The 120,022-nt window shown below is 38.3% G+C and overlaps 1 protein-coding gene and 2 long non-coding RNA genes across 5 annotated transcripts; 2 read left to right on the forward strand and 1 right to left on the reverse strand.

Annotated features, from left to right (window-relative positions):
• Positions 1 to 1,236: 1,236 nt before the first annotated feature.
• LOC130088904 (connector enhancer of kinase suppressor of ras 3-like) lies at positions 1,237 to 110,490 on the forward strand. Of its 3 annotated transcripts, none has more exons than XM_056255894.1 (25): positions 1,238 to 1,523; positions 31,188 to 31,351; positions 39,830 to 40,032; positions 42,103 to 42,190; positions 46,984 to 47,025; positions 49,835 to 49,954; positions 51,393 to 51,452; positions 57,460 to 57,528; positions 57,832 to 57,978; positions 58,509 to 58,633; positions 70,562 to 70,743; positions 71,062 to 71,148; positions 72,956 to 73,209; positions 76,153 to 76,190; positions 78,819 to 78,864; positions 99,705 to 99,758; positions 99,895 to 99,934; positions 100,047 to 100,216; positions 100,473 to 100,546; positions 100,722 to 100,793; positions 102,311 to 102,372; positions 102,446 to 102,564; positions 106,354 to 106,705; positions 106,921 to 107,117; positions 109,817 to 110,490. In XM_056255894.1, exons 1-25 carry the CDS (start codon positions 1,472 to 1,474, stop codon positions 109,997 to 109,999), a joined length of 3,000 nt encoding a protein of 999 aa, XP_056111869.1. In that variant the 5' UTR covers positions 1,238 to 1,471; the 3' UTR covers positions 110,000 to 110,490. The 3 variants fall into 3 exon arrangements, with proteins under 3 accessions (XP_056111871.1, XP_056111869.1, XP_056111870.1); XM_056255895.1 differs by having other exon boundaries at positions 78,822 to 78,864; XM_056255896.1 differs by lacking the exon at positions 106,921 to 107,117 and having other exon boundaries at positions 1,237 to 1,523; positions 109,817 to 109,903.
• LOC130088909 (uncharacterized) lies at positions 28,247 to 29,506 on the reverse strand. Its single transcript, XR_008807514.1, has 2 exons — positions 29,392 to 29,506; positions 28,247 to 28,603 (listed from the first exon to the last, which is right to left on the reverse strand). It is a non-coding gene; the product is annotated as an uncharacterized LOC130088909 (long non-coding RNA).
• LOC130088910 (uncharacterized) lies at positions 90,147 to 91,491 on the forward strand. The gene is made up of 3 exons (XR_008807515.1): positions 90,147 to 90,194; positions 91,193 to 91,235; positions 91,426 to 91,491. It is a non-coding gene; the product is annotated as an uncharacterized LOC130088910 (long non-coding RNA).
• Positions 110,491 to 120,022: the final 9,532 nt, after the last annotated feature.

Genomic DNA, 120,022 nt, shown 5'->3' on the forward strand with positions numbered 1-120,022 from the left:
AAAAATGTTGCGTTTGCTTCACACGAGAGCAGCCGTTTCCCCCTGTTGCCATGGGAACGTTATGAAGTGACGTAATTACGCGACATGAACATCATTGAAGAAAAAAAAAAACTGTAAAACAGGAAACATTTTTTTCATATTTTATTTATTCATTTTTACAGAAGTTGTAGCATATTCCTTTTGTAAAGCTACAGAACTTGTTTGACTCATCAATGTTTTGTAAGTTTGAGCCATGTGTTTATTAAGGTCTGAAATAAAACAAGATTAAATATTCCAGCACTTTCTGTGATGTAGTATGCTTGCTTATCATAGGAAGTAATAAGAAATAGCTCTTTACATTAAGGTAGTAGCCTAGTGAGAACAGGGTGTTGGGGAATCACTTTTTCTCTTTTTCATCAAACTGCAGTTTTTGCAAGTTCCCGCAATTTCATCACATAAAATTGCAAATATCCTGCATATTCCATCGCCGCATAATCAAGGATTTTTGCCCGCAACAATCACAAAAAAACTCCGCATTTTTCTGGAAGGACTGACCTTTGGGTCACATCACCACACCAATTTGTCCCCCCCACTTTTATAATGGCTGCTACGCCCCTGTGTAAACACTTCATCATGAGAAGAGATATCGCTGTGAGAGGGAGAGAAAGTTATTTTGACTAAGATTATGACGCACATGAATTTTAAATACATATTGATGTGCACAGATACATTTTTTATAAATACTGTAATATTCCATAAAAAATAAGAATTGGCTATTTTGATTTCATGGTGAGTTTAAAGACACCTATAGTTGGACAGTTAATTTAAATTAAATTGTGTCTTAAAACAATAAATATTCTAATACTTTTAAAGAAAAAGTAAAAAGTGAGTTCCTGCCTCCACAAACATTTGATAACCGGAAGTTTTTGTTGTTGTTGTTGTTGTTGTTTTGTATGAATCTTTTGCACTGCTTTAAAGTATGTATGCAATTTTTATCTAAAGAGTTCAAGCTTGGTACTTTACAAAGGAATCTCCCAAATAAATTCCTTTGGTCTGATCACTATAATGATGTCATACCTGTGACTCATGCATTCCTAATTTAAAAGCTAACGATTAACTGAAAGGTTATATAGTCTATTTATAAAAACAAACTCTGGAGACATAAGGAATAACAGTGGGCCTCCTCGGCAGTAGCAGATCTCCCTGCTGCTCCTCCTCCGCTCAGATGAGGGGAGGATCACTCACTGAAATCTGATACATGTGCTTCCTCGTGAGTTTATCCCGATTCCAGATCGCTCAGTCCATGTGAGAGAATCGGCTGGTTCAAATGGAGATATCTTGCGAGCCGTGCTTACTACTGGATTTCTAGAGGACAGACTGGAAGAATGATCTCATTTCACAGTGCCGATCACACACTGGTGCTTCACGTACTTTATTATTAATCTCCAGCTCTTGAGAAGGACTCTACCGGCTGGACCCAAAATTTAAAGCAATGGATCCAGTAACGAGGTGGACACCAAAACAGGTTGTTGACTGGATGAGAGGTGAGGTTAAGATTTGTATTTCTTGCATAATATGTATGCTGGTGGTCGTTCAATTTTAAATGGTCTCTCTCTCTAGATAGCCAGTGTACGAATCTAGGACGTGTGCTTTGTTTACCTGTAGTAACGTTACTTTCGACGAAACCAAGATTAGTGTGTCAGCAATGTTCGAGCACCAACAAAACTCCTATGTTTAAAGAAACTCATGGTTCTATAGCGTGGTTTAAAAAAACAAAAACATTTATTGAAATAGCATCCCACTGTAGGCTACTGCGCGTTTGTTATGCAGGAGTGTTTTACTCCCACAGTTCTTATTGTTTTAGACAGATTTATCAAACCGTTCATCTTTTTTTCCAGAAGATAATTATACCCTGCCATTTGTGTAAATGATTGACACATAAAAGGCTATTCTTCAGTGTTGAGAACTTGTTTATGTGTAGCTGTGAATTACAGACGAATTGGAATTGAAATGAATGCCAGTTAAATTCAAATCTGATCGGTCATTTGTGAATTCGAATCGAGTACCAGTATTTGTGTAATCAGGAAAGATTAATGTAATAATAATAATAATTGTGTGAAGTCATAATAATGTAAGATTCAAATGTGAATTGGACCACCTGTCCTTGCATGAATTGGAGTCAAAATCCACTTATAAAGTTTATTGTCTGTTAGGGTCAATTTGGAATCTGTGTGGACAGTTGATGTGACACATTCAAATATGTATAGCCTATCTGAAATTCCATGGAAAATTATAATGTAGTCTATATTTGTATTGTAAATTCCCAGCTTTCTTAATGTCTCAATTCGTCATGCAATTTTGAGAGAAATATGCAACACGCTCATAACTACTAATACTATTAGCCTACTTATGTTTTGGTGAGTTGGTTGCAAACTTATTTGTATGCTACATCACAGTACATCACACTTACAGTATGCTTACATCAAACTGAAGGTCATGTTGGGTTGAGGTGTGGACTCTTTTTTTTCTAAAAATGTTGTTTGTACTAATCAAATTGCACAAATTCATGAGAATGTTCTCATGAGATCGGGTTAGAAATATGGAAATATAGCCGTCTCAACTTTTAAATAGTTCAAAAAAATCTCTTTCAGTGAATAATAGTAATAATAATATAATTATTACTTTGTCGAACTCAAATTAAAAGTGTCTGGTATATCAGAGGTTTTTAGCTGTCTTAAAAGTTTGACACATGCTCTAGATATACGGTTTAAGAGGGGGAGAAGGGGTGGGCGGGTGTAGTTTAGTTGTTTAATTGGTTCAATTGTCCCTAAAGTTTCCTTAAATAAAATATATGTTTAGATTTTTAGACAGGCAATTTTTTTCTGGCACATCTTTTTGAATTTTACTTGGCACTTATACGGTAAAAAAAGATATGTTTTTGCCTTTCAAACTACTTAAAAACAATCATACTGGAGCATTACATTAATGTTACTGTCCTACTATATTAATTTGAGAGACACAAGTTAGTTTGTCCTTTATCTGACAGTACTGACTCAGTATCCTGGAATTATAACTTGCTAAAGGCACAATGGTGACAGTTAAAGGATCAACCGTTGCAGGGTTTGAACCAACAACAATTAGTAACCAGGTGTGTTCAACTGCTATGCCACATGACTCTGAAACAAATGTAAATAGACTTTGAGCACATACAATGATATAGTGTAAACGGTACTACTACATAGCAAACATACAGAAAAAAAAAGAATAGGAGCATCAGTTCTCTGTTGAATGAAATGCCTAAGGCTTTAAAGGTTTGTAGTGGTTCACGTGGGGGCTCTTGTTTCTCAGCGCTGCTTCATTTATAAATTATTAGATTTTTTTGTGCTCACGAAAGTCAGTTGCATTAAATAAATAAAACATTCAGGGAAAAGTAGCCTACCTTCTCACACATTCTTGCAAACAAACATGCATGAACAGACAGTAAAAGTTGAATGGCAAGTCTTTAAAACTTTTGCTTGTTTGGAGTATATTCATGGAATGCTATATGCAAAAACTGCAGTGAATAATTTCACACTTACGAAATTGAGTTTCATTCCTCCCCTTCTACTCCCTCTACACTTGTTGAGGGACAGCTGGGTGCCGTACATTCTTTTTCAAAACTTCAGAAGCATCCAAAAAATTCTCAAAGTTCTCAAACTATTGTAGATGAATGAGTTACAAAACCTAAATAAAGTAAAAGTACTCAATGAGCTGAACCTGATCCAACCTGATCAATTTCCTTTATTTGTGAATGAATATTTTTTGTAATCCAGTTTAGCTAATTCATTGCAATGATTCTACTCAAAGCAATTAATAATTGGGCATCGCCGCTTTTCTTGCAATTTTTCAATAAATGCACAAAGTCAATGTCAGTATTGTATAATACTTGTAATATTTAAAGTGTCATATTGACTTGATTTATGGTGTTCTTGGATCATTTTTGGAGGATTTAAAGGTCCAAATCCCGTTCATTTAATTGCATGAAAAAACATCCATCAGAAATTCTGTTTTGAAATTTTCGGTGTTGACATGACATGGGTGTGTAAATGATAACAGACTCATTTCTTTTAGAAACTAGTCCTAACTAGTCGTTCAAGGTTTACACTGATTTTGACCAGTTATCCAAGATGCTGATTATTATATTGTCCCTAACTAGGGCTGTGTATTGGCAACAAAGTCACGATACAATATGTAACCCAATACAGAGGCCACGATATGATGTATATCAAGAAGTGGGTCTGCACTAAATTTCACCTCAGCAGAATTTAGTATAACAGCTGTTATTAAACACTGCATAGGGTCATTGCAAACTATAGGAAGAGCAGGCAGTTCCCCTCCTCATGAAGAGCACTGTAACAATATAGTTAATGTTGTAGGTTTCATATTAACATTGGGCAATCCCCATCAGATAATTAATAATAATAATTCAATTTAGATAAATTCGCTTTCTTCACTGTAGCTCACGTACACGCACTCAGACAGCCACTCACACAGATCGTGCTGCACGCACAGAAACATTCAGCAACACAGAAACTTCTTAATGCGGCCATGCAATTTTTATCACTAAAATAGCTTCACAACTGAACTCAACAAGGAATTGCTAACATCACTGTTTTTGAAGCAATTAAAGTCACTGCTTTACTGTTAATAGAGAAACGCTGAATGAGGGAATTCATTCATGCACAATCTCTCTCTCTTTCTCAGGCCCATAAATGAACACAGACTTGATCACACTTTTCTGTTAATAGAATATCAAACTGGAGATCGCTAAACTGTAAGCTTACCGGCGTTTTCACAAAGCCAGTGCTTGCACATGGTTGCCAGGTTGAGAAAAACTAGTAAAACACGGTTTTGCGCAAGTGTGAATCTCTGATTATGTCTCTTAATATCAGGCAACCCCAGTTCTAGCCTTCATATTATATTATATTCATTCATTTCAGCACATTTGCTCTCAGTTTTAAACACTGTTATTGTATTCAAATTAAGATACAGAAGCATCTGCTGTATTCAAAGTACTATGTTACGATACATTGTTGTATCGATGTATCGAACACAGCCCTATCCCTAACCTTACCCTTTTCCCACCTCAATAGCAGCAAATATATTTTGCAGTACAACATAAGCACTATAAGTACATTGCACCATTTTTGACGTAAGTTCATAGTAGTTAAGGACTAATAATGGGGGAAGAATTCATTTTGGTGCTGAAATTATACACTGCAATGATACTAAATGCTAAATGTAGAAAATGTTTTTTTATGTTTTGTTTTTCTGTTGTAGCAGAAATGCAATCATGTGACTAAACTTCTAAAAGTTTCTGAACCATATGTTTGTATTGTGTGTTGTTGTTTTTATGGATATCATTACTAAAGGGGAACTTCTGACAATGATCTCATTGCCTCTCTGTGGTAAAACTTTTGTGGATTTCCACCAAGGCAAGACATCTAATAGATGTGTCAGTCATATTCTTTTAACAGTTAAGATACTTCAACCTGGTCATGGTTGAAATTAGGCCTGTAGCGGCGCGTCGATGACGTCGACGCTTCGACGTCAAAAATTCGTCGACGTCATATTTTTTTGTCGACGCTTCTTTATTTATTTATGTATTTATTTTTTTGCACCGTTCCCGGCGGTACAGCTCGCCACACACACGTGGGAGACCGAAACATTGCAGAATCGAGGACGAAACAGCAACCTCTTCACAGAATTCCCAACAAAGCCATGCAAAAGTCCCAACAAAAGAAAAAGTCCTAAAAAAACCAGCTCGCACTAAATCATCGAAGGTATGGGAACACTTCAAATTTAGTCCCAAATGTAAAGGTGTTGTTATTTGCGCTCTTTGTCAAATGGAGTTGACATCCCAAGTCTCCCGCATAGTGATAGCGGCTCCCCGATGCCCGCAAATTAGTTAAAATCTCCCGGAATCTAGAGCTCGCGAGCTCCAAACCGTGTAGCGCGCGGCAGCGAGGGAGAGAGCGAGAGACCTTGCGCGTGTGTGTGCAAATGTGCGTGTGTGCCTTATGAAGCGCATGTAAACCCCACCCCCGTCAACAAAACCGAAAAATCAGTCCGGATGTTTTTTATGAGCACTGAAAACATTAAAATGAGCACCACATCCAAGTGTGATAGGGCTCATTTGAGTAGCCCACCAAACATTTTACAGTGTAGATACTCTGTAAGAACCAGATCAAAATTGTTGTGCATTGAATGTGCACTCCTGCAATTTCCATGTTACAAAAAAGAATCGTTCAATTAGTCGTTAGATTAGTCGACTAATCGATCAAATAATCGACAGACTAATCGTTTAATTAATAATCGTTTACCCCAGCCCTAGTTGAAATGTTTTAATATTTTCTTTGCTGTAAGTATGATTACTTTTTCACAGACTACACAGTCATCATGCTAACCATGCAACAGCACATTACTCTACAGTGACTATTTCAAATATTTCCAGATCTGTAAGCTTGAATGACAACAATATATTAGTTGAAGAACATTTTGTTCCAGGGCTTACCTGTCATGAGGAGCCACTGAACCAACAAGTGTACCTTTTCCATAGGTTCTGTTAATTATATTAATGTTTTAATCCAATGGTTTCCATCCATGTAACCACAACACCATATGTCAACCCTTAGATCTTGTTATCGCCATATGGCATCTTCATGAGATTCTCGTAAATATTTAATGGAGACTCTCTGTTGAAGTTTACATGGAAGAGGTGCCCGGTATTTCCTGTTCTCTTCTTTAATTTTATGGGACTGCATTTTTGTAGTGTGCAGTATAGAAGTGTTTTGTTTTTTGCAGAGTTGCAGACACAAATAATACAATACAAAATGTTATGGCATTGATCTTTTCAGAGACATTTCGATACACTCTACATTTCTACAAGAGACCCTTGATCCCACTTTGACAATCCGTTGATATTTGCATGAATCCATGCTCCGTTTATAACAGCACTGAGGTGACAAGGCGTGATCCTGCTGGCTTTTGCATTCAGAACTGAGCAACCCAATGCAAATCTCCCAGATCACAGTAGCTTAGTAGAGCCAGAATAAGAGCAGTGATCTCTACAAACACATAGCTTAACTCAACGTGGGAAATGCAACCTCAGGTAGCACATCACACACAGTTCACTGCCCCTCCATGAGTGCCTAGCCAGGCAGAAAGTTGGACGGGACACTGTGGGCTCGTTGCTGCAAAAGGCCTAATCCTCAGGAACAAAGGGAATGCCTATTAAACACACAAGTTCGTCAATGAAAGGCATAGAAATAAGCTCTAGGCAAAGTTAGATTTTGATGATCATCTTATGTTCTTGTTTAGAGAATCTCTTTATTTTGTGGAAACTAGGTGTTCATGAACATGTCATCAATGTCTTTGTCTTTGAAACACAAATCAAGATATTTTAAGGAAACCCGAGATATTTCAGTCCTTCCATTGGAAGTCCATTCTACCAAAGTTTTGGATTTCACTTTATTTAGTCCCTTTAACACATTCTATTGACTATAAGTAACGTTGCACCTGCATGTCTACTAACTCTCATTAGAGTGTTAGTAGAGTTTTAGAAGACTGGTAGGGGTTCGGGTTAGAATACGTTGACATGTACTTGCAAAGTTACTTAGTCAGTAGAAAGTCTGTTGGCGGAGCATCACAATATAGAGTTAGCAGTAGGATTGGGTATCGTTTGGGTTTTATCCGATTCCAGTAACTACTCGGTATTTTTTAAACGGTTCCGGTGCTTAAACGGTTCTTAAATCGGTACTTAAGAAAATGAAACCGCACACACTTTATCAAAAAATAATACCCTTTAATTTACAGGGCCAAACTGGACACAATATTAACTTAAATCTTTAAACAATATAAATACAAGTAACATATGGTACTAATAAAACCAATATAAAATAAAAATTCATATTTACATAATATCAAATGAAACAATATTGTATCAAACAATGTAATAATACTGGAGATTGCAGAGCTGCCAACTCTCACGCATTGACCGTGAGACTCACGCAAATTACCCTTTTCACAGACAAATAGGACATTGACACCGACAGACAAGACAGAGAAGGTTACTTTTGATATGGAACAAATCCACAGCTGTCAGATTCTGTCAATATTTTTACGAGATTCACACAATAAATAACGTTTTGGCTCTTTGAAATGTGACAGATCGCTGTAGCGCGTCAGTTCAAACGGCACGTGATACAGCAGCCTACAAATCCACTGCTTCTTAGCTACGCAGCGTTGAGTGAACCTATGAAAGAGAACATCTCTGGTTACTGGTGTAACATATCTCTCAATAGGGAACGGGACGCTGCCAAGCTCCTCGCGCTGCCGACCAGCTTCCTTTTTCGGCAGAGAAATCTGAGGTGCAGATGGCGCGCGCGCGCCAACATATTATGACGACGTAAGTGCGTCGATGCGGCGCCCGCGCCATCAGCCAATGTATTGGCTTGATTCTATATGGGATTCAGACTATCGGCACACCCAGAGGGCGTTCTGACACGTAATTTTACACGTAAAATGCAGCCAAACCTTGCGAGAAAGGGCGCGCATGCAAGACAGAAGAAACTGTGCTCCAAACTGTGTAGCACACGCACGGGCACGGCGGAGAGGGAGAGAGCGAGAAAACTTGCGTGTGTGTGTGTGTGTGTGCGTGTGTGCCTAATGAAGTTAGGCACCGAAATCAGGCACCGAAATTTTCGTTCTTATTCGGTCTGGTTACTACCGTTTACGTCGGAACCGGTTCCCTATTGGCACCGAGTTTCGGTACCCAACCCTAGTTAGCAGATATTAAAGCTGCAGGAATTATCAACTTTATGTGAGTTGTACTTCAACACCCTCGACACGGCACAGCGCGGATGAACACAATGTTTTGAGGGGACTCAAAACATTGACTGTGTCAGTCGCCGCGCCGGTGTGGATAATGGCATTCAGAATCACAGATTATTCTTTTTGGAAGTATGACCAACATAAGAATTTTCACTGCAAAATGTCATCTGAACAAGTAAGTAACATCCACTTTTGTTCTGGTTCTGACATTGCAGTAAATCGCGCTGATTAAATCTAACAATCGCTTATAAGTTATCATATCACACAAAACCGTGCAAATTATACTTTGTTCTCAAATTGTTAATGTTAACAACGTCAGCATTGCGTGACTACATGTAATGTCCGGTTGCAGTCTCTTTTTTTCTGTAGCCACTCCGACGTCCGAACGAAGTCTTTTGCATTTTACAGCGGGTGAATCTGTTGTCACTGGTGATTGTCGTTTGAACCTTTCTGGATCCGCCATCAAATTGATAAGTTTATAATTATATCAAGTGCTGTGAGAAAAGGCTATAAATCTCCACCTCCAACATCCTCACACGCAATATAGCCTACTAGCCGAGACTCCTTCTTTATGTGTACAGATGTGTGTGTACAGATGTGTGTGTACGGATGTGACGTAATGACGCAAAGACATGCTCGAATCTCCCGCGGAAATCCACCAGTACCACTGGAATTAAAAACATTATTACAAGCTTACCGCTTTGAATCGAGCTAAGGCAAGCAGATAGTTTTGAACACTGGCTGGTTATGTATTTTCTCAAATTTTGGATAATTTTTAACCCCCAAAAAGCTACGGACTGCAGCTTTAAGCAGACAGTTTACTAATACTCTAATGAGAGTTAGTAGGCAGATAGTTGCAAAGTTACTCATAGTCAACAGAATGTTCAAAAGGGACCATCAAAATAAAATGTTACCAAACTTTGAATCCATATGAATCTAGCAGTTTTATCCAAGACACTGTCATTTTACATGAAAACCTTTTATTTAGGATTTCATATAAACATTGATAAATACACACTATTAATATGATAAAAGAAGCTTGACTTGCGAGAACAAACCTAATTGGTTCTTGGACGTTAAGCAAGCACGTTTGAGCTTCCAAAAGAATTCCAACAGATTGTGGCTTGTTCTTGCAGTTCTATTGTTAGAATGGTTGCCTCAAAAGGGTTGCACAGTGTCGGTTCTCCTTGAAGAGAAGTCTGCATAGAACATAGAACAATAGCAGTGAAAACAGCAGTTCAGAAAGCATCTGATCATAGCGATGTGGATATGTTTGTACAAGCTCTGCAATTCGACACTCCAGTCAAGTCACAAGTCAGTCAGTCAAGTCAAGTTAAATTATATAGCACTTTATACAATAGATTGCTTTAAACCATCATCTTTAGTATTAGACATGAAATATCAGTGTCAGAGTCTCATTCATTTAGAATTACTTTAATTACTACTATTATTGCTACTGCTACTATATACTAACCTCGACAGACTGAATGAAGAAATGAACCTGGAAAGAAGGCGCACCAAAAAAGGTGGAGCCTCAGAGCCACGCCTACATACGTAATCACTACGGACCAATGGTAGTTCAAAGGTGATTACCAGCTGGAGTAAACTTTCCCGGGAAGTTTTCTTTGCTGTATTAAACTCCCAGAACAAACTCAAAACGAACTTCGTTTCATTCTGATTTTCTTTTCGAAAGGACATGCCACTAGTTCACTTTTCTTCAGCAAGTCACACAATTTGTGGTATCATTCATGTCTGTAGCACAAATGGCATGAGGAATAGAAATAGAATGCAAAAGTGTATGTTCATAAATATTAAATCAGTAGATTATAACAATTATATTCGTGTAATTATACTAATCTGAGAACAGTTTTTTTTTTAGTTTTTTTTTTTTTTAGTTCAGTTCAGATTTACAGTGCTTATGTTCCTCTGGTGTGTTTCCACTGCTCGCAATAACACAAAAGAATTGGGCCTCCTATTGCACGGTGTAAAGGTCACATTATAATACCCCTCATCCAGCACCTGCAATTGGGTAAACAGAGGAAGGGTGTTACTGCATGCACAGACAAAGAGCCTGAACTATATCAGGGCATCATGGGAAATCCTGCTCTCGCCTTCTCTAAAAAACATACCTTTATTTATAGGGTCTTTGTTCATTGCACACTTGCATATGTAATCTTTCTAACGCCAGGATCATGACATGGTTAAAATGGATTTGCTTTTTATTTAAACAGCTTTTATTACGGAAAAATCAACATGCATATTGCAGAAAGACCAGTCCAACATGTCATATTCACACTAAATGCATGTAGATGCTTGACATCAGTCTCCTGCGTCAGTCAGAGGGATTTGTGTTTGTGTGAGATCTGAGAGTAACAGCATCACGGGGTTTAGTCATTGACTGAGAACAGATTGGTGCATGTGACTCATCTACAGCAGTAACTTTCACATGCTTTGAAAGACATCAGCCATAATATCATTTGTCTATTCTCTCAGTGTTCATTCAGGATCTATTCAGACTTCCATACCGTATTGATTTACTGTATTTTCATACTTAAGTGCAAGGAGTTAACTTTCACAACTTCAGTGACATTGAATATGTCCCCAGAGTGCTTTATTTATGCACTACAATTGATTAGTAAATGAAGACATCTTTGCTATGTTACATTGTTGTGTCTAAAGGCATTTTTGTGTCATTTTTTTTCATGGGAGAGAGCTAAAATTCAGACATATATCAGATCAAAGCACTTAAAGAGGACCATATGCTTTTTTACATTTTCAACATTCTTGTGTGTAATGTTTGCGTTTGAGCATGAAAAAGGCCTGCAAAGTTGCAAATCAGTGCGCTCTTTTTTTTAACTCCCTGAAATGCTGTTTTTTGTGTGTGTGTTTTTTTTTGGTTTCCTCTGCATTTGGGGAAACGAACACGTCACAATATTCCTCATTTAAATATTTCCCGCCCAAGGCATACACATAATAGAGGGGGCGAGGCCTGGTTGTGTTGTATTAGTGTGTTGAAACGCGCGGTTCTGGTAAGGAGTGGGAGATATTATGTATATATTATGTAAACACAAACTTTTATGTTAGATGTGATTAATCATTTTGACAGCGCTACATTAAAAATAATTCTAGTTTTGAAAAACAAAATCAAGTCTATTGCCTCTTTAATTAGCACACACACATATATTAATAGAATTACTACAAAAAAAAAGATTTTATTTTGGTCATATTGCCCACCCCTAGTGACCTTTTTATAAATCAGTGTGATGTGTCTAAGAAGAATGAAAATGCTGCTGGCAAAACTGTAGAACTGTAGCGTGAGAAAACCATTCAAACCATTTTAATAAAAATAAAAAAAATTGTTACAAAAATATTTGCAAGTGGAATATGAAAATCGTAAGTGCTTGAAATATGCTGAAAATGGAAACCGGCAATCTGCGAAGGTTAATAATGAAAATTTAAAGTCTGTATTTTGTTAAAGCACTTGATGAATTCTCCTTTATTTTGTTACCAACACATATCCTGCAGATCGAGTTTGCAGAAGGTCAACAAATGGACATGTGGTCACATGCACATTCAGTTATGACGTGTCCCATCCTGGAATCTTGGGCAGATAGTACCAAGCATAGGTGACAGGCTTTACTTTTTAGCTGGTAATGACATGAGCTGAGAGATTGGATATAACTTTGCTTTGACAGGGATGATAACCAGTCTAATTTTTTTTTTTTTTTTTTTTTTTTTGCGATACTCAATACGAAACCCTTTTTTCAACCCATATTACACTGAATATCATTTAATATGTTATTATTAAAAGTACTTAAATACTGTGGAGTGGAGTCACCAAATAGTAGGCTACAGCTGTTGTTTTGGGCTTGTAGTAGTAACACTAATTTTTGAGTTATGTAACTATTATGACACGCTAATTCATTTTGTTTTGCTAAATACATCTAAACAGAAGTGCATAGCATCCTACGGGAAGTCTCTCGCCATAATGTCATCGCCCATGGATTAGCACAAAGAAATGTAAGTATTCCTCTACGATTCATTACTGCGTCTTGGCCCCTTTCAGCAGGAAGATCTACTACACATTCCTCTCTCCTCAGAGGAAAGGTTTAGGTTGTCTTCTGTCTCTGATTACAGTCTATATTGGATATATTTGCAACAAACAAGTTGAAATATGATGCAGGAATTTCATAATTATGATCTTTTCCAGTGGTCCAGTGCATGTTTTATGCTAAAATAAGGGTGTTACAAAGTAGTTGTTAAGATATGGGAAGGTTTGTCCCAGTAATTATGGTTTGGCAGAAGATGATGTGGCAGAGTTTGGTAAGGGTAGATCCAGTCACAGATGCCTTTTTGTTTTCAAATCTGCTTCTGATTACAGGTCTCTCAGACTGACTTTCATCCCCTAGAGTCTGCACTGTTCAGCCACAACAATTACTGTATAAGGAGTTAATGAGGAGATTTTGGCAAGTGTGAGATCCCTGAGCGGCTCTTACAGGCCTGGCTATGAATGGCTGGCAGGCAGAACCCTAGTTTATGTGTGCAGACAAGTGGAATGTGTGAAACCACCTGCATTGTATTATTATGTTAATTCATAGAATAATTTTTAAAGAAGTGATGAAATTAAATCAGGAATTACCGTTCTCAAAGTAGGGAAGTCCTGGCAATCACCGTAAGCAACCTTTTTATGTGCATGGTTAGCATATAGACATACAGCCAAATGCAAAGCCTTTCAAAGTATACTCCATTTGAACGCATGCACAAGCACAGGCGGTTAACACATGCTCACTAGAAAGATTAATCTTTGTCCAGTGTCTGTTCTATTTATCTTCAGGAGTTAAGACCAATAAAATGTCTTCATACTCTTTAGAATTGAATTAGAGTTGCAGGATTATCCTAACCTCCTCTGCATAAGCACTCGTCAATGTGGGCATCAATTGTTTTTGCCTTCTCCAGTAGCTTGTTTTTGTCCCATCTCTTCAGTTTCTTCTTTGACTGTGAAACAGTGGCCGGGGTTCTGGTAAATACTAGATGCATTCACAAGCTGAGTGTACTGACTGGTGCAAGCCCAAAATATACTTCATGTTTTGATGCAAATGTTTAGCATCTGAAGTGTATAGCCGAGCACATGTTCTTATAGAGTGTACTCTGTTTGGCAACGTGCGTGAACAGAGGCAGTCAACATGAGCACTTGAAAGTATCATCCTAGATAAGATAAGAATGTCTTTGTGTAACTGGTCCTACTCGACCCGCTCTGAGTGGGATTCGAACTGTTGTCTCCGGCCTTCAATGCGGGCGCGCTAATAAGGACGTTAAAGATCGCACCCTTTAAAGTTACAGAGATTGTTTTGGCTTTACAGCAGCTCTAGAATAAAGTTATTCTCCAGCTAAAGTTAGTTTTGATTGATTCACTTCTGTTGCAAAGATCATTAGTTATTAACCTTGGGGTCGCTTACACGACACTGTTCTAACAGAAAACCCTTAATGCGCTCCGGCCCGCTCATCCGCACAACAACAGTGCCTGGTGGCTCGAGAACACAAACCTTTTATATCTGCGTGACGGCTAACAGACAGCAGACAAACGACTAGTAGTGACAGCAGCGGCAATCCACCTGTCACTCAAGTGGCCACGCCCTTAATTATGCAGAACGTTAAGGCTTAATATTATTTAGATGGATGAGTTATAAAAAAATTCACCCCCCTCACAGGCAAAATTAGCTATATAGATCAAAACAACTTTTTGTACCAGGCTGTAAATATTTTTTTTTTTCTGTAAAGTTGGCCATTTTAACATGGGGGGTTATGGGATTTACTCTCATTTGGAGCCTGTCTCTAGCGGCCAGTTGATGAATTGCAGTTTAAGTCACTTCCGTCTTGGATTCAAGAGAGAGACCGAAAGCTTGCCGCTTGGTGATCGACATTATTCTTGCACGAAGAAGAAAGCTACACAGTAAACAACAATGGAGGACATACAGCAGATCTTGTTCTTGCTTCTCGGCATGTGGCTGTTTGTCACAAGAATACGACAAGCTTTGTTTGGGCAAAGGCTGTATAGGCTGCAAGGAAAAAAACGTGCAAGTGACGATTCTCTGTCAACCAATCAGCGCTCTGCAGTGAGCCTATCTTCAGCCTTTAGGTACCCCAATGGAAGGGTCCCAAAAAAGTGGTACGGTGTGGTTCGGGATAACATTCACAACTTCTGACAATCGAAACAGAAATAATTGCGTACCATACTGTACAGTACTTTACCGTAGCACTCGGTGGAAACAAGCCATTAAAGTTGCGAGAATTTCTTTACTCATAACACAAATTTTTGGCACCTGGGGATCTCTAGTTGTTGCTTCCAGAGAAGATTGTTGTTCCATTTCATCAGTTTTTTTAGACTTTGAAACAACAGGATGGACAGGCTTGCACCCTTGTGGACCTTGTTGGATCAGTGCAGAAAAATTCAAGGCACGTGGACGAATTGAGTGTATTATCATGAAAATGATGTGCATACTATGCTGATGACAAAATTTACAACACGCACTGTACAAAGAGTGTCACTTTCCAGTGAGGATCTATTTCCAAGCCAGGCTCATTGAAAAAAATGTCCTGTGGCAACAATTATGCAAAATAATATTCGCTGCTTGCACATTCTGCAATACATTCATATTGAAATGAATCTGATGAACATGAATCTGGCAAAGTTTTTTACATTGCTTGTTGTCAGTATCATACAAGTTCGGAAATTAAATATCTGGTGAGTGGTGCTGAAAGGTTCATGCTCTATCGCATTTGAAAATAATGTACCACCTACACTAAACCCTCCCCTAAACCTAGTGTTAACAAAAGCAAACATGAGATAAAAAGCATTTGCTGAAGCAACCATGCCATTTTAGGTCGCTTCTGTAAGTCTTTGATCTCTTTTTTTTTGTGACTCATGTTTCACGAAACTCGTATCCCAGCGCTCTGCATCACAAGTGCAATGCTTTATCAGGTGAGTTACGAAGCAAGTTCACTACATAAATATGGTGCTGATTATGTTATGTAAATGTCAAAATGTATTAGTTTTCAAGTCATGCACTATAGAATGGTCGAAGTGTTTTGAGGTCATAACATAATATTGAGCAAGGAACTGCATGAAAATATGTATTTATTAATACATATTTCCATAATACATATGTGAATTCTTAAACTCACTGACCCAGAACTAGCCCTCCTCCTTGTCAGTTAATCCTGAGAGAGGTGATGGTTGTAACCCTCAGAAAACCTGTCCGTTTTTGTCTCTTTTTTTTTCTCTTCCACCCAAAGAAGATCTTTTCATCTAAAATGACAAACATGATCGCAAAAGCCCCAGAGCATCTTCTTTATGCCTGTCATTCTAAAAGCTTTCTGTCTCTCTTTATCTCTTTTATCTCTCTTTTCAAGAATGAGGGGTTTAAAAACCCTATCCAATTGCCTTTCTTTTCCGTTGGGATTTGGATTTTTGGGAATTTGCAAATCAGATTAACAGTATTGATTGTTATATGAGCTGCTGTATTCCAATCAATACAAGTGACTATTTGTTAGATCAAATCTCCATGCCAGGAATATTGGATCCAGTCTCTTTTCCAAATCCCGTCTGAAGTAACCATTTTTCTGATATTAGCAAATAGTAAAATAGTACACCAAATCCTTTTTCAGTGTAAAAGTCTTCCATCAGCCTGAGAGGTTGAGAGAGGAAGCCGTAGGAACAGCAGAAAGCAGGAGATGAAATGATGATTATAACAAATTAGCAGGGTTTATTGAATAATCCTGTACTGAGAATTTCTAGGTCCTTCAATTTTTCAGGAGGTAACAAATCTTGACAAATAAAACCACACAGCACTCGCCTGTTTTATTTGATTTATTATTGTTTTACACTAAGCATATCTCTGCTGTGCTCTGTTTACTCATTTGGTTGTTGCGTCTAATGAGAGGTTGTGCACACAAAGGATTTTTCTTTCTAATTGTTGCCTTCACAATAACAAATGTCTATCGAGATAGCACCATTGTGAAATTCCCACAAAGGGTCAACGCCCCCAAACAATGGGCATTCCTTCATTCCCCTCAGGTTTACTGGAAATCTCAATAGACCAAGAGAGAGAGTTCCAGTGGCAGTGGCTATTGTACATGCTGCGTATGAAAGCACAGAGTTTGTGTGGAGAGGGAGGTCAGACTCCCACTGGGAGGCCCTTCATTCTGGATGGTGGAAGGGCTTTCTCTCTCATGTAATCAAACCCCTGAGAACCACAGCCTGTGTGAGTGAGTCTTACACCATGAGACTCTCAGAGAAGGGTTGGCTCTGGGGGCACATCCCGTCAGAACAGATGTGCAGGTTTTAGTTTCAGAGCACAAGGTGTTGGGTTTATCAGTGATCACATCAAAGTCTCTCAGCAAGACCGAGATTGGAATAAACATGACTTTAGATCTATCCAACTGTGTAATTATCCAGTTTTGATCAGAAACATGATACTTTAACAAGACTCGGACAAAAGAAACAGTTGGGGGGAAAACATGGTGTAGTTGAGGTACATGGTTTTTAGTAAAGGGCTAAGGCAAAAAAAAAAACACCCATGCCCTCATTTGCTCTGTAGTGTGATTCTCACCACGATTTTCAGTTCTGAAATGTTTCTGTTTGTGTGTTTTTTTTAAGTCATAACTTTTCTGTTTCTGGTGCACCGTGCGGGCCAAGCAATGGGAGCATATCCTTTAATAGTAGAGCTCTGTGATTTCTGTGACACAGAAAACATGGATGGAAACACAGAATCCAGTCATAAAAAATGGAATTGACTGTATAATGCGGAATGTTGAATGATTATATAAATCAAAAGTTTGGCTGTACAATTAATCAATTCACGATATGGACAGGTATCGGCAACCTATGGCTGGCGTGGAGGGGAAATCGCTGACACATGAAAAGCGAGAGAGGTGTATGTACAGTATTTCATTTAAGTAAAGAACCTCGCACCTGCCTACAGTTCTACATTTAGAGATAATCATTCCTCAACGGGGGCTTTCACACTGGAGGAACCTTTTCATAGTGCCTAGAACTATTGGCGGAAGTACCTGAATTTTGCCGTGTTCGCACCGCAGGAACTAGGAATTTTTGGATTTTAGTTCTAGGAACTCCTTTTGGAAGAACTAATTTAGCTCTTACTTCAGAGTAGGGTCACCAGCACTATAGGAACTATCCGTGACGTAAGTATACACTGATATATGCCGAACGAACGCAAAACACCAGCAACCACCATTTTTTAAAAAGCTGTGTAAAATCACAGATTATGGCCTAGCCTATATATTTACTCCACAAACTAACGAACATGGAAAACAGTGATAGATCATACCTGTCAACACTCCCGTTTTTCCCGTGTTTCTCCCGTTTTTTAGCCCTATCTCCCGGACCCCTCCCGGTTTGTTATTTCTCCCGGGAAACTCCCGTAATTTGCATGGCCCAAACTCCTTTACGAATAATCGGACCAATATGTTTGTCTAATGTTGACCAGTTGCCAGATTTTGTATTAAATGCATTACAATCCACACACCATACACAATTTCAACCCGTTTGTCATCTCAACCTGGCAACCTATACCCCAGTTGCGCAGTCGCGGAAAGCGAGCACAAGTCCGTTTGACTAACAGCATACAGTTTGTTCTGCTGTATTTGTTGCACTTAGCTTTGGAAAAAAAATTTAATGTTTTAAATTCTGGTACATTTAAGTTCTCTTTCAAACACTTTAGTTTAGGGTCCAATTCTCACTATCAACTAGTTGCTTTTTAGCATTGATATGGATATTGGCTGTTTAATAGTACTTATAAAGCACATATTAATGCCTTATTCTGCATGACCATATTTAACATCCCTTAACCCTACCCAATACCTACTTAACAACTACCTTACTAACTATCAATAAACTGTAATTAGGAGTTTATTAAGGCAAAAGTCGTAGTTAATAGTTAATTATGTGTGACCTACATTCTTCAAAGATATTCAATTTAGTATATATGCCTGGTTTCACAGACAAGACTTAAACCTAGTGTCACGGGTTATGGTGCAGGATGAAGAAGAGGCTGAGACAGAAATCTCCAATTCCAACATTTACTAAGATCTCCCAAAACAACAAACAGGTACAGGCAGGTTGACAGGCAAAAGGTAACTCTCACATAAACACGTAACATGTTCAACGACCGACAAGGACAGACTGAACAGAAGCAACCTAAATACAAGCATGAATCAGACATAACAAGGTGAAAACAGGTGACACTGATGATGATAACGAGGGACAGGCTGGTAAGTGAGGGAGTGAATACAGGTGTGGAGACTAGGAGGATTCTGGGAAGTGTAGTGAAGATGACTAAGACAGACTGGTGCAGACGAAGACTGTGACAGAACGCCCCCCTTCAACAAGGTGCGACCTCGCGCCGTAGAACATCAGTGGGGGGGGCGGGCGCCCTGAAGGCTGGCCAGGGCGTGGCCAAACTGGGACGGGAAGCCTCCAGGGCGGATCAGGAAGTGCAGGCGGCCAGGGCGGGGCAGGACGTGCAGGCGGCCAGGGCGGAGCAGGACGTGAAGGCGGCCAGGGCGGAGCAGGACGTGGCCAGGGCGGAGCAGGACATGGGCGTGGCCAGGGCGGTGGAGACCCATCGGGCGGCCATGGCGGTGCGGACCCTTCGGGCGGCCATGGCGGTGCGGACCCTTCGGGTGGCCAAGGCGATGGAGGCCCTTCGGGCGGCCATGGCGGTGCGGACCCTTCGGGCGGCCATGGCGGTGCGGACCCTTCGGGCGGCCATGGCGGTGCGGACCCTTCGGGCGGCCATGGCGGTGCGGACCCTTCGGGTGGCCATGGCGATGGAGGCCCTTCGGGCGGCCATGGCGGTGCGGACCCTTCGGGTGGCCATGGCGGTGCAGACCCTTCGGGTGGCCATGGCGGTGCGGACCCTTCGGGTGGCCATGGCGATGGAGGCCCTTCGGGCGGCCATGGCGGTGCGGACCCTTCGGGTGGCCATGGCGAAGCCCTATGCCCCCCCCCCCAAAAATTTAATGGGGAGAGTGAAAGAGTCATTACTAGTCTCTGGGCTGGACGGAACCAGCGGTGAAGGGGTCTCTGGGCTGGACGGAACCAGCGGTGAAGGGGTCTCTGGGCTGGACGGAACCAGCGGTGAAGGGGTCTCTGGGCTGGACGGAACCAGCGGTGAAGGGGTCTCTGGGCTGGACGGAACCAGCGGTGAAGGGGTCTCTGGGCTGGACGGGACCAGCGGCGAAGGGGTCTCTGGGCTGGACGGGACCAGCGGCGAAGGAAGCTCAGGGCTGGACTGGACCAGCGGCGAAGGAAGCTCAGGGCTGGACGGGACCAGCGGCGAAGGAAGCTCAGGGCTGGACGGGACCAGCGGCGAAGGAAGCTCAGGGCTGGACGGGACCAGCGGCGAAGGAAGCTCAGGGCTGGACGGGACCAGCGGCGAAGGAAGCTCAGGGCTGGACGGAACCAGCGGCGAAGGAAGCTCAGGGCTGGGTTCATGGGCTGTAATGCATGTGTGTGCTGCCCACACACACAAAACAGCCATGGATCCCACAAGGAGCACTGCGTCCTCCAGAGCTGGCTGGATGGTCTCTGGCTGGACGGTCTCTGGCTGGACGGTCTCTGGCTGGACGGTCTCTGGCTGGACGGTCTCTGGCTGGACGGTCTCTGGCGCAGGACCGTGGAGGATGTGAAGCTCTGGCTGGACGGTCTCAGGCTCTGGCGGGCAGGCGACGGGCTCTGTGCTGGATGGGACCAGTGGTGAAGAAGGCTTTGAGCTGGGCAGGACCAGCAGTGAAGGCTTTGAGCTGGGCAGGACCAGCTGTGAAGAGGGCTCTGGCACAGGATCAGCGGGCTCTGGCGCAGGATCAGCGGGCTCTGGCGCAGGATCAGCGGGCTCTGGCGCAGGATCAGCGGGCTCTGGCGCAGGATCAGCGGGCTCTGGCTCGAAGACTGGCTCTGCAGGCGTGACATGAAGATCTGGGCTGGGTCGGACCAGCGGCGAGGGCTCTGGGCTAGACGGGCACGGTGGCGGATGGAGCCCTGGACTGGACATAATCAACCCAGGGTTGAAAAGAGGCCAGAATGTAGAGTGGTGTCGGGCTTCTACACGACCACCTCCTCTACTGCGGCCTCCACGGGTCCCGCGAAATATGGCCAACCGGGTCCCCGCAAATGGAAGTCCTCTCTCCCGCTCGGTCATCTTCAGTTTTTTAAGGGTCGGTCGTTCTGTCTCGGGTTATGGTGCAGGATGAAGAAGAGGCTGAGACAGAAATCTCCAATTCCAACATTTACTAAGATCTCCCAAAACAACAAACAGGTACAGGCAGGTTGACAGGCAAAAGGTAACTCTCACATAAACACGTAACATGTTCAACGACCGACAAGGACAGACTGAACAGAAGCAACCTAAATACAAGCATGAATCAGACATAACAAGGTGAAAACAGGTGACACTGATGATGATAACGAGGGACAGGCTGGTAAGTGAGGGAGTGAATACAGGTGTGGAGACGAGGAGGATTCTGGGAAGTGTAGTGAAGATGACTAAGACAGACAGGTGCAGACGAAGACTGTGACACCTAGTCCGAGACTAAAATGCTTTTTCAAGTTTTAACTTGAAGTAACTTGCACAGACATATCTTAAAATATGTCACTGCCATTGTTTTGTCTCAAGTCAAGATGCTCACCAGTAATGTGCTTTTTTTTCTTAGGCATGTTTATAAAAGCTATCAATGTCCTAATTTAACTAAGGCCTAATCCTGGCTTAATCTAGGCCCTGTCTGTGAAACCAGGCCCTATAGAGTCCTATCAAACATTCCACAGACATTACAATGACGGTGATGTGCAAACTCCTTTCATGCGTCACTTTGTGCGTTTTCTGATCAGATAGCGTTCAGCTATCGTAAAAACATCAGGTGCTTTCACATTCCAGACAAAAAGTGTAAATGCACCGGGTTGTTGAAGGCACATAGGCTATGTCAATTTTACTCCTCCCAAAATGGTAAAAAAAAAAAAAAAAAAAAAAAACTGCAACACTCATTAACCACAGATCAACACGTAATTTGCCGCAAATAAAACTGAAAGTTTTGTGTCGCATCCCGAAGCTCAACACACAGTCGTCTTCATTCAGACTAGTGAGACATTTAATTAGCATATATAGCGCAGGAATCGAAGAACAGATATTCGTTTTGCGTTGACACATGTGGCCAAGTGTAAATGGAATCGTTTTAACAGATAGCTATCAGATCAGTAAAACACATTAATAAATCATTTCCCAGAAATGTGTTATTCAAAGTCTAATATAAACCTGGAAACAAACCAACAAAAGGATTTTGACCAATTTAAAACAAATTGGCACAGTGGTTAACTCAAAAACTTAAAAGTGTCACTTCATGACGAAAAGGTTGCGACCCCTAGACTAGTGTCTATAAGTATTAAACCGGAAAAAATAATACTGCCATTTAAACACGTAGTCTGCATGTTGTGTGTGTCTGTGAATGAGCAGCATAGGGTTTGTCTGCCTCACATGCTCACTGCGTTTTTCAGCTTCTTCCGTCTAACTACATGAGGTCACAGACACATAAACATTCTCATACATTTTTATTAAATCATGATGAATCACAGAATCAACACTACTGTACCTTGCATGTGCCCATCACCAGGTAGGAATTCATACATGGTTTAGATAGGTTGGGTGTTGATTTTTCTTCAAAATTAATTTATTTTTGCAAAAATGTTAAAACTTTTATAAAATATATCATTTCTTTTAAAATCATTTGACAAAGTAATAAAGACAAAAATCAGGCACAAAGAACATGCAGACTTCAAAATTAAATAGTAGTATTTTTGCACATTAGTATTCACAGACACATTCCATATTGCTTATGCAATTACTTTTGATTTATTCATCCAAAATTTGCCAAATGCCATTACACATTATACTGTAAATTCCACTTTTATGACTGGATTCTACGATTCTGAATCAATAATGCACCATTACATAGAGGCAAAATGAAGCAAAACGAACCCCTTTAAAATATATTGATTATAGAACAAGAAGAACATCCTCCCAGCACCAGGATTTGTCATTGCTGCGCTCAGGTTTAACTGTTGAAACAGCAGTATTGAGTTACATGCATTTTAGGATGGATCATCAGTTATGTTAGTAACAGCTTTTATAATGACATGACTTCATTCTTTGGAGAAAATTTCACACTCTCTTTGTTCACCTAACGCTCTATTTTGTATTATATTTTTTTTTCTTAATGAAATTCTTTTGAGGTCTATATGTGTATATACATCTACAATGTACACTCTGGTATTATAGGTCTGTATTGTAGAGATCATACCATATATTTTTACCACTGTTAAGTGAATGTGATCAGGTAGAAACTGAATGTGTAGAAATCTGTGCATAATTCCTTACAGAGTAATGCAGCCTACTAGACCTATGTTATGTAGTTAGACAAGTACAACAAGAACCATTCTTAATTTGTAATTTAGCTTCTTTGTTCTTTAAAACTGTTGAAAAAGTTATTTCATTGGTTACTATTTACATTTTTTTTTATTTTAAAAGTGTTTGCTGTGAAATTTCATTGGTATTTTGGCATCATCAACCCTGGAACGCTGACAGTTCATGTCGGTTGTTATTGTTAACTCTTGTGACAGAGAAGTGTGCTTAATTGTATTGAATATCCACTTGTAGTGTGCTTCCAGTCTTAAAAGTATATTTTTTTTAAAAACTGCCCTTATAGATAATATAATATTACTGAAATACTTAAGAGTACAATTTCATGACTGTGTTTCTATCTTCCATTACGCAGCACTCGTATGTTGTTAGGATGACAAAAAGGTTTGAAAGTTACATTAACAGCGCTCGTCAATGTCAAAATGATTGAGATGGCCAATCAAATGTGGTCAAAGTAGGCAAGGTTTAGTAGGCAATTGGGTCAAAAATGCTCTAAAGTCCAATTTACATTTATATATATATATGTATATATTATAATAATAACTCTAATATATTTTCCTTTAATTGCAACTAACATGCAATTAAGCTTCTGAAAACATTTACAAGTATATTCTAAGTATATTATTTCCGCAATGAGTTCTCATTTTAGAAGTATAATTTTTTTTTCTTTTTTTACAAGGGAACATTCACTGATATAGCAGAGTCTCAACTTTGTTTGAGATTTCCAGAGATAAATGAAGGTGGGCTGTGTATTGAATATTAAGGTCAGTGATTTTGTCTGGGCTGTCAAGCCGTTGAGTCCGAGGGCATCGGGCCAGACCTTTGCAGCTGCTCTCTCTGTAGTGCCTTTGACTGGGTGAACAGTGAACCCCCTTCCCCCTCTCGTCCCACAGGAACATCCTTCACCGTCCTTCACTGGTGCTGCGGCCCGGGGTGACTGAGGGCTTTGTGTGTCCGTGGGGGGTGTTGGATGCTCTTGTCAACATGTCAAGAATCAGACATAAGTCCCTTTGCTAAGTCAGCAAATCCTACTTGTAACCGAATTTCATGTGATTTACATCAAAAGGAAACAGAAGCAGAAAATACACCAACATTTCCAAACAGATCTGCGCGTAAAGAAACTGAACAAGGCATAACGAAGCCCTGAAGAATCCAGCTAAACCAGTCTGCTGACATTAGTTTCCTTTGAGCTGTTAGTAGGCTTGCTGTAATTATAGGTGACCCTTTGCAAAAACAACAAACTGTCAATTGTTTAACCAGCTTGACACACACACACACATGTGTAAACTCTAGCAGGTGGAAACAACGTGATGTTTATAGTCTGAGAGCTCTATACACACCTGTTGCAGTGTCAAGGAAGGAAGCATGTTTCTAATGAAAACCTTATGTTTCTAGAGAAATGTTCTTAAATACCTTATGTAGCTTTCTATCTTACTTTAGAAGTCTCTTATACTCACCAAGGCTGCATTTATATGATCAACAATACAGTAAAAACTTTGAACAAATAAATGACTTCATAATTATGTGAAAACACGTACGGTAACGGTGGTGTACTGTATACATACCATTTCATTGTCTGTTTTAAATCTGTATTTGAATTGTCCCGCTCTGAGCAGCGCAGTCTCACATGTCAAAACAAACTCCACGAGGCGTCAGCGATAGCTTTTATTTCGCCTTAAAAAGCCGTTCTCGTACTGCGTAATCACAGCGCACCCTTCTCAGCCGCTCCAGCAACAGACGCAACCCGGAAACACTGTCTGTATGGATTTTTGCCGATAACCCATTGTCCAGCAATCGGTTATCAGTGCCTATTAATCGGCAAAACCGAACAATTGGTTGACCTCTAATGATATCGGGGGGGTTTTTTATCTACAAAAAGCATTTCAACATTAAATATGTTTAACATTATGTTTCTACTGTCGCTTTTGATCGATTTAATGCCTCTTTTCTGAAAAATTATTAAAATATTTCTTTCAAAAAACTTTTTCTTGACCCCTAAATTGAATTTTTCAACTCTGAAAAGGTTTAACAGTGTGTTCAAGCTTTACAGGTTTTATAACTGTTCCCCCATAACTTTTTTTAGCAGTCCTTACAGCCCATAACAGTACTTAAAGGCACACAATGTAAGATTTTTGGATCAATCAAAAACCACTAGAACAATGTTATATATTGTGTTGATTTGTGTACTTACATTATCCCAAATGTTTCTAAGAATGTTTAAATCCAGAGAACTAATCATTGTTATACAGCTCAACACAGTTAGCCTTTTTGTTTAAATCTTGTTTTCTTGATTTACCGCGAATATCATATTTGCCATGCCTAATATGGATCTAGCTCACTGCAGTGTGCAACAAGTTTCTAATATAGACGCCGAGCAAACGCACAGAGTGGCATTATAACAACTTTTAACACACTCAAATGCATCTAATATGATAAAACAGCACTGCGTTACCCCACATACACAACGTTTACACAACACCAATTTTAACTAAAAACCGAAAACTTTTTATGCGTTTTGACTGTTCATTAACACAACAACAGTATTTTTGGGGCCTGAAAACGTAAGCTTTTAAAACGGGTTTCAAAGTGCAAGTTTTTGAAAACTATACTGTATTTGTGTCCTTAAACAACAAAAACGCAAATTTGTGAAACCGGTGACGTCATGCACATATTATGTGTTCTGTCGGGTAATGTTTCTTAACTAAGTGACCTCGCCAACTACAGCAGAATACAGCGTTTTTTTTTTATTCGTGTGAACGGGGATCGCTTTGGCAGCGTTGTTGCCTGTACACAACTTTTTTGTACATCGTAACTAGGGTTGGGTACCGAAACTCGGTGCCAATAGGGAACCGGTTCCGACGTAAACGGTAGTAACCAGACCGAATAAGAAGGAAAATTTCGGTGCCTGATTTCGGTGCCTAACTTCATTAGGCACACACGCACACACACAAGGTCTCTCGCTCTCTCTCTCTCCGCCGTGCGTGTGCTACACAGTTTGGACCACAGTCTCTTCTGTCTCGCATGCGCGCCCTTTCTCGCAAGGTTTGGCTGCATTTCACGTGTAAAATTACGGGTCAGAACGCCCTCTGGGTGTGCCGATAGTCTGAATCCCATATAGAATCAAGCCAATTCATTGGCTGATGGCGCGGGCGCCGCATCGACGCACTTACGTCGTCATATTATGTTGGCGCGCGCGCGCCATCTGCACCTCAGATTTCTTTGCCGAAAAAGGGAGCTGGTCGGCAGCGCGAGGAGCTTGGCAGCGTCTCGTTCCCTATTGAGAGATATGTTACACTATGGAATTATTTTTGTGCCGATAATAATGAACGTAACTTTTCAAGAAACTAATGAAAATATAAATTGAAACTGAATAAAATATCTTTGAAACTGAAAAAGAATGAATCGCAAGCAATTTTTTTACTTTGTTTTTAATACACTGCATGTTTTGCTAACTATTCCTCATAATTCTTTTACTGATCTAAACTTACAAATGCGCTTCCAGAGTTTTCATTTACGCTTCTGAAGTTTTCGTTTGCTTCTGAAGTTTTCATTTACGCTTCTGAAGTTTTCGTTTACGCTCCCTGAGTTTTCGTTCGCTGTTCTGACACAAATCTCTCGTGGGGGCGGGGCTAGTAGCAGTGTGTTCTCATTGGCTACTGAGTTTTTGATTGACAGCTTCTTGACCTGGAAGTGAAGACGTCAGTGTTGCGTTTACTTGTGTGGATGTGAGCGTCTGTAAGCGGAGCTTTCTATTTAATTTTAGTGATATTAAGTTATGTTTGTTTTTGAATTTTATCTGTATTTACCTGCTGCTGCTACTACTTTGTCAACAGAAACTTTTAGGAGCACAAGAGATCTCTTCAGTCTATTCAGGTGTAATTCTACATCAAAGTAGGCCTACTGTATATGCCTACTCAAAATATTGTGTCCAATGTTTTAGGAGAATATTTGTTTATTCCTGATGATTCTTTTGCATGTTAGGCTCTGATTAGGTTGTGCTATTACAATTTAAAGAGAATAGCCTACTAGTATACGTGTGTGATATATTCAGCCGTCAAGAAAGTTTCACTTCAACCAGGTAATCAAGGTTGGCAACCATGGCCATCAAATTTCTCATTGTTACCATATGCATTTACACCATCAAAATGTATGATCACTTAAATAAGAGGAATTTAAACTATGAAAATTACAATCGTGGCTTGCTGTCAGATGATACAGACCTCAAAGGACATTTCATTACATATTTCACACAAACAATATTTTGTTGCCATTTTTTTAATCATGCTGATAATTTTATTTATTTCAATTGGTTAATATTATCTTCTAACATTTAAAATTGTAAATATATTTGAACAATCATCAACAGGTTCAATTATGACTTATAAAATAAGTTAAATGAATTTAAATAATAAATCAAATAAATGTACATTCTTTATTGTCACTACAGCATATACACAAGTATCAAAGTGAAAGTCTTGGATGCGATTATGTTGTGACAGGAAAGACCAGAAGCCACAAAACATTAACTGCATACTATACATGTAATGCACAGTATTCTCATAATATACATACAAAATGCATAATTACAAAGATTTTTAAGGAAATAATCCATCTCTGTGAGTCCATATAAGACGAGTGGATTGTAACCCATGTATAACCCATGTATGACAATTGGTCGGAAGTGATTTTTAATAGTTAAAACAATTTACATTATTAGTATTTTTCTTATCCTATTGTTTCACTTCAGAAGGCATTGATTCATCCACTGAGGTCGCATGGACATCACGCTCACTGTGTGTGGTTTTTAAAGCATCTTTAGGACTCGCAGAGATGGATTACTTTCCTTAAAATCTTAAATTCTTAATTCGTATTTATCTGTAGAAAGAAAGTAAAATGCATCTGGGACAGCATGAGGGTGAGTAAAATAAGTGAGAATTTTATTTTTGGGTGAACTATCCCATTCATATGCTGTTGGTATGCTAATCCATGATCAGCATAGACTAATAAGAATAAACTGCAACCTCTTGTGTACTTGTAAACTGTGTTTGTTTTAATCTAGAGCTCCAAAGAAATTAAAATATTTGCTATTTTATAATATTAAAATAAAATACATCAGGTGTCTGAAGATCAGGATCCCAGTCATTCAAAGGTGATATGTCTGAACAAAGTAACATTATTGTCTGATGGAGACAGTTGATCTCTGGTATTATCACTCCATCCTCTGTGTCAGCATCAGAATTTTGTTTATGGAAAAGTTGCTCAACTCCCTGGAAAATGAGAAAGGAAATGTATTATAATCTAACAATACAAACTGCTTTGAACTCCCACATGCAGTAACAAGTTGCAGACTTAAAATAATTATTTCAAACAAACTATATAAATGTTCTAAGGGATTTTACAGAACTAAATATTTACCTCCGAGTCATGCACCATTTATCATCTGTAATACTGTTGTGTAACCAGTAGATGGCTGTATAGCCCTATAAACATTTATCCATGGCTGTGTATTCCCTAGTTGCTGGATGTTTTCAGTCATAATTACTTGCATGTATTAGGTTTTGCATTTGGACATATATTTATTATTAAAGACTATTAAAAAATTCAACATTTTTCTCCGAAATGTTTTTTTTTTTTGCATTATTATTGCTCAAATATGGACACAGAAAAAGCATTTTGTTGCATTTTGCAGAATAAATATTGCGCCCAGGGTGATACTTCAAAATAATTGAGTGTTTACATATTATGAATAGAGACATGGAATGTGGTCAAGTCCTGTCTCTCCTCTTTTAAAAACTCTGCATCGCAAATTAATCAGCAATTGGCTTTACATTGCCAAAGTTGAATCGGGCAGTGATTGACAGCGCTCTGGTCCAATGGCATCGGTCATTGTCTGATACAGTACTTTATGTACTGTAGGCTACAGTGCAGATACTGTACAGTACTCTAGCCCAATGTTGTTTGGGGTGGAAGGGGGGAAATATGATCTAATCGAAGACTGTAATGTAACCGTATGTAACGTTAGATAAACAAGTCATGTAATGATTGGGCTAACTACCAATTAAATCAAGACGACACTGCTGTATAATGTTATGGGCTCTCACTCAGCTCTAATATGCCTCTCCACCTGAAAAAGCAAGTACTGTATTATAAATAGTATTAGTTTAGTATTAATTAATAAAAAAAAAATATAAAAAAAAATCTGACTTACCACGAGTAGGCTATCCAGTATTCTGATATCGACGATGACAAATTATATCATTTGTCTGTACTATTCCTTCTATAAGAAATCATCTCAACAATATAGTGTAGCAGTAAATAAATACAGATATAAACTTAATATCACCTAAATGAAATAGAAAGCTGCGCTTACAGACACTCACATCCACACATGTAAACGCAACACTGACGTCTTCACTTCCAGGTCAAGAAGCTGTCAATCAAAAACTCAGTAGCCAATGAGAACACACTGCTACTAGCCCCGCCCCCACGAGAGATTTGTGTCAGAACAGCGAACGAAAACTCAGGGAGCGTAAACGAAAACTTCAGAAGCGTAAATGAAAACTTCAGAAGCAAACGAAAACTTCCGAAGCGTAAATGAAAACTCTGGAAGCGCATTTGTAAGTTTAGATCAGTAAAAGAAATATGAGGAATAGTTAGCAAAACATGCAGTGTATTAAAAACAAAGTAAAAAAAAATTGCCTGCGATTAATTCTTTTTCAGTTTCAAAGATATTTTATTCAATTTCAATTTATATTTTCATTGATTTCTTGAAAAGTTACGTTCATTTTTACCGGCACAAAAATAATTCCATATTACACCAGTAACCAGAGATGTTCTCTTTCATAGGTTCACTCAACGCTGCGTAGCTAAGAAGCAGTGTATTTGTAGGCTTGGCAGCTCTGCCTGCTAGTAATCTCTATTAATCTCCAGTATTATTACATTGTTTGATACAATATTGTTTCATTTGATATTATGTAAATATGAATTTTTATTTTATATTGGTTTTATTATTACCATATGTTACTTGTATTTATATTGTTTAAAGATTTAAGTTAATATTGTGTCCAGTTTGGCCCTGTAAATCAAAGGGTATTATTTTTTGATAAAGTGTGTGCGGTTTCATTTTCTTAAGTACCGATTTAAGAACTGTTTAAGCACCGGAACCGTTTAAAAAATACCGAGTAGGTACTGGAATCGGATAAAACCCAAACGATACCCAACCCTAATCGTAACATGTAAACGGATCCTTAGTTTGATCAAAGTTGAGGCCAAAAAAGTCTGAAATTGTATAACAGAAGTTATAATTTTAGGATTTCTTAAATTTGGGGAGCGCAGAAACAGGAATCGAGGTACGGTCTAATATGGTTATTATGCTTAAAAGGGAAATGATGGAATTAAATTAACATAAGCACTGCATTCAAAGTCAAAATGCGGCGCTGTTGCTCGTTCTACAGGCTTGTCTTTTTTTTAGAGCAGTGTTTCAAGTAAAAGAATCTGCGATACATGACTTATTTTGTATGGGTTTGTTCTGTATGGATATACGGTGTTAATTGAATTTGTGCAAGTTTTAAAGGACCTAAACAGTCTTAGGCTAAATTTTACAATTCTGAAGAATGCAGATACCCTGCTGCTTTTAGAGAACAGGCCTACAAATGGTTTTCTGAAAGCGGCAGGGTATCTGCATTCTTCAGAATTGTCAAATTTAGCCTAAGACTTTTTAGGACCTTTAAAACTTGTGTGTAAAAGTGTGGCACTATCAGAACATTGATCTGTTTGTTTGAGGTGCAGAAATGGCATTCTTTACCCTTTCTAAAAAATGTTTTCTTTCTCTTTTCTCTTCTTCTTGTGAAGGTCTGGATGACAACCTGCAACAGTATGTGCACAACTTTGAGAGAGAGAAGATTAATGGAGAACAGCTACTGAAGATCTCCCATCAGGACCTTGAGGAACTGGCTGTTGCCCGCATCGGCCATCAGGAACTGGTTTTAGAGGCCGTAGATCTCCTCTGTGCTCTGGTTAGTATTAATCACGTGTGTTGTGCTTCTAAATTGTGACCTATTTATTACATACTGTATATACATTTGCACTTGTGATATCGCTTATCTATATCACATAGAAAAAAATCATACAAAATTTTGCCCTGATATCTTGAATTTTATAGATATTTAACTGCATTCTATTAGGATTCATCACGCAGTGAGCGGTTTCATGTTCATGTTCGTCACCAATCAACTGTATGAAATGTAAGATGACCTACGTAGGTCTGGGGCGGGTGCCTTAACTCTGTTAAATCTTTTTATTTGCTTTATTTTTCCATAAGTAATTAATTAAATGTATGCCTTAAATCGAGAGCCCTAAAATATTCAGTATTTATATTGGCTAATGGTGATTGATTGAATGCAATTCTTTCATTACTATATTCACTAAAGGCCTTTCCCGGCCTACAAATATTGACTAGTCAGTAGTATTATTGTCTCCCATTCATCTACTAATTTAAAAGAAATTGGTAGTTAGTCACATGACATTTGAGCATTCATGCAGAAATCAGCTTAAAGGGATAGTTTAACCAAAAATGAAAATGTTGTCATCAGTTACTCACTCTCAAGTTGTTCCAAACCTCTATGAGTTTCTTCCTTCTGTTGAACACAAAAGAAGATATTTTGAAGAATGCTGGTAACCAGACAGTTTACAGTAGCCATTGACTTCCATGTTTTTTTTTTTCTTCCTACTATGGAATCCCAACGCATTCTCATCCTTTGGCGTCATATAGGTGACGCCATATGACATTTCGTCGAAATCTTATGCACATGGCATCCTTTAGTCACAATATAACACGCACTGTTATGGGTAGGTTTAGGTCTGGGGTAGGGTACGGTTATGACGCCTTGGGTTCTGCGTCTCATATTGACGCTAAAGGATGCCATGTGCGTTGGATTTAGACGAGCGTCACCTGTATGACGCCTTGGGTTCTGCGTCTCATATTGATGCTAAAGGATGCCATGTGCGTAAGATTTCAACGAAATGTCCAAAGCGTCACATGTATGACGCCGAAGGATGAGAACGGGCTGGGAATCCAATGGCTGTTTGATTAAAAATGCCTTTGTGTGTGTTCAACAGAAGAAATAAACTCAACTTGAGAATGAGTAAGTAATGACAGAATTTTCATTTTAGGGTGAACAATCCCTTTAAGGATTCAAGCTTTGGAATAATAATGCTGTTTACCACACAGAATAGTATGATTTTTAAAAAAGGAAACCTGGAAATCAGTACATGAGAAATGACTATGGCTCAGAAAGACATTGGTTTCTGTGGGGAAGAGAATTCAAGGACCTGATATGAACACATGGAAATACTTAGGTAGAATGTCTTGGTGGCTTTGACTGATGGTCATGCCAGTGCTTGTAAAAGATACCGTACATCGCAGTGTCCAGCACTGAATGCTATAATTGCGCCCAGACCCCTAGCATCAAACGCAGACAATGGCCACAAATCTATTTTGGGTTCCCCATTTTTTCTCAGTGCGAAAAACGTTTTAATAATCTAAAGAATCTTTTTCCACTTTAAATAACCTTTTGTTGCAATGGGAGGTTTCCATTGATGTTAAAGGTTCTTCTAGAAACACAGATGCCAATAAAGAACCTTTATTTGCAGAGGCGGACAGAGTACAGAGCTTTGTTACTTGAGTAAAAGTACAGATACCCCTTGCTAAATTTTACTCAAGTACAAGTAAAAGTACTGCATTCAGATGTCTACTTAAGTAAAAGTACTAAAGTACTTGTTTTTAAAAGTACTTGAGTAACAAGAGTACAAGAGTAAATTTTCTAAATATTGCATTACTAATCTACTGCCACAGTGCTTACATTTATGCACAGAAACGTCCTACATGGAGTTATGAAAAATGTTAATGTTAATACCTTGGAGAATGTAAAAGGAATTGAAAGTAAAATCAAGTCATTTTCATCTTTTTACCATGTTGCTTTATTTAATTTAATTAAAATTTTGGGGGGTCCCATCTTTAAATGCGGGGACAACACACACACACACACACCACATGTAAGGGTGGCGCTGCCAATAAAGCACCTAAAAGCTGTCACAAAGAACCGGCAAAAGGAATGATTATGAATATGTAAAATATAGCAAGGAGATATTTTAATTGTTTATTAATAAACACTTGTTAATAAACAAGTGTTTTCTTTGTCAGTGTCGGCTAGATGAAGTTGACGATGCTGACTCGCGATCTTCCGTAGTGAACGCGCCAGAGAGAAATGCACATTTCATACGGATTACATAAGCAGAGAACAGTCTGTAGTCTGTTTTCTTTCGTTTTGAATTTTTCTGTTTAAAAGTAGACATGTCTGTGAGAGGCAAGTAGAGGCTACCTTATACACTGAGTTTCGGTTCATTTATGAGACGAGATCCAGTTCACGTGCCGGCGCCTCCGTTTCTTATCTATCGTCTGCTATTTACTTCTTATTTATTAAACCCAGGCAATTGGTTGATGAAACATTGATTAAAATTAAGATACAATTAATGCAAAACGAAATTCAGGTTAAAGAAAGGTTTTGTGTTTTCTGTTTGATGTCTCTGTGAAAGTTTTAAAGCATTTTTAATGCCGCTTTCAGAGCGCTCACGTCCGTAACGGAGAACACATCCATAACATTGTTTTTTCCTCATAAATGCAAACCCGAAAAATAAAGGAGACTGAGTGCCAACCCTTCTTCATTCGCTGGGTAGTAGCCTACTTTGGTTTGCGCAGTGTAATTCACACAATCAGTAAAATATTTTGCCTCCTAAAGTTTTTTTTTTTAAGAAATCAGAAATCCCTCGTGGCTACGCCACTGCCACATTTGAACCTGACTGTGTTAAACACACCACATACTCAAGAACATCAAACCAAATGCTTGGCTTACATTAATGTGTAATATCAAATCTGACCATGGAGTTGACTTTGGCAGAAAGCTGAAAGTGATTGCTGATAGGCTGTCCCAATCAGTGGCGCCTGCACAATCCAATCACGTTTGAGAGGGAAACAACAAATTGAGGGTTTCCGAGATTTTCTTTTTTTTTTTTACTCGGGTACTCACGTTTATGGATAGAAATGTATTGGAGTAAAGAGTACAATATTTGCCTCTCAAATGTACTTGAGTAAAGTCATGAGTACTCCCCAAAAATGATACTCGAGTAAAGTACAGATCCCTCAAAATTGTACTTAAGTACTGTACTCAAGTAAATGTACTCCGTTACTGTCCGGCTCTGTTTATTTGTGTATATGTGTATGTAATTTCACACCCATTATTCCAAATACTTGACCACAGAATGCCTGATTGACCAATTATAATCAAGCATCCCAGAGAGCCATGTAATAATTCCTCAGATACAATAACATACAGATGGAATCTTAGGAATTTCCTAAAATGTCAATTAACACATTTTGTGAAATGCATCATTGTCTAAGAAGAACGAATAATTTAGAATGAGACTCCTAATGATTTTTCCAGATCATCTCCCCAAACCTTATACATCTGTTTTGTCCCTAAATCACAGCCGCCTCCTCGATGGAAAGAGTCTCCTATTGTCTCATAGCACTGGAAATGATATCAAAGGCACTCAGGCCAAGTGTTGGATGCAGAAAGTGCTCGTGTTAGTGTTAGCAGTGCTCCAGATCTCTCCCTGATGGAGTGTCCATAAGTCTATTTCATGCTGAACAGGAAACACATTCCCACCTCCATCTGTGAGAGCGTCTATGAACTTTGCCCTGATGGAGGAAACCAATCTCTCATTTCTTCAAACCATATCAGGTGTAGTTAACCCTATCATTTGATAAATATAAATCCTCAAAGCGCCTTGGGGAGTTAGAACACGGTCTCATTTCAGGACTTATATCATTTCTGATCATTCAATTGTCTGGAATGAATGTTAACTTGTGTACCAGTGTAATATTGTCGTGCAGATATTAATGTTGAATCAAGTTCCTCTAGTCAGCAGACAAGAATTGAACAGGGAGCTATTCACGCTGTCTAGCTTTGTCTTTCTGCAGCATTATGTGACTGTGAAGTTCAGAGGATCCATGAAACAGAGTAAAAACTGCATATGTTCTCAAATGAACATGCTCATGAATTGGCAATTCGAGCAGTTTAAAATGCAAAGACTGTAGTGCTGCCATCTCCGACGGTCAGAAGACAATACTGTTATCCTTTAGGAGTATTAGACTTTCTGGATATGTCACTTCAAATCTTTACAAACTATTTAAGCTATAAAAGGTTCTTATGGAGTCATAGAAGACATGTTTCTCAATGTAAAGCCTCTGAGATTTACAGGGCAGTTATTAGTAAATGCACATTTACACTCCTAATTAAAGTTTGGAATAATTAAGTTTTTTTTGTTTTTGAAAAAGTCTCTTATGCTCACCATGGCTGCATTTATTTGATCAAAAATACAGTAAAAACAATAAGATTGTGCAGCATTATTACAATAAAAAACTTTTTCTATTTAAATATATTTAAAAAAAATATATATATACAGTATATTCCTGTGATCAAAGCTGAATATTCAGCATCATTACTCCAGTATTACCATTACTCCAAAACTGTTTTTGGTGCTTAATATTTTGTGGATCCTTTGTATGATACACTACGATAAAAAATAAAAAAAAGAATACTTTTCTTTTTCTTTTATTTAACACATTAAATTGGTCAAAAGTGACAGTAAATACATTTATTATCTTACAAAAGATTTATATTCTTTTGGACAATCTATTCATCAAGGTATCCTAAAAAAAAAAATTATCACGGTTTCCACAAAAACTTAACATTGATCAGAAACATTAAAAAGAATTATTATAAATTGATTATTCTAAACTTTTGACCGGTAGTGTAATAGCTTGCTGCTTAAAGGAATAGTTCATTCCTAATATAGATCAGCATTTACTATGAACATTTATTAGTGAAAGCAGGCAGAGACCAGTGGTTGTCCAGAGCTATAATAGCACTGTAATGCCCGGTTTCACCTGAGGCTTAGTCTAGTCCCAGACTAAAATGCATGTTTGAGTCTTAACTGAAAGCAACTTGCACTGAAATGTTAAAATATGTCAGTGCCATTGTTTTTTTCTCACGATGCACATCAGAAATGTTTTTTTTTCTTTCTAAGGCACATTTATAAAAGCTACTTAAATGTCCTAATTTAACTAAGGCCTAATCCTGGCTTAATCTAAGCCATGTGTGAAACCATCCCTACATGTCTGTAATGAGAAGCCATATGACCCAAATTGGTTATTTATTCTTTTACATCTGTGTTATTATACCTCAAAAAGCCTTGCTTTAGTTTTTACATCCATAATGATGGGATGCAAGACATGTGAACCAATTACATTTGATGTTATTGACATCGAACCTGGCACTTTCTGAGGCGCTGCTACATATGAATGTGCGAGCAAAATTGGCCACAAACTGGTTTGCAATTTGATGAGGGTGAGGAAACGATGATATAATTTGTATTTATGGGTGAAATATCCTTTCTAGACCATAGCAGATCAACCTGAAGTAGTTTTTTTTTCAGTGTTTTTTTTTTTTCAGAGATGAGCAGTTTTGGCTTAGATGCAGTACTTTTGCAAACTGAGATTTGCCAGACCAGGAGGAATGCTCTTGTCCTTTCCAAGATTTTAAAACTAGAGCACGGGGGATGCCAGGTTTAGCAGCTAAATCAAGCAGCACACATTTTGCCAAACAATTTTTAGAGTCTAAATAGGGCTGTGACATTTTAAACAGTCCAATTGCTTTACATCATGTAACAGTTGAGCATGGGGTGTTGAATTTAATACACCAAGAATGATGCCTTCTAAGTGTGGATTCAATTTCAATGTATGTAATACAGTCTCTTTGCTGCGTCTGCTGAACAAGCCTACATTCATTGCATTCCAGAAGTGGATATAAATTGTCTACTAAATACATAGTATTGGGCAAGTCAAGCATCAAGTGTTTATTTACTAATTTTAAATCCATGCTGTAAAAGGACACAATAAAAAACAGAAGAGAAATGCAAACTTGTTAGGTTGTGTAATACGCTAATCTAATTGGTGTGGATTGCAACCCGAAGAATCTTTCACTGCTGATGAAGCAATTGGATGTATTGCTCTCTCAGTCAATGCCATGCTGGAATCACTAACTCTTTAAACTAAAATGAAATTGAAAAAAAGGCCTGGATAAAGAAGGCAAATGTGTTTCTAGCTGCTTACTGGATGCATTTAAAACAGGAGAATATGGATTTGAAGTGGGAATTTTGGTCATTTTAACTGCTCGAGAACTCAACAGATAAATCGGCTTAATACTTGTGTTGGGAAGGTGGTGATGAAGCTGGTCAATGTGTCAGACTTACACCCCTTCTTTGTGCCTTACTGTTTTTTCAGCATCTCACACCATGAGCACTGCATTTAAAACAGTGTCAAGTGAAAAAGCTTTCAAAAGCATCTCAAGACCTCTGTGTTCTGTTCCATTCTGTCAGTTGTGTTGTGTCAACTGGTTTTGAATGCATGCATGACCACATTCTGTGTACCTAGTCCTCAACAGTGTTGCACGTCCTCGACTCTATCCAGGCGAACTATAAAGCATCACCCAATATGCCATTGTAACCAATCACGAAAATGTACCTGTATAGCTGAAAGCATATGTGTTCAGCCGAATATAAACCCTTTCAAAGTATACTCCATTTGATAGCATGCGCGAACACAAGCGCTCGACACATGCGCAATAGAAAGCTTCAACTTTGTCCAGTGTCTTTGCTATTTCTCTCCATAAACAATAAAAATGACTTTGTAGTCGTTTAAACTGTTGCATGTACCTCTTAACTCCCCTCACACAAGTTCTCACCAATGTGGACATCTTTTTTTGTTGTTCTGTTTCCGTTTCTTTTCAAATGTAACACAAAGGCCAGTGTTGCCGCCTTGTGGATAAACGAATTACTACAACAACAACAAAAAAAAGATGTATGTGCGAGCAGAGCGTACATTCAGTAGGCCTGCACGATTTAGGAAAAAATTTAAGTCTTATCTTCATCATGTTCATACATTAAAGCATCAAACTTTCATTTTGAGAAAAAAACGCAGGAAAAACTTATCTTATGTTGATAAGCGCTTCTTATTACAAATATGGGAAGATGGTTCACAGAGGCAGAGATGGAGTTCCATAGATGGAGATAAAATAAAATAAAATTCTGTATCAAAATTTATAGGCAAGACAAGTAGTTTGTTAAGGCATGGTTTGTAGGGAATTACAAACCTGCGCACATATATTCAAACGCTCATAACTATAGAGTCAATTCTTAAAGGTTGTATCAGCGATTTCAAGCCCCAAAAAGGCCCAAACATAAATGATCACATCATTCACGTTAACCGCTGGAAGTTCTTGTAAACAGCGAGTGTAATTTGCCATTATCTCCACCTAATGCAAAAACGGCTTACGACGCAGCACCGGATGTAACTGGGCGGGCTGAGACAAAACACGGAAGCGATCGTGCATAGAGCCTATTGGTTTCACCAACCACTCAAAACCCAAATAAATAGTGTTCCAACCAATCACAGACAGGGGGCGGGTGTAGTGAGGTTTTGCGCTCGTGCACGGCTGCATGCGAAGGCGTAGCCGAAGAAGAAGCCAGCGTCTATCAACGAATCCATGTTGGTGATTGGTTGGAACACTATTTATTTTGGTTTTGAGTGGTTGGTGAACCCAATTGTTTTTGTGTGCAGATCTCAGAGCCTAGGCTGCCTACAGAGACGCTTTATTTTGACGGCCTGCTTATGGGCCGGGCAGCTAGCGGATCGTTAGGAAAGATTAGATGAATGTGATCATTTATGTTTGGGCCTGAAATCGCTGATACAACCTTTAATGCGCATGTGAACGCCATCAGCGTTTATCACAGGTTCGCGTTTAAAGTCTGTTTAGAGAGAACCTAGTCGTCTTAGCGGCCCCTAATTTATTAGCAAATGATCATTTCGACGGAAGTGAATCAATCAAAACTAACTTTAGCTGGAAAATAACATTATTCAAGAACCACTATAAAACCAAACCAATCTCTGTTACCTTAAATTATATGTTTATCTCTGTAAAGCTGCTTTGAAACAATTGTTAAAAGCGCTATATAAATGAGGATGACTTGACTTGACTTCATGTGGAGCAACGTTTACTGTGAACCAAGCCTCTCTGAGACGCTGAAAACAGTGAGCTGCTTCACTCTGAAACACGCAGCGCATACATTCAATTCAATTGCAGCCTTTGTGTTTTCATAATCGCACCAAGTCAAATCGGGATTTAGATTTTATTTTGATTAATTGTGAAGCCCTAACATGCGGTTAGAAAACTCATGCTGTGCGTGTACGGTAAGCATGTACTATACTGATGACGATATTTACATCATGCACACTGTACGCATGTCCTAGCATACGCGTAAAAAACAAGTATACTTTGGGCTTTACGGTAATATTTAATTTTGTGCCTCTTCCTCAGAACTATGGTGTGGAAACGGATAACTTGAAGAATCTGGTGCTGAAGATGAGAGCTGTGACCAACAGCCTTCACAACGCAACATCAGAACGCAGGAAGAGTCCTACGTATGAAAGCAACACATCTAGCAAGCTCCCAAATGAATTCCTCTCCTCTGTGGTTGAACTTATTGGAGCAGCCAAAAGCCTCCTGGCATGGCTGGACAGGTAAACATCCCTACTCATCATTTCTTCATTATTTATGTTGCTTATTTCTATTGCTCCTTTATTTATGTATGGAGGCATTCATTGGGTATTTAAGCATGTAAAAGGCTATCTTGTGTTGCGCACTGATGATTTATAAGGAGCTTTTACTCTGAAAAAACTGATGGTAAACCTCTGGAAGCTCATATGATTCACTGCAGAGTCTGAACTTAGACTTGCATGAGCAGCACTTATAGATTTTTCCAGACAGGGCAGACAGTTGTAACCAGATACAATCCTCCTTTCTTTCCTAACCAGTCTGTGCACTGCTAACCACATCTTTCCCATGAAGGGTGAGATTTTTGTGAATCTTTGTTCAAAATCCCAGTTAGCTGCCTTGCTATATCCTCCCTACATAGGCAGCATCCTTACTGAAGTGGACCCTGATACGTGACTGATTTACATACACTGAAACACTCTACATACACTGAAAAAATGTGTTTCACTCAGAAATTGCTAGTAAATTTCACAAGTAATTATGGAATTTTGAAGTAGGAATGCTGAAATAGTATAATCTTTGTTTTATTACTTAAAAAAAATCATAGTTTTACAGTGCAACTACTCCAGAAACCACAAAAATGTTCCTTTCACTGTTACAATAGACATGATCCACTCGTAAATGCATATAGGCTTTTTACAATACAGATTGTTTCAAAGCATGTTTTACAGTGATAACAGGAAAATAATGCAACAAAGTATGTTTCTAGATCTAGAAGAAAATAGCGTTATAGTCCAGCTTAAGTAAGTTCAGTGATGGTTCATTTCTGTTGTAAAAAAGTTATTAATTTAGTTAATTTATATATATATATATATATATATATAGCCGCTGTGGAGAAAACCGTGATGTCATCGTCCAGCTCAGTTCAGTTCTCATATAATGGTGTCAATGCAGGCAGATCAATATTATTGTTCAATATTACGTGTCCCCAACTGAGCAAGCCAAAAGCCAAAGGCGACAAGGAACCAAAATTGTGGCTGTTTTCCACCTTAAAGTTAAAAGAGTCAATTGTGTTTTTCATAGTAGCATGGCTCAACACGGCTGTAGTGCAGTACATTAAGAGTTCAGTTGGTGTGGAGATGTAAAATGCCGCAGAAATGGAATCCAATCAACAGACAAAATGTAGCCTTGCTTTTTTTCCATTTCGACAAACAGTTAACAGAGTCAGGGTCTCCATTCAAGTAAATAGTTGTAGTACTTGCATGTCTAGAAAGTGTGGAAAGTGTGGCCCAAGGGCGATATAAATATGGACACAGAGTGAGCTAACTTGTCTTAAAGGATTTTTTTTGGTTTGACGGAGCATGTCTTTAAACTAACTAAGATACTATTTATTTAATGTATTTAATGTAATTACTTATCCGCTGTCTTTATTTATTTATTTATTTATTTATTGTCGCTACATATTCTGGCAAAAAGGGGAAAATTCCCAACACAGAAATTATGCTTGAATTTGTTTAGTCTAGTTTCATTCTAGAAGTTCTTCCACCAAAAAAAAAAAAGTCCAAAAGCAAAAAGGAATTGAATATTTGTTTCTTTCATGCAAGCGTTTTAACAAAAATACAAGCTTTATATTTCTGCTTTTAAACTCTTGAAGTGCAAGGCCCTGTTTACTTTGATTTTCAAGTGCCTTACTGGAACCACAATTTTGTGTGGATATTATGACACAAAAGATGTTGATTTAAGCTCAGAACATTCCTTTAAAGTCAAAGCCACTGGTACTATTATTATGATGTTTTAACCACAGAAATTCAGTGATATTTTCTCAAGTTATATGGTGTCATTCTTCTGATCTGTCTGGATAAAAGAAATGGAAACTGTTTGACTGCACTTAATGGAGCTGAAATGGTAATGTGATTAAATCCCAGCTCCAGTTTTTATGACCACCGATTCAGAAAATCCAGACACACAGTGATGGAAATAAAGTTATTTGCTATTGTATGGCCACATCAGAAAATCCTGTGCAAGAAGTGTGACACTCTTTTACACAGTGTGGCATTTGTTGTAAAGTCTTTAACCTTCATTTCCTCTGTCTGCAGAACTCCATTGACGGGAATCAGTGATTTCACCAGCACCAAGAACAAGATCATTCAGTTGTGTCTGGAACTGACCACTACAGTTCAACAGGTCAGTGTGGCTTTTTAGGACAGACACGCATGTTCATTTTTTAAGATCTCATGCATTTCACAGTGGGGGATTTATAGCTGAAAAGCTGGAATCAATCCAAGTCTGAAGCTAGATTTCTGACCATGTGCTGTCTTGCTGTGTTTGCTTTGGGGGATTTACTTCAGACAGTAATAAATAGACCCCACAACACATCAGTCACAGCTTCTGAGTTTACAGTTTCTTTAACACAAGCCAGGATGCTCTTTAACATGGCTGCCAACATTCCTCCATGTTATCTTCCTTGCTTGTGGTTGCCTTCTGCAAGATGTTCTCAGTGGGATTCTTGAGTTCTGTGCGCTTTCATAGCTGCCATAATCAGAGATACTTCAAGATGGATATTGGTTTGATAAGTACATACTCTCTCCTGTCTCGTTCTTCCTTGGCTAGTATTCATGTTTAGATTGTTTAATAGTATGTTTCAATATTAAGTTTGAGTTTTTGACATCGGCAGATTGATCAGTACCAGTTTTCAATGTAGAAATTCCAAATTTCTTTCATGAATTTGTTTTGGTGTTTTCAAACAGTAGGATGTCTTTAGAGAGAATTTTAACATTATGACAGCCCTGCATAAATTTTTGTTTGGGAAATGAAATATTCTGTGGAAGCTGTGGAGTGACTACATGGTTTGGGTTTGATCTTGGCTGACTATGTAGAGCCCTATGATTTCAGCGATGTGGAAAACATGGTCAGAATCGTGGAATCGTGTCTCTGTGTGAATGAATGGTTTTGTCTATACCACATACTCAAGCACATGTGATGCTCGTTGTGTTTTTAGTGTCTGCCATCGCACTATATGAGGACTTGCTTGGAGAGTCACTTCACCAGCATTTTACCATTTAATTTGATAAAACTTTCATAATATACATGCACAAACTTAAAGGTCTTCACGACAACCCGTCAAAATAAAAGTTTGGTTTAACTCGAAGAAATTGTGACAGAAATATATCACTATTGTACAGTACCTCTCAAAATAATAATACAATTATTAAAACATTATTTTTTAAAGGAATAATCACACAATTTATGTTTTCATTTTAAAAGTAAACCTCTGCTTGCAGCACTTTGTTTGCCATATTGTTTGCCAATAAAATTAATTGTTAAATTTTCGTTTGATTATTTTAAAAGATTAATTTAATTTTTAATGTTTTAAACCACTTTTTTTTATAATATATTTGTTTCAAATCTTAAATCCAGAGAAACTGAAACTTCACAACACAGATTTAAAAAAAATTAAATATATATATATATATATATATATATATATTTAATTTTTTTTAATCTGTTTCATATTCATAGAGCCCTATTATTGTAAATAAAAGGTAACAAATAATAAGTTGTTGAAGTTTATGAATGTTTTTTGATTATTAAAGTTGAATTAAACCATTAAAATGGAATCCAGAAAATAATACAATGGAAAAAAAAACTAAATTCAGAAAAAAAAAAAAATGGAATTTGAGAAAAAAATCAAACCCATTTCTTAGGGCGGCCCTAAGAATATAATATTTGCTAAACTTTCAATAAATTGTTGTTATATTGCATAAGTTTCATGATTTCAATTAATTAGACATGCTAACATTTTATTTAACAATTAAAACGACGTACAGAAGAATTAAAATTGAAAAAAAAAAAATTTGTATTTGTACATAAATAGAAGAACGCATTACAGTTCCATATTACTTTGACAAATTTAAGTTTTTTTTTCAAAGGTTCTAACAGCCTACAACAGCAAAAGAACCAAAACCCACAATCACTTTGAGCAGGGAAATAAATATATAACAAAAAATATGAAAACAAATTACATTTAATTTCCCTTTAAATTTAATTGAGTCATCTATGGAAAGCACATTCTTTTTCTCGCTCTCTCTCCCAAACAAACACAAACACACACACACACTTACACACATACATGGAAACATACACATGCACAGACACTTGCGCTGCCCCGCAACTTTATGACTATTACAACTGAAAACTACAGAACATTTCTCAGTTGTGAGGTAGTAACGTCGCTGTTCTTCAAGCAGTTAAACGTACAGCTTCACTATCAGTAGAAGTGCTGTTGACGAACGCTGTTGAGAGATGCACAGACTCAGGTAATTCACACATCCTTAATCTCTCTCGGTTACATGGTAACCATAGTATAAATGTAATAATTGACTCCAGACCGTTGAATTATTAGAAAAATAAAACACACTCAAGATGTAACTGCACTTCAGTTGGTGGCTGCTGTATATTTTCTGATTAATTCAATGACCCTGTTGTTAAAGGAGAACTCCGGCGCAAAATGAACCTTTGGTCTAATAAAACATTGGTACCTAGTCAACCGTTCTTTGAGATTTGTTTTCATGATGATCGAATGTAAAGAGTTTTATCTCTAAAAACTGTTTAGCGTATAACGCTAGTAAGGGGGGCATCTATTGAGTAAAAATAAATCGCTAGTTAATACCACTAACAAGGCTCAAAATAGCCCCACACTAACACAGTAACATAATGAGGGTCCCTACATGCAAAACGAAGCATTGAGAACTTTGTAAGTGTACAGACCGTTTAATAAGAAGATATTTCATGAAGACAGTCCACTTCGTGTATACAGACAGGAGCCATCTTTGGAAAACAGTCTCGACTAATCAAACCACGAACGACGTGCTAAGTGAGCTGAACTGTATGAAGTTCAGTGAACTTCTGAACTGTATGAATGGCGTTCGTGGTTTGATTAGTCGAGACTGTTTTCCAAAGATGGCTCCTGTCTGTATACACGAAGTGGACTGTCTTTATCTTTATCTTCTTATTAAACGGTCTGTACACTTACAAAGTTCTCAATGCTTCGTTTTGCATGTAGGGAGCCTCATTATGTTACTGTGTTCGTGTGGGGCTATTTTGAGCCTTGTTAGTGGTATAAACTAGCGATTTATTTTTACTTAATAGATGCCCCCATTACTAGCGTTATACGCTAAACAGTTTTTAGAGATACAACTCTTTACATTCGATTATCATAAAAACAAATCTCAGAGAACGGTTGACTAGGTACCAATGTTTTATTAGACCAAAGGTTCATTTTGCGCTGGAGTTCTCCTTTAATTATTCCTTACTTGATACTTGTGCCTAGTTTAAAAAACACACTAAAACTATTTGACCGTGGATCAGTAACTGAGCGCATATGATTGATAAGGAATGAATACAGAGTTAATGAAAGAGAGTGGTTGAGAGAGAGACATAATCAACCAAGAGTTTCTATAGAGAGTAAAGTGGAGCCGATAGGGATCTCACCTAGATCAAAATGGTCAGAAACATCACGGGTGTTTTCAACAGAGGCTCAAGAGTGGCTGGTACTCTCTATCACAGCTTTTCTCAATCGATTTGACACATTTCTCCAAACTCAGGTCACTGTTCTCAAAACAATTAACACAGTGGTCTGAACAATTTGTATTTGTCAAACAGGTTGTACATTTTGCTTCATTTCACAAGTTTGTGTGCCCATATAATCTTAGCGTAAGTGGTAAACGGATTTGGCTTGCTGTCTGCTATCGAGGGGCTCAGAGAGGATATTCTTCTCGAACTCCGATTGCCCCGCTATTACACAGGCAAAATATGGTACAAGAAGGGGAGTAGGGGGGGATGAAGAAAGAACTAACGATGGGAAGTGGTAAGAGGCTGGTATTAATAAGAAGATTAGATGGGCGTACTCCTCCCGAAATAACGTTAATAATTGCACTTCATGCAAATTACAAATCGCATGCATCATTTTCTCAAAACGCTGTGCACAAAGTTCTCAAAAGTTTTCACAGTAGTTCATACAGCCAACCAAAACTTTAATATATCAGGAAAAAATGAAATGAATTTCAATGAATGAAATTCATTGTTATACAACTAAACTCATCATTAAGGAACTTTAAAGAACACGATTAAAGAACATTAAAAACATGTATTTTAATTCATGCATTTGTGTATGTACAGCTTAATTTATCATCAAATCAACAGAGAACACACTGTTTTGGTGTTACTATTTATTTTTGATAAATGCATTACTTGAATAAAATGCAGTGCTTCATTATGCAGTGAATACTGAAATGTTTTGCCAACATAAGAGTGCGTTTAGTTTGCCGTGTTCATTTTTTGAGAGCAACTACATCGATTTGGAGAAATGTGTCAAATCGATTGAGAAAAACTGTAATGTCGAGTTTCCAGCCCATGCAGTCAGGAGTTTAATGATTAGATTGCATATCCTCTTACTGGAGAACAGGAATGCAGCGTGAGAAACACGGAAGGGTGAGACATTAACACGACTGCTTCTGACATTCCCCTCGGATTCCCAGTCACAAGGAGCTCAGAAATAAGAACAGAAACAATTTCCAGTTATGAACTATCGTAATGGACTGAATTTAGGACACATATATTCATGCAACCTCATGGAGGGTCAGGTTTTTATGTCTCATGTGAAGAATCTTCTTCATATATATAAAAAAAAAGCCTTTATTGAAGGTTTCTTCCCCTTCTACTCTTAATGCACCAGATGCTGGTTTCCCTTGTCTTGCCTTGTCTCTCTCTCCCTCACATTGGTGTATTCCCACAGTGTGTTGTGTAATTATCTTGTCTCGGAGTGGACATGGAGATGTGATTCAAGGCTGAAAGCTGTTTATTTGAGGCTGGAGGTCATTCACTGTCGCTCTGTAATTATGCATTCCTGAATCTGAACTTTTTGTTTTTATTATTCACAGTGATTTCAAACATGCGATTTTTCTCTCTTTCCTGCACAGGACTGCGCTGTGTATGACACGGAAGAGAAGGTTTTGGATGTTGTAAGTATCTTTTTGCATTTCCATTATTATTTTTTTAATAAATCAAGTTATTTGTTTTATTTCTTTCACTTGTGTAAATGGTGACATTAAGTCTCAGGTTTAGTTAGTTTTATGTTTCTCAGATTCTCAGGCATGGGGGTAAAATGTGAAAGTCTCATTTCTCACTTTTTATCATTTATCATTACCTGTGACACAAAAAATCTGGTTTGATCTCCAATAAAGCCTCTTTTTGTACCAAACACGAATACTGGGGCAAAGATGATTAACAAAAATATGTATACACGCACACACACAGGACAACTCGGCTTCCACAAAACAACATGGATAATAATAAGAATTGTTTCTTGAGCACCAAATCATATTTCTAAAGGGTCATGTGACACTGAATTCTAGAGTAATGGCTGTTGAATAATTGAATGAACTATATAACTGGGAAAATCCAACGTATGTCAATTGAGAGAAGTCTGTCGTTTAATCGGAAGGTCAAGTTATCACATTGTGAATGATAATTCACATTGATGAATCGTTCACTAAGATCAATAAGATGCATTCAGAAAGTAGATTTTATTTCCATTTTTTGCCACTTTTAATGCACTTAATGTTATTGATTAATAAAGAATGGAATACATTTTTTTTCCTCTTTGTATTTTATAACAAAGTGATACGATTGTTCTACTCAAATATTTGTGATAAACAATTTGTTCCAAAGTAATTCAAAAGTAACCTAAATTGTGTAATCTAAAAGATTACATTGCTGACTATAATTTCCGTCATGTAATTAGGAATCAGTAACAGATTTGAATACATTTTCCAAAGACTGTAAATTAACTCCTTCCTTGCCATTAACAGAATTTTTCATCATTTATAAGACAACATTTCCCTATCATTGACGTAAAATAACACTATTGTCAACATTAAACGGCATATACATCTGCGTAATGTTACTGAATGAAATGTCGACCCAGGACGAGCTGTGGGACTGTGAAGCTTTGGGGCTGTTAATGGACTCGATCTACTCCATCTGTGTTTTGATCATCGTTCTGAATCCGATCCAGACGTAGTCTTCGACAAAAACATGATTTTCTCAGCTTTTTCCTCAATGTTGCTTTTTTATAAAATTGACCAACTGGAATGGAATAAAATGTTTGTTTGTTTAAAAGCAGAGGGACTGTTCTTTCTTTTGAAACATTGCATGTTGGCTGGCAACTTTAAAAAAAGTGCAGTGTGCAGTGAAGTGCAGTGAAATGTGAACACATGCATTCACGCGTGCATATTGGGAAGGGTGAAGGAAGTTTGGAATTGACATGCAAGCACACGCTAAGTCATAATAGGTTGGCATAAACACACACACAAAGCATGAATGAGTTGAGTCCTGTATTCCTTCCCTGTCAAGCGTCTGCGGCAGAAAGAAAGGCAGACCATTCATGGGAAGTTGATAGTATAATTGGGCTGTCTGCAATACAAGACAAATATACAATACAGGTCAAAAGTGTGGAATAAATAAGATTTTTTTTTTTTTTTTAGTTTTTATTTGATTAAGAACATTAAAATTGCTAAATATCGTTACAATTTAAAAATCATATTTTTAAATAAATTTTTTTTTAAAAATTCTATTTTACGTATGTTTTTATGTCATTTATTCCTGGGATGGTAAAGCTGAATTGTCATTATTACTCCAGTCTTCAGTTCACATGAAACAATTCTTGTTATTGTTGAAAAAAGTGGTAACTTAAAACGGTAACATATAAAATAACTGCTTTTAGTCAAAACATATGATTTAACATCACTGAACCAACCTATACATAAACCTAAACATATCAATTTATACCAGCTAAACTCATTTTTATATGTTAAATAATGTAGAAATAACTATTTACTGTAATAAATACAGGTTACTTTTCACAGTTTACCATTAAAAAATTTGGGGTAAGAGTTTTAAATAAACTAATACTTTTATTTAGAAGGATGCATTCAATTGATCAAATTTGTCAATAAAGACATTTATAATGTTACAAAAGATTTATATTTATATACTTGGCACATTAGAATGATTTCTGAAGGATCATGTGACACTGAAGACTGGAGTAATGATGCTGAAAATTCAGCTTTGATCACAGGAATAAATTACATTTTAAAATATATTCAAATAGAGACCCGTTATTTTAAATTGTAATAATATTGCACAATATTACTGTATTTACTGTATTTTTGATCAAATAATTGCAGCATTAGTTGAGCATAAGAGACTTCTTAATTATTCCAAACTTTTGACCGGTAGTGTAGATTATTTGTATTTTCACGTTATGTTGTACTCTAGCTATATATATAGAAAGGGAAAAGTGATATTCAACAAGACATTCAACTCTTCAAATTGCAATCTAGGTTAAATTTTGAAATAATTCCAACAGCGACTTATTAATAAATCGAATGAAACCATGTTGTTCAATGCTGTTCTCTCCATCCAGAATGTACTGTTCAGTTTGTTGACACTCCTGTCCTTGTGCACTGAGCGGAAAATTAAATCAAAGCCCGGATAGCATTCACTTTGTTTATGCATGCCCTGTGGTTTATTTATGTGCTTGGCTTGGCTGGATTCATGTGGAATTTTAAAGTAAACCTAAGATATCTGTTTTCCTAGGCACAGATTTGCAAGATTGCATTAGATTCAATTAAAATAAGTGTTTATTGTTACAATCAACATGTTAGTCCATTTAGACTCTGGAAAACAGAAATGCACAGAAACCATCTTGAGTGACAGAATTTGAAGACGACTCTATTTTTCTAAACGCTCTGTTCTCCTGAATTCCAGTCAAAGGTGTTGAACAGTATTTGTGACCAGACTGTGAGAACCACGTCTGATCCTCTCATGAGCCAGTCAGCATGTCTGGAGGAAGTTCAACTCACCAACATCAAACCAGGAGAGGGATTGGTGAGAATTATTACTTATAATCATTATTTATATTAATAATGTTTTTATGTTATTTCTAAAAAGGACATCTCAAACAACATACGTCATAATGTTAAAAATTCAAATTCTCTCACCATTTACTCACACCCATACCATTCAAACACAAAAGAACATATAAAGAAAGTTTTAGGGTTGTGCATTTTAGCCATTTTTACCTTTCAAGTACTCAATAGATCAATAAAATGAGTCCTCAATTTTTATTAAAACATATTTATGTATAATATATTATATATCATCAGTTTTTTTATGAGAAACATCTAAAAGGAATATGATCGTTTAAAATAAAGTAAATGTTTAAATAGTTCAATAATATATACTGGTGGTAAATTTCATTCAATTCAATCAAACTAATAATTCTAGATTATAATGATGACAGAATTGTCATTTTTAGGTGAACTATCCCATTAAACTCAATATTAGAACTTTAATCTCCACAAAAGCACACTAGTGTAATGGACTTGACGTTGATAGTTGTGAATGCACTCTTCTAACAACAGCACGCTAAAACAAGGGGAACTAAAGCACAAATAATTGGCAAAAGTTTATTACTATCATTCTCATTATAATGTCATGTATATGGCAGATTTGCTCTGTACATCTTGCACTTAACTATATTTGCATTATCAAAGTGATTCCAGGCATCACTGAACTTTCGAAGCCATAGTTTCACTTTAGTTGTCTGGTCTGGACCAGCATGTCTATCAAAAAATAAAATTATGAATTCAGAAGTCTTTGATTATAGTTATGTGGACTGCTTTTATGACTCTTTTTAATGGTGCTTTTGCATCAGTTAATGTATTGCATGGACAAATTCTTCAGTATGTTTCCTTTTGTTTTCCATGTAACGAAAAAAAAAGTGTGTCAAACAGGGTCTGAAATTAACGAGGGCTAATACTAAGACTATTGCGGCTGTTCCAATTAAAGTGAAATGTGAAAAAGAAATGAAAAGTGTTGATTGCGGCATTACATTAGAGCTGCTCATGTTGTATCAGATTTATTTTTAACATTTTTTGCACTGTGGAGCATTCTAACCAACCACACACGTTTCTATTGAGCTCATGAACGCAATGGCCAATCAGAGGGATTCAGATTAGTCACCGCTGAAAATGTTGAATTTTTTAGTACTTTTTTTATCGCTGGTCCAAGATGGTCTACCAGCATAACCGAGATGGTGTTCCTTGTCGACTTTGTCCCTAACGGTTTGATTGCAAATGACCAGCTTGGACCAGCTAAGTAAAACCAGTTGTCGTCTGAAGATGAAACTAGCGCATAGAATATGAATCAGACTTCTGTTTTACTGTATGTTTGCAGGTTCCTGTCTGCCAACTGTATATAGTGCTGTTCTCTCTCTATTTCTGTTGTTTTTTATGTTTTCTCTCCCTGTCTTCCTGTTACTCAGGGCATGTACATCAAATCCACCTACGATGGGCTTCACGTCATCACTGGCACCACTGAACATGTGAGTAAGGGCTCTAATGACAAAAGCATTTGATTTATCACTATTCGCTTTTTGATGCCAATGGCTGAGATAAATTTAGCCTCTGTGTGCACGTAATGTTCAGTCTAAATAAACAAACTCATAAATAGATGGGGCTCCTTTTAGATTGCAGACTGAACAGTGTTTGTTAGGGCTCCAGATGGCGCACAGGAATTGTACTTTCTCAGTAAGAATGTTGCATGTCAAGTTTACATGTTCTTTTTTAATTAGATTGCATTCCTGGGAATGCATGAACTGATACTGTAAAATCTATATCTTGAATGCAATACAAGCCACTTTAATCTTAGTCTTCCGCATGCATAAATGTCATTTCAGAGGTTTGTGAACCATTTTCAACATGTTCATGGATTCTTAAAGCATTTAGATTAAATTCACAAAATATAAAGCTGTTACATTTTTGAAAATAGCATAGAAGAAAAGATGGGAGATGCTTCTGTTATTAGGATAGTGTTATCAATATATTCATCGATTCAGATTCTGTACCGTCTCTGCAAAGAAAAGATGTTTGTATGGATTTACATGCTAGCCGTCGTTGAAGATCACAAGTAGTAAATCTTGAGCATGATGATGTTTAAGGGTTAGTTCACCCAAAAATGAAAATTCTGTCATTAATTACTCAAACTTGTGTCGTTCCAAACCCGTAAGAATTTATTTCATCTTCAGAACATAAATGAAGAACTTTTAGATGAAATATGAGATTATTCTGTCCCTCCATTGACATCGACGCAACTACCAATGTGACGTTTCAAAAAGTTCATAAAGAGATTGTAAAACTGATCCATATGAATTGAGGGGTTTAGTCCAAATATTCTTAAGAGACCCGATTGCTTTATATGATGAACAGATTTAATTTAGGCTTTTATTTACATATAAACATTCATCAACACACATCAGTTGTGGTAAACGGAAACTCAAGTATGTTCGCTTGATGTGCGAGAACCAATGAGGTTCATTCTCGTGTTACGCAGCACGTTTGAGCTTCAGCGAGAACCAATGAGGTTCATTCTCGTGTTACGCAGCACGTTTGAGCTTCAGCGAGAACCAATGAGGTTCATTCTCGTGTTACGCAGCACGTTTGAGCTTCAGCGAGAACCAATGAGGTTCATTCTCGTGTTACGCAGCACGTTTGAGCTTCAGCGAGAACCAATGAGGTTCATTCTCGTGTTACGCAGCACGTTTGAGCTTCAGCGAGAACCAATGAGGTTCATTCTCGTGTTACGCAGCACGTTTGAGCTTCAGCGAGAACCAATGAGGTTCATTCTCGTGTTACGCAGCACGTTTGAGCTTCAGCGAGAACCAATGAGGTTCATTCTCATGTTACGCAGCACGTTTGAGCTTCAGCGAGAACCAATGAGGTTCATTCTCGTGTTACGCAGCACGTTTGAGCTTCAGGGAGAACCAATGAGGTTCATTCTCGTGTTACGCAGCACGTTTGAGCTTCAGCAGGAACCAATGAGGTTCATTCTCGTGTTACGCAGCACGTTTGAGCTTCAGCAAGAACCAATGAGGTTCATTCTCGTGTTACGCAGCACATTTGAGCTTCAGCGAGAACCAATGAGGTTCATTCTCGTGTTACGCAGCACGTTTGAGCTTCAGCAGGAACCAATGAGGTTCATTCTCGTGTTACGCAACACGTTTGAGCTTCAGCGAGAACCAATGAGGTTCATTCTCGTGTTACGCAGCACGTTTGAGCTTCAGCGAGAACCAATGAGGTTCATTCTCGTGTTACGCTGCACGTTTGAGCTTCAGCGAGAACCAATGAGGTTCATTCTCATGTTATGCAGCACGTTTGAGCTTCAGCGAGAACCAATGAGGTTCATTCTCATGTTACGCAGCACGTTTGAGCTTCAGCGAGAACCAATGAGGTTCATTCTCGTGTTACGCAGCACGTTTGAGCTTCAGCAAGAGCCAATGAGGTTCATTCTCGTGTTACGCAACACGTTTGAGCTTCAGCGAGAACCAATGAGGTTCATTCTCATGTTACGCAGCACGTTTGAGCTTCAGCGAGAACCAATGAGGTTCATTCTCATGTTACGCAGCACGTTTGAGCTTCAGCAGGAACCAATGAGGTTCATTCTCGTGTTACGCAACACGTTTGAGCTTCAGCGAGAACCAATGAGGTTCATTCTCGTGTTACGCAGCACGTTTGAGCTTCAGCGAGAACCAATGAGGTTCATTCTCGTGTTACGCAGCACGTTTGAGCTTCAGCGAGAACCAATGAGGTTCATTCTCGTGTTACGCAGCACGTTTGAGCTTCAGCGAGAACCAATGAGGTTCATTCTCGTGTTACGCAGCACGTTTGAGCTTCAGCGAGAACCAATGAGGTTCATTCTCGTGTTACGCAACACGTTTGAGCTTCAGCAGGAACCAATGAGGTTCATTCTCGTGTTACGCAACACGTTTGAGCTTCAGCGAGAACCAATGAGGTTCATTCTCGTGTTACGCAGCACGTTTGAGCTTCAGCGAGAACCAATGAGGTTCATTCTCGTGTTACGCAGCACGTTTGAGCTTCAGCGAGAACCAATGAGGTTCATTCTCGTGTTACGCAGCACGTTTGAGCTTCAGCGAGAAGCAGTGAGGTTCATTCTCGTGTTACGCAGCACGTTTGAGCTTCAGCGAGAACCAATGAGGTTCATTCTCGTGTTACGCAGCAAGTTTGAGCTTCAGCAGGAACCAATGAGGTTCATTCTCGTGTTACGCAGCACATTTGAGCTTCAGCGAGAACCAATGAGGTTCATTCTCGTGTTACGCAACACGTTTGAGCTTCAGCGAGAACCAATGAGGTTCATTCTCGTGTTACGCAGCACGTTTGAGCTTCAGCGAGAACCAATGAGGTTCATTCTCGTGTTACGCAGCACGTTTGAGCTTTAGCAAGAACCAATGAGGTTCATTCTCATGTTACGCAGCACGTTTGAGCTTCAGCAGGAACCAATGAGGTTCATTCTCGTGTTACGCAGCACGTTTGAGCTTCAGCAGGAACCAATGAGGTTCATTCTCGTGTTACGCAGCACGTTTGAGCTTCAGCAGGAACCAATGAGGTTCATTCTCGTGTTACGCAACACGTTTGAGCTTCAGCAGGAACCAATGAGGTTCATTCTCGTGTTACGCAGCACGTTTGAGCTTCAGCAGGAACCAATGAGGTTCATTTTCGTGTTACGCAGCACGTTTGAGCTTCAGCGAGAACCAATGAGGTTCATTATCATGTTACGCAGCACGTTTGAGCTTCAGCGAGAACCAATGAGGTTCATTCTCGTGTTACGCAACACGTTTGAGCTTCAGCGAGAACCAATGAGATTCATTCTCGTGTTACGCAGCACGTTTGAGCTTCAGCGAGAACCAATGAGGTTCATTATCATGTTACGCGGCACGTTTGAGCTTCAGCGAGAACCAATGAGGTTCATTCTCGTGTTACGCAGCACGTTTGAGCTTCCGAAAGAACCAATGAGGTTCATTCTCGTGTTACGCAGCACGTTTGAGCTTCCGAAAGAACCAATGAGGTTCATTCTCGTGTTACGCAGCACGTTTGAGCTTCAGCGAGAACCAATGAGGTTCATTCACGTGTTACGCACACGTTTGAGCTTCAGCGAGAACCAATGAGGTTCATTCTCGTGTTACGCAACACGTTTGAGCTTCAGCGAGAACCAATGAGGTTCATTCTCATGTTACGCAGCACGTTTGAGCTTCAGCGAGAACCAATGAGGTTCATTCTCGTGTTACGCAGCACGTTTGAGCTTCAGCAGGAACCAATGAGGTTCATTCTCGTGTTACGCAGCACGTTTGAGCTTCCGAAAGAACCAATGAGGTTCATTCTCGTGTTACGCAGCACGTTTGAGCTTCCGAAAGAACCAATGAGGTTCATTCTCGTGTTACGCAACACGTTTGAGCTTCAGCGAGAACCAATGAGGTTCATTCTCATGTTACGCAGCACGTTTGAGCTTCAGCGAGAACCAATGAGGTTCATTCTCGTGTTACGCAGCACGTTTGAGCTTCAGCAGGAACCAATGAGGTTCATTCTCGTGTTACGCAGCACGTTTGAGCTTCCGAAAGAACCAATGAGGTTCATTCTCGTGTTACGCAGCACGTTTGAGCTTCCGAAAGAACCAATGAGGTTCATTCTCGTGTTACGCAGCACGTTTGAGCTTCAGCGAGAACCAATGAGGTTCATTCACGTGTTACGCAGCACTTTTGAGCTTCAGCGAGAACCAATGAGGTTCATTCTCGTGTTACGCAACACGTTTGAGCTTCAGCGAGAACCAATGAGGTTCATTCTCATGTTACGCAGCACGTTTGAGCTTCAGCGAGAACCAATGAGGTTCATTCTCGTGTTACGCAGCACGTTTGAGCTTCAGCAGGAACCAATGAGGTTCATTCTCGTGTTACGCAGCACGTTTGAGCTTCAGCAAGAGGTTTGTTCTCGCGTGTCAAGCAGGTTCGGTTGAGCTTCGGTGTTCGCTGATCAATGTTTATATGTGAAATAAAGGCCTAAATTCAATCTGTTCTTTATATAAAGTGATCTGGATTAGTTTTATGATCTTTTTTGAAGCGTCAAAGTGGTAGTTGTGTAGCTGTCAATAGAGGGACAGAAAGCTCTCAATTTCATCTTCATTTGTGTTCTGAAGATGAACGAAAGTCTTACGGGTTTGGAACAACATGAGGCTGAGTAAATAATGAATTTTCATTTTTGGGTGAACCATAATAATTTTTTTTTTTTTATTATTCATTGCCTTAAACATGCACATCCCCTGACTTTTTGTGACCCGTTTAATAACAGACATTCTAGACAATGTCAAAATTGCACAACGCTTCTGCTCCGAAGCTAAATTCCCACTGCTCAAGTGATGATTCATGCACCCCAATTGATGATTCATTTCAGATTTTTAATCACACTGACATTTGCTTTATTGTCAGGGTATAGTTTATTTTCATTACAAAACAACAAAAGCTTGACTGAGTCAAATCTGTTCTCAAAACCTTTTGGACAATTCATTAAAAACAACAGCTCATACAAGTCATTTGTTAGTGAATTTTACTACACAGGTGTGTTTAACAGCCGTTTAACAGCGACGCCACTGAAAACACAGCTGTGATGTGTGACTCACTTGTGGTGCATCTACTGTTCATTTTATCAGCTATTTTTTAATTGTATTATTAAATGTACTTTGTTTATATCATATTTAGTCAACCTTGTCCTGTTTTTTTTTTAGTCAAGGTTTAGTCGACTAAATGTCTGAGCATTTTAGTTTAGTTTATAGTCAATGAAAACATTTTTCATCATGCTGCATAATGGTTAAACTGGTAATAAAGATTATTTTGCTCAAAATATTACTTTTTTTCATCAGAATTTTTTGCACTTGCGTTTCACCTATAAGAGAATGTCAACTCATATGCATGATTTATTATACCTCATCATTGACTATTTATCATATCAATTAACAATCTCTGTCTACATTATAAAAACTGGTAAAACAAGAAACTTCTCTCAAAAATTTAAACGGTGAAATTCCTAATAGTAATTCCAATAACTCCAAAAAATAAATCATCATAGTTTTTATTAATGAAAATGAACACTAGGTTGATCACTTTCGAAATATGTAAAAACAAGTTTTGATAATTGAATTTGAGAACTTTGTATAGCATGTGTTCATATAATGTACACTGTTCTTTAGAAGGCATGCTCTTACTTTGTATTTCATGTTTTGGTTTATGTGCATGTATACATGTTGTGCCTTTATTTCTGTTTATGGTGATGCCTAAATATGAACCCACAAAACATTTTGATTTAATTCATTAGTAATAAAAAAGGGGCAATTTTACCCCATTTTTTTTAAGCAATCTTTTTTTATTATTTAATTATTTCTATATTTAGTGAGGGGGCTAGGGATTGCATCTTGTTCACAACATTTACAAATGGTTTTGACAGAATGTGAATATTTAAAGGAAAACAGATACTTATAGAATGTCCGCTTAGTCTGCAGCAGATCTGACACACAAGATCCACGCTGGAGACGAGGTCATCCAGGTCAACCAGCAGACAGTGGTAAGCATTTCTTTATACGCACACGTTTTTTGTATTGTACAATGGTATTTTCTATTAAAATAAACCCTTTTTGTTTTTCATCTATACTTTTTTAGTACTGAATGAAATGCGTGTTTACGTAATTTCTCTCCACCCCGTCTGCTATATTGGATCAATTTCTTCACGATTATAGTCATAGTTGTGCAAAATGAATGTTCAGAAGTGCGTTCTCTGCGGGACTGTGCCTATGACGTTGCTATGGTTGTGCCTATGAGAATATGAAAATCCTGAGCAGAATTAAGGGCTTGTGCTTGTTTGCTCCAGGTGGGTTGGCAGCTGAAGAACCTGGTGGCTAAGCTGAGAGAGGACCCTAAACGTGTAGTGCTTATTTTAAAGAAAAGACCCACAGGAACCTCAGGATTTACCCCAGCACCTCTCAAAAACATGCGCTGGAAACCGCCCGTGCCTCAGGTGTGTCATTCATAACGCATTAACAGTCATCAACTCTCACATGAACACACAAGTGAACTGAATTGTGTTTTCTGATGGTAAAAAAAATAATCAAAAGAAAACGTGCATGAAATATACATTTTATACTATATGACCAAATATACACTGCTTGTCAAAAAGTTTAATGTTTTTTTTTAAAGTCTCTTATGCTCGCAAAGCCTGGATTTATTTGATCAAAACTACAGTAAAAACAGTAATATTGAAAAAACTGGGTGTATGTGCCATGTTTCGGTTTATAAAGTGGTCCCAAAAAGATTTTCGAGTCACACTTAAATGTCTAATATTGTTTGAACAGTTGATCTATTGTTGTATCATTTGAAAAAATATAATGAATCATTATATTATACTGTATACATGTATTGTTTGAACAAATGTTGCTACATTGATATATCAGGTTATTATTTGTTACTCCGTTTAGTGATGTCTTGAGGATATGTGCCTTTTAATTTGTGAAGAGATGTTTTACAAAAGGTTTCCCTCATGTTCTACAGAGCTCCACCTCTCCTAGTAAGAGTCAGTCACCAGACGAATCTGCCAAACTCTGCAGTAGAAAGGACAAGCCTGCCATACTGGACCTGTACATCCCTCCACCTCCCTCAGTGCCTTACACTCCACGGTGAGCCTGAAGCCAAAACCTCTGTGGATGTTCTCTTGGAACATGTAGCATTCAAATACCTTGGACATATCATGGTGTTTTGATTATAGTAAACATTCCATACATTGGATGTATCAGAGTATAATTATATTTAGGGCTGTCACTTTTGGTAATCGATTAATCGAGTAATAGGTATATTGTCATTACAACCCAAAAAAATAAATGTCCAGTGACCTTAAAATATATATAAAATACATATATAAAATGACTTAATATATAAAATGACACAAGGCCTTCTTTTTTTAAAACGTTTTAAAACGAATATTCAACAATAATATTGATCTGCCTGCATTGACACCATTATATGAGATTTGAACTGAGCTGGATGATGACATCACGGTTTTCTCCAGAGCGGCTATATATATATATATATATAAATTAACTAAATGAATTACTTTTTTACAACAAAAATGAACCATCACTGAACTTACTTAAGCTGAACTGTGACGCCATTTTCTTCTAGAAACAAACTTTGTTGCATTATTTTCCTGTTATCACTGTGAAGCTGCTTTGAAACAATCTGTATTGTAAAAAGCGCTATATAAATAAAGGTGACTTGACTTGACAAAAATAATTGGTTCAAATAAAGTATCAAAAGCAAATAATCATATGGTTTTATTGAACAAGACTGTTAAAATGCTTGTATTATGTAATATACATTATATAAACATAATCAACTTACCGGTATGTACATTACGTATTATAACAAATGCCTGCAAAGGGCGCCAACAGCTAGGTGATTGTTGTTGTTACACTTTACAGCAGGAATGAGCAACGTCGGCCCCTGAGTGCCACTGTCCCGCAGAGTTTAGCTCCAACCCTATTAAAAACTCACCCGTCTGAGGCTCTCTAGTGATCCTGAACACCTCCATTAACTTGTTCAGGTGTGTTTGATTAGGGTTGAGCTAAAGGTGTGTTTACGCCATGTCGTAATTACCGTAACTATTCTGACTTGTAAAAAGCATTCACGTGATCGAGAACTTAATTTGCGTAGAAAAGTAACTTTCAGAGAGCTAAGCATTGTACCACAGGACCATTGCAGATTTATTTTGGAGTTAATAATGCAAGAGAAACATTTCAATCTGAATGCGAGGATGTGAACAGCTCCAAGTACCGCGTCATGTGTTGTCATCACTTATTTACTGTAATTACGACATGGCGTGAACGCAGCATAAACTCTTCAGGGCCAGTGGCCCTTCAGGGCCGAAGTTGCCCATCCCTGCTTTACAGCATGATCAAATCCTTGTTTAAAATTGGCCAAACAACATTTACCGTTGTAAATTCAAATGTCCAATTCATCTTGAATATTCTTTACGATAGAAATGCTACGGCCACTGTAATTTCTTGAACAAGAACATGTGGACACCAAAACATGTAAACTCAGACCCAGCGAGCAAACAGTCGTCTATAATACGTCTAAAAGACGTAATTGTTAGACATCCAGAAGACGTCCTCACAGGAGCCAGAATGAAAGTTTTTTATACGTCTTTTCAGGACGTTGTTTAGACGTCAATTAAAGACGTGCTACAGACGTAATTTTTAAACATCCAGAAGACGTCCTCACAGGAGCCAGAATGAAAGTTTTTTATACGTCTTTTCTGGACGTTGTTTAGACGTAAATTAAAGACGTGCTACAGACGTAATTGTTAGACATCCAGAAGACGTCCTCACAGGAGCCAGAATGAAAGTTTTTTATACGTCTTTTCTGGACGTTGTTTAGACGTCAATTAAAGACGTGCTACAGACGTAATTTTTAAACATCCAGAAGACGTCCTCACAGGAGCCAGAATGAAAGTTTTTTATACGTCTTTTCTGGACATTGTATAGACGTAAATTAAAGACGTGCTACAGACGTAATTGTTAGACATCCAGAAGACGTCTTCACAGGAGCCAGAATGAAAGGTTTTTATACGTCTTTTCTGGACGTTGTTTAGACGTAAATTAAAGACGTGCTACAGACGTAATTGTTAGACATCCAGAAGACGTCTTTACAGGAGCCAGAATGAAAGTTTTTTATACGTCTTTTCTGGACATTGTATAGACGTAAATTAAAGACGTGCTACAGACGTAATTGTTAGACATCCAGAAGACGTCTTTACAGGAGCCAGAATGAAAGTTTTTTATACGTCTTTTCTGGACATTGTATAGACGTAAATTAAAGACGTGCTACAGACGTAATTGTTAGACATCCAGAAGACGTCTTCACAGGAGCCAGAATGAAAGGTTTTTATACGTCTTTTCTGGACGTTGTTTAGACGTAAATTAAAGACGTGCTACAGACGTAATTGTTAGACATCCAGAAGACGTCTTCACAGGAGCCAGAATGAACGTTTTTTATAAAAAAAATTTGGACATTGTTTAGACGTCAATTAAAGACATGCTACAGACGTAATTGTTAGACATCTAAAGGCAGCCAGAATAAAAGTTGTATTAGTCACGTTTTCTGTAGTATAAATGTCAAAGAAGACTGTTAAAGACCCATATTGAAACGGAAATCCCATTTGTGCATTTTGCAAGGATCCAACTTTAAAAAATCTTTACTTCAAAACAGTGGCAGTGAGTTAGTTCTCACTGAGAAAAACCCAGTTACTCATTGTTAATGGTTGTCGTGTCATGAAACTGCAGACACACAGACCATAGACCTAAATAAGATTTGAAAGAATTTTGATAATATTGAATACTCAATTGAATACGGGAACTGTGTAGTGTATATACAAGTCTTGCATTTGTATATCTTATCAATATAATTGTAATAAACTGCTTACCATTTGCCTGTAAACCAAACTGATCACTCCAAGAAATCAACTATTTAAATCTCAAAATATATATTTTATTACTATTTTGTTCTACTGGACCAAAACTTAAAAGCCAGAACAGTAAAGTTATAAATTAACACAATTTCCCTTTAAATAATCTATAAAATGTTGTTAAAACAGTATAACATATCAATTAACAAAATGTGGCTGCTATAAGCTTCACAAGCTTCATTTATAGCGGCAAGCCCCGACTCTCCCGGGGCATGTTTCAGATGATCGGCTGCAGACTTTATTTGGGCCTCTGTTGCAGCTGGGTCCCATTTCATGACAGCAGCTACAATCAAAGCAAAAAAATACACATGTAAAATAAATAAATACAAACGCCACTGTTGTGGTTTAGCTTGCAGCAGAGATGCATAGAAAATTTTAGTACTCGAATCAATGAAATGAAACAGTTATTAAATCACAAATCAAGTAAAATTACATCAAGCCTGATATAAAGCATTCCACACACACATACATATATATATACACACACACATATACATATATATATTCGTATTCGTATTGAACCGTTCGGTACGAGGCTTTCGGTTCAGTGTGCATTACAAACCGAACGGTTTGTTGGACCATTTTTCCTGCTGACCAAAATTTCGTTATTTAAAATGTAGGGGCGTGGCAAGCGTGCTCATAATGTAAGAGATGCTGCCGCGACCACAACATTGCCCAACATCAAATAGCAAACGTAATGTAAGCGGAACGAAACTGCAGCTGCGCTACTCGTTATTGTGTGGTTGACGGATCGTTTATCAGTTTGGACCAATCCAGCGTCTTGATCAAGCGACACTGTTACTACACAGCACTAAGAGATCCAGTAAAGAAAGCAGTTGAATTTGCCACTGAAGTAATAATATCGCAGCGAGATCTAGTGAGAAACATTCACATTTCTCCGTTATTAACGGATCAAACAGCGCTGACGTGGAAAACAGGAATAAACATTGTGCCATGAATGAACTATCCAGTGCCCACAGATCAGCAACATTCACCATGGATTTACTGTAGTAACACTACTAACTGTAACCATGGAAGTTTGGCAGGAATAGTAGGCTATAATGCTTTCAAGTAACGTTACGTCGGTTTTATTTCGACATTATGAATAAAATTGCTGCCCTCAAATGTTAATCTGAAATAAAATAAACCTTTGTTTATAACTACTACAATATTACAATTAATTTTTTTCAAGGAGCAAGGAGCTGTTTTTGTTTTATATGCTCCTAAGAAGAGTCAAGTGTAGCTCCATCACTGCTCAAAGTAAAAAATTATCATACTTTGATGAAAAATTATTAAAAAAATTAAATCAAGGAAATTTCTCTGGCTTTTCTTTCTTTTTGCTGTATCAAAAACGTACCGAACCGTGAATTTTGTGAACCGTCACACCCCTAACATATATATTTATTTACATTTGAATAGTTATCAAAGACCTGTTTGTGAAAGGTTTTTTTTTTTTATTATTGTTTATGTTAAAACTAGGGGTGTGACGGTTATTCTATAACCGTGAGACCGATGGTTATAGTTGAACACCGTCATTAGAACTTGTGGTGGCAATTTTAATGATATTCATTGATCTTTAGTTAAATATAGATGATTCAAAGAATGTCACATGTGTGTCTCTCACTTGTAGTGAGAGAGGATTCTGTTTATGTACCTGGGGAGGCAGAAGAGGGAGACACTCCAGAGAACAGACGAACAAGGACCTCTGACCTAGATGTCAGAAGGCCACTTAGTGCAGGGGAGCTTAGTGGGCCAACTAGTGACGTCTATGGAAAACTACTGGGAGGAAGGCTCTGGGGGGAAGAAGGCCTTGAAACTAAGATAAAAGCTAGTTCAGTCTGTCTGGGGGTGTGTCACTCTTCTGCACAGGGTAACAACTGTGTATTAGACTGCTCCTATTCTTGCAAGAATAAATACTTCTATTTTATATAATTTGACTCTGAGTGTCTCTTACGCAGTGATGTTTGTTTGAGATGAATTTTTGCCACAATAAACTCTATAACCGCCAAAACCGTGTTATTAAAATATATTGCAGATAAGGTTATACTAATATCAGTGTTGGGGAGTAACGAAATACATATACCAGCGTTACGTATTCAGAATACAAATTATGAGTAGGCCTAACTGTAGTCTCCACAGAACAAAAAAAATTGTAAAAAAAAAAAAATTGGGTTTGCATTTATGAGGAAAAAACAATGTTACGGACATGAGCGCTCTGAACGCGGCACTAAAAGATGCTTTAAAAATTTCACAGACACACCAAACAGAAAGCACAAAACCTTTCTTTAAAGTGCATTTAGTTTTGTATTAATTGTATCTTAATTTTAATCAATGTTTCATCAACCAATTGCCTGGATTTAATAAATAAGAAGTAAATATAGCAGACGATAAACACGGAGGCGCCGGCGTGTGAACTGGAGCTCGTCTCATAAATGAACCGAAACTCAGCATATAAGGTAGCCTACTTGCCTCACAGACAGGTCTACTTTTAAACAGAACAATTCAAAACGTAAGAATACAGACTGCTCTCTGCTTATGTAATAAGCAGATAATCCGTATGAATTGTGTATTTCTCTCTGGCGCGTTGACTACTGCGAAGATCGTGAGTCAGCATCGTTAACTTCATCTTTGCAGCCGACACTGGCAAAGAAAACACTTGTTTATTAATAAACAATTAAAATATCTCATTGCTATATTTTACATATTCATAATCATTACTTTTGCCGGTTCTTTGTGACAGATTTTAGGTGCTTATTGGCAGCACCAGCCTTACATGTTACACCACCGCATCACCGCACCCACCAGAATAGGCCTGTTTGATTTTTTTTTGTTAAAGTCCCACTCCGATCATATTTTGAGCTATTTTTAAACATTCCCAGTGGTCTTTAAATTATGATTATGCCATTTTTAGCCAAAATCACAAAACCTGTGCCGTATTCTGGGACTTCGCTTCAGCAGAGCGGCATTAGCTCATTAGCAAATCGCCTCTGCGTTGTGGGCGGTGCCGTTGGCACGGAGACGACCCTCCCCCTGCCCGTTGCTGAGAGCTCTGTCTCTCCCGCTAGCTTACACCCCCAATACCGGTGGGGCAACAGTATTATATACACGTTAATTATTATTATCCGAAGTTAATCAAAGTTATCACCGATCACCAATCATTATTTCACTCCAAGACATCGCGTGTGGAGACGCCCAGTGGAGTTACTACGTCACAACTCCAGTCTATTTTAGCCGGCATTTTAGCGTCTGCTACTGATTCACAGCCATTTGAATGTAGAAATACTCAGAAATACAAGCTTATTTTTCTCAAGATATGTCCTCTAACATCAGAAAAATGCCACAAGAACATGTTAACACCTAGAAAAACATTATTTTCATCGGAGTGGGTCTTTAAGGATTTGTTTACTGTGTGTGATTCATTTAATGGAAAGCTCAAGTCACTGCTAGTTGTCTGGCTGTTAATTCTAAATAAACGTAGAGCAAGTAGCAGTGTCTGCTCGTTTATTCAAACTAAGTTGTCCTATAACAGACGAACGTCGCAACGCTATGTTTTTTTTTGTTTTGAAAACCAAATCTTTTGTATGTGAAAGAGCCATGCGTTAAAAGTCAGATGGCACAAAATATGAACAAAATAAATAAAATAATTGAATATTGAATTGCATAGCATCATTTTTTTCTCCATTGCATCGTATTACATTGAATCGCATCGCGTTGAGTTGAAATCAAATCGCACCGCATCGTAATAATAGTGAATCGCATTGCATTGCATCGGTAGCTGCTTATATGTAGCCTATCTTTAATGTATCGTATCGTTGGCTATGCATCGACATGCGTATCGCATCGGCCTCAGTTATGGAGATGCACATCCCTAATACCTACATAGGAAAAGTAACTACATTTATATACTGTGAATCGTTTTTTTTAAATCGAGAATCGTTTTTGCATCGAAAATCGCTATTGAATCGAATCTTGAGCCTAAAAATCGGAATCGTGACATTTTCTGAATCGTACACCCCTAATATAAACACACATAGCTGTTTGCTTGGAACACCCCTTTAATTGTAAATTTATTAAATCACATGTAAGGTTTATAAATAGTAGCTAAAGGAGAGTAAACTGATACCCCCTTTATTTTCTCTACCTTATGCCGTCCGAAAGGGTATGTGATTTTCTTTCTTCAGATGAACACATTTTAGAAAAAATAAACTAGACTTTTAGAAAAATTATCCATCTCTTGTGTTTGTGTTAAATACTGCAAGTGAATAGACACCAAAATGCGGAAGGTCGAAAAAGTCCAAGAGCATTGTAAAGCTCACATGATAAATGCAGAAAACATCTTGTGTGAACAACACAGCAGGCTGTACTGTATGAAGTTTCTGGTGCATGCACTTGCATTATATTGGCTTACAATAATGGATAATTTTTCAAAAAATCTTTGTGGAAAATATACATCTGGAATGGCACGGGAAAAAATAGATTTTTTTTTATTTTGGAGTGCACTGTGCCTTTAAAATTGACTACGGTTTTAGATACTGCAATGGATACTTACTAGTGATGGACTTGTTTCTCTGTTGGTGCCTGTTCTGCTCCGTAAACATTGTTCCAATGCTTGATCTAAAAAAAAAAAAAAGTTAAAAAGTGCGTTAATAAATTATTGATCTGGGTGACATAGGACCATTTTTAATGTGTTCCTTAAATAAATTATACAGGTTATGTGTTATATAAATCTGGAGAACCCTTACTAAAATTAACAATGTTTTGTGACACTAACCAAATGGTAATAAATTATTGTAATCAATCCACCATAAAAAAACATGGTTTCTACACCTTTACTATAATAAAAACCATGGTTAATTTAGCAAATGTCCTTAAAAGAACAGCTCATCCAAAAAAAAAAGAAAAGTTCTCTCATTATTTAGCCTACTCACCCTCATGTTGAAACTGTATGAGTTTCTTATGTAGAACCATAATTAAGATATCTTGAGAAATGCCTTATTTGTTTTTGTTTTTCTCATACAGTTGTTTTATTCCCAACATTCTTGTGTTTCACAAAAGTAAGTTAGACATTTATTTTTGGGTCAGCTAGGCCTGTATAAACTCAAGAAGATAGAAGATAAAACATTGTCTGGAGGGTTTGAACCAGTGTGCCTTTGAGCAGAGTGTCCATGTTCTGCCTCTATTTCACGTGTATTTTATGACAATACTCACCATCTGAAGATCGTGTGGCTGGATAATATTTAACGTTACTCCCAAAATGCCTGGATCATGAAGGAAACACACACAGCAATATTAGCTATTTGATTTTACTTAGGCTACTAACAGAGACATTTGCAAAAGCTTGCAAAATTGACTCACCAGCTCCAAGACAATAACGTTAGGCCTAACTTTAACGTTAAATCCCGCGATCAACAATTTAAAAGCCTAGTTTGCAGATTCTTCTAGACTCGAGTAAAGGAGTGTGGTTCGAGTTCTTCTGTCTAAAGAGACAATGTTCTCAGTTCACTCATTGTAAAGCTCCAATGCTGAGTTTTATTTTATTTTTTATCATAAACTAAGTTAGCTGACAATACACATGCTAGCTCAGCACATAATTAGCCTAATACATTGGAATACCGTACTAATATCAATATTTCTCTAATCGCGTTTAGATTCTCAATTTAATACACTATATTTTGATGTATTAGAATTTGTATAAAATAAAAAGTTATTTACGTTACCTTCCGTAGATTGCAATATGTCCATTGTTCGTTGTCCATATTCCTTGTTTGTTCTTCATTTACATCCCGCAACTCGCTCAAAATAAACATTTAGCAGTCCGATGTAAAATAATCCATGTTTTAAACAATGTAAAAGCCACAAAACCGAAGTAGGTCCCGAGCAGGAGCACAGACACCCACTCACTTCAACTGACGTATTCAAACTTGACTGGTAAAGGCGCGCATAGTTGTCATTGGCCAGATTCCTGGATGACAGTCAGAATAACCAATCATGCTCAAAACAACTCGGAGAGACAGCCAATAGTGTGAAAACATTGCAATAACAGGACAATATGAAATGTTTTAAAAGAAAGAATAGGAAAAAAATATACACGTGCTATTTAGTTGTATTTGTAGGCTGGCTGTTATATTTAATCAATTGTTTAAATGTGTTTTCATTGCAGTGCATGATTAAAAATGAAAGATAAAAAATGAAAGATAAAAAATGAAAGATTAAACAGTAACTTGTATACCATATATAATAACATTTATTTATCACTGTTCTGATAAACAGCAATTTATCAGAACAGTGCATAATGAGTGTCCTTACATGCAAACCGAAGCATTGAGAACTTTGTAAGTGTATAGACAGTTTAATAAGAAGATACTTTACACAGACAGTACAGTTAGCGCATACAGACAGGAGCCATCTTGGAAAACAGTCTCGACCAATCGAACCACGAGAGTGAGCGAACAGTACGTGTAGATATTGAAGATAAGATAAATTATATTTATTTTTTTATTTTCTCTGTTGCGTTAAGTGCTTCTCTTATGCGAGACTGTTTTCCAAGATGGCTGCTGTCTGTATGCGCTAACTGTACTGTCTGTGTAAAGTATCTTCTTATTAAACTGTCTATACACTTACAAAGTTCTCAATGCTTCGGTTTGCATGTAAGGACACTCATTATGCTGCCGTGTTAGTGTGGGGCTAATTTGAGCCTTGTTAATGGTATTAACTAGCGATCTCTTTTTGCTTACTCGATGCCCAATATACTAGCGTTATAAGCTAAACTGTTTTTAGAGATAAAACTCTTTACATTCGATTATCATGAAAACAAATCTCAGGGAACGATTTAGTCTGTACCAATGTGTTATTACACCCGAGGTTCATTTTGCGCCGGAGTTCTCCTTTAAGCCTGTAGTCCAGACTAAAATGCACGTTTGAGCTGTATTACCTGAAAGCAACTTGTAGGCTATACTGACATATCTTATGTCAGTGCCATTGTTTTGTCTCAAGATGCACACCAGTAATGTTTTTTTCTTCTAAGGTACATTTTTAAAAGCTATAATTGAATGCCCAAATTCAACTAAGGCCTAATCCTGGCTTTATATCTAAACCCTGTCTGTGAAACCGGGGGTTAGAAATTAAGGGGTTAACCCTAACCTTAACCCTTGTCTACAGACTTTTATTTAACAGCATGGATACTCCAAGGTGTTGACTGCAGTGGTTAGGTCTTTAGCATTGATAAAGGACAAAGATCTTCTCACTGTGACAGTCTGTAATGTATTTTAGCAATGATTGTTTGTAAGGATTGTCCCTAAAATAGAGCTATTGATGCATTCAAGACATGTCATAAAGATCGTATTTACGAATTGAACACACATGAACGCCACCACAATGATGAAAATAGGAAGTTATTTACTGTAAAATTAGGATATTTTTTTTACAGTGCAGTATGAACATCTGTTCTGAACTAGTTCTGGCTGTCAGTGGACGTTTAGATAATGGCCAGATTGGACATCTTTTATTTACGTAATTTATTGACTGTTTCTGGATGTCAACGGACGTCCAGATTATAGTCAGTATGAACGTCTTTTCTCAACTAGTTCTGGCTGTCAGTGGACGTTTAGATAATGGCCAGATTGGACATCTTTATTCACGTCATTTATGGACCATTTCTGGATGTCAACGGACGTCCAGATTATAGTCAGTATGAATGTCTTTTCTCAACTAGTTCTGGCTGTCAGTGGACGTTTAGATAATGGCCAGATTGGACATCTTTATTCACGTCATTTATGGACTATTTCTGGATGTCAACGGACGTCCAGATTATAGTCAGTATGAACGTCTTTTCTCAACTAGTTCTGGCTGTCAGTGGACGTTTAGATTGTGGCCAGATTGGACATCTTTATTCACGTCATTTATGGACCATTTCTGGATGTCAACGGACGTCCAGATTATAGTCAGTATGAACGTCTTTTCTCACCTAGTTCTGGCTGTCAGTGGACGTTTAGATAATGGCCAGATTGGACATCTTTATTCACGTCATTTCTGGACTATTTCTGGATGTCAACGGACGTCCAGATTATAGTCAGTATGAACGTCTTTTCTCAACTAGTTCTGGCTGTCAGTGGACGTTTAGATAATGGCCAGATTGGACATCTTTATTCACGTCATTTATGGACCATTTCTGGATGTCAACGGACGTCCAGATTATAGTCAGTATGAATGTCTTTTCTCAACTAGTTCTGGCTGTCAGTGGACATTTAGATAATGGCCAGATTGGACATCTTTATTCACGTCATTTATGGACCATTTCTGGATGTCAACGGACGTCCAGATTATAGTCAGTATGAACGTCTTTTCTCAACTAGTTCTGGCTGTCAGTGGACATTAAGATAATGGCCAGATTGGATATCTTTATTCACGTCATTTATGGACTATTTCTGGATGTCAACGGACGTCCAGATTATAGTCAGTATGAACGTCTTTTCTCAACTAGTTCTGGCTGTCAGTGGACGTTTAGATTATGGCCAGATTGGACATATTTTTTTAAGTCATTCATCGACTAATTCTGGATGTCACCGGACGTTCAGATTATAGCCAGTATGAACGTCTTTTCTCAACTAGTTCTGGCTGTCAGTGGACGTTTAGATTATAGCCAGATTGGACATAATTTCTCATTGTCATTAATCAACTAATTCTGGATGTCAATGGACGTTCAGATTATGGCCTGGACGGACGGACGTGATATCAACCTGTTTTGTATGTCCACAGACGTCGCTTGCTCAGTGGGGAGAGAGGGTTTAACTTTTATTTTGAAATTGCAATGAACAACAGGTCACGTATTTAGAAACATTAATGTTTTCTCCTGCGTTGGCAGAGGTTTATAAATGATTTACGTTACAAATATGGTGGAATGGTTCACGTTGCTTTCCCAAATGAATGTTACAAACAACCCAAACTCACAGCATATGCAGAGATGGAGTTTAACCGAGTTTTTTGTAGATTTCTGACTTTTCCAGGCTCTGTATTTCTGAAATTAGAGTAACTACATTATTTAATTGTTCCTGCTGATTGAATAAACGTTTGTCCGCTGTTATAGGGAAGTACGGAATGGCTCATACAGCAGCGTCAGTGCCAGACCTAAAGGCTCCGAGTCCCCAAACTCCTTCCTGGACCTGGAGAGCCACCGGCGCTTCACAATTGCAGACTATGACAAAATGTCTGTTCACCCGGTCGAGGTCAACGTGCAGATGCGTCCAAGAGGAAGATCCTCATCACATGGTCAGTATTTCAGATTTACAGTAAACCATTGTTTTATGATTTTCCTCAAATTGTATTTATATAGCACCATATAAGGTGCTGACCAAGGTGCTTTATTGGACTAAGACACAGCACTACTTCATCCCACTGTATTATAATATACTGAGAAGTTTTTTTAACTTAAAATCACAAGAGTGGATGCTGTTCTAATAGATAATGGGAATGGGATCATTGCAGTGTATCTTAAATTAAAGAATTCCTTTGGCATGCCAGGTCCTCTTGTATGTTTTCATTGAGTGTGACTGTAATTGTCTGTTTTTCATGAATATACACACACAGGTAAACAGCGACCTCTGTCTATGCCAGTGGATACATCTTTGAGCGTGGCAGACCTGTATGCGAAGCCCTGGACTCAAGGACGGAAAGGTACAGAGCACCATCACAAAAAACGTGCCACATTAACTAATCCAGTTGAGCCACTTCACAGGCCTCTGTGACAGACGCAGAGAATTTGAGGGTTTTTTACTGGAGAACTTGTGTGTGTTCACAGTTGGCAGGTTTGGTTGAATTAAAACGAGCTCTGGTGCGATTGCTCTGTTGGTGCGGTTCATTTAAATAAGTCTGAACGCTGCCATCCGAACCTGAAAACAGGATGTGATGTCACAAGATAAGAACCTAAAAAGGACCGAATGCTCAAGCATACCTGGTTCTTCTCATCATAGGAGCGATGTTGCCCATAACTGTTCGGTACAGGCATCAGAATCGTGTCTTCTTGCAGCAGATCTTCATTTGTGTGTGTAATAGAGGAATTCATGGTGCTGGTTTGATTCCTTTTACACATTTTATAAGTTCTTAGCTGGTAAAAAAGATGACAAATGGGACAAAGAGAACCAAGAAAAAAAGAGAGAAAAAAAGAACCACGACAAGCAAACTACAAGTGTGAACACACCATAAGAAAACTAATTTAGACTTGTCCCATCAGTTTGTAAAAAACAAGAAAGAAGGTGCACAATAATGTTCTTATATCCTAGTGCATATAACACTTACACATTTAACGTGTTCTAACCCAAAATCCAAAATTATAATCCAGTCTTTTAACTCTGTACAGTGACTATATAAAGCCAGTAACCTTCACATGATATATGCAAAGATACCAAGAAGGGACATGATGAAACTGTGCATAGTAACATACATGTTCCTGTAGCTCAACTAGTAGCACATGTCATTAGCAGCACCAAGGTCATAGGTTTGATTCGAAAGCATATGGAGCTATTGCTACATTCACGCCATGTTGTAATTACCGTAAATAAAGCTCTGTATGCTTTCGAATCGTGCTCGCGGTACTTTGATGTACCGATACACCGACCGGTCTGCACAGCGCCGCTTCAAGTCCGACACATCCTAAATCTGCAGTGGTCAGATGGCAAAGCGGCCAAGTCGTTGCTCTCGAGTTTACACGTTATAATTACAAGTACGTGAAGGCTTTTTACAGTTTACGTTACGGTAATTACTACATGGCATGAATGTAGCCTACCTAGAAAACAGTGGAATAATGAGCGAAAGCTAACCTATACAGCTTAATAGCTTAAGTATTAAGACTATAACCAACCAGGAGTGAAAACAGAAGGCGGCTTAAATACACAAAAGGTAAAAAAAACAATTAACAAGACACAGGTGAAACATATGAAGGCTAATCAGACACCATAGCAACTAATACATACCTACACATGTGTTGTCCTACAACACAGACTGTAACATCTGTAAGCTGCTTAAAAAAAACATCTACAACATATGTATACTTTATTTATTTATTTTCTTAAATTGAGACTTTTATTCAGCAAGGATGCATTAAATTGATCAAAAGTGACTGTAAAGGCTTTTATATTGTCACAACAAAAATCAAAATAAATACTGTTCTTTTGAACTTTCTATAGTTGTTTTCTTAGTCGTTTTTACTGTATATTTTATCAAATAAATGCAGCCTTTGTGAGCATAAGAGACTTCTTTCAAAAACATTCAAAAATCATACCAGCCCCGCATTTTGATTTTCATAGTGTATATAAAAATCACTTTTCATAAAAGCACAACTCTACTCACAGGAACCGCATTACACTGATTTCAAGAAAAATATCCCCACTGCAAATAGTGGATTTCATACCAAATGCTTGTTTGAAACGTGAATTTTTTTTAAAACATCTGTAAATGACATGGATTTTTGAATCTTCTGTTGTAGGTGAAGATCTCCCGTACAGATACCTTAGCAACGAGCGAATACCAACGATCGCTGAGGAGGCCTCGGGCCCGGGCTCGTCGTACAAGTTCACAGCCGAAAGACCCGCTTACGGGATGGACTACTCGCGGAACAGCCGATTCCTTGGCAGTGCGGATCTACACAACAGCGCCACCATTCCTTATCAGGAGGACTTAGTCAAAAAGACCCCCATGACGTCCTCCCCCAAACGGCCTCCTGCGGAGCCCTCGCTACTGGTCAGTTGGATCACACGGCTTAAGCTATTGACTCACTAACGCCAGCTTGCCCTTCTCCCTTTGTCCAGCTGTGTGCGGTGACTCTTTTCTCATGTCCCTTTTCATGCTTTCACTCTCCTTTTCTCGGGATATTTCTTTGTGCCTCTTATTTGCCTATATTGCTACTTGACTAGATTGCCTTAATGTGTCTAAAACGACTAGAATTTAACCTCAGAAATGAATGTTTGGAAACACGTGTGGGGGAAATGAGATACATTATCTCTGGTCTGCTCGGTTGTCTTTTCAGAAAGATTTACTTGTATGCCACAGTATTAATTGCCATTTGAAAATGTATATCTACCTCAGCTATTTCCACAGTGGTATCTATGAAATTCAAAGTGTTTATGTAACAGTGGTACTTTTACATAACTTATGGTTGGTAAAAAATAATCTGGTAAGAAAAGAAAAGAAAAAGTGCTTTCCAGTCATTTTTCCAGTTCTGCTAAACCCCCATGTCTTTCCAAACAGTTTAGTCAACTAATATCTATTCAGAGAAACAAATGCATCATGTTGTTTCTCTTGTCTTTTTGCTTTGGATGTGTAACCTTCAATAGATGTAATTGGAGGGTTGAGCAACCTTTTTTCCCCCAAAGTTTCTATGAGTTTCATCATGGTTAAATTGTTTTTTCTCCTTTTATGTGTTAGGAGTTGTGAGTAAATTATTTTGAGAGATTTTTTTTTTTATCACTACATTACACCAAAGTAAAAATCAGTTTTTGATCTTTTTTTTAATTTGTGGTGTTGTGGCTTGCTTTTGTGGAACATAACATGGGTATACTATATTGACAGTATTTTTTTTTTTTTTTTATGCTTATTGCATGTTGAAAACGTTTTTTTGTAAAAACATTTTTCTTATTTTTCATTAAAATGCTGATGTCATTTACAAATCGATGTCGTTAGAAATCTGTATTATTTTCTTTCTTCCATGGTAAACAAAAATGAATGTTTTGCAGGTTGTTTAAACTTTTCTGTACCACAAAAGTGGATGCGTTAGAAGACTTGGAATATGAAAATATTTTATTTTATTGTATTTTATTTTTGGTATTGAAAAGAGCAGCTCAGACATCATTTTAAAAAAAATCTCCTTTTGTGTTCCACAGAATAAAATATAAATAAATAAGGTTAATAATAACGTTTTGAATTAAAAGGATAGTTCAACCAAAAATGAAAATTCTGTCATCATTTACTCACCCTCAAGTTGTGTCCAACATGTACGAATTTCTTTCTTCTGCTGAACACAAAAGAAGATATATTTTTAAGAATATGGGTAATCAAACAGTTGATGGGCCCCATTGACTTCCATAGTATTCCATAGTATTTTTGTTTCCAAATTATGGAAATCAATGGTGAATTATCACTATTCGTTTTTGGGTGAACTATCCCTTTAAGGGTGAATCAGTTATGACAGCTGTCTTAGCTTGTCGCTGTAAAATCTATGCTTTTTAGCAATGCAGATATTAAATTGTATTTAAAGGAAAAATAGAGAAAGAATGAACCAAATAAAACAAAACTTTTATAACACAATATAAATCGCAATTTTTTCAGCGGTAATTGTTTTTTTGAATGCTGAGTTTTATATCAGTATTTTGTCATATCTGGATCATGCACTATCCAATCTATTGTTATTCACGGAGTTTTGAACCATTTTGTACCACATTAGTTGCTTCTGCCCATTAAAGCTGCTATTCCAGATATTTTTGTATTGTCTTCATTTAATTATTTAGTTGTCTTCATTTTTTTTAATGCATCATTTGTCTGTTACGTCAGTAATAGGTAATACTTTGGCATTTACTACAGATTTAACTCCATAATAAAAGAAGATCTAAGCAGTGTCAACGTCGGTTGCAAATAAATATGAGAAACGGATCTACTCAAAAACTCAACTCAAAGGACACTTGACTGAAACCACGAACAGAATAACAGGGAACAGGACAATGAACTGAAAGAAACAGAATTTAAATACAAACAAACCAATCAACGAAATAAATGACAGGTGTACATGATAATTTAAACAACGAGAAATCATAGAAACGAACTAAAAACTAAGAAAGGGAACTAAAACACGTGACAAACCCACCCAAAACAAACACAGATTACCCTAACAAGCAGAGGGTTTTTCATTAGTGACGCATGATGTAATATAGTATTGTAAAGGTTTATGAAATCAGCCAAAATGATGTTCCACACACAACGCATTTTTTGTGACATTTGTCCAAGACGTACTGATCTTAAAAATATAATAGTTGTGTGGCATGGTACAACTTCATGCACACTTTCTCTGCTCCTTTCCTTTTACATTAAGGTTTAACAGTCTGTCTAACTTGTTTTGTTCTCTGCCTTTATCTATCAATCCAAATTACACTAATATTTTCACCTAACAATTCATTCATACTGACCTTTTACATTTTCCCATATTTGCTGCACTACCCTTTTTCACAAAACTAAAACTGCTTGTTGGCGAAACACTCAATGAAATGTACTTTTATTGAAGAAATGCATTGATCTTTGCAGAGCAAAGTAACAATCAATGTCCTCTAGCTTTGCATGGAATGTGAATTCACTCTTTGAATTATTATATATTATATTGTATTATATTATGCACAAATAAATATGAGGCATGTTTTGTGTGTGATGCATGTGAATATAACACTTTTTTGCCTAGAACCTTAAACTTTTTTTATCTGCTTGATATATATACATAATGTATATGTATAAATATATACATAATTAGTCAGGAAAAACTGTAACTTGTAAAGGGTGGTCATCCGCTTCTACAAGAACTCATTTTTCAGCAAAAAACTGAATGTTTAAAATGTTGTTCTAAATGCACAGAAAAGTCAGTAAGCATCAGTGGCCTTGTCCATGTTGAAGCATATATTAACTGTTCTTTATGTCCTGCCACAGGATCCTGACTGGGTCTCCAACAACGCATTCATCAACAGGTGGGTGCAGAACTGAATGAGCAGCGTCTATCCCAGCTTCACAGTCACTGTGAGCCAGTGCAAAAGCCCAGGAAGAATCTTAGCTCAAATAGTGTATGCTCAGTTATCAGCTCTTCCTGTCAGGATGCGAGATGCTCTTTGGCCTTGCTGATCCGTCATGTATATTTTTAGCATGCAATAGTGTGGTGACATGGTTTCAATTCCCCATGGACCGAAAGAAAGAGACAACCCCAAGATCTGGAACAGTAACCATTATATGTGAAGGTTGATTTATTATACATTTTCTCAGACAGTATATGATATCTTTCATAATTTTGATTTTTTATTCATACTTTTAAATGTCTCTAATACCCAGGATAAATAAAGCCCAGTAGTACAATGTTACACACTATAAAATAAAATCATTGAACTTACCTTAGATAAATGGATGCAAGTAAAAATTCTATTTTATTCATTTAATTAAACATTTTAAGCAGCAAACAATGTTTTGATGAGTTCTGTTGACATAATAATGTTGATCGTGACAGCAACTTAATATTGTGTGTATTTGAAACTGAAGTTTCTGAGTTAACTGAGTGATTTAATTTGAAAAAAAAAGAAAATGAGTTGTAGTAACTTATTCAGAAATTGTCTCGATAACTTTGAAAATTGGCCGGGTATATTTTTTGTTCCCAGCATGCTTCGCATGGGACTGGATAAGGGGAGTTGAAATGAAGTGTTATTTCTGTATTTTTAGTACAGGAAAAGGCCTGTTAGTGTTTAATGCGGTTTTGTTTGACATTTTAAAGAGTTTCTGTTAGGTTGGTTTGTTTTTGCGGTTATTGTGCTGAAGAGTAGTTCTCAAGGTTAGGTTGTGGGTGATTATATGAAGGGAATCCAGGTATTCACTAGATAGACCATACTGACTGTAGTAATGCCACTTATAGTAATATGTTTCTTGTTCATTAAATGTATATGGCAAGTAAGTTAAATTTATCAAGCATATGCTAGAAGGTAATTTAGCTGGAAATAGATAAGAATAATTAGCTTTAAGGCTACCACTTAATTGTTGAAATTAGTTTGTAATCCTCGACTCAATTTAGGGTGTTGTTGTTGTTGTTGTTTGAGCCAAAACATTTGTTTTTAGAGTAGGCCTACAACTACAGGTATTTTGGTAATACTTTATAATAAGGTTTATTGACATTAGTCAACTGTGTTTGTTGACATAAACAATACTTCCACAGCATTTATTAATCTTAGTTATGTTCATTTTAACATTTACTAATAAATTTTTGACGTTACATTATTGCACGTATGTTATTGAACCAAAATGAGGAAACAATAAACAATTGTTTTTATTAACATAAACAAAATTGCTTTAAGCAAATGCTGTAAATATATATATATGGCAGGTGGTGCTGGGGAAGGTGGAGAGCTAGGAAAATTCCCATGGCATGCTGCACTGAATTGTGCCAGTTCGGGACAGAAATAAATAGGTTACATAAAACAAACAGATCGATTGTTAAAAGCGGTCAGTTTTAAAATAGGCAACCAATCAGCTGCTCGGAAGAGTTTCATGACTGAACTACACTGCTCATTGTTAGTTCATGATAGATGATATATTAACCAATGTTAATGAATGGGACACTATTGTGTTAAAAATATTTTACTGTCCTAAGTTGTTCTTGGATGCACAGCAAGCAAAGTGAAATTTTTGTGAAACCATAAAACCATTATAAAAGACTTTTAATACTTTCAGTCATTTAGCTTGTGCCTATTAATCACACCCCTGACCCATATATAAATGCAGGGGATTTCAATATCATTGAAGCTATTAGAATTTGAAGTAGCACCCAAGTAAAAGGAAATGCAGTGATCAAACTCTTAAAAACACCACCCTCATGGCATGAGATATTAAGAAAACAGTGAGACACAATGCAATTATCAATGAGATGCATGTGTTCATAGACCACATATTAGAAATACAGCAGACAGAATTCAAGCATGTGTGATGAACCCCAAGGAAAAATTATTTTGAAACAACTGCCTTGAACTCAATATGCTATTAACACACACACACAAAAAAACTTCTAAAGCTACTTGTAATATCTATTCAATGATTTATTCTGCCACAGTATTTTAAGATAACGCCTTTGAATTATATCAATTTTGGGGCTTTTTTTTTATGTAATCAATTGTTGCACATGTAACGTACTGTGTGTAACCTGTGTAGCCTATGTAAAGCAATAGACAGTCTGAAAAGGCTTGCACAATGCATGAATCTCTAGAAAACAGAGAAGAGACAATGATTTATCTATGAAGTTCATCTAGATATATAATTGTCTCTTCTCTGTCTCTTGTTCTGCGAGACTGATATTGTACTGTATGTATTTTATGTTTATATGCTCTGAATGGGTCTTGGAGTTCATTGAATAAATCTGTTTACACGGACACAAAAGATAATCTCATAAACCACAGTGTATGTAGAAACATACGAAAATATATGAGGTCAAGGAAACTCTATGAGCAAATGGATTTCATACACCAAGTGATTTTTACTTGACATAACCTCATGTTTGTTTAAGCTTCAGACATAGAGTTTATTTTGCCATGCCTGTTCCTGTATTAAATCCTTAATCGTCTCCCCAGCAGGTACAGCAACAGTGCCATGCGATCCTGGTCGTTCTCTCAAGCGGTAAGAACCACATCTGTACATGCTTCTCTTTTTAATGCAACCTTACCAGTTTGCCAGAATCCGTTTAGTTTGCAGATAGAAAGTTGAAAATCTGTGCAGACAAGTGAATTATTTTGACTTCATCTTATGTGGGAATATCTGAACACTACAGTTTTCAAAATATTTGTATCTGGGTTTATATTAAACATGTCCAAACTCACTCAGGCTAATATAAACTCATGCAGTCATCCAAATATCCATGCACAATGCATGTTTATCCAAACTGTTCTCTAATCCGCATACAAAACACAGTGTAGGACAGCCATTATTATTTCATTTACATTCAACCATATTGTAATGATGGCACAGACGCAGAGGAATCCAATTGCAGCTTTATTGAGAATGGTCAACAGGCAGGGTAAATCAACAGCAGACAGGATCAACGGAGGGAGCAAAGAGCAAGACGAAGTCACAGGCAAAGGTCAGGGCAGGCAGCAAAAGGCAAAGTCCAAAGAGCAATCCGGGTCAAGACAGGCAGAGAACGATCAGAGGTCGAGGTACACAGTCCTAGGTATGATATCAGATCAGCAGACACAGAGATCAACGCTTGGAATTGTAAGCCGGGGCAATGCAATACTTCGCAGAGAAGTGGTGTGTGGAAGTGGCTTTTATGCGTGTGTAAATGAAGTGCAGGTGTGTGCAATCAGTGCAGTGCAGGTGTATGGTGTTTGGTGTAATCAGTCCAGGGAGGTGTATGATGGGAAATGTAGTCCAAGTAAACCCAGGAAGGCTAATCGTGACACATATTATATCTTGAACCTACAAAGTGAACTTTAATTTTTCTGAACTCTGACAGATATTCATCTGTTGTACATTCACAAAAATAAAGGTTTCAAAAGGGGGGGTTTGCAGTGATGTCATTAAAGAACATTTTGGTTCCCCGAAGAACCTTTCAGTGAACAGTTCTTGGTGTGAAGAATATTTTAATAATCTAAACAATCTCTTTCCACTACAAAGAACATTTTGTGCAATGGGAAAGTTCTGTGGATGTTAAAGGTTCTTTATAATGCGGATAGAGAAACCTTTACTTTTAAGGGTGTTGTTGCTGCCTTCTGTGCAGAGTGATCCTCAACTGAGTGCCTAGTTTTCATAAACCATGAAGATTATGTCAAATATACTGTTTCTATATGCTTGTCAATGTTAATATAACAAGCATATGCTATGTTATCATATTTCATGAAGTGATCTCAGATGGTGAACTGCACCGCACCACAACATGGAAAGATATTTACCCAATTAACCTCAAGAGTTTGGTTCATTTGGGTGCTGTGAATGCTGTGCGAGTGCGAACCCTCAAACCGGACCCGAGTCCGGCTAACAGGGTGGTCTGGGGTATGATATATGTGAACTCAGATACGGTTTGCTGCTGATGTGAACGCAATCATACTAGATCACAGAAGTGAACCGCTATTGATGAAGTATGATATGATATATTTGTGTGTATGATATGGTATGTGTTGTTGTATGATATGTCTTTCCTGACAAGCCTGACGCACTGCAAGCAGAGAGAATGTATAACGTATTTCTGCTTGCCTTAAAGGAACACTCCGACTTTTGGGGACTTTAGCCTATTCACCTTATCCCCCAGAGTTAGATAAGTCCATACATACCTTTTTCATCTCCGTGCGTGCTATAAGTCTGTTTGACGCACCCAACGCTAGCCTAGCTTAGCACAAAGACTGGATGTAAATGGTTGCAGCTAGCATACTAATCCAAAATAAGTGACAAAATAACGGAAACATTTTCCTATTTACATGTTGTGATTTGTATAGTCACAGAGTGTACAAAAAACAAAGTCACATGAGACACAGACATATTTTAACCGTATAAATACTGGGAACTATATTATCTGAAGGCGAAGCACTGCTACTTGGGCGGAGTGATAACCGCAGCACCTGAGACGCGCTCTCTGCTCCTCACCACGGCACGTCTCAGGTGCTGCGGTTATCACTCCGCCCAAGTAGCAGTGCTTCGCCTTCAGATAATATAGTTCCCAGTATTTATACGGTTAAAATATGTCTGTGTCTCATGTGACTTTGTTTTTTGTACACTCTGTGACTATACAAATCACAACATGTAAATAGGAAAATGTTTGCGTTATTTTGTCACTTATTTGGATTAGTATGCTAGCTGCAACCATTAACATCCAGTCTTTGTGCTAAGCTAGGCTAGCGGTGGGTGCGTCAAACAGACTTATAGCACGCACGGAGATGAAAAAGGTATGTATGGACTTATCTAACTCTGGGGGATAAGGTGAATAGGCTATAGTCCCAAAAAGTTGGAGTGTTCCTTTAAGAAATGGACTCCAAGTGCTATTAATTATCTGCTGGGTGAAAGTGATTTCACCAAGTAGCCTTCAACATGTTCCTGGATCAACGTCTTTGTCTATCCTGGAACACCATTCCAATCAACCAATCAGATTTAAGGGAAGTTTACAGTTTATGTCAAGTTTAGGCTTACAACCAGGGTTACTGTACGTTCACACCGCCGCCGACTTGAGCTTCTAAAGCTACTGGAAGTCATTAATTTTCAATGGAAACTGGCTTCTCTCAGCTGCAAGGAGCGTCAAATCCATCGGCGTCACATTTTGGGCGTTTTGAGCGTCAATCAGAAAGTTGAAAGTAGCACAACTTTATGGTTATGAGCTATGATTCAGCGGCAAGCAGCGGCAAAACACCAGCAACCAATCGGAATATAGACGTCCTTTGCGCTGGCTGATTCCGGAGAAACATACGATGTAAACTTTCATTCCTACCAAAACATTAGTTCCGAGAAAAGGGAGGAGAAGCTAATAATCGCCGTTACTGGGTTTCCATATCATTTAGGATATGACGTTGTTTGCATATAGGTAACGGTCCTGGAGGGTGTCATGAACCCAAAATCTCAGAGTCCGACGTCTTCTCCGCAAATACAATACAGCAGCACCAAACACAACAACTTTGCGATGATCCATAATGATGTAGTGATACACATTTGAGGATGAGCGGAACTTTTATTGGAAATATTTACGAACGCTCGTTTTAAGCGGGAATGCAATTCATTTGCTCACGGTGACACCAATTTGACCAACTGCAATAGATTCAAATAATAATAATAATAGCTAATTATTCTTTTTTTTTCCTGACCAAATGTGACCAAAATGGTTATAAAAATGCTGTCATTTTAAAAGGTTTCTAGTGCCATATTGCTTGTTTTTTCTGTTTACATTTCATGTTGTGAGACTTCTCTTCTCTCGAACATAGAATGCTGCTACGTCAGAGCGGCCAAAGGGTCAACAAGCTTCCCCGTACTTTTTGACAAGCGTCCTTGACAAGTCGGCGGCGGTGTGTACGTACAGTTAGGTGCTTTTACATCAGTGTTATTCACCTATCATTTCCCTGTGATTTTAGGGGTAAGTTATGGGTAAGGTTAAGTTTAGGGGTAGGGATAGGGTTAGGACAAAATTTTCGGACAGGAATGTTGTTCCAGGATCAACAAAATATGTTGATCCAGAAACATGTCTTACTTGGCAAAATCACGGTGCCCCAAGCAATATCCATTTTGGCACCTTCTCCTTCATAGCCGTTACCACACAGAGTGTTGATCTCAGAAAATTGCCATAGTATTGCTATAGTACTTTTTGTGTGAATGCAAACACATCCCGGGATTGATAACAGGATCGATCCCGGGATGTGGACCTAGTAACATTGCTGGGATCAGTCCCGGAGCACGCCCTGTGTGAACAAAAGGCAGGACCAATGGCGTAAGGGGTGTGTTGAAGTGATGGCGCTGAAGCTGAGATTGGTCGGCAGCTTACTGGAACGGTACGCGATGCATTAGTTTACGATCGAATCAGAAAAAATTTGAGAGAGAAATCACAGATCATACGCAAACTTAAGATTCTGCAGAGACATTACACATCACAATCTGATGTCAAGTGTCTTTACGTGATGTGTGTGAACGCACACACAGATTCCAGAAAATCACTGGCAGTGTGAAAGAACCCAAATAATATATTGTGAACCGAGACCAGCGGGGAAAAGGGAGCGGTCAAACTCTGGTTCGAACTGAGCAATCAAGTGTGAACCAAGTGTGAAAGCACCCTTAAGACTACTAGAGTCAAGGGCTAGGTTTTTCTAGTTGTCAAAATATCAAATGTATTTTGACTGTGAATGTGTGTATATTTCTCCAAAGTTCTTAAAGTGGGCATGTAAAGTAAACAAGGCTTTTTCTACAATGACTTATGGTCATGCTGGTGCCAGCCTCCTGTTGAATATTCAGTGAGAAACACTGTTGTAGAAGCAGCTCTTGCTTTGAGACACGGTACAGAGAGAGAGAGAGAGAGAGAGAGAGAGAGAGAGAGAGAGAGAGAGAGAGAGAGAGAGAGAGAGAGAGAGAGAGAGAGAGAGAGAGAGAGAGAGAGAGAGAGAGAGAGAGAGAGAGAGAGAGAGAGAGAGAGAGAGAGAGAAAGAAAGAAAGAGAGAGATTTTCTTTTGAGATTTCACAAAGATTTGAGGTAACGCTTTAGATTACAGCCCGGAAAGTACTGTGTAATTAAGAGGAATTTACAGAGTAACTTTCGGTAATTATAGTGTACCTATAAAGTACTTGCATGTAAGTATAAGGGAACAATATGTAAAGTTTGGGCAATAAAGGGGTAACAACCAGGAGAATTAAAAAAATATTTATACTGTAAGTATTATAGAACTAAGGGGTACTTATTCTACTATTATGATACAACAATCTTACATTTGGGAGCAATTTAGCGAGAACATACACATTGCTTACCTTTTTGTAATAATTGTGTACCAATACATACTGTATAGGCTTTTTTTTAAATTACAGGGTACATATCTATGCATTTATACTTTTATTTATTTATTTTATGATAGTAACCCTTTAATTTACAGCCCGCAATGTCACACTTACCCTGTAACTACATCGAACAAAGGGGTAACAAGCTACATGAAACGAGTATCTTTCCGTAATATTTAAGCAAAAGTTGCAATAATTTTCGTTTTCAGTGCACTTTTGTTAAAAAGATTACATTTTAAAAATTACAGGGTACATCTATGCATTTATAAAGCCTATACAGTATGTACTGGTTCACCATTATTTCAAAAAGGTACGCAGTATATGTTCTTGCTAAATTGATCCCAAATGTAAGATTGTTATATCATAATAGTAGAATAAGTTACCCTTAGTTCTATAATACTTACAGTATAAATATTTTTTTAATTCTCCTGGTTGTTACCCCTTTATTCCCCAAACTTAAAATATTGTTCTCTTATACTTATATTGTAAGTACAATATAGGTACACTATAATTACCGAAGGTTACGCTGTAAAATTGCTTTAATTACGCAGTACTTTCTGGGCTGTAATCTAAAGCGTTACCAGATTTGATTTACAAAAAATTCATCTTGTTACCATTTGATTATAAAGCGTCCAAAATAAAAAAACAAACAAAACACCAAAAACAAAACAAAAAAACTTAATATAAATCAATAAAGTGTGAAAATTAATTCATACTTATCTGCAGACACTGAAATTTAGGCAAGGCAAGGCAAGGCAAGGCAAGTTTATTTATATAGCACATTTCATACACAATGGCAATTCAAAGTGCTTTACATAAAAAAAAAAAAAAATCAAAAGAAATAGGAATAATTAAAACAGTTAAGAATAAAGAGATTAAAATAATCAAAAGAAATAAGAATAATTAAAGCAGTTTAGAATAAAAAATAAAATAAAATACAGTACAAACCGTCGGACACAGTGGCACAGTGCTCATTCAGTAAATGCATAGCTAAACAGAAGTGTCTTGAGTCTGGATTTGAATGTGACTACTGTAGGAGCACATCTGATCTCCTCTGGAAGCTGGTTCCAGCTGCGGCTGGCATAGTAGCTAAAAGCAGACTCACCATGCTTAGAGCGAACCCTTGGTATTTCTAGCTGATGTGATCCTAATGATCTGAGTGATCTGTTGGGTTTATATTCAGTGAGCATATCTGCAATGTATTTAGGTCCTAGGCCATTAAATGATTTATATACCAGTAATAATACTTTAAAATCAATCCTAAATGTAACTGGGAGCCAGTGTAAAGACCTGAGGACTGGTGTGATGTGTTCATATTTTCTGGTTCTGCTCAGAATCCTGGCAGCAGCGTTCTGTATGAGCTGCAACTGTCTTATGGTCTTTTTAGGAAGGCCAGTGAGGAGTCCATTACAATAATCCACCCTGCTAGTGATGAAAGCATGCACAAGTTTCTCTAAGTCTTGACTGGAAACAAAAGCATCTAATTCTTGCAATATTTTTCAGATGATAGTATGCTGATTTAGTTATTGATTTGATATGACTACTGAAACTAAGGTCTGACTCTAGAGACACACCCAGATTCCTCACTTGATTTTTAGTTGTTAGACCCCTAGCGTCAAGGTATGCATTCACCTTGAGAACTTCATCTTTGTTGCCAAACGCAATGACTTCAGTTTTGTCTTTGTTTAACTGAAGAAAGTTTTGGCACATCCAATTGTTTACTTCCTCAATGCATTGGCACAGGGAGTCAATGGGGCTGTAATCGTTAGGCGATAGGGCTAAGTAGAGCTGTGTGTCGTCTGCATAGCTGTGGTAAGAGATTCGGTTCTTTCTCATTATTTGGCTCATTGGGAGCATGTACAGGTTGAATAGGAGTGGCGCAAGAATTGAGCCTTGAGGGACTCCGCATGTCATGGATGTCCACTCAGACTTATGGTCTCCTATACTCACATAATAACCTCTCCCTTCTAAGTACGACCTGAACCATTTTAGGACTATCCCAGAAAGCCCCACCCAGTTTTCCAGCCTGTCAAGAAGTATGTCGTGATCGACAGTGTCAAATGCAGCACTGAGGTCGAGTAGTACCAGCACTGATAATTTGCCGTTATCAGTGTTTAAGCGAATATCATTTATTATCTTTATGAGCGCTGTCTCTGTGCTGTGATGCGATCTGAAACCAGATTGAAAATTGTCAAAGTATCCATTCGAGATTAAGAATTTGTTCAGCTGATTGAAGACAACTTTTTCAATGATCTTGCCTATGAAAGGAAGATTTGAGATCGGTCTATAGTTGCTTAATATGGTCTTATCCAGATTGCTCTTTTTCAGGAGGGGCTTGACAACTGCAGTTTTCAGGGAGTTTGGAAAATTCCCAGAGATAAGTGAGGCATTTACCACTTCTAGGAGATCAGCTTCTAAACAGTTTAACACACTTTTGAAGAAAGATGTGGGAAGTGCGTCAAGGGCGCAGGTAGATGTTTTAAGGTGCTGTACGGTTTCTTCTAAAATTTTGCCATCAATTTCATCAAAATCAGACATAGTAGCTGCTTTCTCAGGTTGTGGTCTGATCTGTCTGACCCCAGTGCAGCTCAATGATGTGCTGATCACCTTTCTGATATTATTGATTTTCTCAGAGAAGAACGAAGCAAACTCCCTGCACTTTCTGTCTGAGAGCAATTCATTGGGAATCTGGCTTGGGGGGTTTGTCAGTCTCTCTACAGTAGCAAAAAGAGTGCGTGTGTTGTTTAAGTTGCTGTTTATAATATTTGAGAAGAAAGTCTGTCTAGCTTTGCCTAGTTCCATATTGAAAGCATGGATGGTGTCTTTGTAGATGTTATAATGGACTACAAGTTTGGTCTTCCGCCACATGCGCTCTGTTTTTCTGCATTGTCTTTTCATATTTTGCACAGCTGTTGAGTTTCTCCAAGGTGCTTTTTGTCTACCACTCTTCCTCACTTTCACAGGAGCAATATCATCAATTACACTTTTAACTTTTGAGTTAAAAGAATCAAGGAGAAAATCAACAGAGTCAGCAGATATGCTTGGTGTTGAAGATATAGCCTTCATAAATAGTACACTAGTGTTCTCATTTATGCATCTCTTCTTGACAGACACAGATCTAGCTTCAATGGCAGGAGAGATCAATATATCAAAGAAAATACAGAAATGATCAGACAGTGCTACATCCTTAATAACAATCGATGAAATGTTTAGACCCTTACTGATAAGTAAATCTAGAGTGTGTCCACGACTGTGTGTGGGTCCGTGTACATGCTGAATCAGATCAAAAGTTTTTAAAACAGTTTTGATTTCTTTTGCCATATTGGTTTCTGTATTATCTATGTGGATGTTAAAATCTCCAGCAATCGCAAAACAGTCAAACTCTGAGGAAATGGTTGATAACAGTTCTGTAAAGTCCTCATCAAAGGCTGAAGAGTATTTTGGAGGCCTGTAAAGAATAATAAGTAAAATGCGTGGAACGCCTTTTAACACAATACCCAGATATTCGAAAGACGGGTAATTACCAAATGATATTTGCTTACATTGATAGACATCCTTAAAAAGAGCAGCTACTCCTCCACCTCTCCTTACAGCTCTGCAGACACTCATAAAAGTAAAGTTAGGAGGAGATGTTTCATTGAGGACTGTTGCACTGAAGCTGTCTTCTAGCCAGGTTTCATTTAGAAACATAAAATCCAGGTTGTATGTGGTTATTAAATCGTTGACTAGAAGTGATTTATTTTTAAGTGAGCGGATGTTTAATAGTGCTAACTTAACAGTCTTACTTTTTGTCCCCACAGTAATCTTAGTTTGTCGTGTAATAGGCACCAGATTAGATGGGTTTGCTGTACGGCTTTTGAAGGCCTTAGACTTTCTATCATGTAATCGAACAGCAATAGAGGAAGATACAGGCACACTGGGTTCCCGCTTGTTATGTAAACATTTAAGAAAGTTACTGTTGTCATAGCGGAGACCCGACACATATCACTGAGAGCTGGTATCAGTTCTTTTTGGTTGACCTCGGGCCGCTGGAGGAGGGTGTGGGCCCTGGCGCTGTGGCAGAGGCCGAAGAGCTCTCACAGGAGGAGGGGGAGGGCGAGCTGGGCCCGCAGGCTTTGGTGGTTGCGGGGCCTGCCGCTTTTTGGTTGACATCTGGGGGCTTGCAGCAAAAGAGTGGGATAGTTTGGTTCCAGCAAACACCAGTTCTTCCATTTTCTCTGAGAAGCACAGAAGTGGAGATGCTGGAGATAGAGAAAATGTGTCTGGTGAGACGGGCTGTTGCTCTGGTGTTATCGGCTGTAATATGCTGTCCTGGTTTCCCTGGCTGTTTTCCAGAAAGTCGTCCTTGGGAGCTGAATCTTGGAGCAGTTCTAGTATGTCACATTCTGTCTGTGGTGAGCGCTGTGGGCAGGGCTCAGCTGAGATTGTGTCCGTAAGCAGAAGTTGTTGTGGCTGCATGGTGTTATCATTGTCCTTGTGTGACGTGTCAACCGCATGTCCATTCAGGTGCTGAAGTGAAGTCCTGTGGTCATTCATACTGTGTCCAGGTGTGTGTGTGCCATTCAGGTTGAGTGGTTTGGCACACACTGCAGAAGGATGATTGAGGGAGAAGCAGATATTGTCCTTTAGCACTCTTGAACCAAGTTTGTTTGGGTGGAGCCCATCCTGTTGAAACAGTTGCCTCTGACTCCAGAAAAGATTGAAGTTGTCAATGGAGTTCACTCCTTTTAAATAGCAGGTTTTTTGGAGCCATGTATTAAGCCCAAGCAACCGTGAAAACCTGTTTGTTCCTCTTGCTGGGATTGGTCCACTGATGAATGTTTGAACTTTCAGTCTTTTAAGTGTTTCAAAAAGTTCATTGAAATCCTTCTTAAGGAGTTCTGACTGCTCTTTATGAATATCATTTTTCCCCACATGAATGATGAGTCGATTTGCAGTCTTATGTTTCATCAGAATGTTCTCAAGTTCACTGTTTATATCAGAAGTTGTTGCTTGTGGAAGGCAGCATGTAGTTGTATCCCTGATACTAATGTTTCTGATTATCGAGTCCCCCACTATCAGAGTCCTGGGCCCGGCTGCGCTCTGAGCTGAGTGCCGCTGTCTGCTCGACCTTGAGCGCCAGTTAGCATTAGTGTTAGCTACTGGCTGATTCAGTCTGTGTTCGATCACATTCATCACGTTTGGGGATTTCTCATTTACATTCATTAATACTTCAAATCTGTTCTCAAGATGTATAGGCGGTGGTAGGAGACCAGTGTTTGCAATCCTTGTCAGAGCCGTATCTGGGGTAGAGGATGCTACTGCGGCAATATGTGATACTCGTGACAATCTGATGTCTCGAGTGCCTTTGGGTCTCGCTCCCTGTGTGTGCCACCGATTTGTAAGTCGATCGGTTTGTTTCTCTACACTCAGTATGGCCTGTCGAGGAGTACTAGATGCATGGGACTCACCGGCTGTATGCTGAGGGCGTCCATGGCTGATATCTGTTGTGTGTTCCGTCTGGTTCGGTGGTCCCACAAATAACTTTGTTTCAAGAACTACAATCCTTTGTAAAAGTCTCTGGCAGTTAATGCAGCAAGTAGATTCCAGAAGAGGCATTTTCTCTTATCCTTTATGAGTGTAGACAGTTGTGTTTTCTCTTCCCCGGAATGTAAGCTTTCAGTGGGAGGCTGGTCAAGTAAAAAGAATTCTGCTTTTTTGTCTTTTTTAGTGATACACACATAATATTTTGAGTGTCCCTTATTTTCCTATAAAGAACCACGGCTGTCCTGTTTTTTCCTTTTCTGAAGTTGGCAATCCTAGTTGTATCTGATTCTAGATCAGCATCATCGCACAGGTCGAATGATTGACACTTCACATTATCACTTTTATCCTTTTGTCAAGACTGACTCTGTAATGACATCACTGACTCCTTCACACACTACAGCAGTAGCATTCAACTCACCCTCCTGCAAAGACACTACTGGTTCAGTGATATCAGAAACTACATCCTGAGCCTCAGGAAAACTACCATTATTCTCTACAACAGGCACATTTTTCACACTCAGAATGGGAGCATTAGAAGTCCCTGCTTCAACCCTTTCCTCATCATCACTATTTAGACTAGCCTCCATCATGCTTTGCCCATCAGTCGATAAATGATCCTGTTTATTCCTTTTGTGGCAAGTCCGAATCAGATGGCCTACACTGTTAACTTTCGCTGTAGATTTAGCAGCACAGTACTGTAAAAACCTACAGTACAATACTGCAGTTCTATATTACAGTAAAATACTGTAATTTGCATTGCATTCTGGGTAATTTTGTTTGAGCGGGAACATTTTACAGTACATTTTAGTGTTGTTGTAACCTAGCTGTAACCTGGCTGTAACATGCCAGGCAAATATACAGGGTTGCTGTAAACAGAGCGCGCGCGCGCCGCCTGACTGACGTCAGAGGAGAACTGCGGCAGTTCACTCACTCAGCGCGGATATCTCACTCTGCGGATATCTGGAAATTTGGTAAGTTAATTTTGAATTTTATAATAAGGTTTTAGGATTTTACGCTATAGTGTGTAGCCTACATAGCTTTTAATGTGAAATGACAGTGGAAGTTTAGCCAGCGACGGTTGCAAAAACACTGTTAAGTTTGTTAACGTTATCTGCTCTTTCACTGCTTGTCCTGACATTTTCAAATTCAACATTATAACTCCGTAAATTAACATTACCTTAAGGTTTATTTCGACAAAAACAGATTTGGTGATTGTTGGAACGGTGGAAAGACAAATCGAGATGGTCTTTTGTGAGTTTTATTTTGTTTCTGTCGAGTTTTAATTAAATGTGTTTTACGATGGTCTGCGAGATTAAATTAATGCATTTGACATGTTAGTCTAACGTTAACTGTTAGGCCTATCTCTGTAGGGAACACCCGAGCCTGTCAGTGGTAAAAACAAGCAGTTATAATAGACATAACGTTATACATTTTGATCAAACTGCTATATTTGCAGTCCGTTTCCCGAATGACGAACTTAATGATTTTATGATCAATACTGGACCAAATTGAAGTCGTTTAGACACAAAATAAGACGCGGGAAAATAAGGCTTAAAAATACTGCACTTTCCTTTGCAACGCAAAATGGGTGATTTATTTGGGCTTAGAGAGATGGGCTAGAGAGATTGGCTATTGGTACCAGTTTAGCCTTTTACTTCATTTCTATTTAGGCAGGAGACCCAGTTATATTGATTATTATAATAATTAAAAATATAAATAAAGGTGTAGGCCTAAATTGTTGAAAAACTTCAAACTATCAGAGTTCAAACTATAGAGTTAATGATCTATTAGGCAACAAAGACAAGTAAACTGCATGCCAAAAAATCAAGTTAGAATATTTAGAGAGGCCAAGTGAAGCTTATTTTTTATTAACCTAACTTAGATGTATTGTAAGCAGATTTATGAGATATTTCCTTAACAAGAAACACATAACCGTTAACTGAATACTATTTATTTTGATTTCTTACAGCTCTACAGTGTGGGACAATTTGCAGCCTGGGAAGGAGTTTTATGTAAGTATTAGCCATGTTAATACAATGTTTTAAACTTAAAGTTTTAAAATCTAAAGATTCCTTTTTTTTTTTTTGTGGCTGTTTTTGTTATTTCTACAGAATTTTCTCTCTTCCACTGTCTGTCTGCTCATCTTTGGTGCTGTGGCTAACAGATTTTGTCATGTGTTTTTGTGTGTCATGTCTTTTTCAGTTTTGGTCATCGGTCCAAGGTTCCAGTACCACCTCAAAATCCCAGCCAAGTTTTTAAAGGGATACTCTACTGGTTTTTCATATTAAACTATGTTATTCCCTTAACTAAGACGAGTTGATACATACCTCTCTCGTCTCAGTGCGTGCACTAAATCGCTGTCTTGCGGCGAAACTTTGTTAGATCTTATCTCAGCCCTGTTCATTCAATACGTGCCAAGAAGAGAAGCGACCAAACAACTCCACGTTTTCCCTATTTAAATACAGTTACACGAGTAGTATGACTCGACCTAGGACGGTGACACAAAATTTTCTAAGCGTGTAAAATGGATATCTATATTGTATGGCAGAATACCATAGCAAGTGCTTGAGAGCACTTCGACTCGGCGCAGTAATATCATCTCTCGTGAAAAGTCCGCTCCCGTTGAAATGAGAGGGAGCGGGGGGAGAGGACTTTTCACGAGTGATGATATTACTGTGCAGAGTCGAAGTGCTCTCAAGCACTTGCTATGGTATTCTGCCATACAATATAGTTATCCATTTTACACGCTTAGAAAAGCACAACGTTTTATTTTGTGTCACCGTCCTAGGTCGAGTCACACTACTCGTGTAACTGTATTTAAATAGGGAAAACGTGGAGGTGTTTGGTCGCTTCTCTTCTTGGCCCGTATTGAATGAACAGGGCTGAGATAAGATCTAACAAAGTTTCGCCGCAAGACAGCGATTTAGTGCACGCACTGAGACGAGAGAGGTATGTATCAACTCGTCTTAGTTAAGGGAATAACATAGTTTAATATGAAAAACCAGTAGAGTATCCCTTTAAGTATGTCCAGCTACAGCTGCAAGTCATGCAGTTTCTCAACCTCTCTCTTAAATGCGTTCACCATACATGGTTTTAATAGTGTAATTGATCAATAAAATTTTTTTTTGACAAGAACATTGTTTGGATTGTCTTTTGATTTGCAGTTATTCTGAAGTTGCATTATAATATTATTACCTATAGATTTATATACTGTAATAACTACATATTATATAGTTATAATATCATTAGTAATTTGAAAATTACAATGTTTTGCAATAATGCATCAATATATCAATATAGATATTACAGTACAATATCGTATAAATTACAACAGAAGTAGACAAAAATGACAAAATACTGTAAAAATACAGTACAATACTGTTTTGTAGTTTACAGTACTGTTCGTGTGTACTGTAAATTGAATTACAGTACAGTTACTGTAAATCGAAATACAGTACCTTGCTGGCAACCTTGCTGCCAGTACTGTACTGTAAAAATACAAGAAAATTGTTAACAGTGTATACCTCACCACAGTTAAAGCACTTCATCTTATCAGTTGTGGCATAGAAAACATAATCAAAGTTGTCAACCTTAATGTTAAAAGTCAAGTCAAGTTCTTCGCTGTCTTTCAAAATCATGTAGGTAAATCTTCTAAAAGAAACTACATGTTTGCGGTGAATCAGTACCATTGAGGATTTTCTTAATCAGTGAAACCAGCTTTCCATAGCGGGACAAGATCTTAACCAGTGTATCATCAGAAACAAAAGGTGGAATACTAGACAATGTTACTTTTTTTGAGGGTCTTGAAAGCGGAAGAACAAGTGAAGAGATGTTTTGTTCAAATTAAAAATATATATATTTTTCTTTAAAAAAAACACAACAGCACTATTCAAAATACTGCCATGCCCAACAACTTCTCCCATTGCCAAACAACAATCTTCAACACACACCGTGGATGCCACTTTAACACCGTGACGCCACGTGAGATTCTTTAGAACACCAACTCGTGAGTTCGCCATGGCCACGCAAGGGGAAAAACCCCACGCGACTCAAAAATAAAAAAAAATAAAAAAGAGAGAGAGAAAAAAACTTACTCAGAGAGAGAGAGAGAGAGAGAGAGAGAGAGAGAGAGAGAGAGAGAGAGAGAGAGAGAGAGCAGAAGAATGGACCCTCTGTGTCGGGCAGCGACATGGCTTTTCCTCAGGGGGATATTTATTTAAGTGGTGTGACAATCATCTGAACAGAACATTGTGAGAAATGATCCTCTGGTTAATCCCATGAAGTCAGAGACAGCAGAGATAGGTGTTTCTCAATCACATGGACACCATTTCAGCTGAGACATAAATGTTAATAATTACAAAAACACTGGAAAATGGTCTTTGTGAGAGAAAGAAATTTGGTTGTAAACATTCCACATTTCACCAATATATTTCAAAGCACAGCCACAGACAACAATATTATTGGTAATATTGTGTCCCTGGTACTTTAAAAGAATCTTAACCTCTGCAGTTTGAGGACTTGGTGAACCTCTTGTGGTTAGTTCTGGTAACTGAAGTCTTCAATTCAGCAAAATAGATGTTGGATGTGAAAATATTTTATTTGCTTCATTAAATTGTATATTCTATGATTATTAAAGTCTAGCCATTTACTCTGTACCATAAGCATACACATTTTTTTTTGTTATCAATACCTAATCACTACACACTATAACATAACGTAAACACTAGACAAGGGACTAAGGAAAACTCTGGCTTAAATATACAAGGAGGATAATTAACAGAACTAGAGACAGGTGCATAACATAATCAGTAACCATAGAAACAAACATCAGAAACACAGACAGACAGGAACAGGGGTCCATTCTTCATACCTTGCTTAACACATCTGAGATGATTTGACAGATGCCAGATCTTCTAATTGTGATAACTGATCTCTGGGCTAATTTGGTTCTTCAAGCAAATTTGTGGATTTGTCAGAGATTACTGCGCAGGAAATTTGGAATAAACCACTCAGTTCATATGGATTAGTTTTACGATCTCTTTATGAACTTCTTGAAGCAGCAAAGTGGTAGTTGCGTAGCTGTCATTGGAGGGATAGAATAATCTCATATTTCAACTACATTTACATTTACATTTAGTCATTTAGCAGACGCTTTTATCCAAAGCGACTTACAACTGAGGACTAAACCAAGCGAGTCATCGTGAAGAGGCAAAAGCAACGCAAGAAGTGCTCAAAATACAAAGTTCAGCCATAGCTCGGAGTAGCATAAGGCAGGCAAGCGAGGATTTAGAGGAAAGGATTATTTTTTTTTTTTTTTTTTTTTTTTTTTAAGTTAAGTGCTCCCGGAAGAGATGAGTTTTCAGTTGTCTTTTGAATGTTGTCAGGGATTCTGCATTCCGGATGAGGGTGGGGAGATCATTCCACCAGCATGGAACCGTGAATGAGAATGTTCTGGAGAGTGATTTTGTGCCCCGCTGTGATGGTACCACGAGCCGTCGCTCATTGACCGATCGTAGGCTTCTACTAAAAGATCTACATTTGTGTTATGAAGATGAACAAAAGTCTTACTGGTTTGGAATGACATGAGAGTGAGTAATTAATGACAGAATTTTCATTTTTGGGTGAACTAACCCTTGGCTATGGTTAACTATAATGAAGCTAGATTTTAACAAAAAGGTTGAACTGTGTTCTCAAGTCAAGTTGTTTTACATGGTTTCATTTGATACTTTTTCATAATATGCATACTTAATCATATATAACAAGGATTTCTAGCCATGTGTGTTTCAAATAATATTCAAGTTTATTTAAATGTTTTATTGCTGGATATATATCTGATTCACTGAACCCTTTTCAACACTTTCTACCTTTTTTTTAGCAACATAATCAACCTTTCTCATATACATTTTTTTGTATAAATTAGTATATATTTATGACATTGTTATTTGTTATAGTTTGGCCAATTTCTCTTTTCTGGCTGGTTCATTTACCTCTTATTATTTTTTATTTTATTTTTTATCTACTTATTATTTATTTCCTCTGTTGGAAAGATGTGGATTTTTGTTGTTGGAGCCAGTAGGAATGCAAAGACTTTACTTCTGAAAACCCTGGAAATAAACAGTCACTGTTCAGTAGCGTTCAGTTTGCTTAAGACTGGCCAATGCAAAACAGTTGTTGAACATTCAATTTGAAATTGTAAAATAGTATTGGCTTGGTAATGGCTTTGCATTTGAGAGAGTAAATGTTGAAATTGTCTAGTTTTGTGTGTTTGAGCAAGATGAATGAATGAGGGAACTTATTAATGATTAATAGTCTGTTAAGTTGGATTTAAAAGAGTTTCTGTTATTGATGTTTTGGGGTTACCGTTGTGCTGAGGAGTGAAGCTTGAGCTTAGGTCGAGGACAGATAGATGAAGATCATGATAGGCATTGCTTTTTTCAATGAACAATTACTGCACTTATATCAACACAGTAAACAAAGTCTGTGTTCTCGCATTTTTGCAATGGGTTATTGGTTGTTACATAAGGTGATAAATGATTTTCACATGTCATACTAGTGTGCACTCATGTGAACAATGCAAATAATTGCATAGTTGTTTTGTGATTTTGTTTTTTTGCAATTCGTGATAAATTTGAAAGGCTTTATATATCATTTTAATACATTTTTCTGCAGATGTTTTGGTTCATTCATAAATATTATAATCAGTGGTGGCAGAGACTGTTTCAGAAGTTCACCTCTATTTCATGTGAAAACCATTCACCAGTAACAGTTTAATATTATATAAATACATAATCAGCTTTCATGTGATTGTGTTTACTGCCCTTATTTGTGTGTAGAATAAGAAGTGGAGAATGTTTGGAAATGTTTCTTGCGCAAGCAGAAGTTCTTTTTTTTCTACAATGATCCGGCTGTGTGGTCGACCTCTTTATATTAATCGTGGTGGAAGGACAGTTACATGTCATTTCAGAGTATCAATACGGACGGTCAGACACTCCACCTGGTCGAGTCTGGTGAACGGGTAAAACAGATAATGTATTCATATATTATATACTGTAACAGTATTATTGTCAACTGGAGGATTGAGAGCTTAAAATGTCTCTTCTAAATGATCTCATCTAGACATCTAAATATTTACTTTGATTTCTTAGATATAGACAACTAGACAGCAGATTTTGACACTTGAATGGTTACAATATACTTTATGCAAATTGAATAGGTACATTTTATGCGTGTTCTATGGCAGCAAACCTTCATTTTTGGATAATTGTCAGATGTGAAACCTAATGATATATTTGAATGTGAAGAAAATGCTCTTTCAAGTTGTCTGCTATTCTGTTATACCTTAAAGAGGAACTTGTGAAGTTTGAGGAAATTGAGAAATAGGTTTCATTTAGCTTGCATCTATTTCCACCCACGGTTCTACTCTTTTTCATGGCTTCTTTATTGTGAATACATTTTTTCAGGTTGATAAAGGAGAGATCATTTGCTTATCAATGACATAATATAGATAAAGGTTGTGACATTCTGTGTGACAGTTTTTCATGCCAGTTTTTTAAATGATGTTAGGTCTTTTAGTGGCCATATATTGATGTAGCTTTCCTAATGGAGGTGCACAATTTGTATTAGATATCAGTTAAGTGTTGTCATTTTCATTGGGCTAATGTGCTTTTCTATATCAGCTCAGAACATTTTAATCACAAGTCCTGTGACAATGCTACACAATGCAGATCCCACATCAATCTACACTCCATACACCATGATGACAAAGCAAAATCCATTTTTGTAAAGTTGCATTTTTTATTATAAAGAAATACATCAAATTAAAAATATCACTAAAAATGTGAGAACTGAAAATATCCCATTGACATAAGTATTCAGACACTTTGCTATGACACCTAGAATTCATCTCAGGTGCATTACATTTCTCTAGATCATCTTCTAGTTGTTTTTTACACTTTGACGGGAGTTCATCTGTGGCATACCAATTGATTGGACAATATCTAGACTCTCACCTGGAAATATAAGGTCTAACAGCTGAAAATGCATCAAAGTTTAGACTAAACCATGTGGTCAACTAAGCTGCCTACAGAGCTCAGAGACAGGATTGTGTCGAGACATAGATCTGGGGAAATATACAAAGAACTCTGCTGCATTAAAAGTTCCCAAGAGCACAGTGGCCTCCATAATTCTTAAATGGAAGAAATTTGGCACATCAAAGTTTCTTCCTAAAGCTGTCTGTCTGGCCAAACTGAGCAAACCGGAAAGAAGGGCCATGGTAAGAGAAACTTGCACAAAGACAATCATCAATGTCCACGGATCTTGGTTTTATGGCAGAGTGGCCAGACGGAAACCTCTCCTCGATGAAGAGGCATGATAGCCCACTTGGAATTAGCAAAAAAGCACCTAAAGGACTCTCAGGTCATGTCCACAATAATATGTTTTCATTTGAAAACAAGTCAAGTCAAGTCACATTTATTTATATAGCGCTTTTTACAATACAGATTGTTTCAAAGCAGCTTTACATAGATAACAGGAAAATAATGCAAAAAGTTTGTTTCCAGAAGAAAATAGCATCACAGTCCAGCTTAAAGGGATAGTTCACCCAAAAATGAAAATTCGGTCAGTAATTACTCACCCTCATGTTGTTCCAACCCTGTAAGACTTCCGTTTATCTTCGGAACACAAATTAAGATATTTTTGATTAAATCTGAGACCTGGATCACTCCTCCATAGGCTTCTACGGGATCGAAACTTGTCGGCCCAGAAAAGTTATTAAAGACATCGTTAAAATACTCCAAGTGACTACAGTGGCTCAACCATAAGTTTATCAAGCGACGAGAATACTTATTGTGATTGGTTTCAAAGAGCACACCCAGGTTCCTAACCAACTACGCAGACTTGACAGAGCAGCCATCAATTGTTAGACAGTATTCTAGGTTAGTATGTGCAGAGGTTTTTGGTCCAATCATTACCAATCATTCAGAATTAAGTAATAGGAAATTACTAATCATCCAATTTTTTATATCAGCTATGCATTCCGTTAATTTCTTGAATTGGCACGTTTTGTTAGGGAGCAAAGAGATATAGGGCTGAGTATCATCAGCATAACAGTGAAAACTAATCCCATGCTTCCTAATGATATCTCCCAAGGGTAGCATGTAGAGAGTGAACAACAACATTCCTAGTACGGAGCCTTGTGGTACTCCATACAGAACTTGTGATTGATAAGACATCTCTTCATTTACTGCCACAAACTGATAACGGTCTGATAAGTTTAGATTAGATAAGTTCTAAGTTCAAATAATCGTTTATGAGGTTTTATGCATGCGCAGTAAGGTGAATTTAGTGTTTTCCAACATCACCATGATTTTGCCAAGACATATTCCTGGATCAACATATTTTGTTGATCCTGGAACAACATTCCTGTCCAAAAATTTAGTCCTAACCCTATCCCTACCCCTAAACCTAACAATACACATAAATAACACTGATGTAGAAGCACATAACCCTGGTTGTAAGACACAACTTGACATAAACTCTTAACTTGTCCCTCAAATCTGGTTGGTTGATTGGAATGTTGTTCCAGGATCAACAAAGATGTTGAAACAGGAAAATGTTGCACTTGGTGAAATCACGTTCACAGTTTTCTGACGTGTTAATGGGGATACGAAACTTCTGGAAACGCTGGTGTGGACGGAGAGTGTTTTGAAACGAAAACGGAATCCGGAATAATGTAGACGAAGCCTCAGACTGTGACAAACAAGGTTGTCTGTCATGTCTAGGTAACTAGGCACTGCTCGTCACCCGCGAAATATCTGGACTGGTCATGAAGGAAAGGTGAATGCAGCAAAATGAAAACCTGGTTCGGAGGGCTCAGGACTTCAGACTGGGCTGAAGGTTTACCTTCCAACAGCCAAGACATTGCGAGAGTGGTTTAGAGACAAACTTGATAGGCCCATTTAAACTCAATGAACATCTCTGAAAATCTCCACCAACAGTCCCCATCCCATCTGACAGAGCTTGAGAAGATCTGCAGAGAAAATTGTCTGAAAATCCCCAAATCCAGAATCCAAAGTATCACAAATCTGGTGTGGATTATTATTATTTTTTTTAAAGCATTTTAGTATAAGGCTACCACATAACAAAATAGCAAAAAATGACTTGGATGCTATAGATATAGTCTGAATACTTTCTGAATGCACTGATGTTGCACTTCATTTTAAAGTATGTGCGGTGTACAGTGCACTTACCCAAAAAAAGTACTGAATAATATAAGGTAAATACTTGGACTTAAAATGGGTTAAGGTTAGGTTTAGGGATCAGGTTCAGGGTTAATACCTAGTTATTAGCAGTTATTGTAATGAGTTTAGTAAATACATAGTATGTACATGCCAAACAGGGCTGTAAAATAAAGTGCTATCAAGGACTCTGACTGAAACTGACCCTAATGATCACCGAATGTGTCTGCTTTGGTCTCTTTCCAGGCCTCTTTCCCCATTTCTCTGGCTCCCCATATTGCTGCTGATGAGTACAATCCGGTATAATTCTTGTGAACTTATTGTACATTCATATTTTTGTCTGCATTCTGATGGTGTGAAAGTGCCAGAAATCATGATTACAAGACACGGTGTGGTCATTATAATATCAACATATTTCATATGCATTTGTCTTCAGGTGTCTCTCAGACAGAAGTCAAAAAAGAAGAATTGTGGAGGTATGTGTTGCACTGCACAAACAACTAAAAGTTGTGATCAAATATGATGTGTTTTTTTTTCCTGTGTCGCCATTTCTGTTTTATTGTGGCATTTAAACATTTGTTCTAATAGGCAGTCTAAGAATGAGCAGAAGGAGAGTTTCAGTAAAAGATCTGGAGCCAGTGGACTATCAGGGCTGGCTTTATAGGAAAAAAGACGGCAAGGGATTTCTGGGTATTAAGTGGAAAAAGTATTGGTTTATTCTAAAGAAAACCTCTCTGTACTGGTACACAAATCAAGTGGTGAGTATCTGAATGCCATTTATGTGCCTACATCTTATCATGCTATTGTTTTTTCTATTAATTGAATATTATTTATAAAGGTCAGCACAACATTTTTTCTTAGATATTTTAGCATTGATCTTGGTAAAAAGGAAAAGTACAGTTTCATGTTAGATGATGAAAATAGGATTTACATTTAATCATTTTTTCTCTGCCTTGATAATAATGGAAAAAAAGGATATATTACAAAAAACTTTTGTTTTGTGTTTTTTCCCAGGCTGAAAAAGCAGAGGGCTTCATAAATTTGACTGATTTTGTAATTGACAGAGCAATGGAATGTAAGAAAAAATAGTAAGTGGCATTGTCATTTCTGTTAATTTCTTCTTTAATTGCTAAACATTATTTGTTTTCCAAATGAAAGGGCCTTCAATTAGAATATAACATGGTTCTTTTTTTTTATTATCATGATGATTATAAAATATCTTTCAATTGAACAACCCTTCACACTTTTTTGTGTTTCTCACAGTGCGATCAAAGCTTGCCATCCCAAAGTCATGATGTTTTACTTTGCAGCTGAGAGCAATGAGGACATGAACTTGTAAGCCCATTGACACATCAGTTTGAAAAAACATATTCTTTTTAGTAACATCCATGGTTGTATTTACGGTAGTTACAGTAATGTTTTGTATAAACTACTGATATAGATGGTTAAGTCATGTCAAGTCATTAGGCCCGGATGGCACCCATAAGCGGCCCTGGTACCCCATACTCCCTTATTGCCCCCCACAAAACAGCCTGGGGAACATGGTCGTAAGCCTTTATCCAAGTCCAAAAACTCTCATAATTAGAACACACCCTCCGGTCTCCTTTTTTTAAATATGGGAACCACCACACCTGTCTTCCAATCTCCATGTGCTATTCTGACTACATCAAGGGCCTTCAGTTTCTTAAGTATATTGAATCTCGGCCACCCCCGGCCCCTTGCCACTTCTGAACCTTTTAACAACCTCAGTGACTTCCAACAGAAAATGCGTGATGACTCTCCCAATTCCTGCAGCCCTGCCTCTTCTTTTGAGCTATTATCCTCAGGGTTCAGAAGATCCTCAAAGGTTTTCCTTCACCCTCCCGATTATATCACCAGGTGAGGTTAGCAAATTCCCCACCCGACTTACAACTGCCTTCATCAGGCAATGCTTCCCTCAACTAAGCCATTTGCTACAAACTCTTTGAGGCCTAACAAAAGTCCTTCTCCATGGATTCTCATTGGGCTGCTGTCAGATTAACAAACTTTCAGCCACAGCGCCAAACAGCCTATCCCGCAATGGCAGTTTTGAACAGAACCCACTCAGACTCTGTGTCTCCAGCCTTCCTCGGGATGAAGGAAAACCATAACGTAAACAGAACACAGTCAGAGTCTTTCCTGCAAGTGAAACCATGGCGCAGAGTCAGGGAATTTGTTTCTCACCCTGGGTGACTCTATAGTCCAAACTCTATCCAGGAGTTTGGCTCCAGCACTCGAGCTGTGTGGAGGTGAGGCCAACTATATTGAGCTGGTGCCACAGTATCCTGTGTGTATGGGCCCCCCTCAGCTTCTCCTTGCAGGTGGTGAGCCCACAAGGAAAAGGCCCCACCTTGTTCTTTAGGGCTGAGCCCGACTGGGCCAGAGCCAGGCCATCAGGTGCTCACCTGTGAGCTCCTCTCCCAGACCTGGCTCCAGTAGAGGGCCCTGGTTTCCTTCTACCGGTCATGGTCTTTCACTCTTTTATCAAATCACTTTCAAATCACATATTAATGTTTCTATAGGGGACGTATTGAATCACTCTTGGTCTGGCCTCTCACTTGGGACCAATTTGCCAAGGGAGACCCTACCAGGAGCTGAAGCTACTCTCATTCATTTAGCGTGTTTGGGTTTGCTGACATTGAGTTGGCTGACCTGTCTTTGGTTTTTGTTTGCATGTGCGACATGTGGTTAAAGGTAAAGGAAGGTGAATGAGGTTAAAAACTGAGGAAACTTGAATGAATTTATATAAAAAAAATGGGTTAGACAGTTTTAATTAATCACTTGTATAAACCTGTATGTCATTGTTGGTAACTTGTTATGTTTTGTTATTTCAGATGGTTAAATAAACTTGGTCTGGCATCTATTCAGAATGAACCCACAGAGGGTCATACAGCTGGTAAGTTATAAGTCTACTAGTGTTACAAGCATTCCTTAGAATTTTTTGGCATCTTTGTTTTTCTACTGCACAGAATGCTACAGTGAGGCCAGTGATCACGAGGAGTCCACTGACACACCTCCTCCACCATATTATGAGCACCACGCCCAAGCTGTAGAAATTGTGAATAGTCCATCAGCTGCTGCACACCAGGCAAGTTCACAGTTGCCCAATATATGTGTCCTTGACCTCCTGCCAAAGATTAATACATTATCTACAAACTTCAAGTTTCACTGTTTTTACATTGTCTACATTCACACAGCAGAAGAATGTGGTTGACAGTTTAAGGTGTTAAATTAACACTGAATTTACACCTTGATGGGGACTGCGGATGAAAATTAGCTTCGGCTAACTCTGGCACAAAACATCTTTTCGCAAGATTAATGTACTTTGTGCATTGTCCCTGATAAATAAATAAATAAATAAATAAATAAATAAAAAATTGGACTTTGGACGGCATGTCACTTCTGATAAGACTTGTGTAATAAAATCTGCCATCTTTAATATTTACTTTAGTCACCACCATCACTGTGGTTAACGGTATTATTCAATGATATTATGAGAATAGAAAAGGGGCATTATAAAACAAAGCTATTATGATACAGAACAGGTGTGTTCAATCCTGCTCCGAGTGGGACTCTATCCAGCAGATTTCAGCATGAACATACATCGTTAGACAGGTACTAAACATAATCTGGCTAACATTTATTAATAATTTGTGGATGGAATGTTGCAGGTATATGTAACATCCAAAGTATTTATCATAATGTACTTTAAAAAAAACATTTAAAAAATAATTTCAGTAAAACATATGCTGTTGTTCATAAATACCAGTTGATATGTACAACGAAGATTTTGTCAATGCTCCGGAAATAGTGATCAGTGTCCCAACGTGTGGTGAGCCAGGGTCCTTACCAGTGCCCAAATTCGTGTACATGATATACTGATTCAGAAGCTAGGGAGCTAATTGAGATGAACAAATGGTGCTTCTCATTTGTAATTTGTGCACCCTTGTTCCCTTTCGTAGTCACTACGAGTTACGTCGTGTCGACGAATGGGGTTTCGCTTAGAAAGCCTATCAACTTCGAGTATTACAAAACGAGCCAATGGCAAAGAAATGCCATGGGTCTGCGGATTTTGCATAGCGTAACTCCGCCCCACCTCGTGGGTATATAAAGAAGTACGCTGGCAACAGGCAGTTATGTTTTTGCTTCGGAGCCAAGAGGTCCTCTTCACTCCTGCAGCCTATTCTCTGACTTTCTTTGAGAATCTTCTAGACGAGCAGCTTCCAGTCGGTGTTGGTGTGATGGCGTGTTCCAGCGAGTTTCACATTCCTGCCTGCTGAACTGAACAGCGTGTGTGTTTCTTCAGCGTGTGTGCTTCAGCACTGCTGCAAGCTTTTCTCTTTTTAAAGCTGCAGTCCGTAGCTTTTTCTGGGTTAAAAATTATCTAAAATACATATTTGAGAAAATACATAACATAAAATACAGTGTTCAAAACTATCTGCTTGCCTTAGCTCGATTCAAAACAGTAAGCTTGTAATAATGTTTTTAATTCCAGTGGTACTGGTGGATTTCCGCAGGAGATTCGAGCATGTCTTTGCGTCATTACGTCACATCTTTACACATACTCCCCTTGAGCCTCTGCAATCAGTAGAGCTTAAGTTCCTGTTAGTTAAGACAGCGCTCCTGGTTGCATTGGCCTCCATTAAGAGGGTAGGGGACCTGCACGCATTTTCCGTTGACGAAGCGTGCCTGGAATTTGGCCCGGCCTATTCTCACGTGATCCTGAGACCCCGGCCTGGATATGTGCCCATGGTTCTCACCACTCCCTTTCGAGATCAGGTGGTGAACCTGCAAACGCTGCCCCTGGAGGCTCTGTCCAGTACGTGCCCTCCGTGCTTACGTAGACAGAACGCAGTGTTTCAGGACCTCTGACCAGCTCTTTGTCTGTTATGGTGGGAAGCTGAAGGGAAAGGCTCTCTCCAAGCAGAGGTTGTCTCACTGGTTAGAGGACACCATTGCTTGGCATACCAGCAGCAAGGTCAACTGTGCCCCCTTGTGTGAAGGCCCAGTCCTTCCGGAGTGTGGCTTTCTCTTGGGCTCTAGCGCATGGCGCCTCGCTAACAGACATCTGCAGAGCTGCAGGCAGGCCGACACACAACACATTCGCCAGATTCTACTATCTCCGAGTGGAGCCAGTGTCCTCTCATGTACTCGCTTCAACCAGCTGGTACTAGGATCGGCTCAGGTGTCTTCGCTTGCTCGCCATTCCACTCCACGGACTGTATACACTCGAAATTTTCCTCAGGTAAGATTCCCCGACAAGCCCTGAGTTCCTCCAGCACTGTTGATGTCAAACGGCAGCTTTCACATTGGCCAGGTGCCGCTATGTGCATGGTTCCCTCTCTGGGCGACCCCCACATGTGTATTTCCACTGTAAGCCTCTCTGAGCATGTGTCTTTCCCTTGGCAAGCCACCTTGCCACCCCTGGGGTTGAAACATTCCACCCTGCGGGCTGGACACCCCAGTGTTTTCCATATGCAGCCCCCTCCTGGGTCATATGTGTATTCTGTAAATCACCCCCTTTGGGGAGGCAATAACTGCATATTTCCACTGAGATATGCTTCCTAGTGTACCTTGGTATTCCTGTGTTAAGTAGGAGTCCTTCGTCCGTGCTAGTCTCACAACAGGGAGCTCAGACTTACGCAGGGCACTGGAAGACAGCTGAGTGGCGTGATTAGACTGGGAACCTCATTCATCGTCACGACGTAACTCGTAGTGACTACGAAAGGGAATGTCTCGGTTACGGATGTAACACTCGTTCCCTACTCAGGGATGTCTCCCTGCCACTTTCGCTGTACCGCTGGAACAGCCTGAGTTCAGTCTCGGCTCCTCAGCAAGTAACATAACTGCATGTTGCCAGCGTACTTCCTTATATACCCATGAGGTGGGGCGGAGTTATGCTATGCAAAATCCACAGACCCATGGCATTTCTTTGCCATTGGCTCGTTTTGTAATACTCGAAGTTGATAGGCTTTCTAAGCGAAACCCCATTCGTCGGCACGACATAACGAGACGTTTCCTTTCCTCGCATCTCAGCTCCACCCCCCTTAGGGTGCTTGGAAGGATGCAAGGAAAGAAAATGAGGACAAAGGAATCGAAGGAAAGGTTGTGGGTGCTTCTCATTTCTTATTTGTGCATCCTCATTTCCTTCCCTCGCTTCCTTTCCTAGGATGCGAGGGAAGGATACACCTGTATTTCCTACACCTGTATTCCTGACTCCTCAGGAAGCTTACTTGCTCCTCGTTCCTCACTTACTCGCGGTCCAATTAGAGAATAGAGATGTCCTTCAAGATGGCTGAGTTCAATCGTTTTCTGGGTCACAGTCTGGAGGACGTAGGAGCAAGGAAACAAGGAAGCATTAAGGCTGATTTTCTTCTGCGTCGGACCTATGCTGTCACCTCTACACTGTAGGCTATGCGTCAGTTTTCATTTATAATTCTGTGTTGACATGCAATTACACATGCAGAGGGAGCACGTGAAACCCTAGTGAAGGGTCCTTGCAGACCAATCACAGCGCTTGCAGTCCGCGTAAAATTGACGCGTTGTTACATTTTTGGAGAGGTTCACATCAGGGTACACCGTAGCTACAGAGTTCGTCGTAGAAGTATAAATTGGGCTTTAATTTGAGTATTGAGAAGCAACCACAGAGCTTAGCTATAGCCCTAATTAAACACACCTGAAATATTTAGGATCTTTAGGGTCACCAGAATCTTCCAGGCAGGTGTGTTGGAGCTAAACTCTGCAGTAAAGTGGCCCTCCAGTAGCAGGACTGGACACCCTTGATATAGAAGAACTACGTTTGAAAACATTTGCACCCGACATATATTATAATAGAGAATGCCATAGTCCCTCACTCTGATGTATCTTTCCCATTTAGGAAAGCCTTCCTCCTCCATATTCCTCACCTGTTCCTAGTGAAACCACTGGAACCCTATCCTCCCCCGTCAGCACGATGACCTCCCACAGCTCTGCCTCCTCTCTGGCTAAGCATAGACGGTCTTGGCTAGACCTTGTCTCACAGGCAACACCTACTGCTGGGGAAACAGTGGTCTGCTCTGCTGTGGTCCATACAATGAACCCCACAATAAAGGAAACCTCACAATGCAGTGAAATCACTGCTACATCTCAAGGCCCCTTTGAATGCTCATCAAGAACAACACATATGGCAATATCCACAGAGCCAGAGGAACCAGAACCGCTGCTGACCTCAAATGACACCAGACCTGAAAGTGAGCAAGTTGGGGAACCAATTAAATATCATAAACCGATTTATGATAGGAAATGACATTGTTCAGCCAGTGACATGACTACTGATCATAGTAGTCTTCTTTCATGGAGGATATTATAAATGTTTGTTATTATCAAAAATAAAAACTTTCATAGAAGTTTGATTGCTTAGGTTTAAACATAACTCTTGCTATAAAAGTTATAATTGTTTTAATAGCTCTAGATGGACAGGAAGGAACTGATGATGAGATGAAAAGATTGTACTTGCATTTGAAAAGAGCAAGCCTGTCTCCAACGGGCGAGCGAAAACCATCATCAAAATGGGAATTACGAACCTCCTTTATAAAGCGTTGCAGAAACCAGGTGCTCAATGAGAAGATACATCTCATCAGAACCCTCAACAGCACTCTAAAGGTTAGATGTTCAGATAAACCTTTTCTAACATATGAAAAAGTTTCTTCCTCAAATCTTACAATTTTGTCTGTAAGTATTAAGGCCTATTTACATCAACTGTGAAATAAGTTGGGGGGAAAAAATAGTACCAAGCGTGTGTACTAAGCATGAGGTCGCATCATATTTTGTGATTTGATTACCTTGACCTGATCTGTAGTGCAGTATTATCATCCATCTAACATTCCACATTCCACTCTAAGACAACAAACTCCAACAAACACAGTTGTTGGGTGAATGGGTTTACCCAGTACGAAGTACGTTCCAGTACGAAGCAGCAAAAACTGATTTTAACATTGATACTATTATTGATAATTGAGGATATGTCTATGTGGTGTTTTTAATATGCTTTAAGACAAACCATGTGCAAATTCATAAGTCAACACCATTGCTGAGCATTTTATCCTTAAACTGCAGTGAACCAACATTTTAAAAAATGTCTAACCTCCCCAACTCAAAATTTTCTAGTGACTGGTCACATCTAAATTGACAAACGTTATGTATCCACTTTTATTAAAATTCTGAATGGATTATATATAGCCTATAAAGCACACAAAGACCAACACATTCTCATCCCAAGGCGTCATCTAACTGACACTTTTGACCATGCGTCAACATGCCGACGCACATGGTACCCTTTAAGCGTCAATATGAGACGCTCATCCTCGGGCGTCATCTAACTGACGCTTTTGACCATGCGTCTAAATCCGACGCACATGGCACCCTTTAGCGTCAGTTAGATGACGCTTCCGTTATGGGTAGGTTTAGGTCTGGGTTAGGGTTAGACCACTAGGAGGCGCGTCCCATATTGACGCTTAAGGGGTACCATGTGCGTCGGCATGTTGACGCATGGTCAAAAGCGTCAGTTAGATGACGCCTTGGGATGAGAACGGGCTGCAAAGACAGCTCCCTTTATAACAGGGGTGTCCAAACTTGGGCCACTGTCCTGCAGAGTTGGGCTCCAACTTGCCTCAACACACCTGCCTGGAAGTTCCTAGTATGCCTAGTAAGACCTTGATCAGCTGGTTCAGGTGTGTTTATTTGGGGTTGGAGCTAAACTCTGCTGGACAATGGCCCTCAATGTTTCATCTTCGGAAAACAAATTAAGATATTTTTTATTAAATCTGAGAGCTGGATCCCTCCTCCATAGGCTTTTAAGGGATTGAAACTTTCCGGCCCAGAAAAGTTAAAGACATCATTAAAATAGTGACTACAGTGGCTCAATCTTAAGCGACAAGAATACTTTTTGTGCGCAAAAAACAAACAAAAATAACGACTTTATTCAACTATTCATTTCCTTCTCTGTGGGCTTCGAGATAGTTCACGTAGTGTAACAGCGCAGCGCTTCTGGGTTGTACGTCACACATAGGCTCACTATTGGCCGATGCTGGTCATGTGTGTGATGCGTGTGACGTACAATCCAGAAGCGCTGCGCAGTTACACAACGTGAAATATCTCGAGGCCCACAGAGAAGGAAATGAATAGTTGAATAAAGTCGTTATTTTTGTTTGTTTTTTGCACACTAAAAGTATTCTCGTCGCTTGATAAACTTAAGATTGAGCCACTGTAGTTACTTGGACTATTTTAATGATGTCTTTAACTTTTCTGGGCCGGCAAGTTTCGATCCCTTAGAAGCCTATGGAGGAGTGATCCAGCTCTCAGATTTAATCAAAAATATCTTGATTTGTGTTCCGAAGATGAACAAAAGTCTTACGGGGGTTGAAACAACATGAGGGTGAGTAATAACTGACAGAATTTTCATTTTGGGGTGAACTAACCCTTTAATGTGAGGATTCGCAAGCATGCAGATCTCGGCACCGAACAAAAACTCCAGCGCTTCGACCGGAGAGTGGATTCTGACCAAATTAAACACCCCTGATTGGTCACTGTGTTCAACAAACATGTCTGTGATTGGTTACATTGCACACTGTTGCAAACACAATAACTGTAGTAAACAGAGACATTTGATGTTCTCCAGAGTGGAAACACAATTATACACTGGAGCGTTTACCAAATCTGTTTCGTCAATATGATATTGTTATAGTCTCAACACATATAGCGATTATATTCATGCACGTTTATTATATGCACATATATTATTAGAGGTCTCTTAACAGGTACCTGTTTTTACCTGTTGTAAAAAGGGATAATGAACTGCAACTATTTGTAAATGTCGTTTTTAGGCTTGTGCTAAAAAAGGTGGAATGCAAAGACAACAGCAGCTCCATCTTCAGGACCAGTAGAGATTCTTGCTGGTTCTTTCATTTATTTTCCAATTAAACTTGATGTGAATAGGTTTTATTTTAAATTGTATAATTGGTGTGAACAGGCCCTTTAGAGTGAAAAAAGTTCAGTTGCTGACACCATATCTTTGCTGTTTACGGAGCTGTCTTATACGTTAGTTTCTACAGTTTTTTTAGCGATGGTAGAAAATTCATAATTTGAAATTTGAGGTTACTGACACTTGGCAGAACTATGTCAATTCCAAAATCTACCAGCAGAGTTGGATGGATAAAGCATATTTTAGTCTTTTTTAATACATATTTTGTAAAATGAAATTAATATTAATTTAATTTGACCAATTTTGTGTTCATCCAATTTGCAATCAATACTGTGTTATATCATAAGTTATTTTTAACAAAAAAAAATTGTCTTTGATTTAGGCTAAAGAAGCAGATCTACTGACTTTTGAGCAGGTACTGGCTGACTCCGCTCTCACTGCAAGTAAATTCAGGGAGTGGAAAGAGACCAACACTCTTCTGCTGCAGGACATTATTTTAAACCACCCCCTACAGACTGAACCTCTGAATACCCCTAGTGCCTCAGCTGTGCCTCCCTCAACATAACCGTCTGTACACACTGAAAGAGTAGGCTAAACACCAGAACACAAACACTGCAAAAATTGAATACATTTTCATTTCTTGATGTAAGAATTAAAACCCTCTAGAGAAAATCTGTTTTAAGACTCCCATTTCTTTCACTTGCCATACTTTTTCTATTTATTTTTTACTAATGTTAAATCAGTCTGTTACAAATGTAAAGTTATTGTAAAATCCTTGTTGTTTCTAAACCTTTTCCAAACCTGTGATGTCTCACTGATGTTAAGATACATTCTTTTAAATAATTGTAGATGTCACGGAAAACCAAACATGTTCAGTCAAAAAGTGATTTTTTTATTGCTGGTATTTTTAGTCCGCATTCAGTACAAACAAGGAGTTAACCTGGTAGTAATTTAAAGTGCTGATCACGTGCAGTCTGTACAGTTTTTCATTTTTATTATTGTAAATACATCTGTTTAGATATATTTATTGATTAAAAATACGATGCCAAAGTTTTAGGAAGCAGCTTCATATTTCTGAGTTACAAATATCTGGGTGCTGTTCATAGCATAAATAATCTTATCGTACATCCACATTATTGTGTTATTGTCATGACGGTTGAATAATTTCTGATTTCTGACTGATAAAAATCTCAAATTTTTTAAAAGAAATTTAAAATATCTATTTCTGTAAATGAAATGTTGTTTGATAATTCACAGCTTATTCCGAACAGGGTGTGTACATTTTTTTACATTTCTTTTTTTTGTGCTTTCCACAATGCATATCGTTTCAAAGTAGCTTTACATATAAATGCATGTTTCTACACTACAATTTAGAGTAATCTGTTATCAGTTCAATTCACATTTATTTGTATAGCACTTTTCACAATATAATTTCAAAGCAGCTTTACAGAAAATGCATGTGTCTATACAATTTAGAGTGATCTGTTATCAGAGTTGACTGTGTCCAAGTTATGTATTTCAGAAATGTACATATACAAATCACGCAGTTAGCTATGCAATTAATGTATTAATTTAATGTATTAATTTAAACAATGTATTAATTTAAGGCAGAAACTGGTTTATTTAAATAATATATGAATACATGTTTGTTAGTAAATTGTTAGGATATATAAATGTATCATTGGTGCATGATGATTCACAGTTTGCCTCATCTGAAGTCTTCGCAGGAGTTGGAGTCGTCTTTTCACAGGTGTTGGGACACCTGAAGTCTTCATGAGAGGCTGGATTCAAACTGGAGGTCTAGTTACCTCAAGATGGGTAATGGGCAAAATAACTAGAATAGCTGCTTTCCATAACATTAAGCAAAGATAATCATGTGCATTTAATCTGATATGAGTTCAAGTATATTAGATGCAAGATGTCAATGCTTGGTAAAAGAGTTCTTTAAAGGTCCCCTGACATGAAATTTTCACTTTCTGAGGTTTTTTAACATTAATATGAGTTCCCCTAGCCTGTATTTGGTCCCCTCGTTTCTAGAATTTTCAATCGGTGTAAACCGAGCTTTGGCTATTTTTCTCTTCTCTGCAGCTCAGACGCGCTGATCTTGAATCTCCTCGTTATGACGTCATAACGACGAAAGGTTACCTCCCCTTTCTCGGCTTTGCCCGCCCGGAGAATTTGGCTCGCCCATGAGAAAATGAGCTAGGAACAGGAAGTACGAACGCGCCGGCGCGATTTTAGTTTTTCCTAGAGAAATAGCTTTGAGATTTGAGTTTTTCCTCGAGAGATATCATGGCTTGCAAACGAGCGAAGCATGGCAGTTGATCAGTGTTAGGATGTACAAATTAACACAAAAGTATTTTTTAGTTCCTTCATCCGAGCCTCTGAAGAAACAATGGGTTAATTGTATTTTCTCTGGAAATGCGCCGACACAACTTCCCAAAGTTTTGTATGGTCCAAACATTTCACCGACGACTGTTTCCTCAACTTGGGCCAATACAGAGCTGGCCTCGATGAACGTCTGAAAATAAATCAATCGAGCTACCAAGCAACAATTTCTGATGTGTAGCCTAATTGTTCAAGTTCAGACAGATAAGTTAATCTTTCTCTCAAAATAGTTCAATACTGTTTATGCATCAGTAAGTCAAGCCAGTGACTAAAATATCAACTTCACATCGTTTCTTTTAGTAGGATGAAAATAATCTTATTTAAATTCTGAACAAATTATACAGAAAGCGATCAAAGAACAATCTTTCCACACTGCGCAAGTTTATCTGGACAACTCGTTATGAAATCAATGACGCAGGTTACACTGCACAACGAAGCTCTTACTGTATGTAAGTTACATCATCGTGTTTGCATTGGTGAAATCATTAGAGAGAGTGCAGAAACTGCGTTGCAATGATAAGATCTTCATTCTCGCGATCAACAGACTGTCATCTGCTTGATCAATGCTCATCACGGCAACATTTTATGTGATGGCTATAGATCTAAATACTTTAAAAACTTCTCGTTAATCTCGATAGCTGTAATAGTACAAACGTATAATAGCTGTAGTAAAAGTATTCGAGAGAGTTTCACATGTAATCTGTAGCTATTTCATATGCAAGCATGTCAGCCAATCACAGCAGTGGGGGGTTACACTGAATCCCACAGCAGACACGCCCCTTCAAACAGAGCGTTCAAATCGGCTAGGAAAAATGCCTTTTATTTCTAAATTATGACTATTTTTGATCTAAAAAACATACTAACATTATAAGGGCAACCCAGGAAACATTATAAAATAATAAAATAACCCCATGTCAGGGGACCTTTAATCTAGATTATGACTGGGAGAGTGAGTCTGAGCCAGAGTTCCAGAGTTAATGAGCCAAATGCGAAAACGCTCTCCCTCCTTTACTGGACTTAGATATCCTAGGTACTACCAGAAGCCCTGAGTTTTGTGATCTTAAAGAGCATGGAAGTGTAGGGTGATAGAAGTTTGGTTAAATACACAGTAGCAATACTTTGTAATTGATACGGAACTTAATAGGTAACCAGTGTAGAGATGATAAAATTGCTGTTATGTAATCATATTTTCTTGACCTAGTAAAAACTCTAGCAGCTGCATTTTGGACTAACTGTAGCTTGTTTATTGAGGATGTAGGACAACCAGCTGGTATTGGATTACAGTAATCTAGCCTAGAGGCAATGAATGCATGAACTAACTGTTTTGGATCAGAAACAGATAACATGTTCCGTAGCTTAGCAATGTTTTTGAGGTGGAAGAAGGCTGTTTTTGTAACATATATTTTCAAAAGACAAGTTTCTGTATAATATAACACACAGGTCTTTAACTGTAGAGGATGAAGTAACAGTACATCCTTCTAAATGCAAATTGTATTCTGAGATTCTGTGTACAGGTTTTTGGTCCAATAAGTAACAACTCAGTCTTATCTGAATAGAAGAAAATGACAGGTCATCCAGTATTTTATATCTTTAACACTCTTCAAACATAAATTGAAGATTTTAAATGGGTCTGTAATTTGCTAATTCATTTGGTTTTAATTGTGATTTCTTTATGAGAGGCTTAATATCTGCCAGCTTTAATGGTCTTGGGACATGACCTAAAGATAAAGGTGAGTTAATAATATTGAGAAGAGGCTCTTTGCAACAGGTAGCAACTCGTTCAGTAGTCCAGTGGGTAATGTAGTTTAGTTGATCTTTTGCCATCAGCGAGCGACAGACAGCACACCCAGACGGATTTCTCATCCTGGCTGGAGATTTCAATCATGCAGACCCTAGGTCTGTATTTCCAAAAATATATCAACATATTGACTTTCCAACACGAGGGGGAAAATATTTTGGACTTGGTTGACACAACCCACAGAAGGGCCACTTAAAACCATCACACTGACATTCAGGAAGACAAAGAGACAGTCACTGCCTACATCACCAATTGCATGAATGATGTAACTGTAACCAGGACTATCTCAATACGAGCTAATCAGAAACCATGGTTGACAGGAGAGGAGAGGCAACACGAAATGTTGCCTTCAGAGCCAGTGATGATGAAGGCCTGAGAACAGCCTGGGCCAACCTGTCCTGGGGTATCAAAAAGGCCAAAAACAGTACGCCAGGAGGATAGCCCATAACTTTAGAGACAGCAGAGACATGAGGAGACAGGGAATCCAGACTGACTACAAACCCTTACCACAGACCTGTGACAGTGACATCTCTTTGCTGAAAGAAACTCAACAACTTCTTTGCACGCTTTGAAGGATATAACACCACATCTGCATAGAAAACTCCACATCCTCTTGACGACCAGGTTATGTGTCTTTCTCCAGCCAGTGTGAAGGGATCCCTCTCTAAAATCAACACCCGCAAAGCAGCTGGTCCAGACAATATACCTGGCCATGTGCTTAAGAACTGTACAGAAGAGCTCGAAGATGTCCTTACAGACATTTTCAACATCTCCCTGAGCCAGGCAGTTTTCCCCACATGTTTAAAGCTACCACAATTATACCTGTCCCCAAGACAAAATCGCTATCCAGCTTTAATGGGTATCGCCCTGTTGCACTGACTTCTATTGTCATGAAATGCTTTGAACGTATAGTTATGCAACACATTAAAACCATCCTCCCCCTTTCCCTGGACCCCTTCCAGTTTTCATATCGGGCCAACCGGTCTACCGATGACGTGGTCTTCACTGCCCTTCATTCAGCCCTCTCCCACTTGGAAACAAAGGATTCTTATGTGAGAATGCTTTTCATAGATTTTAGTTAGGCATTTAATACCATTATCCCACAGCAGTTCATACAGAACCTGGGCCGGATTGGCCTCAACACCTCCTTGTGCAACTGGTTGCTGGACTTTCTTACTGAAAGACCACAGGCAGTTCGGGTCGGCACAGACCAGACCCCCCCCCCCCCCCCCCCCACCCCCTTCTCTTTACCCTACTAACCCATGATTGCACAACAATGTACAGTACCAATTACTTCATAAAGTGTGTGGACGACACAACTGTGGTGGGTCTTATCAACAACAATGATGAGACAAACTATAGAAATGAGATGTGCCAACTGGCCAGATGGTGCAGTGACAACAATCTCTCTCTGAGCGTAGAGAAAACAAAGGAGATTGTTGTGGACTTTCGGAGAGCACACACCCAGAACCCTTCTCTGACCATCAACAGTGCTGCTGTGGAGAGGGTGAGCAGCACCAAGTTTCTGGGTGTGTATATAACAGAGGACCTCTCCTGGACCACCAACACTAGCTAAAAAAGCCCAACAGTGACTATTTTCTCTTCAAACTAAGGAGAGCCAGAGCCCCGGCACCCATCATGTGTATATTCAGAGTCCCAGCACCCATCATATGTATATTCTATCGTGGCACCATTGAAAGCATCATGACCAGCTGCATTACGGTGTGGTTTGGTAACTGCACCACCCACAACAAGAAAGCCCTGCAGTGCATAGTGAATGCAGCAGGAAACATCGTCAGTGCCCCACTACCTTCCCTTCCTGACATCTACTATACCTGACTAACCTGGAAAGCACTCAGAAGAGTGGGGGAGCCGACCCTCACACGACTTCTTTAGTCTACTGCCATCTGGGAGGAGGTTCAGGAGCCTTCAGGCCTGAACCACTAGACTGAAGAATAGCTTCATCCACCCAGCTGTCAGGAAGTTGAACTTTCTTCCCTCTCTGCTCTTAGATACAAGGAACTTTAACTTTCCACCCCCTAATACACACACACACACACACATCTAATCACACAATGCACTAGACACTTCTATCTTTTTTCCCATTTGCACTACAATGTTAACCTATTTATTCTCTCATGTTCTGTGATGTTTTTATGTCGTGTATTGTATTTTATTTACTTGTCTGGTGTTTTACACCACGGGTCTGAGGAAAACAGAATTTCAATCCTCTGTATGTCCTGTATTGTCAATAGTAGAATTGACAATAATGTTGACAATGACAATGATTGGATCTAATAAACATATTGTTGTCACAAACACAGGAGGAGACAGACAGGTTCCCTTTCGTCTGGGAACTCCTACGTCTCGTCGGAGGACTTTCCAACGAATTGGGATCACGCTAGGGAGACCAATTGCCTTCGAGTGAATAAAAACGAGCCAATGAATATTGGCAAGCGGGATTTGCAATCCGCGTCCCGCCTACCAATGCGGGTATAAAGCGGAAGCAAACGCACACACCTTTGCTTTTAGCATTGGAGCCGAACTTAGTGTCCTCTGAGTGATGAGCTACAAAGATTGGTTTGATATCTTCACGCTCAACGAGTCTGCTGTTTCAGGAAGGACCTCTCTGTGTTGGTGTGACGGCGCTTCAGTGATCCTCGCGATCTCCCGGTGTCAGCAGAGCCGGATTATCCATAAGGGCACTTGGGCCAGTGCCCAGGGGCACCAACCATTCACAACCACTAGGGGGGCACCACATGAGTCAAGCTTTAAAAATATTTTTCGTAAATTGTTATATTATTAACTTGAAATTCTTGACAGACCATAAATAAATCGTTTATGAACACTAATTTAACAATAATAATAACAATAATGATTTAATAATAAATTATAAATAAATAAAGATTACATGACCACTATCACTCCCCCCTCCCCAATCTGTCAGAGTTGCGTTGGTCCACAACAAATACGTGCAAATGTGTCATTTTTTTAACGGCTACAAAAAAATGAATTAAAATCAAAACTGGACAGACGTCAATTGAGTGGTTTTGCAAAAAGAAAGTTAAAGAAAGACAAGGACGCTAGACGTAGCTACAATTCACAATGTTCCAGGTATCGAAAGATTTTTTGTGAGAACATCACGGGAATTGCGATCACTAGCAGCGCTGAGTCTGACGAAGCCGGTGTTCTGTCGATCTGTCCTACCTTGTCAGTTTTTCCTACCGTAGCGCAAAATTATAGCCATATCTATCGTTTCATCCTACCACATCGTAAAATCCTACTGCGCGTTTCTGCTTCGCGTCTGTGACTACATCAAATATTTCAGTGTAACTTTGCCGCATATTCTTATTAGGTGATTTTACAGTGCAAAGTAACGTTACCTCATCAGATTGTCCTATGAAATAATCGGGTAGGATGATTTTACAGTGCAAATACCTCATCAGATTGTCCTAGACAAATAAACAGATAGGATGATTTGACAGTCTAAGTTTTAATCTGTATAGTCCCTGGACAGATGTTACAAATTTACTCTAAACCAGATGATAATGTAAATTGAAATAAGATTAGTTATTGAGATAATTTATAATCAAGCAGATCAATTTAGAACGGAGATTATTAATCAAATTCATTTCAAAATTCAAAATCATGCAACAGAGATGCACAATACAAAACAAGTAAAACAATAAGTTATTAATATAAATATGAACTAAGACCACACTGTGCTGCAGACTGTTATCAATGCAAATGATAAAGGGACATACACTGAAACTATACTACACACTTTTTGCACATAAACACATTTAGGCTACTGAAGTTGCAACATTTAAAATGTGCCCATCTATTGCAGCTCTCACACTGTACCTGGAAATAAAGGAGATGAATATATATGTAAATTAGTACATTTAAAACAATATAGAATCTGAAAACATGAAAAGAAAAATGACCTTTTCATTTAAATAACAAAATTCTACAAAAAAAACATGGCACATAAAGTTAAACTATTGTTTTTTGGGTGTGTGTATTATAAGTTGTATACCATTTCAATCATGCTTTCGTTGGGGTCGTCTTCCACACAGTACTCCTCTGCATTACCTATACATTTGTTAACATTAAAAAAAAAGATAAATATGAATTCATTGGACAATCATATCATAGTGTACTAAATGTCAACATAAACGCCATGAAAAAAAAAATCTCAGACCTGTTCCGAAATTACATTAAATCAAATCATTCTTGCATTACTTTTTGCATCCTTCAAGTTATTTTCTATATAATTTTCTTCTCTATCCCCTCTGTATATTTGGATATTCTTACTTGATTAAATACATTTTTCAGAGTGAAGATAGCATCTACAGAGGTGTACTACATGACACACTGTACATTACAATACATACATTACTACGGTATTACAGAATTAAAACAGCACTCACCTCGACATCCAAGAAGTGTGCAGGCTACTGTCATGCGTGCTGAGCTGACCGCTTCAGGCGTAGTCTGAACATTGCTGATCGTTCCTGTCAGCAGGTATTGTTCAGCAAACTGAGACATTAATTGACAGATGACTTAATTAAATTCATTATAACATATCCAGACCTGAAGCCACTCTTGAAAATATATGAACACATACATTCAATACCACAACTGCTGGAATCCATCTGCAGGTCGTGCTTCAGGGTCCGTAATTGCCACTGGGCTGTTTGCTCAATTCCTAGATGTCGTCGAGACATTTGTACTGTTTAGAATCGAATAGCATTAAAAAAAATAGATGAAACAGTTCTAACAAGGTTACCTCCAGTTCCGCAGAATTTTATGTTCATAAGAACGTTCATTTCCCATTGGGTCAATCACAAGGAGTGTTTTTTCAGGCATGTTGATAATCTGGAATATAATGTCATGTAATCATAAATAAGGTTTTAAAAATATTTTTAGATCACTCTACTAACAACTACAGGAAGCTGCTTAAATAAACCTTTAAATTATTGACCTAAAGCATTAAAGAATGTCTGCAGATTATGGAGAAAGTGTCAACACAGTGATTTAGTTATTTGCAGGTGAATATAACACATAAGAATATAAGTGAATGGTGGCAATATACTGAGGGAAAATGCCAAACGGAAGTGAGCATCCCTATGCCCTACTCCCTTCGAAGGGCAGAGCCCTTGAAGTGGGGACTTTGGAGTGAGCAGTAGCCTACTCCTACTTCTCTGCTCACAACTTTAAAACTTGCAGTGTGTCATCTTTGACCCTGCATTACCTAACACATTTCGGTAACGCTTTAGATTACAGCCCGGAAAGTACTTAAAGCGATTTTACAGCGTAACCTTCGGTGATTATAGTGTACCTATAACGTACTTACAATATAAGTATAAGGGAACAATATTTTAAGTTTGGGGAATAAAGGGGTAACATATAAAAATATTTATACTGTAAGTATTATAGAACTAAGGGGAACTTATTCTACTTTTATGATATAACAATCTTACATTTGGGAGCAATTTAGCAAGAACATACCTTTTTGAAATAATGGTGAACCAGTACATACTTTATAGGCTTTTTAAAAATTACAGGGTACATATCTATGCATTTATAAAGTAATCTTTTTAACAAAAGTGCACTGAAAACAAAAACTATTGCAACTTTTGCTTAAATATTGGGGAAAGATACTCTTGTTTCATGCAGTGGCGCTTGTTACCCTCTTGTTCCATGTAGATACAGGGTAAGTGTGACATTGCGTTTCTAAGGGGTAAATTAAACATTGCGTTTCATTGGCTGTAAATTAAAGTGGTGCTTGTTACCCTCTTGTTCCATGTAGTTACAGGGTAAGTACAATAAAAATGCATACACAATTTTATATCACTGACTCGGAAACCTTTATTTATTATACAAGCACCACTTACCCTGTAACCACATGAAACAAGATATATTTCCCTGTATTTAAAAAACATTGCAATAGTCTTAGCTTTTCTTGCATTGAAACATGTAAGGCCAAACTTAAACATATGCACTTTTGCTATAAAAAAACAACAACTAGAAAATAGATATGTACCCTGTCATTTTAAAAAAGCCTATACAGTATGTATTGGTACACAATTATTACAAAAAGGTACGCAGTGTATGTTCTCGCTAAATTGCTCCCAAATGTAAGATTGCTGTATCATAATAGTAGAATAAGTACCCCTTAGTTCTATAATACTTACAGTATAAATTAGTAGACATTCTATACATACCTGTTGTTTTTCAACGACCAGGTGCAGGTATGCATCAATAACCTAAATTAAGAAAAATAAACATGAATATAAATAAGATTATACAGTGCTTCCCACTTATCTTCCATAGCTGTCAAAAAATGCAAGAAAAAATATCACAAATATAGGGGGGTTAACTAGATTAATAAAAAAA

Source organism: Rhinichthys klamathensis, unplaced genomic scaffold (genome assembly GCF_029890125.1).
Source record: "Rhinichthys klamathensis goyatoka isolate OS25496 unplaced genomic scaffold, OSU_Roscu_1.1 h1tg000123l_1, whole genome shotgun sequence".
Lineage (NCBI taxonomy): Eukaryota > Metazoa > Chordata > Actinopteri > Cypriniformes > Leuciscidae > Rhinichthys > Rhinichthys klamathensis.

Excerpts from the sequence above, each read along its gene's own strand:
- LOC130088904 (XM_056255894.1), top strand. The coding sequence starts at position 1,472 with ATGGATCCAGTAACGAGGTGGACACCAAAACAGGTTGTTGACTGGATG. Across the intron at positions 42,191-46,983 it reads TGACCACTACAGTTCAACAG|GACTGCGCTGTGTATGACAC; the intron begins GTCAGTGTGGCT and ends TTTCCTGCACAG. Across the intron at positions 51,453-57,459 it reads TCACTGGCACCACTGAACAT|TCTGCAGCAGATCTGACACA; the intron begins GTGAGTAAGGGC and ends ATGTCCGCTTAG.